The sequence below is a fragment of the Podarcis muralis genome, chromosome 5, assembly GCF_964188315.1.
Source record: "Podarcis muralis chromosome 5, rPodMur119.hap1.1, whole genome shotgun sequence".
NCBI classification, from domain to species: Eukaryota; Metazoa; Chordata; class Lepidosauria; order Squamata; family Lacertidae; genus Podarcis; species Podarcis muralis.
Genome location: NC_135659.1, coordinates 21598036 through 21742214, shown reverse-complemented (window position 1 = coordinate 21742214; position 144179 = coordinate 21598036). Strand labels below are relative to the sequence as shown.

Sequence of the window (144179 nt, the reverse complement as noted above, 5' to 3'; positions counted from 1 at the left end):
AAAAGGGGGGTAGACGTCCTTGTAGTAACATGTAGCAAAGAGTGGCTATGCAGGAATGACTGTTTATAGCAACTCTGTTGATAGAGTCTCACTGAGGTACCTGTAAATAATAATCAGCATCATATTTCCTTCAGTAGTTAAATCTTGCTAACATTAATGATAGATGAATGAAAAATATAATTTTCATTAAATATGCCTTGATGTTCACTTAGGCTTTGGGATAATAAAAGAACATATATATGGTTAAGATGTTGCTGCCACCAATGCCCACATTTCTTGTATTTCTGTTTTCAAAGCTAAGGAAACATCCTGTATTACCCCTAACTTCTCCTTTTCCTTCTTTCCCTCTCCCTCTTCCTGATTTCTGAATTTCCAGACATGCTTTCCATTGGACATTCATGATGTTTTTGGCTCATGGTGGTCAAATGTGATTTTTTTCCTTTCAATTTCTTGTCCAGTGAGTACATCTCCTGTAACTTTCTGTTGACCCCCCAAATATATATATATATATATATATATATATATATATATATATATATATATATATACACACACACACACACACACACACACACACACACTTGAATGTTCTGGTTTACTTTTGTCCCACTTTTGTTGTGCTACAGCCCTGCCAGACAGCAGCAACGTGGCAGCATTGGGGAAGCATTGCAAAAGAACTAACCAAGTGGAATAAACCCACCGATAATGCACCATTGTTGTGCTAAAAGCATGTTCTAAAATATACCCACAATAAAACACTAGTCATGAGGGATCCTAGACATATCTGGTCACATACACGTATGAATTTCTTATAGCTAATAATAATAATAATAATAATAATAATAATAATAATAATAATTTATTATTTATACTCCGCCTATCTGGCTGGGTTTCCCCAGCCACTCTGGGCGGCTTCCAACAGAATATTAAAATACAATAGTCTATTAAACATTAAAAGCTTCCCTAAACAGGGCTGCCTTCAGGTGTCTTCTAAAAGTCTGGTAGTTGTTTCTCTGCCACTGTTAAGGATCTGCCACTGTTGGAAGCAGCATGTGAGATCTAGACCAGGGTTGAGGGACCTGTGGCCCTACACATGTTGCCAGATTCCAACTCCCATCAGCTCCAGCCAAGATGGTCAATGGGTGAGAGGCATGATGGGAGGTGGAATCTGACAATGTCAGCCCCTGCAAGAGTCCCCATTTTCCAGGGACAGTCCTGGATTTACAGAAGCTGTCCCAGTTTCTGATTTGATCCTGGAATGTCCTGCTTTTCCTTAGGACGTCAACAGAGAAATGTTGGAGGGTGTGGTAGGACGTCCCTATTTCCATTGGAGAAATGTTGGAGGGTACAGAGTTATGCGACCCCTGAGCCAAGGAAAGGTTCCCCAGCCCAGCTCTAAGCCATGCTTCAGTGGTAGAGCACATGTTCTGCTTGCCAAATCCCCACATTTAATCCTAATTTGGGCTGGGAAAGACTCACGTCTGAAAACCATGGAGAGACGCTGCCAGGCAAATAATATGGAGTCAAATGGGTCAACAACCCGATGGTGGCTTCCTAGATTTCTAATCACAGTTAGGCACCAGACAGTACCAGGAGGAATGATAATTCAGTCTGAAAACTGTTTCAGGAAACAACTGGAATGAAACAGTGGCGATCCTTCATGCAAACCTGGCCACAAGTCCGAAAAGGCTTCAAAGGTTAAAACCAGGACTTTGAATTGAGCGCAGAAATGGAGGGGCAGCCATTGCAGATGGTCAAGTACCGGTATGACATGATCAAAGCAACCAGTCCCAGTTTGTAATCTTTGGACCATCTGAAGGTTCTGGACCATTTTCAACAGCAGCTCTGAGTATGATGCATTGCAGTAAATCTAAACTTGAGATAATAAGAACATGGATAACCGCAGCAAGGCTATCTTGGACGATTTTCTCTCCCAGCACACTTCAGTGCCTGGCAGAGTTTTGGAATTACTGAGTTAACTGCTGTGAAGGCTACACTTGCATCTCTGTGTTCCCCAGGATTCAGGAGCAGGACAAACAGAAGATACAGATCAAGATAAACTCCTGCCCTCAATAATCTCCACGTTCAATTTATGAGGGGGGGGGGGAGGTCTAAATTCCTCCACTGGTTTCAGCAAAAACACAGATGTCACAAACAGGACCAAACCCTGAGTGCAATAATTACAGTACTATCAGGGCTGCTGTGTAATAAATGTCTTAACTGAGAAACTGCCATCTCTGCAAAGCTTTTTGAATATATTGTTTGCTAGGTAATACTGTTGCCTGCAATGTTTTTTTTTTAATGAGGTGTCAAACATGTGTTTAGTTGAAACCACTCCTTTAAAAGGCACAAGCCTGAGCTTCACAAATGAAAGGACACCCCTTCATGTCACATCATAAAAAGCAAAGGCCAAATTAGTGTGGGTTCTCTTTCTGTGGGCTACCATATATTTTTCTCAAACGTTAAGAGGTCTGCGCGCTACAAAGAAACCAGTCAGTCAATTGACGGTTTGTGTTTCTGCTTTTAGACACATTGCTCTATATTTTGCACTGAACACAGGGCCACACTAGATATTTTTAAACTCTAATGACTCTTAACGTTTTCATGTAGCCCTCCTCCCGAATCCTCAGACTGTCTGGTGACTTGTCTAAACTTCTCCTACTTTCTGTGTTAAGTGTTGCTGTCCTGAGTCAATATCTGAACAATGTTCTAATACTGCCACAACATACATTGGGTTGGAAGCAGTCAAGTATTTTCACTGTAAGTACCGGTACATTGTGTTCAATGCTCAATAGAAAATATTTGGCAACCTTCCCACCCCCCACGACAACTAGTTTGCATGAGACATACCATATTTTTCACTCTAGAAGACGCACCAGACCGTAAGACACACCTAGTTTTTGGAGGAGGAAAACAAGAAAAATAATATTCTGAATCTCAGAAGCCAGAACAACAAGAGGGATCGCTGCACAATGAAAGCTTCTGGGATAGCTGTTCTGGCTTCTGGGATAGCTGCGCAGCCTGCATTCACTCCATAAGACGCACACACATTTCCCCTTACTTTTTAGGAGGGAAAAAGTGAGTCTTATAGAGCAAAAAATACAGTATTTATTTATGACATTTATATTCCACCTCCCCACCCCACCCCCAGAACTCAAGGTGGCGTATGTGGTACCTCCCACCCCTCATTTAATCCCCACAGAAACCAGTGAGCTAGGTTAGGCTGAGAGGCAGTGAATGGCCCAAGGTCACCCAGTGAGCTTCCTGGCTGAGTGGGGATTTGAACCTACGTCCTAGTCCGATACTCTAACCACTACACCACACTGGCTCTCACTAGTAGGCAGGAAGCTATAGGACTGATGCACTGCCACAGGTTTAAGGCCTACCATGGCTTTCCCAAGCAGGGATGGGGCTGTGTGGCCCTCCAGATATTCTTGCACTCTAACCCCATCAGTCCCAGCCAGCGTGGTCAATGGTCAGGGCAGCAGCTGCTGGTGGAGTGGAACAGGCAGGGTAGTGTTGCTCACCTGACTTCCCCATGCTGTTACCAAGAGGGAGAGGGCTGCATCAGCTAAGCCCCATTAACCACTCCTGGGAGTTTTGTGTATTATCAGCAGATACAAAACATATTTTAAACACTTCATATTATGAATCTACAAAGTGTGGGCACAACAACATTTGCAAGCTTCCCAATGTTTGCCAATATAATTCAGTTTAACACTTGAGGTTTAGCCAATGGGTTATGGTCAATGAAAACAATGGAATGCAATAATTTGCTTGTTTCAGAACAGTATATTACATATGAACAACTTTAATACACACACACACACACACACACACACTAAAGGTAAAGGGACCTCTGACTGTTAGGTCCAGTCATGGACGACTTTGGGGTTGCGGCGCTCATCTCGCTTTATTGGCCGAGGGAGCCGGTGTACAGCTTCCAGGTCATGTGGTGAACCAGAACAGCACACGGAAACGCAGTTTACCTTCCCACCTATTTATCTACTTGCACTTTGACGTGTTTTCGAACTGCTAGATTGGCTGGAGTAGGGACCGAGCAATGGGAGCTCACCCCATCGTGGGGATTCGAACCGCCGACCTTCTGATTGGCAAGCCCTAGGCTCTGTGGTTTAGACCACAGCACTACCCGTGTGTGTGTGTGTGTGTGTGTGTGTGTACACACAACAACAACAACAACAACAACAACAACAACAACAACAACTTCACCCATCTTTTATTAAATACTGTTCAATTGCCAAGTAGTTTTCCCACCACCACAAAGGAAACCCAACTTGGGAAATGTTTGAAAGATTTAAAAATGTCCACACAGATCATAGAACAGAAGAGTTTGGGTGGTTATTAGAAACTTATTATCATACACACTGAGAGTGAACTCTACTTTTTGGGCGCCAGTTCTTATGCAACCAGAACATCACCACCCACCCATCCACCAGAGGGAGATTTCATCAGCATGCTGTCTGTCTCTCTCGGTGTGTGATAAAGTTTGCAGCAGTACAAGAAACTGTGGCCTGTTTTTCGTACTTCCTAAGCTGATTATTTGGCCTGTGTATGTGTGTATGAGAGAAAGCATGTAACCCAGTTTAGTGGTACCTCGGGTTAAGAACTTAATTCGTTCTGGAGGTCTGTTCTTAACCTGAAACTGTTCTTAACCTGAAGCACCACTTTAGCTAATGGGGCCTCCCACTGCCACCGCGCCACTGCTGTGCGATTTCTGTTCTCATCCTGAAGCAAAGTTCTTAACCCGAGGTAATATTTCTGGATTAGCGGAGTCTGTGACCTGAAGCGTATGTAACCCGAGGTACCACTGTATGGAGATAGCTCTTGAAGCCTCTTCGCTTGGCCTTCAAACACTTTCCCAGTGCACACCCTGAGTGTTTTTGCCTGGCTGGAATGTGTCTGAACTCTGAGAAGAGTGAGTATGTGCAGAAACCAGCCTGGTGTACAAAAGTAAAATTAACACTCATTGCTACACCCATTTCAGTGCTGATTCCCTGCCCACCATCAACATTTGATCCTCAGAAGAGAATTTGGTTCCCCACAAAGGAATACACCCGCTAGGCTGAAAAAGGTTCCCCACCCCTGCCTTTCAATCTCATAGGTCAGTACTTTTATTCACTTGGGGGGGTGGAGGTGCAAGAATGGGGCAAGCGGGAGGCAGCAGAAGCGGACTGTTCAAGTATTGTTCTTTCAAGCAGTGTTGAATGTGGAATATTTGTTATATTTGCGATTAGAACATTTCAGTAGATTTTTTTTTTACTTTGTTATTAACCTCTTATCTAATTTATTTATTTATTAATACAGAAAAGTGCCATCCCCAGTGCCACATTTTGCGTTTCCCCCACCCCCCCTGCCCACCATATACCTCATACATTTTGGAATGTAATCACTGGGTGCCAATGCCACAGAAATGCAACCTAGATACTCTAAAAAATAACAACGGTGGAAAAATAAATATATAAATAGCCGTGGATACTTATCAGATGCAATCACCTCAGAGGTTCTCACGTGCCACATTATATACAGACACTGCATACCATCTGCTGATATGTTTATTTTCCCCCCTTCCCAGCCAGTAAAAGCCTTTGTTGAAGTCAAAATTCAAGTGACAGAATCAGAACAAAAGGAAAAAAGGGCAGCAGATCCACATCTGAATAAATTCCAAATATGACTTCTAAAGGCAGACAATATAAAAGCTATAATCTTACTTTAACCCCCACACTTTTTAAACACTGTAATTACTCGACATCTGCTGGTAACTCTGCTTTGCTATTGGATAACCTTAATTACCCTGTAATATTTCCTGACACTCCCCAAAATATGCCCCACGGATAATAATTCATTCACAGTTCGGCCCCATTATTAGCTACTAATTCAAACAATTGAGACAAAGACAACGAACAGATGACCTTGAGCGATTACCCACTTGGTAAGTGGGATTTATTTTGTGCCTTTCTAAAGACACTACTGCTTTTTTCTAGCCACACAAAGGCGGCTCTGAAATTAGTTAAAAAGGCAGGCAGGCAAAAGAGATATTTGACAAATGCAAGAGGATTGTTCTCTCTTCAATACTCATCTTGAATTACACTACTGAAGATGCTTTTTTCAGATCCTTTCAGTTTCTATGGTTGGAAAGCAAATGATCTCCTCCACCCCACCATATTAATCCAGGGGAAGAGACCAAGGTCAAGTGTCTGGTGCTGCTGCCTAATTTATCTTTGGCTATGGTGGGGACCTAGAAGATGGCTTCCATGGAAACCTCCCTTAGCTCTTATATATTTAGATCATCTTGCCTGGCTAAGGTTTTTAAAAGAGGCGGAGCTACATACAACAGCTCATTGCTTCTATTTGATAATGGTCAAAGGAGAACCACCAATCAGCTGGTTGGCAACATACCGTATTTTTCGCTCTATAGGACACACTTTCCCCCCTCCAAAAATTAAGGGGAAATGTGTGTGTGTCCTATGGAGCGAATGCAGGCTCCTTGGCTTCAGTGATAGAAACGCGAAGCCTCCGAAGCGCAGAGGGTGCGCTCCCTCCGCACTCCGGAGACTTCACGTTGCTTTCGCTGAAGCCTGGAGAGTGAGAGGGGTCAGTGCGCACCAACCCTCTCACTCTCCAGGCTTCAGGGATAGCCGCCTGAAGCCTTCGGAGTGCAGTGCGAGTTCCCGCTGCACTCCGGAGGCTTCGGGTTCCTTTTGCTGAAGCCGGGAGAGGAGGACCCTCCTGGCTTCAGCAGAGAGGGAGAGCTGCGCAGCGCCCCTTCAGCCAAGCGGGAGGAGAAATGGGAGGGGCTCCATTTCTCCTGCCATTTCGCTGAAGGGGCGCTGAGCAGAGTGGGGGAGAATTTTTTTTCTCGTTCTCCCCCTCTAAAACAAGGTGCATCCTATGGTCGGGTGCATCCTATAGAGTGAAAAATACGGTATGATTTGATATCTGTATGCCCCTTTTCCAATACCAAAGCTGGGCTCAAAGTAGCTCATGTCAAAAACAAAGCATTAGAAAATAACATTATTCTTACTATTACTATTAAAGATCTCCAGCAAGAACACAATATGACCAGCTTTTGAAAATACACACTAAGATATCAGAAAAACAAAATAAACAGCAAACAATAAACGCAGGTCAACACAAACACAAAATGGCAGCATTCGCATATAACACTAAGCCAAACCATAGTTTAATGTGAATGTGAAGGCTCCTTGGGGAGAAACCACAACTGCTGTACTTACCCACAATCCTTGTAGCTCTGTACAGTGTGGCAGCTTAAGTTTGGCTTCACATGTTGTCTGAACCTGAGACTGTGGCTAAGCTCTCTCTTCCATAGCCATGATCTGTAATCAAGAGCAAAATAAAATTGTGATTCTGCTATGAATCACATTGTACTAGGATTTTTTCATATTCAATAAAGTATTAGACTTAGATTTCATGCACCTCAACATCAGCAAGCTACCTCATGTTTCTACAAGTTAGGCATACACACTAGTGTATTATAATATGGAGTCAAGCTATTTAATACAAAATGGAAAAAAAATCTGAAGCCAGAAATTTACATGCTAAAGCATTCTTGGTAAGACATGACAAAGGCAAAAATCACTATTTTTCAGACATGTTTGCATTACTGTAGAATATTCAGCATCTTTGACCAAATCTTAAGGAAGTCATAAGAAATTCATACTTCTGAAACGGAAGCACAAATCTGCTTATTAATCAGAGGCAAAGAAGGCCACATAATATGAAAAAGACAAAAGGTCACCCTTTTACTGATCCTGTGGCCTAGACCCAACCACACCCATGAACTTGCCTGGCCTCTCACAGTTCCTTTCAGTCTCTATTGCTCAGCAAGTTCAGGACCGTAATCAGAATAAAAAAAGAAGGAACAAACTTATGGAAGAATCCCTCACAGCAACCCATCTGCCTTTTCCTTATTTATAGGCCCAAGAGGCAATCACCATACTCTTGTTCAATCCAAGAGCAAAAACCATTCTACATGAGATGCCTTCGTACCTGTTCAGTCCAAAAGCTCTGTGCTTAGCACATATAAGATGCCCTGAGTGCCTTGGAGGAAGAGTTCAGGTGCAATAATTCACCCAGAATTCAGAATAGGTACCTGACCTGTAGTCTTAGCCTTGGTAGAAAATATTACAGAAATGAATGGGAATAAGACTGGGAGGTTAGACGTTGGAACATCAGCTTGAGTTATTGTTCCAGCTTCCCCCTCACATTCTTCAGAACTTAATATATCTACCTGTAGTTATCACCTCTAGCTTTGTCAACCAGCTGGGGTTGATGGGAGTTTATGGCAAGCAACATCTAAAGGCAACCAGCTTTGTGAAGGCTGCTGTAATGGAATGATTCTACATACAAGATATGTGTTTACACAATCTTTGGAAGTCCATTATCTGAAACTGAGTCTTCATCATAAAACACAGACATACATAGAAGAGAGATGCCATACAAACAGCACTGTCAGTTATATTTACATGTGATGTTATCTTTATGCTGCCAAATGCATACCCTTCAACATTTCTTTGATGAAAATAGGGAGAAAATAGGCTCTAGTTCGCCTTAAGTGGCTTAGTCATCCTGGCCACATGACCTGGAAGCTGTCTGCGGACAAACGCTGGCTCCCTTGGCCAGTAAAGCGAGATGAGCACTGCAACCCCAGAGTCGTCTGCGACTGGACTTAACTGTCAGGGGTCATTTACCTTTATTCCATAATGGTGGTGGTGGTGGTGGTGTTATTTATACCTACCGCTCACTCTGGGCAGCTTCCAGCATATATAAAAACATAGTAAAACATTGAACATTTAAAAACTTCCCTACAAAGGGCTGCTTTCAGATGTCTTCTAAAGGTTGTATAGTTACTTATCTCCTTGGTTTGGGGGGTTGCATAATGCAGCAGTTAAGGTATCCAGAAATGGTGATATGTTGCGTCAGAGACAAAAGTGTTCTAGATTAACTAATCTAGGATAGAGACCACTTAATCTGGAATGAAGACCACTCTACTTCATTTTTCTTTACCATGATTACCTCAGATTAGAATTCCTAGTCCTATGCAAGCCTACTTTGATGTAAGACAGACTAGATTTGGTGGGGTTACTCTCAAATAAGCATGCAAAGGTGTGCTTTTAGTTCAGCAGGCTACGAGCTTCTGAATAGCATATGACAGCAATTCCTTCCTGAAGTCTATCAATTTGTTCTCAGACAGCTGGGAGAAAAACTTCTTGTTCCCCAAGCCACACAATCAGGAAAACAAAACTATAAAAACATGACATTATTTTTTGTCAACTAAAATACTGTCTCTGCCAAATGTTCCGAAATTACTTAGAGAGCCATGAGGAGGAGGAAATAAGCAGAAAGAAAGTGAGACAGAAGAATGAGGCAACTTCTGGAGTGTCAATGGCTGCATAGAATGGGATTGGGGCTTCAAGAAATCCACTTGTGGATTAACCAAGGTGGATTAGCAAGTAATATCTAAAGTGTGTGTCAGGACACACTATTGTGACCACAAAATAACTGTTAGCCATCAGTTAAGGTCTAGTGGTGTGCATATGCACAAAAGAGGCTGCCCGACACTCTCCTGCATGATTCACGGCTCTGCCCAGTTTCACATCAGCTTCTCTCTGAATGCTTTGTTGTGCAATGCAATGTTGTGTCATGTATCACCATCAGACAATGACTCTTGAGAAGATCAGTAACATAGAGAGAGACCAAGTCTTTGAGTCTGTTGCATCTTTGTATGAGTCACCGTCCTGGGCCTATCCCCTTCCAGTCCAGAGATAACATACATATCAGTGAAAGGGGTCCATACAGAAAATACATCTGAATGAAATCCCCACCTGTTTCATGGCCTCATGCATCACAAAATGTGGAGAGTCTTAAGGAGAGTTTCGGCAGAGTGGAATAATCTTAGCAGAGCTCTTCAGACTGTCATTCAACTGGAGACCATTTTAGACTTCTAAGAATGCCCCCTTCTAAATGACATTTTAGGGGAGAAATGGTTCCCCGGCTGAGGGGCCACCATTATTATGACAAACGCCACTTCTAACTCTCACACACTGTAATTCAGAAGAGGACACTCTGGGGAAATGAAAAGGGCAGTTTGACTCTGGCAGAGCTTTGAAGCCAGCCCCCCAAAGTACAAAACGCAAGCCGAATTTTCAGTCCTTAAGAAGTTCAGTCCAGTTCTAAGAAAAAGACAGGGGTGGGCTTGACTGAGGATAAACAATTCTTACTCTATACGCTCTAAAACAGTGGTTCCCAGCCCAGAGGACTCCCAAAGCAGCAACTCTATGGCAGGGACAGCAACCAATGGCAGCCAGAGAGGCAGCACCAACGACTTCAGAGTAAATTCCCAGAGGGCACTCTGTGCCTTGCGCTGCCCTCCCCTGGTCCAGAAACTCCAAGCATACCAAGCCAGCCAGGTAATGCAGTCTTGCTCACCCTATCTCTCATAGCTATATATCTATTTATTAAATTTGCACACTGCCCTATACCCACAGGTCACAACATAAAAGCACAATATAAAAACACAAAATACATAATAAAAATAAAAAACAAGGACAACACAATAATCCCCCCTCCCTAACACATTTTAAAAGGGGATTAGATGTCAATTAGCCAAAGGTCTGGTTAAAGAGGAAAGGTTTTGCCTGGCACCTATCTCTATCTCTATCATCACTCTGTATATATTTATCTCTCTCATACACACTTCTCTGAACAATGACTATAAGATCTATATGGCTAACACTACAATCTTACTCCAATTTACATGGGGGCAAGCCCTATTGAATTCAATAGGACTTGTAAGCATACATGATTTGTTGTTGTTTAGTCGTTTAGTCGTGTCCGACTCTCGTGACCCCATGGACCAGAGCACGCCAGGCACTCCTGTCTTCCACTGCCTCCCACAGTTTGGTCAAACTCATGTAGCTTCGAGAACACTGTCCAACCATCTCGTCCTCTGTCGTCCCCTTCTCCTTGTGCCCTCCATGTTTCCCAACATCAGGGTCTTTTCCAGGGAGTCTTCTCTTCTCATGAGGTGGCCAAAGTATTGGAGCCTCAGCTTGACGATCTGTCCTTCCAGTGAGCACTCAGGGCTGATTTCCTTAAGAATGGAGAGGTTTGATCTTCTTGCAGTCCATGGGACTCTCACCCTGTTAGTTGCTTTCTCCTTAACACCTTTTAACACGTCTCACACATAATCATTGTGAAGAAAGGTGTCTGACCTCCCTCCTTTCCCCAGTATCAGCTTATGAGCAAAGTGGGGCCTTTTGCCTTAAGGAGTTTGAGCCCGCTTCATTTCAGGCACAATCCCAGGACATGTGGCAGGCAGACGACTAGGTGTACTATGTATAACGACACTGTAGTTACCACAGCAACAGTCCCAAACCACAGCACAAAGCACTCAAATGCTCACTCACAGACCATGGTAACAGTGGTGTGTGCGTGGTTCACCTTCTGGCCTTTGTCCCAATTTCTCCCTGATGACAATTGCAGCCAATGCAGACATGTTCCTTTTTTTTATCATTTCTTTTATTGATTTTCCAAATTTTTAACAAACATAAAAGAAAACATTACACTATTAAAAAGACAAACAAAAAAACATGTATCCTAACTGTTAAAGTCTCAATTTAGTTGTCATTGTTAGGTGACTTCCTTGGATCCCCCAAACTGAGTTTCCATAGATCACATTGTAGCAGTTTTCCAATATCCACGTTCAAACAAATTTAACTTATTTGAGCTATCTTACTTTCTTTTCATAATGTTTTAAATCCATAATGTTATACAATTCCACATATTTTACTCCTAGGCCAGTTTGGTACTTATAAGTAATTCTACTTATGTTACATTAGAATATCTAGCTAAATAGTCCTTACATTTCTTCCAATCTTCTTGATGTCCCTCCTCTTTCTGATCATGGATTCTTCCAGTCAGGTTGGCCAGCTCCAAAAAGAATGGAGACATGTTTCTGGGGCTATCGCTAACCCTGTGCACAAATCTGATATACACACAGACTCCAGGAAACATCCCTTGTCTGCCAGGAGGAAGATCTGCATCTCACACAATATTGGCCCCTACGAAAACAAGAGCCACAGCCATGGGGAAATGTACCCTATGGAAATAATCAAGGGAAATGCATAAAAGAGCTCCAAACTCTCCACAGAATTTCCTTGTGTGCAGTTGTTTAAATTGTAATATAAGTTGTGTCAGGACACAGAATTAGAGAACAAGGTGCCCCTGGGCACACGCAGGAATTTGTTTCCAGTACCAGAACTGAATGGAGGTCATGGTCCTTTTGCAGAAAAGTCCTCTCCTGGTTATAGGGTTGGCTGAAGATACCGTATTTTTTGCTCTATAAGACTCACTTTTTCCCTCCTAAAAAGTAAGGGGAAATGTGTGTGCGTCTTATGGAGCGAATGTAGGCTGCGCAGCTATCCCAGAAGCCAGAACAGCAAGAGGGATTGCTGCTTTCACTGCGCAGCGATCCCTCTTGCTGTTCTGGCTTCTGAGATTCAGAATATTTTTTTTCTTGTTTTCCTCCTCCAAAAACTAGGTGCGTCTTGTGGTCTGGTGCATCTTATAGAGCGAAAAATACGGTATTTTGCTGCCTCAGGCAAAGAACAAAATGGCGTCTGCAGCACCCAGCTCCACCTTCAGAAGCCTGATGACATACTGACAGATAGTTGAGTTTTATTCCAACGCTGGTGATGGGACAATACCCTTCTTCTGTAGACTGACTGAAATAAATAATATGTCTCGGACATATAGGTACAACTATTTTTCAGATGTATGCATTTTCACAGTTTGTTGCTGTGATTAATAAAAAGCAAGTTCATTTAAAATTGCCACTGAGCTCGTAATGGGTTCCCCCTCCCTTCTGTATTTTCTCAGTTAACAGAGCCTAAAATTGCAACAATTAGCATGTGGGAGTCTGCAAAAATATTTGTGTTTAAAAAGATTTCCTTGTACTTGTAAAGATTGGAAACCACTGCTTTAAAAGTAAAAATCAGGAGATGTAAAAGTACAGAGCAACACCTCAGATTACTTCAAAAAAAAGTGTTCCTCAGTTTACAGATATTTGGGAAATAGTGGATTAATCATTGTTTACTAAGAGGGCAGCTCAAATTGCTTCCATGGCCAAATTTTTAAATAGCCAAACAACCTAAAGAACTTGTCCCTACCTTTCTACAGGCATGAAGACTACTGTAGAATTCCCCACAACTTAGACAGCAGTGTCCTTCCCAAATCATGACAATAGAGCTTTCGCTATGTTTCTTGCTGCGAGGAAATTCAGAACACTGATAAAATCTTCTGTATGAGAATTAATTGCCTGAAGAAAGCTGGGCTTGGTTGGTGTTTCTTACATAACTGTTCGCAGTATAGCATCTCCCTTGGATACTGAGCTGTTTGTCGTACAACTGGAATGTGCAACACAATATTATGGGCTCAGCCAACCTTTTCTAGATATTTCTTTCCATTCTACTACCTCACTTCCTCCCACAACAGCCCATCAGCATATCATGGTCACTGAGCATGCTCAGTGCTCATTGGACTGCTTTTGAGGTTCCCTCCTCACATAGGATGGATGAAGGTTGGGGTTTGTTTTTGGGTTTTTTGCAGGATTTTTTGTGGTAATCTTAGAAACCTTTGAACTTTCCCATGTTTGCTGGTATCTCTTGTTCTTGGGTGCAGCCATTTTAGCTACATAAACATCCACACAATGAGTTCGCTATTAGAATATAGAGTATATATTCAGGACACAAGTCAGTGTTTTAAGCCCAAATACCAACCCAGCCCTCCATACCTCCTTTCACAGATCAGGAAAATGTGTACAGCACAAATAGATATGTCCCTTGTAAAGAGAGCATCATGTCATTTACCACAGATTTCTCTATTTGGAATTGAGCACCTTGCTTCCATATACAAGATGAGAAGGAAAAAATGCAAAATGCTATATAAGGTTCAATCTTACGATGAAGACTCTGGAATATTACTAGTAGAAAACTGGCAGATACTACGGGGAGAAGATACCTCAGCAAAACAGTGTGTGCCTTCTAACACCTACCAAAGCCTGGACAAAGGGACTTTGGTTTGTTCGCCGCCACCCCAACTCCCTGGCTCTTCTCTAATGTGGTATGGGCTTGATGCTAGCGAGAAAGGGTTCGTTTGGCAGCCAGTCAGTACTGCTCAACTGTCTCCCAACTGGATTGACTCTGACCCCTGTCCAAGCCATTTGAGTCTGAGCTGTGTGATGTGGCTTGTCAGATCAAACTAGGTTAGCGTTTCTGGAAGCTTATTTAGAGCGGGGAAGAAGCGGGGAGGGGGGGGGCTTAATCCAGCAAAAGGAATGTGGGCCGGGAGGGGGGGAGAAAAGCAACCAAAATGGAATCCTCAAAAACAGTGATAGTTTGGGGAAGAGAGTGTATCTGTGGGGTGTGGGTGTGTCTTTCTTTCCCCCTCCCTTTGGGGGAGCATGGATGGGGGGGATAGGGAGCATAATCTTCTAGAGGGCTGAAAGCAGAGGTGCAGAATTTGGATGGAAGCATGGAAGGCAGAGTCACACACACAAGAGGGAAACTGGACAACATCATACAGGGCATGTCTGACTCAAGCAAATGCTTATTCTTTATCAGTTACATAAATGTGATGCCAGAATCAGAGGGCCCTTCTCCACATTCCCCCTGTGGAGTTGCTTCTTTTTGTAGCTTTACAGAGTACAACATACATTTAAAACACACGACTTCCCACAAAGAGTACTGGGAGGGGTGAACTTCAGTTGCCAGGATTCTTTAGAGGAAGCCATGAACTTTATATGTGGTTTGAATGTACGATGGGTGCACAGCCCTCATTAGGGCATGCACCTTGGGACCTACCTTGGGACGCGGGTGGCGCTGTGGGTTAAACCATAGAGCCTAGGTCTTGCCAATCAGAAGGTTGGCAGTTCGAATCCCCACGACGGGGTGAGCTCCCGTTGCTCGGTCCCTGCTCCTGCCAACCTAGCAGTTCGAAAGCACGTCAAGTGCAAGTAGATAAATAGGTACCGCTCTGGCTGGAAGGTAAACGGCATTTCCGTGCGCTGTTCTGGTTCACCAGAAGCAGCTTAGTCATGCTGGCCACATGACCCGGAAGCTGTACGCCGGCTCCCTCGGCCAATAAAGTGAGATGAGTGCCCCAACCCCAGAGTCAGTCACAACTGGACCTAATGGTCAGGGGTCCCTTTACCTTTAAGACCTACTAGCAGGAAGGGAGGAAGAAACAACATCTCTTGCAGAGTAAGTCAGAAGATCTATCCAGATCTAAGATGCAGAAAACTCGCTCAGAAACCCAGAGAATGGGCTCAGCTGCAGACAAGTAACCATGATCCTTACACTTACATGATTCTACAACAAAATCTTTTCATGTACAAGAATGCATCTCCCATTTAACTGAAGACTGGAAGTGTGTCTCGGTTATCAGAAATCTAAGAAGAGCTGGATTCTTAGATCTGCTTGCAAAGTTGCAAATAATTGTGCAGAGCTTACTTGACTACATATCAAGCTGTTTACATTGACTGTTTCCTATTGTCATGGTGAATAAGTACTGGGGAATGAAGTGTTCCCTGATTCCAATCAATTGCTCCCCTTTTTTGTTTCTTTCTTAGTGAAAACCATTCAGCAGCTGCTCCGGTGTATTTTCAAAACAAAGTCATCGTAGAAAGGAAGGGGTTCTTCACCCTTCTTTGTTTCAGCCAATTAGGGATCAAGTAATTAGAAGTACGATATCATAATGTCGTCACATAATCAGACAGCTTTGTGATGGCATCATGATGTCAGTTCAATTAAGTGAGGGAAATCCTCGCTGCACTTGCTCTGAATAGGTAAACACTTAATCCTCTGTTGATAGCTCCCCCTAGAATATTCGAAGCTACAAGAACTTATGGAAAAGTACTCCTTCATTCCTGCTCAGCTTTGATATGAAATCTTAACAGCCAGTACAACATGCCAGTTCAGATGCAACAATCCTAGGATGCGAAACAAGCCATGAATGAGTGGCAGGCCCATTCAAACCCAAAATATCATCCATTTGAACACTGGCTTCAGCTGTTCAGTCACACAGTGTTCTCCATGATATCTAAGTCAAGAAATGCTAGTTTAATGTCAGTTACTTAACCAGGATCTCAGTCACATTTGTTTCTCATTTAAGATCATGAACTGTAAATGGACATTAGAGCTCCCATTTTGTACGGAAGAGGGAACTCTAGTTTTAAAAATATCAGGACTGAAATGCCAAAGCTGGAACAAGAAATGAGAAGGCAAGAAGAAGGTCAAGGGAAGAATTAGAGATATAGGAGAAATCTGATTTCACGAACCTACCTAATTCACTCTTCCTGAAACTATACATGAACTGAATTGAATCTGTCCTTTGAAGAATTCACACTTCTTCAAAAGTTGTGATGCTGTTTTGCAAACACATAACTGTATGGAAAAATGCATGTATTGTATGAGATCAAAGAGTACATAAAGTGCACGTATTGGTGAATACAGAATTCAAATGCATTATTATATTTTTTGTTTGTTTGCAAAACAGTGTATATTGGGGAGAAAGTGTGCTAACATCCCAGTGATTTTTTAATTTTTTGTGATTACTTTTTCCTACAAAAATAAATAAATCTCAAACTGAGGCAGAAAATAGGTTAACCAAATTTAAGGATGGGAAATGAGAGATAAAGGGGAAACCAACACAGATAGATGAGTAGGGATTGTTATGTTTTCTTTTCACCGTGATTTTCTTTTAAAATTACTGGGAACTGCCATGTCATTTGTGTTTTTACAGGTGTAGAAATTCCTAGCCTGTTCAGAGCCCTGGATATTATGCATGCAGTAATGGCTATAAAAATGTGCTGGGGAACAGGCATCCTAATCCTGCAGGGCTGCAGATACAGAAGCACATCTACAAGATACCCAGTAAATGCCCAACCAGTCATTGTGCTCTGCAGGGATCCTGCAGATACCATCTTACCAGAAGGGCAATTCCATCCCTTTGGAACTCCCTCCATCATTAGACAGGCACCACCTCTATTGTCTTTTTGGCGTCTGTTGAACATTTCCTTTTTCTGTAAACCTTTTAAGTGAAGATCTTTATTAGGACTGTGTGCAGCCCCCCAATCTGATCTGGGCTCTGATCTGGTGCTTCAGAGCAACCACTATCCAGCATGGGATGATCTTGTTGTTTAGTCCTTTAGTCATGTCCGACTCTTTGTGACCCCATGGACCAGAGCACACCAGGCACTCCTGTCTTCCACTGCCTCCCACAGTTTGGTCAAACTCATGCTGGTAGCTTCGAGAACACTGTCCAACCATCTCATCCTCTGTCATCCCCTTCTCCTTGTGCCCTCCATCTTTCCCAACATCAGGGTTTTTTCCAGGGAGTCTTCTCTTCTCATGAGGTGGCCAAAGTATTGGAGCCTCAGCTTCAGGATCTGTCCTTCCAGTGAGCACTCAGGGCTGATTTCCTCCCAAATGGATAGGTTTGATCTTCTTGCAGTCCATGGGACTCTCAAGAGTCTCCTTCAGCACCATAATTCAAAAGCATCAATTCTTCGGCGATCAGCCTTCTTTATGGTCCAGCTCTCACTTCCATACATCACTACTGGGAAAACCATAGCTTTAACTATACAGACCTGGGATGATCTAGGGCCAACTCAATGCAGATTGGCTCTGAACCAAATTGGGGGCCTTTCATAGTGATTAATTAGGGTTTTAACCCCCCCACCAACCACATGTGTTGGTGGGGATGCAGGCAGCCTGTATCTCTTCCCACTCCTTACCAGCTGATCACCCCTTTTGACAGCCTTGGATCACTCCGGGTGAACCCCATCTGACCCAGGGCGATGCTACAGCTGCCTGTACCACACTCCATCTGAATCTTGCGTTGACTCAAATTTGGCCAGAGTGGTTGCACGGCTCTGACGTTTTATCCCAGTCTTTGGATTTGAAATAGTGCTGATACAGAGAATGGTTTTTAATTGTGTTTTTGTTGATGATTATGATGTCCTTAACGTGACATTTATATATATAAATAAATTTATATGTATATATAAATAAATGGCATTCGGCCTCAATATCCTGATGTTGATCCAGAAATCACTTGATACACATGTCTCTAGATACAAAAGTTTCAATTAAAAATAAAATAAAATCCAGGGCTAATAAATAAGAAGGACAGTTTCTTCTCAAAAAGCCAGATTCCTGTCTACAGGACACTGGGGATCTAGCAAAGAATTGCCCACTGTTTGCCCTCAAAGCTCTTGATTGGTTTCTCCTTCATTCAATGTATGATTCAAGGACAGAAAGGCTTGTGGATGCCACATATTCATTTTACCAGTGTTTTCTCATAGAATTCATTAAGTAGGAAATGTCTTAGGAGTCAAATAAGTCCAAGGTGTCATAAGATAAATGTTAATCATATAATACTAGTGCAGAGAAAAAGCCTTCTGATGGAAACCATATATCTTTTTCCTCTCGGAGCTATTTTAAGTGTTACCCCTAGAAACACAACTGTGTTTGGCATCTAAGCTGGGCAGAGGGGGGTGAGGAGCGAAGGTCTGAAGCTGGTCCCTTGCCACTGGAACAGATGGGCACAACAGGCCGGTAGCCAAAAGATCCTATATGTGCAATAAGTGTGAAAGTTTAGGGCACAGTTCCCAGCTTGCACTGCCATATGGCTTTTGCAGCCTCGATTGTCATTGCCTTCACTTAAGGGGGACCTCACTGGACTAAAAATACTTATCAAACACAACCAGTGACTTAAAAAAGTAAATCCCACAGCGAGGGAGGAAACTAGTCATGAAATAATCAGTGGGGAAACAGAATTAGGTAAGAAGTGGAAGGAGAAAGTGTGTGTTCAGTGAGGTTGGATCAGCCTACCGACTCCAGCATCCCATTCTTGCAAGGGCTAACAACTTCAAGATATTGCATTATGGGGGGAAATAATGAACAGCAGTTTGTATCCAACATTGTACAAGAGGATTTTCCTCTCCCCCACCAAATAAAATAAAATAAAATCCAGTATGCAGGCCAGATGTAAAGTTCTACTGTTTGTGTAAACTAAAAATAACAACAACAACAAACAATAAACATAGATACTGTATCTGTAAGATTGCTTTCCTTGCTATCTACTTGCCTCTTCACAGCCTCTTCACCACACTCATGTCCTTGAGGTGTGAAATGCACTGGAGGTTCTTTCCATGCGCTTCTGGACTAGGCACCTGCCTAGGCACCTAAAGTTACATAATCACGATAATGATGTTGTTGCTGATGATAATACCCAGTCCATCTGACTGGGTTGCCCCAGCCACCCTGGGCAGCTTCCAGCATATATAAAAACATAATAAAACATTAAAAACTTCCTTATACAGAGCTATCTTCAGATGTCTTCTAAAGGTTGTAAAGTTGCTTATCCCTTTGACATCTGATGGAGTGGGGGGCATTCCACAGGGCGGGCGCCTCTGCCTGGTTCCCTGGCGCCCACTTCTGCCTGGTTTCTTGTAACCTCACTTCTCTGCCAGAAGGCCCTCAAAGCTAGATTCGTCTGGGCTGAACGAATATATTATTCTACAGTATATTGACTGACTTTCTCTAAGGAAGACCAGCTTACTTATGTTATCTGGCAGACTGTCCTATACAGTGGTACTTTGGGTTAAGAACTTAATTCGTTCTCGAGGTCTGTTCTTAACCTGAAACTGTTCTTAACCTGAAGCACCACTTTAGCTAATGGGGCCTTTTGCTGCCGCCGCGCCGCTGGAGCATGATTTCTGTTCTCATCCTGAAGCAAAGTTCTTAACCTGAAGCACTATTTCTGGGTTAGCGGAGTCTGTAACCTGAAGTGTATGTAACCCAAGGTACCACTGTAAATGCAAGGAGAAGGAATAAGAAAACAAAATAACCATAAAAAGCGAAAGCAAACCTAATACAGGTGCACTGGTGGTGGTGGTGTAATTCTAGTTCCTCTCCTCTAGAACCTGGATGGAGAAACACTGGTGCTTCATGTGTTGGATTATCCACTCCCACGATTCCTGACAATTGGCAGTGCCAGCTCAGGTCAATGGGCCCAACATCCAGAGCAGGCATAGGCAAACTCAGCCCTCCAGATTTTTTGGGACTACAACTCCCATCATCCCTAACTAACAGGACCAGTGGTCAGGGATGATGGGAATTGTAGTCCCAAAACATCTGGAGGGCCGAGTTTGCCTATGCCTGATCTAGAGGGCCACAGACTCCCAGTCCCATGTTTAGACAAAATACTCCTTAAGGGCAACAATGGCAAGAAGGAAACTGCTTCCGAAGTATTTGCCAAAGTATTTGTGCGGTGTCAACACAACTTTCAAAATAACATTTAAAGAGGTTGCAGGGGGAGCTTAGAGGCCATCTCAAAATATGTCAGGCAAATAATCTGACTCTCCCCGCCCCCACCTCCTGGGCCTGTTAGAGGTTTAACTCTTCTTTCCCCTCACTTCCATAATTGTCACAGAACAATGTTCTGTGCTTGGCCACCCTTCACTCAAAGTTCGGCACTTCTAAGTCCCACTGACAATGAAAGGGTTAACCGTGTGTTTCAATTGGACATAAAAATGCTGAACTTTGGCTGGGTTTCACCCTTTGTTTTCTTACATGAGGATACGCTATATGCAACTAATTGGCTTTTAAAGTTAACTTGACTCCTTCTGGCTTGCACCACAGTGAGTTTTGTTTAATGTGAATTGAGGAGAACGTTGGAATCATTCAAATATATCAGAGTTTGAAATTAATGGATTTGTAACAGCTTACAGCAGGGTTTCAATTTTTTTAACACACACACACACACTCAAAGGCTATATGACAGCAAGAATGGTATGCAGGCAGTCAGATTGGCGCTTATACTATCTACCGACAATAAAATAATTGACATGTAAGCAGAAACACTACGGGGGCTGTGTAATTAAGCAGCAGAGTACAAAATGACTTTTCAGCATAAATAACCACTTCTTCGTGAAGCAAAGTTCTTCTTGAGCTCTGGTTTCCCCTGACAAGTTGCTGCCCAAAACTGTGGCCTCAAACCATGGGGGGAACGGACTTGATTCCTATTGAAATCAATGGGATTCCTATTATCCCAACTAAGTTTTAATTGCCCCATGAATTCAGTGGGCATTGAGCGTGATATTTCTCTGGATTGCTACCAACGGGCATAATGCCTTCAAAGGTAGAGGCTCAACTGCAGAGGGTAGCATGTGGGTGGGTTAATGTCAAAGGATGAATGTCTCTCTCCCTCCCCACCCCCATTTTCTGACGTCATTTGCCACAAAATAGGGGGGAGCCAATCTGATGCTCCTGCAATGACATGTTGCACAGTGCCAAGCTCCCCACATCTCCCCTCTCCCTCTTGGTAAATGCCAGCAAACTGCTGTGTTGGGAAGCCAGGAGAGCAATGTTGCCCCAACTGATCTACCCAGGGGCATAGCGTGGGTTGCTGGTGCCTGGGACCAAGCAAGTGTTGTGCCCCACTGGTGGACTGGGTAGTGGTCAGTCCCTTTGCCAATCAACATCTAATCAAGGGAGTCTCTCCTTGTAAACTAGCCCCAACCTAGAAGCAGATATAAGTCAGAGAATCACGAAGCCAGGAGCGCTGCTGTGTCGCCTCACCATCCTGTCCTTGCAGTGTGGCACTCTGGGAAATACATGTGGCCCCAGAAGTGCTTTCCTGCCTTCCCCTCTATCCCTCTCTCATTGGTGGGAGGCAGCTGTGGCACCTGTTGGGAGATTCCATTCCACCTTTTGTTGCAGATATGTGGGATTGTTACATGCCACATGTCTGTTTACATTCCAGCACAGACTGCTGGGTCCCGTGAGCGGAACTTCCGCTCTGTGTATTGCTTGTGTTTTGAGTCTCTCTCCGAGAAGATGGCAAGGAGAGACGACATGTTTCTTTTTCCTGATTTATGTACAACAAATCCGTAGTTTTAGTATGTATCCACAGCCTCAAGCCTCTTCTGTTGTGCAGTTTACTTTGCTAAGTAAAGTGTGCTCAAGTCAGCAGGCTTAAGTCACTGATTTACATCGGAGTCAGTGGTCGATGAATCTCTGCAGCGCGAAGGCTGAGAGGGAGACGATCCAGCTGGGGCCAAGCCAGCTGGCCTATCAATCCCCAGATGCTGACAGCACCCTCCCTACCTCTCAGCTAGCCCAAGGGTGGGCGTGCTCAAATGTCCCTTTCACCAATCACAAGGAGGAGGAGGTGGCCCTGCTGCCCCAGCCCCGAAGGCCCAGCCCAGGCATGGCTTGCCTCCCCAAGGCTCTGGCCTTGATGAGGAAGTCTGTCATGAGGGCAGAAATTTGCTCCCAGGGCCATGATCACCCCAGCCTCCATGCTACACCACTGGCTCCACCTCACTGGTTGCCACCAAAACTGGTAGTTGCCAATGTGGGTTTTGACTTTTTTTGTGGCAGCCACATTAATTAGCTTTACTAGCTAACAATTAAGGTTAGCAAACAGTTTACAGATTCAGGTAGGTAGCCGTGTTGGTCTGACGCAGTCGAAATAAATGAAAATTTGTTCAGTAGCACCTTAAAGGTAAAGGTAAAGGGACTCCTGACCATTAGGTCCAGTCGTGGCCGACTCTGGGGTTGCGGCGCTCATCTCACTTTATTGGCCGAGGGAGCCGGCGTACAGCTTCCGGGTCATGTGGCCAGCATGACTAAGCCGCTTCTGGCGAACCAGAGCAGGGCACGGAAACGCCATTTACCTTTCCGCCAGAGCGGTACCTATTTATCTACTTGCACTTTGAAATGCTTTCGAACTGCTAGGTTGGCAGGAGCAGGGACCGAGCAACGGGAGCTCACCCCGTTGTGGGGATTTGAACCACCGACCTTCTGATCAGCAAGTCCTAGGCTCTGTGGTTTAATCCACAGTGCCACCCGCGTCCCTTCAGTAGCACCTTAAAGACCAACTAAGTTTGTTCTGGGTATAAGCTGTCGTGTGCATGCACACTGTGTATCTGAAGAAGTGTGCATACACACAAAAGCTTATAGCCAGAACAAACTTAGTTGGTCTCTAAGGTGCTACTGGACAATTTTTTATTTACAGTTTACAGCCACCCATCCTTCAAGGACATTGTTGTTGTTGTTGTTGTTGTTGTTGTTGTTGTTGTTGTTAATCCATTTTTCATTCTTAGGTCCTAGAAGAGGTTGCAACAATTTAAAATACAGCATTAAAATAACTTAAAACAGCTTACAATCACAAAAAGGGGAGGTTCAAAATGGGGGGGGGGGAATGAAGCTGAGGCCAGTGGAACCCTCAAATAATTTCTGGTGGTAGCATTTTGATATGGTTCCCCTCCCCATCAAACAAAAGGCCAAACATAAAGATTTTCTGTTGCTTTTGATTGGGGGGGGGGGGGACGACTATTTTGAAAGGATGAGACACTAATTGCCTTTCAACACTGTGCTGAGCAGAGTTTTGATCGCTGTCTGCAAAATCGTGAGTTGAAAATGTATTTTTTAAAAAGGAGTAAAAAGCACAGCGAAACTTTTATGAATCTAATTCCAGGCATTTGTGTTTGGAGCTTTGAGTCTTTTATTGTAGCTCTCTTCCCTCTTGTACTTCGAGATGAAGGAAAACATAATAGGTGCTTTCTTCAGAAAATAGATAACAATCTTCAAATGTTCCCTCTTAAAGATGGATTAATGAATGGATGCTTGTTTTAATCCCTCTTACATTTCATTCAAGTATGCTGCTTTGTTTTAAAAAATAAAATAAAATAAAATAAAAACCACTGTAAACAGGGAAGCCAGGAATGGGGGTTAGGCATGACTCTGCACCCACTTGCAATTAATTGAGCAATTACTGCACTATAGGCCTGTTTCCACTTTGCATATATGTAGTAAGTCAGCAAGTGTTTTATGGGGTGTTCAGGTTTCATACAGGCAGAATGTTTCACTCTCGAGCTAAACTAAACTGTGGCTTATTCATCAGTGGCCAAACCTACTAGCATGCGTCTTCAGCTTGAGCTAAGTTCATAATCAAAGCCCATTGTTTCCAAGAATATGGTCTCTCGTTGCAGCTTCAGGGCCCTTTCCAGTATCGACTTCCATAAAGGGAAATGGAGGACCATAATAACATAAGAAAAGTCCTGGTCTCACAGTGGCCAGCCAGGTCATGGTGAAAAAGGTCTGCAAACAGCACCTAAGCACAAGAGCCAGCAACGAACATTCAGCAGCCTACTGCCATAATTTGACCCTGCAGATAGAATCAAAAGCTGCCTTTCAATTTATGAAGGCAGCAAACCGTTTCCCTTGCAAGTGTCTTGTAGGTGGGAAAGGACTAGAGAGTGATCAAGGGTGCAATGATTCTCTCAAAATGCCACTTGAGAATCTGTAAGTATGTTCTCAGAACCCAAGAAACAAAGACATCTATTGCTGAAGAACTGAATATACAACTTCCCCACAACTGATAGCAGGCTAATACATCTATAGTTTCCTGGTTCACCAGCCTGACCTTTTCTAAAAAATGGTACAAGATGGGATCATACCAGAATTATTTATTGTAGTAAGAAAGCGTAGCCAACAATGCGGCTACAAGTGTTGTTTTACTTTTGTAAGCTCTGTGGGGATATAATCAATCGCTGGAGTCTAAATTATAGATCAGACTTCTGTTACGGAAACTGGGTTCCATTTTGGTGTTGCTGATAGCACAACATAAAGGGGGAAATGGTTTGACTGGAGCTATATAAACGTTAATAATCAGGAGACAGCTAGATTCAGATGAATCTTCGCGGCCAATGAAGTTGAAGTTCAAACTCCAAGGCCTGGACTAGGATGGCCCTTCATATTTGTCCGGATTGCTCTCAGAGAGAGGGAGGATGGCAAATCCATTCAAGGCAATGCTTTCTGTGGCCCAGGCTTCCTGTTACAGTCTTTAGTCAAAAGGACATAAAAACGATTCCTCCCGGCCTCCAATATTCCAGGAAATTATCCTTAAACAAGGGTTTTCTGGGGCAGTAGGCATTGGTCTGCAAAATGTGCCGGGGTAAGTATTTCTGCCTCATCCTTCAAAATCGGGGCAGACTTCGGTCTTTCACTTTACAGCAGCGCCCTGTGCGAGCCCAAAATTTGGCACCCCGCCTCTCTCCTTCCGTTCTGCGCAAGCACTACATCATCGTTGCAGTGCCCTGTGGCACCGCCTTGGCTTGGTGCCCAGTGTGGGGAAATTGGCTGAGCTGCCCTAAATTTAGGATGCTCCCATTCCCACTTGTTCCCACTTGAAAAGGAAACGTAACTGGCCTAGGGTCATGTGGGTTGGCAGGGAAGCCTTGTTCTTGTGGCTTCCTGTTAAACTGAATCCAGATTAATCATCATCATCATCACCTCAACCTGGGGCTCAATCCCACAACCTTGAGATTAAGAGTCTCGTGAGATTTTACCATAGACAGACAGACAGATAGATAATATAACACTATCAAATATGTATTTTTTTTCTTTTTCTTTTCTCTTTTCTTTTCTTTCAAGCAATTGTTACTTGTGATTTTCTCTTTCTTTTTTCTATATTAAATGCATGAAGAGGATGAACATCCTGGAGACAAGCCTCCTTAGTCAAGCATTTCCCTGAACTATACTAACTTCCGATTGATTTATTTTTTAACTGAGCCGGTGTGTGTCTGTTTTAAGATGGTGTATCTGTTTTAATTGCCATGCTTTTTAATTGCTTGTTTTATTGTATATATCAGTTAAAGGTGTTTTGGTGCCCCGACGCAGTTGTTATTGTGTATTTTTTAATTGTGTATTGATTTTTTAGCTGTGAACCACTTTGAAGCTGTTTGGGTGTGTGTGTAAGTGGTATATAAATTAATAATGAATGAACAAATAAACAAATGCCATGTGGGTAGACCCTAAGTGATCTGACTCTTCTGCCTGTATTGCATCCTAGGGGGAAAGAGTTTCCATTTTGAGAAAGAAGACCTCCTGGTCCAGTTGCAAAATAAAAGGATCTATTTTCAGCACGAGCCCCTATGTCTGTCATTTGTAATTAAATGCACTCCTAAAACTCCTTTAAAGGGGAGCCTCAGAAGCTTAAATGCAGACTTGGCAACAAGAGTTTAGAGCCCTGCGATTAATTATATGGTGCATACGGATGGTACCTCAAGCAGCACTGGAAATATGAGAGACCCTAAGCCATAGTTTACAGTAGGAAGTGTGTGATCTTGGCCTTTTAAGTCTTGATTAAAGGGGAAAAAATTAATTGCATAAATTGCACGTTTTCAGCTGGGTTTTTGTTATCTCAAGGTTTGCAAGATTCGTAGCGCAGCCGAGGTGATTTATGACCAGGGAGACATCTATGTATTTTGGGCGAACTGAAGTACCTCAGTGTGCTGAAGTTCTGTGGCATTTATTTGACATCTCAGCCATTTAGTGACGGTTGGATGAAAGCTTCCCCATGGTATCATTACAGCTGCCGAATGCACATTCTCCTCAAGCTCCAGTTTAAATAATCCTTTCCACTTTTTTTTTTAAAAAAGAGAACCTAAAAATAAACAGCACCTGTACAACAAAGATAAACTTTAATCTTCAGCTTTAGCAAATTATAATATCGAGGCAGAAACAGCATTATAAACAGGACATAACAACGAAATGTTACTGTGTGGAATGCTCCTGCTCAAGATACTCCATTCCCACTCACTTCTCTCAAGTAGTCAATTACTATTCCGTCCCCAGTGAGCATGCCCAGTCCTGCAGAAAGGCAAACCAGTCAGTTTTGGTAAATCTCCACTTACCATTCTTCCAATCTTAAATTCAGTTCTCCACATTCCCACTTTCATGTGCAATTTTAAAAAGAATTCTTCACGAAAATTCACCAATATTTTCATGTCAATTTCTCCTAATGTTTGTGTGCAATTGTGCCTACTATACACTATACACATTTTTGCAAAGCAATTTCCCCTAATATAATGCATGTATTTTCATCAGTATTATGCACACTTTACCCTGGTACATGCATTTTTGTACATATTACCTTGCTGTCAAACTCCCTTGAAAAATTCAGGAGAGTGCAACTTTTGAAGGATGGCTCTATTTTGGAAGGTGCTAATTAGGCAGGTTCACCTTTAAATGTGAATTGAATCAAATTGCTCCCCTATTCCTATGCAGTCTTCACTGGGCTGTTTGGGGTTCACGTGCAAAAACTTTCCCCCATTCTTTTCTTGCTGGCTGATTCTACCTGTTTGCATCCGGATGGTGCCATTCTGGCAAAATAATGACTGGTGCTCAAAGAATAGTGATTGCTGTATACAAGGGGAACTCTTAACACAATGTTGCTTTAAAGCTCTCCTTTCCCAGAGCTCCTTCCTCTATGTGTCTCTTTGTGATGGCCTGGGATTCGGACTGCGCAGGATTCCCTGCCTCCAGAACCAGCTGAGCCGGGGCTGGGGCTTGAGCCTGAAGGGTCCTCACCTGTGGTGGATCCTCAGGTGCAGGCACCAGATGAGTCTGCTCTGGCTCCTGAGGTGATGGAGCTCCTGACCCATTGCCTGCAGGTGCTCCACTCTCAGCCCGTCAGGGGAAGCTGAGGTTGCCTCTGGGTCCAGTAACCCTCCAGCCTCTCCTGAGCTGCAGAGGCTCAGGGAAGAGAGGCGGAGGAAACTAAGTTCCTGCAGGAGGAGTGCTCGCCTCCAGGCCAGGAGAGGCGAGTCACCTGTGGACTGGGGCCACCCTATGCCTCGGGGCAGATAAAAGCCAGCCAGCCCCAGTCCCAAGTTATGGGAGCAACGTTGTTGGTAGCCAGTTCCTGCCTGCACCCTGTCCTGCTGGATCTCCTGACCTCACCCGACTCCCTGCCTTGGACCCAGCTTCAGCAAATACTGCTCCCTCGACCTCGGACTGGACTCGGACCTCGCCTCACGGAAACCCACAGGACCAGCACACTCTTCCTTCATCCTCGTCTTCCCACCAATCCTTTTCCGTTCCTCCTTCTACTTGGTTTTCAGTTTTCTCTCTCTCTTAACAATTAGTTATAATTCTGTGGGTATCAAGCATTCTCAGTCCTCATTGAGCTGTTTTCGGTCTTCCCCCCCCTTACATCATTATTTTGGTCACTGATCAGAGTGCCCCTCCCTTACAGATTCTCATCCACCCCGTCATCTCTCCAAAAGTCTATTTGTATTACGGCAAAACTCAGGGTTACCCAGACTCTGCTCATACCTCCCTCTTGGGTACGGCTATTGGCGTTTTGGTTACATAAGCACTAGGAGGATGGAATCAAAATTTAAATGTAGGATGATTACCCTGATCTAAGAGGAGAGATTCACATGTAGAAATAGGCTTCGTTGTGCACAGCTGATGCAGAAGGGAATGCAAACATGGTGCTTATCCAAGCTCCACTGAAAAGGATGGGTGCATATTTTAATGCAGATGGGGAATGATGCAAATCTTCATACGGATCCGCTAGCTGTTGCACATGACTAGTCAGCTGCAATTAGAGCCGGATTGTGGAAAATATGTGTTTCTGAGATGCGGTACGTTAGGGCAGGCTGTAGACCCACAAAGCTTTCTGTCTCCCAACTGTTCAACAATAGCAACACCCAAAAAAATGCTGCTGAAACAAAGGAAGTTGGGTGTGGGGATAAACCAGGACTAGATTTTTGAGTGAAAGAATGGTGAGCTCAGTTATGATACTGGAAACGAATTCTCACACAAGGCATGTGTTTGGAAAAACTCGGTTCCTTATTCCGAGTGTAAATCCTTATACAATTTTGTACCGAACTGCTGTTGGTGTGACTCAAAATTCTAGTCCTCAAGCTTATTCATTACCAGCCTACCTATTAGGTTCATCACAGGGATCTGTAACATGTCCATTGACCATAGTTTCTCTGCCACTGGCCATATGATTTCGCACTAGTCACTGGTAAATCCTAGCCAATCCACATTGCCCCCCACATATAGATGACTACGCCATATTGTGACCAGTAGGATTGTAACTTACTGATAGAGCACACATTCAAATGGTCCCTGATTCAATTTCTGACTTCTCCAGGTATGACTGGGTGAGATCTCTTCCTGAAACCATGGAAAGTTGCTGGCAGTCAGTGTAGGCACTCTTGAGTTAGATAGACTAGTGCAGTGTTTCCCAACCTTGGGCCTCCAGCTGTTTTTGAACTACAATTCCCATCATCCCTGACCACTGGTCTTGCTAGCTAGGGATGATGGGAGTTGTAGTCCAAAAACAGCTGGAGGCCCAAGGTTGGGAAACACTGGACTAGTGGTCTGACTCAGTTCCTATGCATGTGCCCTTCCACTGAGCTATTGTCCCTGTCGCTTTGTGTCTCCTCATTTCACAACTCTGTTCCATTGCTCAGATACACACACAACACATTCAGAAACAGTTACAGACTATACAGCTCACAGATTAGTAATTTACTCAAAAACTTATTTATCTCCCTAAATTAGTAGCCAACCAACTGAATCGAAAATTGTCAGTATGGGGAAAACATTCCCTCCTCCCCCCCAAATGCTTCCACCTTGAGAAGTAATCTAAAAATAAATTCATTTAGATAAATTAGGCCATGAAAAATGATATTTGCTTTCTCAAGCCAGATGACCTAAATGGCGAATTCTGACAGCGGCCAAGAAAACAACGTAGCAAGGAAAGGCTTTGCAGAATATTGATTTAATGCATCACTTAAGCAACAGAATATCTCAAACCAACATTATCCATGCTCTATTTCCCTATAACTTGGACAGTTTATCTATTCACTTCTCTCAAAGGAACACACACATATTTCTACATGAATTGATTCTATCTGAGGCATTGCTCTTTGCCACAGAGCCAAAATGGAGTTCCTGTTCAACTCACCCTCTGTAAGACAGATGCACTTTCCCAAATCCTAAATTAAGGCTTAGGGATGGGAGAAGTATTTGATTCAGTTCACATTTAAAAGCAAACCTGTCTGATGTGCACTTTCTGAAACATTACGTGAACCGAAACACAGAATTCTTTGAAATTTGCAGTTCTCTGAACTTTGCAAGGGATGAGTAATGTGTACAACAATGTATATACTAGGGCAAAGTGTGCTTAGGGGAAATAATGCACAAAAATACATTTTATTAGAGGGAAACCTCCCTTGCCAAACCTCCCTTTAAGGCCCCAGTTGTGCATTAGCTGTCATGTTCCCACCTGCTCATATGATGATAGGTGTAGCGAGGGGTGGAAGTTTTGTAGAAACAGCCTCATGGGACACATTTATGCCCATGGGCCAGAGGTTCCTCACCCCTGCCTTACTGCTGATGCATAAATGCCAACTATTCACCCCAAGGGCAAAATAAAGTGGCACTTGGGGACACCAACGAGGTGGGATTAGAAAGTCCCTGCCCAGTGTGACCCCAACCACTGAGAGCCAACCAACTCCACAGGGCTGCACCTCAGCAACAGAAGGAAGACGATGTCAGTGAGGACAGAGGAAGCCCCGAAGAGACCTGAGGCAGATCAGGGCTTTGCTTAGGCTCCTCATCCTCCCCACCTAACAGCTGATGTGTGGGGTAGCGCAGCAGCTGCTGCCACTTTCCCCTTTTGTCCTCCACCCACCAGCTGACACCGGGGCTACAACTGTAGCTGAAGAGAGAGTTGTGTGGAGAGAAAGTGGGTGAGAGTGAGCTGGAGAGCAGGGCAAAATAGGCATTTAGAGGCTTTTTAGAGGCTGCTCCCCACTTACGCGATTTCACTTACATGAGGGGGCCCATAAGGGGAGGGGGAGATGCCTGTATAAAACAATTCTCTGACACAGTATAAGGTAGATTCCCATTTCAACTTAATGTTTCCTGATCATCTGTGAATGTGAGTAGACTTAGGGAACTGACTTATGCACTGATGACCCCTTTTTGTGCAGACTGCTTTGGCGGGCTGGGCTTTCACCATGCATGCTATCCACTTGTAGTGTGCCATAATGGTTAGTGGGCAGGGCACTTTATCCTGGAGTACCGTTTAAGATGCTCTCAGGTCTTGTTCCACCCCTGCAATTCTAGGATTCTATAAATTACCAAGGACAGCCACTTATAACAGCAAAGAATCAACAGCCTCTTAGAAAAGTGTTTCATATTTAACAAGCCATCTTGAAAACATCTGAATTCTAGCGTGTGCTTGCTAGGCAGCTACCTTAAATGATTAAAACTGTGCAATTTGCAGTTTCATGCGCTTTTGAAATAATGCATCTATGATGAGGCCATGCACTGGGCTTTGCTTCCCACAAAGAAAGCCAGTGATGTGGGCAGAAATATCTTTATGGTATTAATATCTCATATATAAAGTTTAAAGCCATTTCTTTCGCAGTAAGCTATGGGTGGAGTGTGAAAGAAATCTGCAGGGCAGATGGGATTCAGATGGACGTTTTAATGAACACCTTGTTGATCTGAGACCACCCAAAAAGTGGAACAAGAGTGGAGAAGGGCCAACTACCTAAGCTCATTAGTAAGACTACTCCCCCTCCCCCCAAAAAATTTAAATGTTGGGAATAAAAGGGGCACTTATCATATTGGGGCATCAGTTTTGTACTATTGAAATATGATATTATGAAGAAAAGAAAACTGATCCAAGAAAGGTCTGCCAACGTCAAAATATGGAAAGGAAACTGTAAGAGCTTAAATTATCAAAGAAATATGCAGTTCTCTCCCAGCTTGGTACCCTCAACAAGGGAACAGAAAGATACTTCAGTTTTTGCGTATCTGAAACTGGGATTCAGTGTAATAACTAGAGATGTATGGACCACCCTCCCAAGAATGCTCACCAATTTCACTGAAAGCATTTTAGATGCTTCCTCAAAATCCTTTGATAGTTTGCCCAAGCACCAGCCACTTAAATTACTCCCATGATTTGCTGTTGGTCAGGGATGGAGGATCTGTGGCCTTTCAGATGTTGTTGTACTCCAACTCCCATCAGCCCCAGCCAGCATGGCTAGTGGTCAGGGATTATGGGAGTTGTAGTCCAGCAACATCAGAAGGGTCACAGGTTCTCTGCTCCTGTTTTATGTGAAATTCAATGGCATATGAACAATGAAGACTTAAACTGTGGGAGTCATTCTAAGCCCCCTATGAATCCCAGAGACTGTAGTTTTTTGAGATGTAATTATAGCCTTGGGCTGATAAATACATTGCAACCTTTTAAATGTGTCTGTGGGAAGTGGGGTTATTGCTCTGCTGTTTTGTTTTACTTATTTTCATGTTTTTATCCTGTATTTTATTCTGTGAACTGCCCTGAGATCTTATGATGAAGGGCAGTGTATCAACCAACCAACCAAATAAACAGTGGAATCCAACAACATCTGGAGGACCCACAGGTTTCCCATTCCTAAACAAGAGTAAGGTCACATACACACAATGCAGTAAAAGCACATGCATCCCTGCAAAGAATCTTGGCAATTTAAGAGACCCTGTTTAGTTCTAGACAGAATATGTGACAGCAGGAAAAAAAATTATGGACGGGGCGTGTGGAGGGAGAGAAATATGACTTAGAAGTCTCCAGAAGCCCAAAGCAGAACTAGAAGGACAATCATATATTATGATGGGACAAAAGGAACTTTGAAATCAGAATTACTTGAAATTTAACTAAATTTAACTAAATAGTTCAATTTAAAACCAACATTTGAAGAATTCCCAGCTTTCAGGTCAGGAGGTACACCAGAAGGCACTAAACATCCACTACACTTTTTTTAAAATAGCAGCAAATATAACTTAACGTCTGTAACAGAGTCTGATGCCGAAGTGTTGGCTCTACAGCCTTGCTGACTGAAGCTTAAACAGGATATAAACAGTACAGGAAAGCTCTTAAATAGCCAGTGCAGGGTATTATTTCCTATGGCTGAACTTTCCCTAAGCAGCCTGCCATACCAAGAGAGTCTACCTTGACTTGAGAAAATGACTTTAAGCTGGTTTCCAGGTGATTTCAATTTCCTACCTACATGTTATTTGGAAAATCTTTTTAACAGATGCTGACCGTGTAAAGCAGGGGCGGCCAAAGCCTCTAAGCCACACACCAAACTCTTCATATGTACAAGATGCTTTTATTCTCCCCATATCTCATACTGCCTGTTCCTCTCCTAACATCATGAATGTGCTATATATGGCTGGGTGGGAGAGAACGAGAGAAGGGGGAGAGAGAGAGATCAATACAGTACTGTACAGTCAGTTGTTGTTGTTGTTTAGTTGTTTAGTCGTGTCCGACTCTTCGTGACCCCATGGACCAGAGCACGCCAGGCACTCCTGTCTTCCACTGCCTCCCGCAGTTTGGTCAGACTCATGTTTGTAGCTTTGAGAACACTGTCCAACCATCTCATCCTCTGTCATCCCCTTCTCCTTGTGCCCTCCATCTTTCCCAACATCAGGGTCTTTTTCAGGGAGTCTTCTCTTCTCATGAGGTGGCCAAAGTATTGGAGCCTCAGCTTCAGGATCTGTCCTTCCAGTGAGCACTCAGGGCTGATTTCCTTCAGAATGGATAGGTTTGATCTTCTTGCAGTCCATGGGACTCTCAAGAGTCTCCTCCAGCACCATAATTCAAAAGCATCAATTCTTCGGCGATCAGCCTTCTTTATGGTCCAGCTCTCACTTCTATATGTCACTACTGGGAAAACCATAGCTTTAACTATACGGACCTTTGTTGGCAAGGTGATGTCTCTGCTTTTTAAATACAGTCAGTAGAGACTCTTAATCTCAAGGTAATCATATTGGGCAAAAGATTCCCACATTGCAGTGGGTTGGACTAGATGACACTAGTTGTCCCTTCCAACTCTGCAATTGGATGATTCTATGATAAGCTCCATCCCTGGCCTTTGCACTTTCACTAGAACCTGTGCACAGAGTCTCACCACATGTGCAGGTGCATGTGCATTAGGCTCTCAATGTATGTTCCAATGGAAGTACATAAATCAGAGGCAGAATTCCACCCTACCCCCCCCCCCCCGATAATGCCATCCAGCACATCTGTGTTCATTTGGCCATTTTAAAAATAGAATGCAGAAATGTGACATCCATATCTATCCAGCTCAACTCAGTTTGCAGGCCCAATTTGCAGTCCTGGTTTGGACTTTTGAAAGCCTTTCGTGGCTTAAGCTCTGAGGACTTGAAGGACTATCTTCAAATGTTCCTACTTGTGCATTAGGGTCTTTTGTAACCGGCCTCCTGTGGGTGCCTCTGCTATCCACACCATAAATTTAAGATGCATGGCTCTCCTCTCAAAGAATCTCAGGAATTGTAGTTTACCCCTCACAGAGCTAAACGTCTCCACACCCTTAATAAGCCAGAGCTCCTAGGGTTCTTTGGGCGAAGCCATTGCTTTAAATGTGCTTTAGATGTCTGGATGGTGAGGGGAGACTTCGGTTGGTGGCCTGTTTTTGGAATGGGGGCCAGGTAGGAATTTTTTTCCAATGTGGCAGATTGGCTGTGGCCACTTGGTTTTTGCCTACCTCTTAGCAATCGTCACAACTTTGTAAGGTTTGGCGGTTAGGCATTGGTTTAGGGGAATGTGGGGAGGGGAGGTGCGGCCATCACCTGCCCCTCCAATGAACAGGGTATTCCGTTAAAGGAATCTGGGGGTCTGGATCTAGTCCAAAGCACGGAGAGGGGCTAGGGCCATGCCAGGACCCCCGGGAACCCCGGGGTGAGCACCAGTCAATATACACTGACGGAGATCCCCCTGCTGGCTGTTTACCCTTACAGGCTTCCTGCAGGGTGGGGCAGGAGCCAAATATAGTTTGATACCAATCCCTAAGCCAATACCAGTCACATTTGTGTATTTTAATAAAGTTGTGGCCAAAATTTGCCCATTAACATTTAAACTAAATTCTGTCTCCACTGTGTCTTTACTTCCATTCGGGATCAGTTTTGGGGCTTGAAGCACAACTCCCTGTTGTGTAACGCTACCCTCAGAGAGAATTTACATCATTCTCCTTTCAGTCTCAGGCAAAGACATTTATTATTATGAGCTTCTTTGAAGTCGTTTTAATCCTGGTTCTATGATGTTTTACTTTTTTGTATCTTTCAGATTATTGTATTTTGTGTATTTACATTTTAATTGTTTTATTATTCTTGTAAACTGCCCTGGGAATATGACTGAAGGGTGGAATAAAATATGTCTACTACTAGTAGTAGTTAAATATGTCTCCTCCTCCTCCTCTTCCTCCTAATTCTTCCTTATTTCATCGAAAGAGGGAGTGTGGCTTTCATTTCTCCACCAGTGGAGTGCATGTTCTCTAAATAAAAGTATGTGGCAAATTTAATCAGAGAGAGCTTTTAAAAAGGGGGAGGGAGAGGTGCCTCAAGGGAAAGTCTTGTAAGTTTTTCAGGTGCCACAAATTGAGTATGGCATTCAGTTTTTGTGGGCTACATTCTGCTACATCAAAGTGTTATCCTGAGTTACCTGGGTGTGTTTCTTCTTGAGATTGATGAGTTTCCATTCCATACAGCTAACTCAGGACAACACTTCATGTATCTGATGAAGTGGATTTTAGTCCCCGAAGGCTTATGCCATAATAATTTTCTAAGTGTTTAAGGTTCCTCAGGACTCGTTGTTTTGCTGCGACAGACTAACACGGCTACACGGCTGAAAATCAGGGCTAAGATACTGTTTATATACTGTTGGAAACAAATGAATACCCACAGGATTTCTTCATTGCAAACCAACTTCTTGGGCTCTTGACAATGAATAGTGTTTCCTCATAAATATCACAAAAGAGTGCATTTTAAATTTGACATAAGGGTACAAGCTCATGCATTGTCTTTGGCACTTTGAAAGTAGTTGTACACAGAACCTTTTCAACTCCCATTCAGGACTGCAAGTGTTTGTTAAATGCAATCTAAATTACTGTGTTAAAGACAGAACAGCTGACCTAGAATTCCAGGTAGTAGATAAAAATATACTGCTCTAAGGGTCAAATTTGATACAAAGAATTAATTTTAAGAAAGAGAACCCGAAAGTCTCCTTGCAGATGATAGAGCTGTTCTACAAGGCTTAGGTTGCTTCCCAGAGAACAAGCATAAATCTGCAAGTCTCACTCACCTATAATGTATGTACCTCAGGTGAGTATAGGAACACTAAGAGATAGGCTTCAAAAGGAACCACATTGTATAGAAAAAGAGAGTTTTTCTCCTGTGGACATGTGTGGACAAGGACACATAGTAATGGTACTTGTAGTCTGTGATATCAGTAGCAGATATTGGCAGATTCAGGTGGATGACAAGAGTTCCAAGCTCTGTACACTCAAATTGTATAAGATTACCATTTAGTACCTCCTTGGTTCTGGAGGTGTACCAAAGGGAGATCCAAAGGACATTTCAACATCTGGTGTCACATGCTAGATGGGTATCCTAGTGTGGGGGAAGACAAAGAAGGAACATAATAAGAAGCTGAAGCTACTTGAGGGATATTTGAGAGAATGCTGCAAGGGTAGCCAACATGGTATTGCTGTACTCCAGCTCCTATCCTCCCTGACCATTGGCTATACTGGCTGAGGCTAATGGGATTTGTAGTCCCGGATATGTGGAAGAAGTCTTGTTGGCTGTAATCTGAAGGAGAAGGAAAACTCTGATCCTAAACCTCCACTGCCTTGTGGGATATTTTTGGGAGAAGAAAAGACAAAGGAGCAAACCACACACAGATCCAGTGTGGAGTTCCTAAGACGGTTGGATGGCGCCTCGTATAACTCCTTCCAGCAACTCCTGCAGCCAAGCTGGTGCCAAACGTGTTTCTCTGCTTTCCTTTGGACCATATCAGCGAGGCTGAGAGGGGAGTCTTTTCATGTGAACAGCCCAGGACCTCCATACACACAGCCCAGGCTTGTGCTTGGGGGAGGTTGCTTTGGTGCTGCTAATGCAATGGTTTGACTTCACCCCCAGAGGTGCACTCCATTGTCCCTTGAGACAGATGGGTGCCAACTATTTTCTGTTTCGTTGTATTTCTGTTTTGTTCTCTTCATTTGGGAAAACTTTCATAATTCTGGGACTGTCCCTGGAAAATCAGGACACTTTTTGGGAATAATGTATTCATGGAGACCATAAAAAATTGGAGGGTGTGGTGGGCCAGAATTGTCTAGGGCAGGAGTGGGGAACCTTTGAGGCTCTTGAAGTTGCTGAGCTACAACTCCCATCATATTTGGCAATTGGCTGTTCTTGCTGGGAAAACAACCCCATCACTTCATACAGGTGTGTGATAGGCTGTTGTTCTGAACCATGATGGAAGCTGTAATCCAAATCATCTGGAGGGCACCAGGTTGGGGAAGCCTAATGGACATCATTTAAGAGCAAACAGCCTAGTGGAAATTTCCAGGCAGATTTTTAATGTATTTGGTAAAGTTTGCCTGCATTTGACAACAGGAAACCATATCCCAAGAAGCTATGTTTTCCCAAAGTCCAATTGGAAAAATCATGTTGGCAGGTACAAGGCGCTGAATTTCTTTTTAAAAACACACACAAAACCCACAAAACCCACAGCTGTAGAAATGTCTCGAAGTAACGAGTGACTTCCCTCCAGGCAAGAATCAACAAAATTTCTCATTTTCATGCAAGTGATCCATAAAATGACAATATTAGCATGATGAAATATTTGCTTAAACGTATGGAAACAGTCTGTGTATCCGCTGAAGGGTAAGCATGTCAAAACAGGGTGCTGCACACAGTTTAACAAGTAACAGGCTTTCAAAAGACAGCAGCATGAATGCTTTTAAAATGTGCAGAGACTTTTTTATAAAGGCAGCACATGCAATCCTAACCGACCTTCCGGTCACTAGGGGATTTCAATTAGAAGTGAGATATTATAAACAAAAGCAAGATAGCTCCAGATTCTGCTAGATTTGCCCTCTTTTGTTTTGCAGAATTCCAATACTTTGAATCAAGTGCCTCTGACCATGTGCAACATTCTTTCTACCCTAGGGCAGTGTTTCCCAACCTTGTGCCTCCAGCTGTTTTTGGCCTACAATTCCCATCATCCCTTGCCACTGGTCTTGCTAGTCAGGGATGATGGGAGTTGTAGGCCAAAAACATCTGGAGGCACAAGGTTGGGAAACACTGCCCTAGGGGTGTATTTTCCCCTTCCATTTTAATTTTTTTTTTTAAAAAAGTAGAAGACCAAAGTTCCTTGATCGTGTAAGTCTCTTGTGTGGGATGTGGGAATTATTTGCTAGGAGATCAGTTCATTATCCTCAGCAAAACAGTGGCCCTCACCTAAAACAATTATATATAAACTCTATGAAATAGCTTTTATCATGGGAACAGCACAATCGAAAACCACCATTACAGCAACAGAACAAATAAAACTATTGAAGACATCAGTACCGGAAGTGAAACCTTCCTGATAACAATTCTTCCTATGGCCATAGAGGTGTTTTTGGTGGTGTTGTTGATATCCCACTTTATCACTACCCTATGGAGTCTCAAAGTGACTAACAATCTCCTTTCCCTTCCTCCCCCACAACAAACACTCTGTGAGGTGAGTGAGGCTGAGAGACTTCAGAGAAGCGTGACTACCCCAGGGTCACCCAGCAGCTGCATATGGAGGAGCGGGGAATTGAACCCGGTTCGTCAGTTTACGAGCCTACCGCTCTTAACCACTACACCACACTGGCTATGTAGAGCACATGCTTCCTACCACTGGTAGGTCTTACAGCCCCTGAAAGCCAGAGAAGATGTGGTCCAGCAAACCTCCTCTGGAAGGCCCTACCCACGGTGCCACCACTGCTAAGCTCCTGCTGAGCATAACCTTTAATTTACACAGTATGTCCCTTCCATAATATTTTGCTATATTCTGGCATAAATTTCAGCTAGAAAATCACATGGTGCATCACCAATGGCACAGGGAATGAGCCACACCATTTCTCAGCTCTTTGCAATGCGACACAAACTACTTTGTTTTGAAGGCAGCTTGCTTCGTAGGGGAAGATGCTGAATGTGTACCATTTTCTCTCATTCACACACCCACCCCTTGCACTGGAAAAAATATACACATATCTCCTTACCTAAATAATATCCATAAAACAATATACCCAGTTTATTCCTAATCCTCACAAATGCTGACATTCAGACTGGCGATTTAGAATGAGATCACACATTTAAAAAAAACAGCAGCAAGAAAATAAAACAGAAATGACTGTTCTTTAGAGTGAGGTTTCTTTTATTACGATTTCTTTCCACTTTAATTGAATGAAAGAGAGAGAAGAAAAATTATAGACCACCAGCCATGACCAAAAAAGAAAGCGAACACTTCTCAGACTTTGTAACTCTGCTCCCTCTGTGTTCTGGAGCCCAGATGTGGAAAGCCCATTAGATCAGGATACTGTGACAGGGAGGGAAGAGAAAGTCTGCCTGCTACTGACCCATCTATACTTCACTGTAACCATACCAGCAACTGTCCATGCAATAGGACCATCCCAGGGCTTGTAAGAAAGGGAAAATGTTTTATTATGTAAAGCTGCCTTCAAGTTTGACCTATGGCCAGGTTCTGTTAGATAGTCAGGTCCAACGATACAAACAGCAGGCAGGAAGAGGACAATGCAAAGAGAGAACTCAGAGGCTTCTTTCCATCAAGCAAGTTGCCCAGACAGACAGAGCTCAGCAAATGTGAGGATATTTTTCACATGGTGGCCTGGGATTGGCCATCTGGCATCATGTGATTACCTGGGCATGGAAGATTCTGGCCCTGTCTGTGTCCCCACGATTCCATCTTCTGACTGGTGGCTCATGAAGCAGAAGACTCTCCTGGCTTGAGCCTCACAACGGCTGGTAAGACGGAGGCAAAGCTGGAGGAAGATTCAGCTCATCTGAAACACCTGTTGGAATTTTGAGAGGACTAAGCTGAGCTGAACATTTTCACCTGAGAACTCTGGGCTTGAAGTTAGAAAGGAGAGGAGAGAATGGGGCAAAAAGCTTAGAGAGGTTCGTGGGCAGTTATTCAGGTGCCATTCATTTTGATCGTGGCACTTTTTTCTTTCTTAACTTTTTTTTCACTGACCCCACCAGAGTTGCAGGTGGTGGGGCTTCTGTGGGTCATTGATAGACACGCTCCATTACACACACACACACACACACACACACACACACACACACACCGGATTCCCTAAACATAGCATCATTTCAAGGCAAATTTTTTTTGGAGGGGGGAAATGAGAGCTGCCAGTTTCCAACTTTTTAGGTGCTGGGAACCTGCCTCCCGGTGACTCTGTAATTCTCTTTCTTTTCAACCCCTTGATATCTTTTGGAAGTCATCTGTTCTGCCCTCCACTGCAAAACTCACTGAAAACAAAATCGATTCCATCCTGCACTGCTTCATCCATTCTTCTTGCCACCACCAGCTTCTTAATAAGGTATCACAGAATCGATTGATTCACTGCCCACCCAAATGTTCATTTTATCAAAATTAATAACAGAAGCAATTTACATCCCCTACCAAAGCTAAAAAATTAGTGACATGCTTCCCATGCCCACCCCCTTACATTCTCCCTCTTTCCCCTCCACCAAAGGCTCAGAGAGGCATATGGTGATTGGCTCAAATTGCTGTTCTAAGCTGCTCTCCTGGCAAAGTGAAGAGAAACAGTGGGAAGGCCAGCTTTGTTTTCCATATGGAAAGTACGTTGCTAGAGTGGCAGAGAGTGCAACCACACACACACACACACACACACACACACACAACATGTAGGAAGAGAACGAGTTTTCCAGATCCAAAAGCTATAGTATGGTGGAAGAGGTGTAGACTGAGAATTTGGGGCTTGGGCTTTGGAGCTGCAAGCTGAAGAATGGAGCAGCCCAAAGCAAACTCTATGATTCTATGATTCTATGAAAGTAAAAATTCACCAACCTGATGCCCCCCTGGAGTTTGCAGTTTAATGTGGAATCCTAGTCTTCAGTCTCTGCAATAAACAACCAAACAAACAAAAACATAGCATTGAGTTTATAGTGTCATTTTACATAATCTTAAAACATTAATGGTCAATGTAGGTTCTCAACATATATGTTTGCGAAATTGGTGGGAGAGATTTGCTATTAAATTTTAAATAGCAAATTTTATTTAATCATTTTTTTTTAAAGAATCCCAGTCTTCTAGGAAAAAGCAACAGCAGCCTTTCCTCCCAAATGCCTAAAAACCACCAATGTGCATGTGTGAATGCATTATATTTATTGATTCGAAATGTATCCCACCTTTTGATCCCAGTCTTCAAAGTGACTTCACAATGACAAATACATTATATAACAAATCCTTTAATTAAAAAATTAAAACCATGGCAGAAATGGATCCACGTGGAAAGATTGTTAGGCGGGTGGGGTAGAGAGTGAAAGAGAAGAGGGGAACACACATGGGAAAACTGTGAACATGAGGAAGGGAAGCAACAAAATGGCTGACCATGAAGTGTTCCATGAGTTGGAAGCAGATGGCTGCCTTTGTTTGTCTCCTGCTTCTCTTACACAGGCTGGCCAGTCTTGCATGGCTTCTGCAGATGACCCACCCAGGATCTTCACTTGCTTTCCTCCATCCCATCCTCCTTCTCCTGGTACTCCTGCTGAAGGCACAGAAATGTGGAATGCCATTATTCACCCCTGTTTCTGGAAGACTAAAATAGCCAAAGGAAATAAGCCCCGCAATAAATGCTGCCGTTGTGTCCGAGCTGGTGATACCTGCCCAACGTTACTTTATCCAGGACATAACACCTACCATGGTGTCACACACGGACTAGCAATATTACTGCTAATCAATCAGAAATCACATTATACATCTACTGTTAATAAAGGCATACTTCCAGCTAAGTCCTTGAGACAAGCAGGCATTCTGAGAGAGGAAGTGGATGAAAAGTTTGCTATGAATTACAGCAGTCATTAATCTGGCTTCCCCTTTATTGCCCCTCGAATCCATCAGTCGCGTAGCTTTCATTCAGAAATGGGCCTGTAGGAGGAGGATTTTTATGTTTGCTACCTTCTCTTTAAAAATTATATTTGTTGAGGTTGATTAAAGAAACTGGACAAGAAGTACAGGATTAAGGGGTTATAAGGAGTGACAACTGGGTAGTACCAGGTTGACAGTTTTTAATGTTTTCTTTACACATTTTGAATAAGAACATAACTTCTCCATGTAAAGCAATAAAGAATATATATATACATACATATATATATATATATATATATATATATATATATATATATATATATCAGACCAACTATCAATGCAAGGGCATAGTGAACTAAGCAATTAGCTGCAGAGGCATTAGGTCACAAGCTAAGAACATAAAAGCTCTGCAACGTGCCTCTTGTGCAATTATACCTGGAAAAGTATGCCCAGCTGAAGTGATGACAAGAGCACAGAGGATAAAGTCTATAAATACTTTCAGAGGTAAACATCAAGGAGGGAGGGAAACTGTCAAAACCAGTACAATCAGTCTTAGCAAGTCATGATAGGGAGGATTTTTCTTTTCTTTTTAAGAGCATGTTTTAAGCGAATATCACTAAAACAGTCACAAGCACGGTTCATATATGCCTGAGGCAGTGAGTGGCTATTGGAAAACCTTACCTCCATGGGCTGGTCCCATATCAACCTTGGCAACATGAAAATTCCTGCCTCACAAATAACCCTGAGCCCATCGTTACATTTCATGCCACCATTGCCTTGGGACACTGGTAATGAATGTTAATATGGGATTGGTGGAATCCATGATGATGATGATGATGATTATACCAACCTTTATCAGAAGATCCCATTTAAAACACATTACAGAACATCAATGATAAAAACATAATAAAAAGCATAATAAAAAGTATACTGGCAGACAGCCTAATAATAAAATAGTCATCATAATAACAGTCTTCTCCCTGACACTTTCACAGGTCATAAATTATCTAATAGCCATAGACCTGGGTAAAGAGGAACTGGTGCCTAAACGCATGTAATGAAGGTGCCAGGCAAGCCCCTCTGGGGAGAGCATTCTACAACTGGGGAGCCACCATAGAAAAGGCCCATCTAATCTCTCCAGGATGGGGGACATCAAGAAGGTCCTCAGATGACAAGTGCAGAGTCCGGGTCGGTTTGTATGGGGAGAGGCGATCCTTAACGTGTTGAGGTTCTGAGCCATGTAAGGTTTTATAGGACAACACCAGCACTTTGAATCCATTTTCACCAGAGTGGTGGTGGACTTCAGGTCCAAGGACCAAATTTACACCCACCCAGGTGCCTGGCGTGCTCTGGTCCATGGGGTCACGAAGAGTCGGACACGACTAAACGACTAAACAACAACAACAACCACAACCCTCCACCTCTCTATCTGACTGTCAGAACTCTTCCTGGGCAATATCCCTCACTGGCTTGCTCCACACCTTCCTTGAGGTTTTTTACTCAGCTGGAATGTTTCCTAGAATTCTGATGACTCCTTTTGCTTGTTTAGGAAGAGCATAGAGACAGAAGGTGTGTGTGTATGTGTAAAAACTCGCCTCCAATAATATGATCTACTGCATTGCACAGAACCACATAGCCACTTCCTATTGTTTACAACTGGACCTTTAGAGCGAATAATAATAACAATAAAAATAAATTTTATTTATATCCCGCCCTCCCCAGCCGAAGCCGGGCTCAGAGCTGCTAACAACAGTAAAATGGCAAAACATTATAAAATTATTTCATTTTAAAATTAATTCCAATCAACTTCCAATATTCAAGTTTGCTATTTATCAGTAATCCACAGAGTTTCAAATGTAAAACAACAACACATGTTTTATTCCATACAATGAATGGAAAAGAAACTGAAAACTGCAAGAAAACCCATTAACTGTACATTTTTCAAGGTTAAGAATGTAAAGATCAGAACAAAATTCAAACAACCAGTACCCTTTAAGATGTCAACAAGTAATAAGAAAGTTATATCGGGTCTGATAGCACAAGATTACGCCTTGATGAGCATGTCCTCTCCGATCAGCTGATTGTATAAATAAACCATTCACTTTTTTTCATGCCTTATTTTGCTTTTCTGTGTTGCTATTTTTTAAAAATATTATTATTATGGCTAGGAGTCTCAAAAGCTAAAAGTGACCTATACCTCTAAGGGCATCTGGGAGGCCCCAAATACACAATGTAAGCACATATAATGTTTCTAGCTGCTCATGTGCAGGTGGTATAGTATCTGCACATTGGACAAAAACACACATTTCTGAGGAATCTTATCATTCTATGGTTCTTAATAATAATATAAATAATACATAGTGATTCAGAGTGTTTAGATTGCTTCAGTACATTATCCCAGTAAACCTTCCAGCAACCTTGTAAAGTAGGTCAGAGTTATTAACCCCATGCTGCAGATGTGTGTATTTGTGCAAGGGAAACAACAGCCTAAGGCCACCTAATGCATGTTACTGGTTGGGTTTTTATTTATTATTGCAAAATTATTAAAGGGAAAAGGGGGGAACCCAAAAGTATGGAAAACAAACACACAACAACAGAACAAAACAAAGCCATCAGTTCACAGTCACAATACAAGAAACATCCTTCTTAATTTAGACATACAGATATGCCTTCCTAATGTCCACGTAGCTATCGAAATGAAGCTGATGCTTATATAAAGTAAAGGTAAAGGTAAAGGTACCCCTGCCCGTACGGGCCAGTCTTGCCAGACTCTAGGGTTGTGCGCCCATCTCACTCAAGGGGCCGGGGGCCAGCGCTGTCCGGAGACACTTCCGGGTCACGTGGCCAGCGTGACATCGCTGCTCTGGCGAGCCAGAGCTGCACACGGAAATGCCGTTTACCTTCCCACTAGAAAGTGGTCCCTATTTATCTACTTGCACCCGGGGGTGCTTTCAAACTGCTAGGTTGGCAGGCGCTGGGACTGAGCAGCGGGAGCGCACCCCGCCGCGGGGATTCGAACTGCCGACCTTTCGATCGGCAAGCCCTAGGCGCTGAGGCTTTTACCCACAGCGCCACCCGCGTCCCTTGTTTACTTTATATAAAGTACGTATGTTCAAATATGGCAAGGGCAATGATGCCTTCAGACCATTGCATAATAGATGATGAGAATTTATCCTCCCAGGCTTCAAGTATAAGTTTCTAATAAAAATCCATTTTTGTTGCCCTGTCCCCATACTACAGGTGTGCCATTTAAAAGTACATGACTGTCCATGAATATAGGAATTTGCCAAGACAATATTAATACAGACAACAACTTCAGACCAAAGAGCAGATTATCATAAGGACAAGTGTCAAGGAGGCATTTCACCTCCAGCATATATCTGAGTTAAACAACGCCTTATTGTAGAGAATCATAGAATAGAATCATAGAGTTGGAAGGGACCCCAAGGGTCATCTAGTTCAACCTCCAGCAATGCAGGAATCTTTTGGGGCTCAAACCCATGATCTTGAAATCAAGTGTCTCATGTTCTACCAACTGAGCTGTCTCAGCTGTCACCTCCACAGAAGACATTGTTGAGTCCAACATACTCAAAATATCATATATATATTTTGCTGAATCAATCTCAGATTTAAATCTAAATGAATCTCATGTGTGGATCCTAAAGCATTTCTCCATTGTTTAAGTTCTTTAGCTTGTACATTCTAACTCCCAATTTCAGCTGTTGGTGAGAGCTGAACCAAGGACTTCCCTGCTGTCCAGTTACTGCGCCTACAGAATACTAGCTCTCCGCCTGGGTCTGGCTTAAATTCAGGACATTTTCCTTTCCCTGAGGAATTCAGTCTACTGACTGTATTGGGGGCATTAAGTGGGTGCTTTGGCAGATGGAGAAGGACAGCTGCTCAGCGCTAGAGCCCTTACTTTGCATGTAGAAGGTTCCAGATTCAACCCCCAAGTAGGACTGGGAGAGCTGCCTGCCAGTGTAGGCAATACTGAATTGGATGAACTAATGGCCTGACTTGGTGTAAAACAGATTTTTGTGGCTGTCCTATTCTGCTTTCCCAGCCCCCACAGCTGCTCCTTTTACACTTGCTAGTCTTTCCACCCCAACCTCTCACCTCATAAACAAAGTGCCTCACTTAAGAGACACCTCCAGCAGCATATCCCTTCTCTCTCTCTCTTTTCAATGCTTCCAGTTATTGGCATTTATGGCGAGAGTTAATCTGAGGCGGCCACACTTGACTATGTGCTATTTCAAGTTACGGTCAATGCCAGCATAAGAAATTGAGACAGGCAGATTTTGAACTGGAGCTGAATACCATTTGCAGCCCCAATTAGCATCTTAATAAATGCTTCGGTATTGCAATCATGCCATTATTATGTTTTACAAACCTCTTGCGGATTGAATTTGTGTTTGTCCAACCATGAGACTTTTGTGCTACGCAGAATAATGGTGAGGTTGAATTTTACATAGGTAGTCAGATGACACATACTCTTTCGTCTGTGACCCAGTAAAAGGGGCTAATGTTTTTAGCCAGTAGCTAATACAAAGCCATAATTAATGTGATGGATTTATGTCTCCTGGATGTCATGTTAATGCAAAACCAAGGCTGTTTCTCTGACATAATGAAAACTCAATGATAAAGGGAGCCCCAGAAATGAATCCCTTTTGAGTTCTGCAAACACCTTTGAAAAGAAACTGTGTAAATATGAGAGAAAATAGTTTCAAATGAATGACAAAATTAATCAGTGCTACCTTGTGGTGTGTTGAAAATGTGAAGCACATGTCAAAACCAGTATCAATTCGTGGTTTATTATCCAAGTGTAAAGGAATATTGGAAAAAAATATTTCATGGTTGATAAATACATAGGCAGTTCAGCGAGACTCTTCTTGTTTCTTGTCAGCCAATACAAAACGTATAAGGAATTCTTTCAGGGTAAGGAAATAATAGTTTCTATGATTGCAGTGGCCAGAAACGAATGTGCTACAAAGAGACAGGCGACAAAGTGAAATTCCAGGCAGATATGGGCGAAAATGTGGAAGATAACAGGTCATGTGTGAGGAAAGAGGGAAGACAAAAGACTGAGTTGGTTAAAAAGGTCGAGACCACGTTTGCCAGCTTTCCTAAAAGAAAGTGGAGCCCAAAGTTGGACGTACTTTCCATTCATTGGGAGGGGGAAAAACACGTTTGAGCGATTGGTAGTTACACTACGATACGATTTTTTATTTTTTTTGAAAGGGAGTGAGAAAATATGAACAGTGCGGAAGCGCATTCCTTTTGTTCAACAGGCTATGAAACGCGCAGACGCTCTTCTGAGGGAGAAATTCCTCAGCGTGAAGCGAAGCCCTTGTTCATGGTGTGTCGACCAAAACCCCCAAATCCTTAAGTGAACCCTGAACGGAAACTTCTTTCTTTCTTTCTTTCTTTCTTTCTTTCTTTCTTTCTTTCTTTCTTTCTTTCTTTCTTTCTCTCTCTCTCTCTCTCTCTCTCTTTCTTTCTTTCCACCCCTCTTTCTTTCTTTCTTCTTCAAACACTTCCCCTCAGTCCCCAAACGAAGCCGCGCGTGGAAAGCGCGCGCTACGAACGCGCCTCGACGGGGCTCGCTTTCCTCACCACACAATATACACACACACGCGTGGTGTATGTGTATGTGTGTCCCCGTGTGCGTGTAGGGGCGGTGGCCTGCCGGCTCCCAATCCCCACCCACCCTCCCGCCTCAGCCGGAGAATGACTTCACGCTCGCCGCCTCGCGCCTCTACTAATCCCGTCCCTTTCGGAAACCCTACAGTCATTCTTCCACACGGACTGTGGCGGCGGCGGCGGCGAGGAGGAGGAGGACCCAGACAGACAAGACAGACGAGCTCTCCCTCGGCGCGCGCACTCCCAACTCTCGCCGAGCGGAGAAAGGCGAAGGGGTGCCCAAGTTATGCTTTCGCCGCCAATGGGGGAGCGCGTCGCGCCTCACGTGACGATGCTTAGACCCCCCCTCCCCTCCCCACCCCACCCCGCCTGCCCGCCCGCCCACCTCCAACAATCACCATCACCCTGTCTCTTCACACGGGCGCTATTTAGTTCTTCAATTCAGGTCGGCGAGCTCGCGCCGGCGGTGGGATGTCTCTGCGCGCGCCAAAGGGGAGCGCCCAGTTCGCAGCGGCGGCGGCGGCAGCTGCTGGACAAGGGAGACTTTCCCACCACCGCCCTCCTTTCCGTTTCTTCTTCTTCTTCTTCGGCCCGGCCCGACACAGCCCCTGCCCCGGCCCCCCAGCGCATCCAACCCCTGGGAATTCTGCATCTTTGGTATGCTTCTCACGCCGCGTCCAGCTCGCGGACGACGCCGGAGGGACTTCGCTTCAGCGGGAAACGGTGAGTCCCGTCCCTCGTCGCCCCCCCCCCCATCCCCTTCTTTCTTCTCCGAGTGGCGGGTTCGGTCCCGGGCATGTGTCAAAAAACGCTTCCCTTCACTCTCGGCGGACCCGCCTTTGGCGCGCAGGTGGGGGCATTCCTGAGGAGAAGACTTTGCGGGGGGGGGGGGGAGAGGGTCGCCTGCCGATTTTCCGAGAAAGCCCTCAACTTCATTATATATATATATATAAAATGTGCAGAGTTATTCCCTCAGGGCAAAAGTCTGCGAAGCCACGCCGCTGCTTATCACAGACAGTGTCCTGCTTTGTTCGTGAGGGAAAACGAGGAGGGGGAAGGTGGGGTGGCTGGCTGGCTGGGTGGGGGGGAACGGCGGCGACGAGGAAAGAGGCTCTGAGGGGAGGACGGACGACGAGGACGCTCGGCTCCTTCTTGATTTCCCGCGTCTTCCTTTCTCGGGGGGTCTTGAGTGAGGTGCGGCGCTCCGGGTGGGGCGTCGGGGAAGCGAGGGACAAACTTTGCCAAGTCAGCTGGCGAGGGGAGGACGCGCCACACTTTGCAGGCATCTGACAGTTATGATAATGAGGCCGCCCAGAGACACTTCGGGGACAAAACGCCTCGCAGGTTCTTCTGGACAAGGTTCTGTGGGGCAAGAGACCCCCCCCACTCCACTCTCACCCCCCCTCTTTCGAGTAGAATGTCTTTCTTTCTTTCTTTCTTGACATATAAATAAATAAATCTCTTTCCAGCGATTTATTTATTTCTTTGCCTGCCTAGGATAATTTAATTGCACCTAGGGCAGAGAGGTTGCTTCCCCCCCACCCCCCAAAAAAGAAACCCCAACACACATAGACACGCATTGGAATTCTCTCGCCTTTGATTTTGAATTTGCTTGAATTCCCAACGGGCTTGGGAGAAGAAGAAGGAAGAAGAAGAAGAAAAGAAGAAAAGGGAAAGGGGTGTGGGACTCTCTTCATAGCACAAGATCAGAGGGAAGAGAAGACAAGGCGATCAGAAGACATTCATAATAAGGAGCCTTTCTCTAGTGCTTTTTACACACACACACACACACACACACACACACACCACGAGAGATTCAAGTTGCTTTTGCTGCGTGAGATTTACGAGTTCTCAAGCAGGAGCAACAGACAAAGCATAAGGGGGTGTAGTTTCTGCTCTTTATTCTTCTTCTTCTTCTCCTTCTCTGCCCCCTTTTTCTCCCCTCCTCCCGAGAAGGGGGAAAAATGAATTCAAGAGTCTCGGAGTATAGCAAGGCACTTTGATTTACAGCTTATGCTCGCATAAAGAATTCTCACCAGGCACTAAAGAGTAGAAAAATGCGACCCTTTATGAGAAAGTTGCATTCTGAAACTAGCTTCACAGGGGAGCGGTTTGGGACGGAGGGGAGGGGAGGAGGGGAGGGCGAGCAGGACAATAGAAATCTGATTCAGACCCAGCTAAGCAGGGTCTGTAAGAAAGTGCAGAGCAAAACCTAACACAGAGAGAGACATGCAAACTGTTTCTAGGTTCACCCACAGCGAAACAAAACAACGCCCCTTGAAATATGAATTTCAATTAAAATAAGAAAATGGTTTAGTGAGACTCCAGACGTTCCTAATTACAGTTGGAAATAAATCTTCGCGGGCAGAGCCTACGCTTGCTGTGGTTTGTTGGGAAAGGAACCCAAGGAATGCATTTTCTAAAAGGAGGACTCGGCGTGAAAATATCTCATAACCTTTTTTAAACACACACACAAAGCAACAGTCTTTATTTTTTCCTCTTCTTTGTCTGCCGTACTGTTATCTACACCTCCCCCAACCACCGCCCACTGTGAGCTGAGACACCTGAAGGCCAGACATAATGATCAACAGAGCGCTTTACTCCAGCCTGTCTGGATTCCAGCCAGGTCCCCCCCCCTTCCCCATTCTCCAATCAAGGAGCCTGCACGCAATGCACGCCAGGCTTATTCTTCAACTGCATGCAGAAGAAGGGTGAGAGTCTTGCTCCTCACACCGTGGCAAGACCCAAGCAAACAATATCCCCTTTCTCTAGCCAGGCGAGGACTCGTTTTGACACGTATTTTCTCTCTGTCCCTCGCAATGCATTTGCAAGCACCACTATCTACTCCTCTTTGCAGTTTTGTCAAGCTCACAGTTTACTTTAGCGTTCATGTGCTGTGAATTTCATATACTATGACAGTTATGTGACAGTTCCCACAGGTATTATTTTTAGAAAGTGTGGAGTGTATAGAAAGGCATTGCACACATGTGTCTTGCATGGTGCTTCTCCCCCCCTTTAAAAAAAAAAGATTACTGCGTTTAGACGAACATACATAAACATTCCAAGGTAATTCAATAACCCATTTGTAAGAAGCATCAAGTCATTTACTTTGCTGTTATCCCCCTTGTTAGGCAGCTATTGCATGGTTTTGAGAAACAACACTTTCATAAAGTTGGACTTTGGGGTGAAACACTGAGGTGCTTATACCTTTAGAGCTGCACTTAAAATTTCGATGTGGCCTGTGAATTACTTAAAAGGAGATGAGTAACTGTGCAATTCTACATTTGTTTACTTGGAAGTAAGTCTGATGATGTGCAGTTCAATGGCTTACTCCCAGGTAAGTACATACAGGACTGTAGCCTTAAAGACAAGAAATATTTAGAGTCGAGTCACTAGGAAATTTTGCCTGAAACCAAATTCAGAGCTGTTTTGGATGATCTTGAACAGGTGATGCATAGGTATGAGTTTTGCAGGAAGTTAACAAAATGTTGATAAAGATTAGGAAAATATTTCCTGCGGCTTTTGGATGGTAAGTGTTTGTTATGAATGCATTATAATGGCCATATATGTGCGGGTTGATTCTTTTATGGCATAGCTTAGCGCAGAGTACTGGTTGGTGTAGAACTGCTTTTACCAGCCAAAAATGTGCCAGGTTATGGAAACCTGGTGCAAAAGCAATGAAACTGCCTTTGAATAGGGATGTGTTGTGACCTTGCTGCCTCTTCACCTGATAAATTTCACTAATGATGTTTGAAAACAACAGCAACTTTTGCCTGAAATTTGGCCAGTTAAAGAGAACGTTGATGTCATTTTAAAATAATATTAGTGAAATCTCTTATGTGAAAGGGTGGGAAGGTCACGCATCTCTCGTTCAAAGCTAGTTTTCACATACCAACCAGTATTCTGTGCCCAGCCATGCAATATAGAAATGGATATGGCCATTATAATACATTTATAGCAAACACTGTTATTGAGAGTGAAACCTATGCAGTGAGGGAGGAATGCAAATAAAGTATTGTTGTTGGGTTTTTTTTTAAAAAAGATACATCTGTAATTTTGTGAAGTGCTTTAGGTTTACTCTAATGAGTAAATTGATTTTCTATTAATTTGTTTTTGTTTTCAGTGGTGCATTCAACTAGTAACTTTCTTTCTAAAAGTTCCCCTGACCCACTGAAGCCATTTTTATGAGAGAAAGTATGTGTGTTGGGCAGGGGGCGTGAGTAATGGCATTCTCTAAATAATTTCAATGGAAACATTGTCTGCACACATATGGCAAAGTAACTTGAGTAACATGTTAACTGATATAGTGTAACAAAACATTTCCTTAAAATTTCTATTTAAAGAGGAGACCTATAATGTTGTCCATCTGCACTGTAATGCAGACTATTGCATGTGTATGAAAATACCATCCATACAACAAAACAACATTTAAAACTCCATACTTAGTTCTGATAGGGTAGTGGAATTCCAGCATTCTAAGTTCTCAGTATGTAACAGCACTATACTAAATGTATACCTAGAGTTCAAATGGACTTACTTCCTTGTAAGTGTGTATTGAAATACTTAAAATTAAGTCCCATTAAGCCCAATAGGGTTTTTTCCAACGTGAGTGGGTAAGGAATTGAAAGGTTGTTCATGAAAACACATTCATTCTAGTGTTCTTAATGTGCTCTGTTTTCATTATCACTGTCATTTATTTAGTTTACTTACCTCTTAAAGCAGTTTTTTTAATTACTTCAAATAACTAGAGAGGTTACAGCATCTCCAAAGATGCATTTATCCCTGATTTCTACCTATTTAATGCACCAACAGATGTTAATATATATTCAATACTTACTTAAAGAGATTTCATAATCCCAGTGTGTTACTTCAAATCTTACCTGTAAATGACCAGAACTTCACCACAATGGGCAATAACAGCCTTCAATGGCGGTAAGTGATCTTGCGATTTATTAAAAAAAATGTACAGTACTGGTCTCCTTCAAAGTGTGAAGAGAAAGGTTGAAAACTGACTGTTCGCTGTTTTGAGTTCCCCAATGGAAATTATATGGGCACTCATACAGTTTCTTCATTGGGGTGAAAACAGCTGGATTTCAGTTGATTTCAGCGGAGTAATGGTGGAAAGGGAGAGGGCTCAAAAATCCACTTGTGTTTCAAATCACATCCTTTGTGGCTTTGTAAAACAAAATAAATATGTAAAAAGGGAAGAAAAAAGAAGAAGAATCACGGTCAGAAACATACACAATGTACAGCTTCATCCCCACTTCTGAGTCAATATACATTCATTAGTACAAAAAGTTTTTAAACTTTTAGTTACAGGACTGCTGCTCTAGCCTTTGGAAATGGGAACCTGCAACTGAATTAAGTTTATCCAGGATCAAACACCCTTGCTGTACAGTTCGCCCACTTTTAAGTGGGATTCATTACGATACTGATACTTGGTATAATCTTCTGAACAGTAGCTACATCTGATAAATAGTTTGTTGCACAGTTGTGTAAGTTCATTCTGAAGGCGTATCAAAAATCAAGATATTCTCTCTTATTCATTTTGTGTGTGTGTGTGGCAGTCGTCATTCTCCACACACACACACACACACACACACACACACACACACCATGTCCTGGAATGGCGCTTGGTCTAGGGCATTGTGGAGGATGCAAAAATGGTGGCTGGGTTGCCGGCACAGTTTTTGCACCCGTGTTGCAATAAGATGGCAGCAGCAGCAGCAGCAACAACAAAAAGAACCTTAGGGAGAAAAGAAGGAAGCCGTGTTATTGCCAGTGCAAATGGTCTCCCCAAGAAAGGGGAAGAGCTGTAACTCAGTGGTGGAGCGTATGATTTGCATGTAGAAAATCCCAGCTTCAGTCTCTGGTAGGTCCTCATAAGGTTGGGAATTTCCCCATCTGAAACCCTCGCAAGTTGTTGCCAGTCAGACAATAAGGAACTTCATGGACCAATGGTCTGATTTGGTAGAAAGCACCTTCCTATATTCCTATATGTTAATTGTTGAATAATTTCTCCTCTCCCATAAGCAATTTGGTGAAAACACCCACCCACCACCAATTTCTCTGTCCACAGACAGAGTGGATAATTTCGAGAGTTCGTTTGTTATTACCACTAGCCCAGAATGGTTCTTTAAATTTATGGTGTGACATTGTGGCGCCTGATTCAGAAATCTGGTTCTTCTGTATTTCCAAAATAACTGTGAAAATGTATATTCACAGTCTGCTGAAGAATCCAGCGTTGTACACCTGTGCCCTATCTATCTAGGTGCACACACATGTCCGCGCACTTACACATACATACCTGCAGTTGAGTTTCCCTCTACTGATCAGCCTCTCCTATTCCTTGGCTAGAAGAACCCATTCAGACATTATGCAGCAAGCTCGTTTCTTCTATGGACGAAACCAGTGTTCATAGAAACAGGACCATAAATTCTAAGATTTGCCTTTGCACAGGAACAAGCAGTAGACCTATACTGGGAATAGCAAATTCAGCATGACTCAATACCATGCATCCAGCACTACTTTAAATACATGTCCTGATTTATATATTCAAGGCATTGACTGCTCTAATTACTGCATGAAGTTTGCATCAGCCCTTACCCACATCTTCTCAAATTACGCGTTGGGTATTCTCACATGGTGCTAATTAGGCAACCATTGCTGAAGCAGGACCTCCTACTTCCACTACCGGAATGTCTTCGTCTCCATCTTCGCTTCCAGACTGTAGCGAACAGGGTACATCATTTAGGTGACTGCATGCAAAGAATAGATGCCAGAAGTGCCAGAAGGAGAACCCAAGGACAGGAGCCATTCTGAGCCTTCCAAAAAGGACAGGGTTGCATGTGCAGGAAACAAAGGTCGTTGCTGCATGCCTTCTTCAACCCCCCACTGCTTCCAGCGTTGCCACCAACATCTGTAAATCGATGCAAGAAATACACTCAGCACCGCACCCTTTCCCTATAACCGTCACCTCTGAATGAACCTAGCAATAACACCTTTTTTAACAGATCGGCTTTTGTAACAAGCTGGAGTAGAAATCATGGTTATTGGAAATAATTAGAATTTGAACAATGCTTCCACTTGGTGTTCTGCCTGGTTGTAGGAGCCATCAAGGGGGATGCAGATCATTAAAGAAGCACTTCTTATTGCAGTGCTTCAGTGTTACAGCTGCTGTTTCAGTGGGACTGTAGCTGATGTGTCTGTAGCGAACTTGCTCCCTGTGCCTTGACTAGTGGTAATGGTCTGTGGCCAGCCACCTGCAGATCTGTAGGTTTTGGAACCATTCACATTTGTGGTGTGCTATGCCAAAGTGTGGTGGAGGAGATAATTTGGCAAGCCTTTAGGATATGGTCTGATCTCAGCACCCCAAATTTCGGTGGAAAAAATGTTACGAAACTTTGATTCATAAACATGCTGTCCAGTGTCGTGTGATGCTTAGTTGCGTGTAGTTAATTTGTAGCTATGAAATTTACAGACGGAATATTGTGTGGCTGGGATAAGTTGATGGGGTGTGGGGTAGGGAAGGTGCTTACTAACCCTATACCCTCTGTATTTTTTTAAAAAAAATTGTGTGTAAATCACCTTAATGGTAAAGTCACCAAGGAGAAAAGCTCCTCCTTAGCTAGTCTTCCCCTGTAGCTTGCAGCCTGTCTGGCTGCATTTGGTAAAAGAAAAGGAACAGTAGTAATTGGGGATAAATTTCAAAATGCTTACAAATGCCTGCACACTTACACAAATGGCTTGTGCACATTTCCAAAATAATTTGCACATTAAGTATACACTTAGACTTAGACAATACACATTGTTCTGTTTAATTTCCGTCCACTTTTGTCCATCACTACTCTTGTATTTCCAGCAGGTTGTTTTTTTTAACTTCGTCCATATACAAATAACCCCCGCCCCAATTAGCGAACTGCCAGATTTATGTTATTGTGACCATGCAGTCAGAAAAGGGCAGTGGCAGCAGAGGAGGCATAGAATTCCAAATATTGTAAATAGCTGGACTGTGGATCAGGAGGTAACCTGGTTTCGTTCATCCAAAAATAAATTGACACATGGGCAGCACGTAAGTGCAAAGGTAGAAATCTACATTATGCATTTTGTAAAGCATCTGGTAATGCAGAAGGGGAGGCAGGACAGCAGAAAGGAAAAAGAAATGGGTCAGTACATCTGTCAGGAACCCAGAAATGTTTGTACCTCATTTAATGGGGTATAAACTTTCCCATGTCAGAAATGAAAGTTTAGCATAGCGTGAGTTGTGGCTTTCCAGGGTGCCTACTTAAGGTCAAATGTGTTATGGTCTACACCCAGATTTCATGCTGTTTCCAGTGCAGTAGCCCTTTCCATGTAGGAAAGGCTTACTACGTGAAGCCGCCCTTACAGCCTTGAGGAAAAAATTATATCAGAGACATTCTTAGAACGTTAAAAGGACTGCTTGGATTGCCCCTACCTTTATCAAGCCTGTTGCTGGCAACTGAGCCTACAAATCTTGCTAAGCACAGGACATGAGTAAGCGAACATATGCATCTATAGAAAGGAAACGAGCTGCACAGAGCATTTTTGGAGATAAAAATATGTGAAGGGAACCTAAATGTAAACATACTCCTCTTTGATTCCTTGGCATACTGTTGCACAGAAAGAGAGGCGGGTGGGGAGGGGTGGTGGAGAGAGAGAGAGTCTGAGTTTCAACGACTTTTCTGTACGCTAGAACTGAACCAGATGGCCACGTGCTCTTTTCTTATTTAGATGAGAGTTTTCCTTTCAATAACATCTTTCTTCCTGACCTGCTTAAAAATTCCAGAGAATGAAATCAGCACAGGATTTTCAATTCTAATTGACCATGTGCAGAGGAAAGGCCAGTGGAGAAATCAGTAGAACCATTGTGAGACATACTACATCAATCTCGCCTTTGTCTTGCATCCTCGCTAGCCAGAGCTGAAATAATTAGGAATATTTGATGTATATGGGTTGGACTAGAATTGCTATGTTAACTGTTTTTATGTGTCTGTGTGTGGAGGATGTAGGTGGAGTCCTTTTTCTAGAATGAGGTGGTGCCCAAGAAGGCATGGTTATCTAGGGTGTCTGCTATGCATTCATTCACATTCGGTGCATTTAAAACAAAACGTGCTTGAAAATTCACAAAACTTTAACATATTTGCTTTCCCTCAAAAGGTGTGTTTCTAAATGCATTTCCTTCCAAATCACAAATTGCTAAATGTACTTTCTTTGAAAACCCACACTTCAAAAACATTTCGATAGTTTTATTTTGCACCAACACCTGTGTTAGAACATTTGGAAAGTGTGAAAAGCCTTGGGTAATTTGGGTTCTGGGAGGTTGTGAATCAGTTGGTATCAGAATTCACAACAATCGGGTTCTTCAGGCATCCTTAGTGTCATCCTGCACGCAGGCAAACACTGCTTATTCTCACTGGATATGAGAGAGAGAGAAAAAAACCCCACAGGCATTATAAGGGAGGGAGGGAGCAAATTATAGCATGCTTGATTCCTTGTCATTGTTAACTGTAGGGTGAGTGTGGCTGGAGAAAAGTGGCTGTGATATGTAATTTATAACTGCATACACTGAAATGTATGCAGTACTTTCTTGCTGTGCTGTGCAATAATCTACAGGCATGTTCTAGATGTGACAAATAACTAGAAGATGCAAATCATAATACTTTAAAATAGTTTTCACCACAACACTGCCATCTAAAAATTGAGTAAAAGAGCTGGAATTATTAAAATGGCAGTATCATTACCAATGTTTAAAAATAACCACGAACTAACGCTGCAAGTACAATCCAGTGGAAGTTAAGCCCCAATTATCTGAATGGGAGATATTTGTCTGTATTCTGAACATAACCATCAGGAGTGTGTGCTGTAAATGTTGCTGGATCATGCCATGCATTTTAATAGTTCCTTTTTTTAATTTTATAAGCTCGTCATGAAGGTATGTTGTTTGCTTCAGGAGGAACTGAAACAGTCTCAGAATGTAGTTGAAATCACAGTATAGGACTCATAGAGTTCTCGCTTGCTTCAAGAAAATCACGATATCTCACCACAAGCTGAAATTTTACTTTAGTCGTTGTATCTAAAAGGAGCATTGCTTGAGTTAAACAAGCTGATCATCAAATGTCTGAATCAGAAAATTCCTCTGATTCTCTGGTCATACCATCATCAACAGTAATCAAAGCTGCATGTGTGTACATTTCACGGTATGTACGTGTGCTGAAAAACCACAACTGGCTGTGGCTTTCCATCCCATGGAGATGTATAAGAGTTATTAAAGATTCTAAGACATCTAGCCCAGTGGTTTTCAGTCCATTTTCTAGGAAAGCCATGGGGTTCCTTGGAAGCTTCTCAGGGATTCCTCAGATTAGTAATGATGCATGGGTTTCTCCAAAAACGAGCGTCCTCACCATTACCTTCCCTGCAGTCTGTTGCCAGAGGAAAGTCTGGGGTTGTGCAAAGTCTAGGTTGTGCATTGTGTTTGTGTTGGGCTACGGTGAGGCCCACTAACTTTGGGAAGTGCCCCACATGACTTGAGTCTGCACTCTGGAATTCATTGTTGCTCTATGGAAGATATGGCTTCTCAAGAGATGAGGGAGGAGTCAATGTGGAAAGGTAGAAAGTTTGAAAATCACGAATCAACTTAAGTGACCCATAGTGGCCCAATCTGAAGGCTTTCAGAGATTTAATAGCATAAGTAGTATTTCTGTCTTTCAGTAGATGGTAATATTGGATTGTGGACCAGATCCAGGAGGAAACTGATGCTCTTGGAGGAAACTGATGCTCTAGGCTTGGTTTTGGCACAGAAACTGCTTTGGTCGCCAGGTTGCTCACCTGCGTAAGGTGGTTTGAGCATATAACACCAATCCTGGCCCAATTGCATTGGCTGCCAATTAGTTTCCAGGCCCAATTAAAAGTTCTGGTTTTGTCCTATAAAGCCTTAAACTGCTCAGGACAGTAATACCTTATTAATTGAAGGACTGCCACTCCCTGTATGAACCAACCCAGACCCTGAGATCATCATCTGAGGCCCTTCTTTGTGTGGCTTCTCCATAAGAGTTCCAGAGGGCAGCAAGATGAGAACAGGCCTTTTCTGTGGTGGCTCCCATTTGTGGGATGCTCTCCCCAGGGAGGCTCGCCTGGCACCTTTGTTGCATATCTTTAGGCACCAGGCAAAAACATTCCTCTTCTCTCGTGGCTTTGGCTAATTAAACAATCTATGGTCTTTTAAACTGGGGGTGGGGGACATTATTGTTTCGTTTGTTACTATTTTATGTATTTTTCTGTTTCTGTATTGTAAACCACCCTGTAATCCTCAGATGAAAGGTGATATAGAAACAACAACAGCAACAACATTCTTTATTTGAGGAATAGACCTTCCATTAATTTGCCTAGCCCTTCTGAAAACATATTTCTCCTCTTGAACAAATGTCACGTTTGATGGCCAGGAATTGCAAAAGTTGATTGTGCAGTCCAAAAAAGCCCCTCAAACCGTAGTTCACACTTGTTTTAAGTTTGTCATGTGAATATCATTAGGTAGCCTAGTTTGACCAATAACAGGTTGTGCAAGAGCCAGGTAGTTACAGTCAGGCAATGGGCCAAGATGTTTTTGCTGCACTGTGCAATCGGAAAGGTTCTCTTTGTGCACTTTCATGTAGGAGATACATTTTCTTTACCAACTGGTATAGTTCATCACTGTATACTTCTTGCATATTTGAGGTTTGATAGGCTGTTAATGCTGTTCCCTTTCCCATTTCTTTTTACTATCTATGCATACACTGAATTTGCAGATATGCAGGAAAACTAGCGCCTAGGAAAGCAATGCCCATTTTGGACTATTGTAATACTTTAAAAATAAAAATTGGTGGAGCTATGCTTGAGTTCTATCCAATGCTGGTTCTACTCAGAATATACCCACTGAAATTAATGGGCATGACTAACATGGGCCAATTAATTTCAGTAGGTCTACTGTGAATATAACTTAGCGGGTGACAACCCACTGTTACAGAGGCACACCTAGGGATTGGTGATACCGGACCCTGCCAGGTGTGCAGGCCTCCCCCACACTGAAATAATCACCCCAGAAATTTGCCTCTAGTTATCTGTGTAAGGTTGTGAGTTTAGACAGGAGCTGGGAGCTGAGCTGTAGGAGAAATGGCAAGGCAGTATGAAGGTAGACCATTGGAGACTATGGAGCGCATGGACATATATGTTTGTAGTGACGGTGTTACAGAAAGATCAAAAGGAGGAGAAACTTATTGTCCTCGCACTGCAGCACAAAGGCATGTGATTTTTTCCCCTTCCATCTTCCTCGCCTTACCCTCACTTTAGACTCTTTGAGTACTTGGGTCACATAAAATGTAGTAATTTCTAATGTGGCTATTGTGGGGTAAAGTGATTTTTTTTTGGGGGGGGGAAGGGGGCAATACAGCTCCTTGCCGAGGGTGCAAGGGACCCTAGGTAGGTCTCTGCACAGTTAATACAAAATATGGCAGATAGGCAAGTGGAACACATGTTACCCATTTTCAAAGAGCTCCACTGGCTCCCAGTCTGTTTCTTGGCCTAATTTGGAATGCTGGTTTGAACTTTAAAAATCCTACAAGACTCATGACAGATGCCACAAAGCCAATCTCTTTCTATATCAGCCTGATCATGGGTAAGAGACCCTTCTGTGGGTTGCTGTGATGAGGTGGGGATGGCACGAAATATAGTCCTTTTTCTTATGGCACCCTGCCATAACAGAACTTGCTCCTCCAGCAAAGTTCACCTGGCTGCCGTTTCTGTTACCCTTTTAGTTTGAAGTGAATACGTTTCTTTTCACCCAAACATTTTATGATGCTTGATCTGACGGATACGTCTGTATGGCTTTTCTTTAAACTGCGGTTACGAAACAGTGTTCTTTGGCTGTACCATATAAATCTTTATTGAGACAATTGTTTCACATTTTAGAAACTGCCTTGGAATGCTACACGCCTAAAAGCATTACTCAAATGGGAAAAATAAATGAGCAAAATTACAGCTGGGTATACTGTCAACTTTCATGCACCAATAAAACGGCATGTACCAATTGGATAGAATTATGCACTGTATATATACTGCTTACCTGCCAAGTCGTGCAAGAATTTGTGCATGGAAACTCAGACACTGAAAGCGTATTTTGGGATCTCCTAATTTTTCTGCTTGCCCATGAACCCCCACAACTGTAACCACAGTAAAGGACAAAAAAAAAAAAGGGGGGGAGTGATTCTAACATGCAGGGCAGAATTCATAATCAGAGCACATATACCATGTTCCCTGAGACTTTCAATTGAATTTGTCTATGTAATAGCTGCAGAATTAACCCTTGTAAACTAAGGGAGCAAAACAGAGATCTTGAAAATGCTTTGGGATAAAACTGCATTGATTCACAGTGAATGGTGAAGTGAAAAAGCATCTGGTCTTCCCTAGGAGTTGGTCCTGAAGGTCTGATGGTTTAAAACAGAATGAGCTGGTTTAGGGTATTTGACAGTTTTCTTTCTTAGACAGAATGGAAAGCTTTTTATTCCATCTAAGCAAGAGTTCTGTGAAATTCAAAACTTTGCCAATGCAACCCAGTTTGTTCAGTGAAAACCCACCTTCATTTGGGGACACTATTGCAGTGAGACCAGTACCCTGACACAGATTGACTAGCCCAGCACTAACAGGGATCCTGCAGTAGCACCATGTGCCTCTGACTGCAGATCAGGCCCTGTATCCTTCTAAGCTCTTGCGACATACTGGCCCTTACTCCACATACAGATCAGCAATCAATAAGTTATTGGAATGCCTGAATAGAGATATAGTTTTAACCTTTTTTTGGACCTTAGGCTGCAATCCTAAACAGACTTACTAGGGAGTAAGCCCTGTTGAACACAGTGAGCATTACACATGCCTAGGATTGTATTATTAATGCAATCCACTTTGTCCTTTTATTACGATCAAGTGATATATGTAACTTGTGAAACGAATAGATTAAATAGCTGCTGGGGTAGAAGAGCGGGGGGAGGGGGAGGGGGAGCCCAGTTGCACAGGTGTGGCTAGAAGCATATTTTGGTATGTTTTCAGTTGGCTTTTGACAAGGACCAGATAACAGAAAACATCTGGATTCATAACAGAAGTTAATGGATGAGCAGAGGTTGAAGTCTTAAATAACATTTCGCGTCTGTGCCTGCCATTTTGTAGGGACAGAAAATTGCTTTCTGACTCACATATGTGGGACTGAAACAAAAAAAGAAAAAGAGAAAGAAGAAAACATTTTAGGTTTTTGCTATTCCCCCACCCCCACTTCGGTGAAAACACAATGGCACCCTTCTATGCATGAGTGAATCTGTTAATTTAGGTTTCTCTGTTTCTCATTTTCACAATATTAAGGTGAGTTCTCCTCATTTCCGTATCAGTTTGCATTTTTTTTTAAGACATGAAAATTCATCAGCATTTTAGTGCGAATTTCTTCACATCCTTGGTATGCAGTTTTGCCTAAAGACATTTTTGCAAAGCAATCGCCTCTAATACAGTGCACTTCTCTATGTTATTTACACTAATATATGCATTTTAATGCACACTCCAGCCCTGCATATGCATTTTTGAATGCATTACTGGGCTGCATTGCAAAATTCAGAGAAGTGAACATGTTGAAAATTGATTGTGTTGTGGTTCGCATATTACTGCAGAAAGTGTGAATCAGGTAAGTTTGCCTTTAAATGTTAACTTAATCAAATTTCTCCCTAATCCCGACACCCTGGATAGGACAATGCGTTAAGTTCCACTGGGCATTTCCCATTGCCTTCTTGTTGGCTTCAGAGCTGTACAAAAGTGCATTAAGAAAGTGAAATGCCTCTTTCTCCTTTCACATTCTAGCATGGTTGAGGTAGGAAAACAGACAAGTTATGATGTGCTTTGACCTGTGTGAAACCTTAGCCACAAACCATGCATAAGCTGGAGAATGGGAGAGAAAGGATATTGTTTCCTTGCAAAGTAAGTAGGGATGGGGCTTACTTTGGCCAGCTTAATTTTAGCGACAAGGCACCCAAATGTATTAACATTTGAGCTGGTCCTTTGAGATAGGGTGGGGGGCAATGGGACTGCCTAAAATTTGATTTGGGCTCACAAAACCAATCTTGAGAAGTGCTTTGGCGCAGTCTCACAGTGTTGGCCCCAGACATGCAAATAGACGACTTTTTCTTCTTCTTCTTCTTCTTCTTCTTCTTCTTCTTCTTCTTCTTCTTCCTCCTCCTCCTCCTCCTCCTCCTCCTCCTCCTCCTCCTCCTCCTCCTCTTCTTCTTCTTCTTCTTTGGCTATCACTCGTAGCCGAGTAAGATTGTCTTCCATAAATATGGTTTTAACACAGTCCGTAAGTGACTGTGGAAGCCAATTCTGGATCCACACGTCCTTCCACAGTGGGACTGTACCATTGACGATGGGGTATGGGAAGCACCCCATGGGTTTCTGGAGCTCATTATAACTTAGCCAGCATGGAGAAATTATGTACAGCTGATTGCAGCCATTGCCCAATCCAGAGTTCAGAGACGTATTTCATAGTATTTCTGCCATCTTGTATAATGCTGTAATTAGGACAGTTGGCATTAGATAATTGTTTTATGTGACTATTTGACATGCTCATGTATTTTGATCCAAAATAATCCCCACAGTGGCTTGTAACAAACAGCACAATACAATGACATGTACTTCTACAGCATCTAGTAGTTATTCAGCCAGGTAGTCTGAGCTTCTGGACTTAATGGCCTCTCTTTAGATAGTAACGTGCATTGCTTCACTTACTTCAAAACGTGGTAAGCCTGTGCTGCTGTGTTTGCGGGTCCCCTGCTCTCTCTGCTCAGTTGAACTCTGGACTTCTGCTCCAAAGTCATTCCCTGATGGTGCTGCTGCTGTCTGAGCAGCAGATTCTCCCCTTTCCCAGTGATTCAGGGTCTTTTTACTGGCTGAAGGCAGAGTGGGAGGAGTCATGCTCAGCAGCTATGCCCCAGATGAGAGGCTGAGTGACTGGAGTTGGACCTTCTATGACCCTGATGCTGTGATGCTCCTGTGCTGTCCTTAGTGTCTTTGCCATAGCACTGCAAGTCTCTCCTTGTCTGTCTGTCTGTCTGTCTGTCGGTCTGTCTGTCTGTCTGTCTCTCACTTACACACAATCAACCAAGAGGAGCCAGATGCATTCCAGGTGGATTAACACTGCCACCTCCTCCCCTGGTGGCCTCTTGTTTCCTTTAATTACTGCATGAAAAGGGAGAAATTTAGCAGTTTTCCTTTTACTGTGTCTCTGTTCCAGTAGAAAAGCAACCTGCTGTATTTGTACTTGTCCCCTAGCAGCTGAAGGCAGAGGAGCCTTGCCAGAAAAATGCTGGCAATTCTATAAAGGCAGTTTTCTATTCCCTCCCCTCCCCAAAGATGCATTTCCCAAGAGAATGCTAAAAGCAAAGTTTGCAAATTGCTCTTGAATAAAATTACTCAGTTGCCTGACGTCCTTTCCTCCCACGCCATTGCGATGTGTGTTTTCCAAAATGTGTTGACCGATCTGAAATCGAAATGTAACCATGTTCCAGAAAGGTGAAGCCAGAGTATAATAATGTCATAATAATAATGACGTTAAAAGAATAAGGATTAAATGCTTTGATCCTTAAGGAGCAAGTAAAGGTGAGGGAAATCAGATTTTTATTTTTTAAAACGGATTGCTAAACTACTAGTGATTTCATTTCTGTTTATGGATTACTTATGCTTTGAAAAGAAAACACCCTCAGAGCTATAAGGTGACACTGCAGGGGTTGTCTGGACTTTTAACTGAGTGTAAAGTCTGTTTAGTCAGTGCCTTCATGCCTAACGCTGACCTTTCACCTTGTCATGCTTCCCTACCCCAGGTGCAACACTCCCCCCAACAACTAATTAGTATGTGCCTGTTACACATGCATTTTGCAAAGTACAGGCTATTTAACACAGCACAGACCCTGTTTCACAAACATGACCTCCTCAAAGTGTGTCTTTTAGTGCATGTCCAAATTTGTTTGCTTAATGTTTCCATTCCCACAATCCTATTAAATTAACAAAAACCAAACTAACATAGCGGCAGCAGTTCCCGCCAACCCCGACTTGGCTGCACCTTGTGGCCAGATATTGTGGTATTTCTGTCACACACATAAGAGCCATTATTCTCTCTGCTCCAGGTTAACCAAGGCCCAGTATATTGCAATCTGTAGAATAAGGTAAAAAACAACAACCACCCTATCCTGACAATAACAACTGAGGCTGCTGTGTGGGTTTGTGTGGGTTTGTCTGCAATCAATTCAACCCTGCAGAACCTTTGTCTTTCTCTGTGTCAGGAGATCACTGTTCATGAGAGCTATTTTCCATGGGTAAACAATCAGACCTGCAACCATTCATTAGTAGCCTGAATTAGGATAGTCCAGGAAACGCTCTGTTGCCATAGTCAAATCTGTCAGAATCAGGGTCGAGGTGAAGCAGTTGCATCAGAGCAAGAGGTTTGGGACAGTTCTAAAAAGCAGCATATCCAGGCCTCTAGAGTGGCTGGGAAAGCCCAGCCAGATGTGCAGAGTATAAATGATGATGATGATGATGATGCCATATCCTGGAAAACAACAGAATAATTTGATGTTTTGCTTGTTTAAAGAAATCTTCTATCCGAGTGAGTGCAGAACAAAAAATTGTAGAGCGATGATATCTTTGTAGTTGCCCCACTACAGAATACCTTATCCTGGCTGACTTTAGTCTTGCAACAGAAGTCCTCTATTTGATTCCTGTTTGAACTTCTACTATTTTCCTCACCAGTGGTGGATGGTAATAGAGGCTCTTCACTGTTCAGAGTGGGAGAGGGATTGAGGCAGTCATGGATATCTAGTGATATTTTACTGCGATTTCCCCCTACTTTCTTTTTAAAAAGCAATACAGTATAACTGTGTCTGATTTAGGGACTTCCCTATTCAGAATACCCTCTCATGAACTCATGCCCTACAATTATCAAAGGAGGCAGATTACTACAGTGAATTGATTTTTGCCAAAATTCTTCCACAAGTAAATAGCTAAGAATGACTGAAGCTTGGGGGAATGTCCTTTACCATCTTGGTCCTGATCCAGCTGTAATTATAGGAAAATAGTGACGTGTAACACCTGGTGGCCTTGAATGAAAATTTCCTCTTTGCTTCAAACAACACAACTAGAGAGTTCATTAGAGCTCAGATGAACATTGCAATAGAAAAAAGGGGCTGTGTATCCAGATGCACAGTAGGAGGTTGCTTACCCTTGGATAAATCTTCCTTGCTTGATTGGGGGATGTCTGCCACAAGCACCTGGAAAGCCAGTTCCACTGTAAGAAAAAAAGTTATTGTACACCAAGGTGAAAATATTGCTAGGAAATTCACTCTTATTCTGCCTCATTTCTATGAATGTGCGTGGTCTATGATTATCTTGATGAGCATACCTATTCCTATTGGTGTTGCATTCTGTGTGAGCTGAACTATGCTTCATACCCTTCTGAGAAATACCCCACCCCACCCTCCCACTATATATAAGGGTCTGGTGACTTCTGCTTTAGTGTATCTGAAGAAGTGTGCATGCACACGAAAGCTTATACCAGAACAAAATTAGTTGGTCTATAAGGTGCTACTAGACAATTTTTTTATTTCGACTGCGTCAAACCAACACGGCTACCTACCTGAATCTATCTTCATATCTGGAGTGGAAGAATAGGTATTGTATCATATTATGGGTGTTATAGGAAATGCATCATCACCAAAAAGGGGGGAGGGAGAGAGGAAGGCACAGTTTTACATAAAATGTTATATATGTTAGCTGCAAATTTAGAAATGATTGCTATAATTTTAATAGGGATATAGTACATCTCACAACCACAGGAAAACTGATCGAAGTGAGCTCCATCTGCTTTGGAGGCACTTGCTGTTCTGATGGGCAACTTCAAGGCCCCAGCTGCCGTCCCTTCTTAGGGTTCTTTCTCTTCAAACTGGACTTTGGCTGGGCAACCCTTGAAATGGTGTCTGCCTTGAAGCAGAGGACAGCCCTTCAAATAGTTCTCTGTAAACAGGAGAGAGGCCACCCACCAGACATTGTGAACTATGAGAACGACCATCAGATATTTGATGGGCATCAGTTCTTTGCTTTTGTTTTTAAGAATTTGGAGGGGATGATTGCATAGCCATAATTTGGCCACGTGGATAAATATTGCTTCAGTGCAGGGTTCTGCTTAGGCTGACCTTCACATCACTGTGATACTTCCAGTTTTGTAGTATAGGGCGTGCCTTACTTTTAATTAACCCCATTGACTGAATTCAGAAGATGAATATTGTTCAGTTCCGATGCTCTTCCGACATCAACAGTGGAATACCCAGCAAACATCTTCCAAAAATCCAGCTGAATTGTAAAGTTAAAGAACTCTTGCCTGCAAAAATCTATAGCTTTTAGAAGCAAAAAAAAATGATTATTCATCCAACTGGGAAATTAAAACGACACGAACTTGCCCAATTGATTATTTACTGATTAGCCAGTAACTCTACTGTACAGTAACTCTGCCAAAACAACTGCTGAAAATATAAACCAAGACACAGTTTCAAACATATTTAATCATTGTTAGTGGTTGGTGATATATTGGCTTGCACTGAAGACCTACTTCTGATGTGATTCTAGCCAAGTAATTCACAAACTCTGCTGAGGGAGGGGGAGACCTATGCACACACACACACACACACACACACGGACATAAGACATCTACCAACATTTCTCTTACCCATTAGTGTGAGTTAGAATGCCCCTGCACAAGCTCCTCAAAATCCTTCTTAAGGAAGAACAAAAGCAGAAATATTATTCTCTGCTTTGTTGGTACCCTAACAGAAGCTTCCAATGCCTTTCCTCACTACTAGTAGTGAGCAATTGACACGGGAGGCTCCAAAGTGATAGAGCACAGTGCTTCCCATGAGAAAGATCCCAGGTTTAAAGTGGCCATTGCACATTGCCGAAAAAGGGGGGGGGGGGAGGAGAGCATATTTGCATGTGCTAATTTATATGCATAGATGTAAAATTAGAAATAATGACTATAAGTACAATAGATCTCACCAGAATAGGGGTACTGTGACCAGGCGATTCCAAAGCCCCATATTACTGTTGGTAGAAAATAAACCATCCTGAGATCTACAGATGAAGGGCAGTATACAAATTTAATAAGTAAATAAATAAAATAATAATAATAATAATAATAATAATAATAATAATAATATATTCATCCATTTTCACATCAAGTCAAAGGGTTCTGTCATTGGAGAGGCATGGGACCCAACACCTCTCCTTTTAGAGATCAGACACTGAATAATGCCTCCTCCTCAAAATTTAGAGGCTTGGGTTAGAGTTGTGCAAGAAAGGAAAGGAAACGCCACGGGAAATCAAATTCACTGGTGCTTTATGAAAAACTCCTGCAAGGACAATGCCAACACTAGCTCCCCCAACCTTGCTACCACCTCGCCCTGCCCCATCTCCATCCCAAAAAGCACAGCTGCTGCTCCACCCCCACCCCACCCCCTCACATGCTGCTGCAGGCAAAGATGCAGACAACTAGCAACAAGAGAGGGTTGTTTTTTATTCCTCTTTTAAAGAACCATAGTCCAACAAGCAGCAATGAAGATTTAGATTTAGTGACATCTCAGTACATGTTGGCTCCTGACACAGAAACAACATATTTCATTTCCCATTGGTGATTAAAATATAATAGCCTCTGTGTTTGAGAGAACTTGCTTGCTGCTGGCTCTCTTGAGGACAGTTGGGGAGGTCAAACTTAGGTTTGTCCATGAAGTGTAGAGTTGTCTTCTGAACACGGGTGCCAGCTTTGAGCCTGATATCTCAGTCTCCAAAGCCAGCATGAGATTTACAACACACTTTGCATTTCCCCCTACCTTCTTTGAAAACAGATGTTGCTATTGAAAGTTTTCAAACTTTAAATTGTGGGCTAGCATACATGTTGGATGGAAATTTCCCCCTTGGCACAAAAGGGAGATTGCCTTCCCCCAAAGGAAATACTACAAGCTTCAGTGGATGGAATTGTGGGATGGGTTTTAATGAGTAGGAAAGGATATCACAGTTGCAATTTAACCCTCCAGGTGCCTACGTGTCTGGGTTGAACAGTTTCACAATCCATCATTGGCAGCAAAATTAAAAGCATGGGAATTGGGCTGTAAAACCTTGTTTTGAGTAAGCCCCGTTATGAAATAAGTTTGTATCCCACTTCTTACCTTGCTTAACAAAGAAACGGGCAACAACTTGTAAAGTAAGTTTAAAATAAGATTTACTTACTTTATACTCATGCATTGGTTCAAGTACCAGTAAAAACTATGCTAGCAAAATACTTACATTTAAAGTATAACCAACTTCATGTGTCTAAAGCTGGAACAAGCAGAGGCATGTCTGTATCCAATGCTGGTCAAAGGGGGGACGATGACAGGAAGTACTATATGTTCCTTCCTCTCCACGAGAGGAGAGGAAATGACACCAGGCAGAGCCCACTCTACCAATTGTATTTCTATGGTCTGAGTCAGCAATACAGCTCTGCGGTGTTAGCTCCTTTTCATGCTAGCTAGCAAGAATATGCATTTGTTAGGGTTGGTAGCTAATCTCTCACAGGAACTACCACAGAGAAGGGAAGGGTTAACCACACCTCCATGCCTGCTGTGATCCCAGTAATGATCAGCATTCCCAGCTGATGTTATTTGCACTTTGAAAAAGCTGCACATTAAAAACAAAGAGGCAATTTATTTTTAAAATCACGAGTAGTTTTGCTCTCAGTCCTCAAGAAAGATAATCACGCATTGTATTACATTTTTCATTCTCTTTCCCCCACTGAAATCGGCTGTCGTCAGTGGGAAGCCAAGCTTGTATTTGCACTTGAATGTAGCATTGTGTTCTCAGCTTGTGCACCAAGACTAATTCTGGTATCTTGGGATGGACTTAAAGCAACATGCTTGCTGTATTACAAACAAACAAAAGATTCACAAGAAGAATGACAAGCCAGGAGTAAAACCTAAGGTCTCACTTTGCTCAGCCAGTAGTTGACCTTTTGCTGCCCTTCAATGGTACCCCCAAACCAGTGGGCTATAAGAAAGATAAGTAGAACTGTTCAAATTCATTCCAAAAAATTATGCTCGGCATCAATATGGGCAACGATGAGTAAGAAGTTATGCAAGGCAAGCCAGCCCTGATGTTAGTGCTGTTTAGCTGGGCTTCCGCAGTTTTAGCAGCCATTGCCCACACAGTTTCAAACCCATCTTCATAGCCACTGCCAGATGGGCTAAAAAAACAATAGAAAGGTGAGATTATGAAAGCTGAAGCTTGCAGGAGCTGAATTTGTGTGCCCAACACCAAAATTCTATTGGCAAAGGATAGCTTGCGTACAGTTATGAAAGGAAGAGAGTAGGCGTTGTAAGATCAACCCACAGACACAAAAGAAATGGTCAGGATTTGCAGTACTGTGCAAGGGTACCCACTGACTGATTTAACAAAAAAGGAAGCTCCTTATACCCTAAAGTCTTTCTTTTTTAAAACTCCCTGTTCTATGTTCAGCCTGTTCTATGTTTTATTTCATGCCATGCAACTCCTGAAGAATGCTATCCAACATTACGAAGATAATGGAGCTTTCCCCACTCCTGCCCCATTACACAGACACATTTTTGAACGAAGACTTTCTTGACTGAAAACTGTTTCTTCAAGAAAGCTGCTGACTGTACCAGCTGTCCAAACATATTTTTCAGTCACTCCGTGTTCCATCCCAGTGCTGCTGAATTGGAGCTTCATTTTAGGGTCAAAAGTAAGTTTAACTGCAGGATCTACTGAATATGATAAAGAACATAGCTACACATTATTTGCTCTATTTCTGATAGTGGTAAGGGAAATTTCCACTTGGTCCCAACTCCTAATTATATTAGGGACTGCAAGGGAAGTGCTTTCCAACCTTTCCTGGAGTCCAAGAGTTGCGGGGCATCAAGACAATATCCACCAAGGTCCATCAGTTTCCCAACAAAGGTGGATTTGCTTCTGTGTTTGCATTTTGTTAACATTCTTTTCTTTCAGTCCCTGTCTATCAGATTTTGAGCTGCAGATTTTATTATTTGAACAGTGCTTAGAACACGGTTGGTGCATCATGCTTACTGGAGTATTTATACATATTTAGGCCAATGTGTTTTGTGCATCTTATTCTGCAGCATACCACACTGTATAACCCAATGGCAATTTTATTATAGACAATAATACACATTTTATGTATTTTAATTCTATTTAAAGTGGAAGACTGCAGCAGGGAGAACATTTCCATTCCTAGTTTTGAAATGCTTACAAGTTTACTACTCAATGTATATTCCAATTTAAGGCTTATATGACATTTACAAAGCATTTTTACAAATCAGAGTGATAACAGCTATATTCTCCCTTTCTAAATCTTCTCGAACACTGGCAGCTCTTCGAAGAGTGTGCAGAAGACTAAAAGTAATTTTATAACAGCAGGCTTTACTTCCAAGTAAACATACACGGAAGTAGAAGGCTGCAGTCCTGTACAAATTTTACTTGGGAGTAAGCTCCACTGAACATAGTGATACGACTTCTAAGTTACCATACACACACAATTCCACCGTGCATATCTTTCAGCTGTCCTGAGCTTTGGAAATTTACAAATAATAATACTGAAAGACGTTTCTTCTCCTTGTGCCCAATACATAATCCAAAGCACATTTTAAACTTGACGTGGCAATTTGAAAAAATACACATTTCTGCACTTTATTTAGGCCAGTTGTGAAGATAATTGAATGATGGTTTTAGTAACAGAAATGTGGGGCCTTTAGTGCAGACCAGGACGTCATCTACACACACACACACACACACACACACACACACACAGTGGAACCTCGGGTTATGGACGTAATTCGTGACAAAGGCACGTCTGCAACGCGCATTATTCTCATCTTGAAGTGCCGCGTCTGTGCAGGCGCTGGCACGATTTGGCACTTCTGTGCATGCATGAGCAGCGAAACCCAGAAGTAACCCGTTCTGGTACTTCCAGGTTTCCCGTGGTCCGCAACCCGAAAACACGTAACCTGAAGCGTCCGTAACATGAGGTATGACTGTATACATATGTCTTTTTTTTAATTAAATTTTGCTTCTTACATCTTATCAGGCATGCAAGCTGGCTGCCCTCTGCAAGCGATCCACCCTGGGAATGGCTTCCCCATCCTCGTGCTCTTGCCTTATGTCAGGGGACGCAAGGCCAGACCACAACACCCAGAAGTGGTTGGGGACTGCACCATCAGCCCTGCTGGGGCAGGACAGGGGTTTACTCAGGCATGCTAAAGATCCTCCCCTGGGGGATCTGGGCCAAGCCACATTCCCTGAGACCACTGAACCTAATATTTCAGTGATGGATTGGGTTTTGTATCATCTCTTTTCTTTTCAGTGTATCTCCCAGAGTGACCTTTATAGAGACTACAGGGTTTGTTTTATTATTTGACTAACACATCCGCAGACTACAATTTCTAGCAGAAAAATGCTTCCTGGCGAACAACATAATATATAAGGAAACTTGCTGAAATGATCTTCCCTTCCCAGTGTTAACATGCTCTAATATTTAGAGATCACCTTCTGTTTTTCCTGACTCTGTAATACAGTAATTAATAAATGCAAATCAGTCGCTCATTAAGACTATCCATGTAATTATGAAGTCTGACACTTATTCCTTGTCCACGGAGACTACTCATTGTCTTGGGGAACCTAACCCTTCCTCAGAACGTTTGTTTTTGCCATTGTCAGTAAATGTGAGCTCAACACATCGGGTTTTTGTGGCAATTTGTGGCCATATTTTAAAAGAAGATAGGTTAAAAAAATGAAAACATATGAACTTTCAATAAATCTATCTAATTTATTCCCATAACTTTTTCTTCCTCTTTGGAAGCTGTTGCCCGTCAAAAAAATGTTGTTGTGATTCTTCCATTTTGTTGTCCGCCACAAGCAAATCCATTGTTCTCCCTTTGTTTCTGCTTCCTCAAAATATGTGTGGTAAAACAATCACTTAGCCTCCAGTTTGATTTATGTTTTATGTGCCCATGCAATTAGATCATAATGACCAGAGAGGGACATTGAACTCAGAAGGATGCACTTATTGCAATTTTGGATGATGTGTTTATGATTTATGTGCATGTTGGAACTAGGAGCAGCAATTACATGGGCTAAACCAAATGAAGATAAGTGACAGTGGAATATGTTCTGTATTCGTTACTCAAATTGGATAGCACTAAGATATTTTAACATTTCTTTAGAAGTAAGCAAGTGAGACAGTGAAAGCAATTTTCTCTCTCTCCTCCTGTGCATTTTTTTTAATGAGCACAACATCTGGATAAGACTGAATGAAATGTATGAATAGCACATCTGTTTCCAGGAAGTTTAATACAAAATGTAGAAGAAGTAGTCACTGAATTCTTTAGTGCCATGGTAATATCATTCAATCTTCACCATTAAGATTTCTCAGTGTGTTTTGGAGAACAGTTTTTTTATGCCTTGAAAATTAGCTTACTGAATGCAGTAGTAGATTTGAACTTCTGTTTATGGTGATGAAAATAATAATACATTTCAACCTTTATAAAAATTGGCATGGTATTTTCTTGTATTTGTAGCATGTCTTACAAAGATTAAAGAGTCACTTCCAAACTATGAAACTAACCCCCCCCCCCAATTTAAAATGGAGCCTGCTTTTTTTTTTTTAAAAAGGGGGGGCGCTACTGATTAGAAGCCAAGAAGTTGAAAGGGCCTGGGTCATTTTTAATGTTTTTTTTTAACCCATAATTCAGTTTTCTTCCATCTCCAGAATTAAATCTGCATTTTAAAAATTCCTCCCAAAATGTGTATTTAATTACGGTTTGTATTTTAAAACACATCATATGTGTATTTTCTCTAAAAAATACCTATTGAAAATTGGCATTTTGATATAACTGTATTGCAGCATAACAGAGATCTCCAAGTCCCGATCTTCACATGAATCCAAGAAACGTGGTTCAGGTAATTTCATGTAGGAATCCAGAAAGACTGAATTGCTGAAGCGTTCAAAAAGCGTTCAAAATTTGGCATCATTCCTTTCAGCTGATCTCCTTTGGTTGTGCAGGCATCTTAAATCTAAATAGGATATTCTGCAAATTCATAGACTTAAATGGCCTTTTCGGAAACTGAAAGAATATACCTCTTCCCACCTTTGACTTCTCATCATAACAATGTCACTGTAAATATTATTAGAGATCGTATTAACTGTTATACTAAGTCCGCACAATCCATACCACATTCCTGCCTGCTTATAGAAAAACACTTGAAAAGCATTGATGTGCAGTTCCCCTTTGTGATGGCCCAAGTGATGTCCAAGTGACCTTCTTGGTTCGTGTCTGTGTTCTCCACCCGAAGAAAGACAAGAACATTGGAGCAGCCTTTGCCAAACTGGTGCCCTCAAGATGCCTAGGACTAGAACTCCCTTCAGCTCCAGTGAGCATGGCTATGTCACATACTACCATGTTGGCAAAGACTGTTTTGGAGGATCTATCTGTTGGCAAGATCAAATGGAAGCTCAGAGACACAGCAACTGAAGCTAAGAGGCAATGTGGTCTATTGCATGGAAAGTGTGGCTTCAGTTGGTGGGCCAAGATGTGTGTTATGTAAATTATGTGATTACATTTAAGACATATATTTGAGCCTTTATTTGTTTTAATTATTGGGGAGAAGGTTGATATGGATGATGACACATGAGGAGCGGTGTTAACCTTTTCCCCATGCTGCGATCCTGACAAAATAATTTCTTCTCAGAGCAGCTATTTGCTGTGTGAGAGAAGGTGCTATTGGTGGCAACATGTAGTTTGGGACTGAGAATTCTGGGTAAGGTCACTATTTCACAGCTTCAGCCTATCTGTTAGCAAAGTGAGTTATGGTGATCTACCACACAGTGTTAGGTCTGATTCTCACATTTCTTTTCATACCGTGGTATGAATGAGGATGTTCAAGGAATTTGTTCAGCTTACGCAGAAGCAAATTGGCCCAGTTCACACTTGCTGAACTAATACATGGATTAGGATGTACTTACCTTTTGGTTTATGCAGTTTTCTAAATTTTGCGATGCAGTTCTCAGCTCAAAATGCATAAAACAATGCATATTTTCAGCTAAGATGTCCACATCTAATCCTACGTTTGTGAACATGTTATTTTGGACTCTGCCCTCAGAGGACCCATGCTCAGCTCCCAACCATTCCCAGTTAAAAGGATCACATGTTGCAGGTCAGAGAATAACTCAAAAAGTAGCATAGACAAGTTTATGTATCCTATTCTGCAGCAATTAGAATTTGAATCTGTTCCTCAACAAAGATGGCTAAATGATATACATTTTTTTTTTAAAAAAAGCAAAACATCAATTGTAAAATCTGGAAAATTGAAATCATACATAAAAATAAATTATCAGATGTCTAGACACCAATGGCTAATATAAAATATGAAAATTTAGCAAATATCCAGTGTATATTGGTGATCAAATTCTCTTTGAAGATAATTTTTAGAAGCAAATTGATTTCCAGCTTTGGAGATAAATAATAGCCTGAGATTTCCCAGCATCAAAGCATTGTTGGAAGTTTTACTGTCAGGAGGTATTTTACATAACACAGTATTTGGCTGCTCTGTTTATTAACGCATAAATGCCTTTGTGCTCACTGTCCTGGACAAGTGTGCAAGATGCTCAGTTTATGAATGACTCATTTTCAAGCTCCAAAAACACATCTAAGAAATCTATTAACAATAAAGGCCATTTTAATGTGTTCCTTTATTGCTGCATAAATGTCACCATCCATTAAACCAATTTAACACAAACACAATTTGCTTGGTTTAATTACTCAATCTTTGAGGATAATAATGGAAATTTCATGGAGAGGGGCATACAGTTTCTGTTTACTATGCTACCTTTATGTACATTTTACACCTTGTGCCACAATATAACTTTAGTAGTAGGGAGTGCCAGGTGCTGCCTGGTATTTTTATTATTATTTATAGAACAACAAAAAATGTTTTTTAAACAAAAATTGTAATTTGTGAGTTTGGGCCCATCTCACCAAAAATTGAGAGAAGTCATGCCAAATTCACATTTGGGCCCGTCATCATGATTAAAAATGGCACCTGGCACCCAAATATGAACCAAGACTCCCACCCCAGGAACACTTACACCACATTTGACAATGATATCTCAAGAGGCGTCCGAATGTGTAGAGAACAAATGGACAGAAAGACAATTCTCTCTCTCTCTCTCTCTCTCTCACACACACACGTGTTAATTATCAATTGCCCTGAGCTCTTTTAACAAAGACTAAAAACTGCTAGATTTCAACAGAATTTTTCAGTGAAAGTATTTTTTGCTTTTCTTCTGTTATCATAGCCAATGTTCTAGTCTATTTATTTCAACAAAATGGCCTTTTACGGGTGGTTGCAGTGGGTGGGCTAGAATCACAGAATCATAGAAATGTATAGTTGGAAGGGACCCCAAGGATGCTCTAGTTCAACCTCCTGCAATGCAGGAATAAGCAGCTGCCCCATATGGGAATCAAACCTGCAAGCTTGGTGTTATCAGCACCACAGTCTAACCAACTATCCAGCTATCCAGGCTTCTTTCTCAGGAGACAATGGAGGAGTGCACCTTTGGGGGATGAAGTCAAACTGTTGGGATGTTACAGCACCTGCTGAAGCTGTAGAGACTGTTAGAAGAGAGACATATTTTCTTTCAAGCACAGTAAAGAACACTTGAATGGTAGTAACACTTGAGTAGACAAGCTCAACAACTTTGGTCACTGCCCCCCCAAATGCTTGACAACTCTTGGCAATGACAATGGGTAGATCACTGCCAGTTTTTTTTAATACTGGGAGTAGATCGCAGTCGCTGGGAGTTAGACGTGCCTAAGGGAGAGCTTATTGGACACAACATAGCTTAGGACTTCTTGTGGGAAGGCTTCATTGTTAAAGGACTGAGACAGGTACAGTGGTACCCCAGGTTACAGACGCTTCAGGTTACAGACTCCGGTAACCCAGATATAGTACCTCGGGTTAAGAACTTTGCTTCAGGATGAGAACAGAAATTGTGCAGCGGTGGCAGTGGGAGGCCCCATTACCTTAAGTGGTGCTTCAGGTTAAGAACAGTTTCAGGTTAAGAATGGACCTCCAGAACAAATTAAGTTCTTAACCCAAGGTACCACTGTATTGCAATAAGAAGATAATAAAAGAGCCATTAGATGCTGGGAGAGCAGAACGAGCTGAGGGAAGGACAGCAGGACAGCATAGCCTGGAGGCGCAGGCTAGATTCCCTACTGCAAGATAGAGAAGGAGTAAAGCACCCCATAGTGTACTTTACTGGGAAGTTATCAGTGTGGGGAAATAAGTACTTTCAGTGGCACAAATGGAATGCCTTGCTATGATTTGGGCCTTGGATGAGTTAAAACCTTATATATGGGGACAGGAACACACTTTCCCAAATAGTACTGGGCTGAAATGTTCAGACCAGATTTGGGGTGGTGGTATTTGTTTGTCCGCAGGAGGGGTGAAAAGCGAAACCACAAGAAATTTCAGTTACACATAGGTAGCCGTGTTGGTCTGCCATAGTCAAAACAAAAAAAATTCCTTCCAGTAGCACCTTAAAGACCAACTAAGTTAGTTCTTGGTATGAGCTTTCGTGTGTATCTGAAGAAGTGTGCATGCACACGAAAGCTCATACCAAGAACTAACTTAGTTGGTCTTTAAGTTGCTACTGGAAGGAATTTTTTTTGTTTTCACAAGAAATTTGTTACTTATTGTTCCATCCTTGAAACTCGTTTCATAGCCATTCTCTTTTCCTAAGGAGATTTGAGAAGTGCAGTTTTGTGTAATGGATCACATAAATTTGGTAAATAATCCAGCACCCTCACTTTTAGTTAACAAGGTAAAGGTAAAGGGACCCCTGAGCGTTAGGTCCAGTCACGGATGACTCTGGGGTTGCAGCGCTCATCTCGCTTTACTGGCTGAGGGAGCCGGTGTACAGCTTCCGGGTCATGTGGCCAGCATGACTAAGCCGCTTCTGGTGAACCAGAGCAGCGCACGGAAACGCCGTTTACCTTCCCGCTGGAGCGGTACCTATTTATCTACTTGCACTTTGATGTGCTTTCAAACTGCTAGGTTGGCAGGAGCAGGGACCGAGCAACGGGAGCTCACCCCATCGCGGGGATTCGAACCACTGACCTTCTGATCGGCAAGCCCTAGGCTCTGTGGTTAGACCACAGCGCCACCCGCGTCTTTTTAGTTATCAAGACCTGGAGCCAATTCTACCTCCTTCAGTTATGCAATGTTTGTTGTTGTTGGCATCTGTCTGTCCAAGGGAGAAGTCAAGCTGAGGTGACCTGCCTGGGGCACAAGCCTAGGCATTGTGTATGGAGGTTTTGGGCTTCCCAGACAACAAGGTCCTCGTCTCAGTCTTGCAGTTCAAAGGAAAGCAGGGCAATAAGTGTGGCACCAACTACAGGTGTTGCCGGAAGGAGGTGTAGAAAGCACCAGCCAACCATCTTAGGGACTCCACTCTGGATTTGTGTAGGGTTTACTCTTTAATCTTTCTTCTCCTGAAGATATTCCACAAGGCAGTGGAGCTTTAGGATCAGAGTTTTTCTTCTCCTAGATGGGCTACCTTCCCAGGTTGAGGAGCCCCATCTGCCCCTCACCTCCCTCCACAGCACGTGCAGAAACTGCCTTCTCAATCATTGGACCCACTACTGGTCTCGTCCGCTCAGTCCGCCTGAGCACGACTGTATACTCTTTATAAAAGAATTGACTACTTGTACAAGAATGTATAAGGAAGACACTGCAATGATGCTGACAAAACTTCTGGTCCTCCTTCACTGACCTCTATTCATAGATCCCAGATGGGTCAATAAACGCTCACCAAGTCTTTAAAGATAGAGGTTAGCAGTTATTAAATTACTTGCAGGCAAGGGCAATGCATTTCCTCATTAGACCCTCTCTGCTCACCCGTCCTTTAGTCTTCTTTGTGACTGAGAGGTTTATGGATACGTTTAATTCCACTTCCCCATTCTTCTGGAACCTTTTTTCTGATTTAGATTCTCAGTCTTCCACATTATACCCAGCACCTAGTTTGTCACTGGGGGTGAGGGACTCAGGACGTTGTTTACATCTGACCCTAAAAGTAGATTTAATACCCCAACCCGGCACAACCTTATAATGCATCTTGTGCATATATATTATTAATGCATGCATACATACAAGGAAGAATCAACATCTTCCTTATAGTCTTGAGCTTGTTTATCAGTGTTGCTGTTTCTGTTACATCGGTATGAGGAATTGTTGTTGTTTTACTTGTGGTAAACATATTATTTATTTATTATTTTTATAGAGTATCTGTGTATATAAAAATATATTTTATATTTTAGGGTAAGTTTATATTTTATAGTAATGGAAACCATCTTTCATGGACCCTCCACTATTTCTCCAATGAAAATAGGGATGTCCTATTATTATTATTATTATTATTATTATTATTATTATTATTCCCTGCCCATCTGACTGGGCTGCCCCAGCCACTCTGGGCAGCTTCCAACATATATAAAAAATAATAAAACATTAAATCTTAAAAAAAACTTCCCTATACAGGGCTTCCTTCAGATGTCTTCTAAAGGTTGAACAGTTACTTATCTCCTTGGCTTGGGGTTTACATAACTCCATACCCTCCAGAATTTCTCCAATGAAAATAGGGATGTCCTAAGGAAAAGCAGGGCATTCCGGGATCAAATCAGAAACTAGAATGGCTTCTTTAAATCCTAGACTGTCCTTGGAAAATAGGGACACTTGGAGGGTCTGACATCATACCATATGACAGTTTTTATGACCTGTTGTTGCATCACCTCCCAACATGCAGCAGGTGATCTTTGCCACACCATCACCACCAATCCTGGGAAAGAGAAGCATGAGTGCTTTTTGTGTGTGGTGGTAATCAAGGGTACAGAGTACTGCCACCTCTTACCCTGGCAGCCATAATATGCTTGAACCCACAGCACTTCTATCAAGGTATGAGTGCTAGCACCTGATTTTTACCTGGGTGTGGTGCAAGTCATGCAGTGTGCAAGAATACTTTTCTACAAGAGAACAGTTTGCTGGTGGAGTCATTTAAAGGGGGCATGCATCCCTGTAGTGGCTGTAACAAGACATTTGCCTTCATGGCTGTGGAAATAAGCTACAGAACATGTGGGCAGCAGGTCAAGCTACACTGGAGCAGCGCAGAATTTCCAGTGTGTCTGCTGAAGGAGGTTTCGTTGCTCTGCGTAGTTCCTTGCCCTCCCTGCTAAGAAAACCAGGAGGAGCTATATAATCCAGAACAAATTCTCTTAGACAGCAACCCTAACTATAGGAAAACAGCATGATTTTCAAGCAGTTTAAGCTAGTGCAAAGCACACCAGATCCAGACCCTGTTCCAGAGCAAGCCTCTTGCTGGCTGAACCAGCCCAAAGCAGGCAGAAAGAAGACTAGAATTTTAAAATAGTGTTTGACTTGCACCACTTTTGTTGGCAGTGCAAGTTCTGCCAGGTTGCCAGGTTACATGAGTGAGCTGAATGGAGTTAGAACACAGCGTAAGTTCCCTCCTGCTCAGTCTTGCCCCTCTCGTGCCCCTTTTGGGGACTTAACACTAGCCTTACAGCATATATCTAGCTGAACGGGGAACTTACACTAGCATAGTCCTGACTGAACCAGAGATCTACCAGATCCTAGCTTTCTCATGCTGGTAGATCTTGTGTTTGAATTATCCCCTTGGTTTTCAGATAGCTATGGTCAGCAGCTAGCTTTTTGGGAGAGCCTCTTTGGGGAGGGGTGATTGACCTTCCTTTCCTGAGATGTTAGGAAAGCTTGTTGCCCAGCAGTGGGTCTGTATGCCTTGAGTTTTCCTTCTCCTCCTCCTCCTGTGTATTTGTGGAGGCGAAGGAGGAGCGCAGCCAGGAAAGACATGCTGCGCCATTCCAGCAACCTTGACACATACGTGTGGTAACCATAGCGGGGAGGTGGCGGGGACCCCTCACTGTCAGGAGAAAGAAAAAAAAGAATAGAAAAGACCCTACCTCATCTGAGTCCAGCTTCCATTTGCGGCTGAGCAGTGATTTAAGCTTCATGCAGCTGCAGAACAAATGTAGTAAAATTTATTTACATTGGCCCCTGGCCATAACAAAAGCGGAGTTAAAAAAGAAAGAAAAGAAATCACCCCTTTGCATTCCTGAAATCACAGCCCTTGAAGCATTTGCATAAAGCAAAACGGATAGAAGGGTGCAAGTACAGTTTGGTGATGAGAAATTAAAATTGCATCAGCAACAACAACAGTTAGTGGTGGTAGTAGTTGTAGTTTAAAAAGTATCCACTAATCACTAAGCCTTTTGATCTCTAGGAGTACTTGATTTGATTTTACTGGCATCAAAGACTAAGCACACAAATCCTTTTTGTTTAAATCTATCGTCTTCCCACACCCCCCACTCCCCAAGACATTAGAACTGCATGAGGGGGAAGGGAGGCGCATGGTTTGCATTCCCATCATTTGGCTCCATGACTCCTTCCCCCACCACCGCTCACATGAATTCAAGGTGTAATTTCTGCAGAGGTGAGCCTGCTTTCCTCTTGTAGGCTCCCCGTGGTTGCTGAGAGTTCTAAATTGTGTAAGGAATACAGCATGCTCTCCCAGCGTGGACGCTTTCTCCATAGCTCTGCCCCACCACACCAGCTGTGACTGGTCACAGGTAGCTGAAAATTCATCCCCTTGGTGGCAGTTGGTTCAGGTCGCTTCCCTCTAGGTTATGTCAACGGAAATGTGACTTCCACAAAGAGGCTGTGTACATGCCATACATTTAAAGCACATCCCCAACCACCCTGCGAACTGTTGTTCGTTAAGGGTGCTAGGAACTATAGCATGTAGTTCCTGGGATTCTTTGGGGAGGGGATGGGTGTGCTTAAAATTTATGGGGTTGCATGCAGCTAAAGTAACATTCCTGATGAGAGATGAGAGAAACTCTGGCTTCCCTTGCATATGAGAGAATGTTACGTGTAGTATTTGTCTGTCTATTTATAGAATGTCTGAGTTGCATTTTTAAGATTAGGCAATCACTCATAGTGACATACTTTTTTAAAAAAGAGGGTTAAATTAGAACATTAAAACCACAATAGAAAGCAGAAAGCTATGCAGATAATTTCAAGAAGGAGCCAGTGGATGCCAGATAGAATAAGCATGTTTTTTTTTTTCTGGCAGTGAAGTAGGAGAGCCAATCAAACTTCCATTGGCAGTGAGTTCCAAAGGGTAGCTGTCATAATAGTAAAATCAAAGACCTCCTTTGTGTTCTCTTTCTCCTATTATAAGAAAAGGTGGAAAAAGTAAGCAGGGCCTTATTAAATACTTTCAAACTAAGCACTCTCTATGAGCAAGCTCTACGTTTATTTGGGTCTGTCCTCTATTTGGAGCTGTGAAATGCAAGCAATAGAACTGATCCAGCAATAGTGAAGGCCTAGGCAGGGGTGGTGCATCCCATTTCACTTCTTGAGGAAAATCAGAAAGTGCCACCCTGCTCTGCCACCCCCTCTGAAGCATCCTTTGCTGCTGGTATAAAGTGGCGGTGGTCAGTTCTGGCAAGATTTCACAAGATTTTCATGAGATCTTTATGAAAATTGGAAGTGGGTGGGTGGGGCACTCATGGGGGCAACAGTTTGGGGGCTTCTGCCACCCAAGATGGCTGCTTCACTCCACTTCATGGGCAAGCCAGCGGCAACTCAATGCCCAACAAATTTATTGTGGTGTGAGCTTTGGGACCCCTCCTGAGGTGTTGTTTATTGAGCATTCATCCTGATTTGCTTGCAGAAAGCTTACACAGAAGTTAGATTGTATTTGCTCTTTACTGTGCATTTGTTCTGATTTTTTTGTGGGGTGGTTACATGATGATGAGTTTTGAAGGCAACAGAGCTCTCAAGTTCACTTTTAACTGCACAAAGTTCTGGTGTGTGCTTGAACTGCACGATCAAAGTAGTGATCGTGCAGAGGCATGCTGTGTCAACAACATTCTGCTTTATCAAACTCGTGCTGCAATCCATTTGTTCGGCTCTACGTTACTATAGAACTCATTGTTTCTTTGGCAGCAAGAGACTAGCATCATTCTCCTTCTCAAATTCTTAATAAATACATGTAATCATATCACAGTGCTCCAACTTCCAATTCAACAGTGTTCTTGAAGTCTTTAGTGTTGCATCCATCAGTTATTCCATTGCCTTGCATGTCACAAGTTGGGAAGGTTTAAACAGGTGCTCAGCCTGCGCGTGGGCTGCTGCCAGAAAGCTCTTATTGGCAACAGCAATCCATGCAAAGGGAGATAAGTTCAAACTTGCTGTTGGAAATCTTTGTTTGTGTTGGTGCTCCACACTTGGGGAGTGATACTGAAGTCGACTTCTACCACCTCTTTCATTTCTTACAAGCTCATGTCGTTCTGGAGCGTGGTATGGAATGAAAAGGGGTTTAACACCAGCTACCTGGTTCTGCTTGAAATGTAGCCACTTCAGCCGGCTAAGCTCAGAATGGTCCACTAGGGGCCCATCATTTTGTTTCAGGACCCCCTCAGATGCAGAGTCTCTAAATGTTGCATGTGATCAGACAACAAAATGGGAGAAAGTGGTTCAACTATTGCTCTCCCAAACACAAATTATGAGAACCTGCAAGGGTTTTTCAGTGTCAGCCAAAGGCAGATGGCCACATTGAATGGATTGGAGACGTTACATGGTTGATTGAAGTGGAGCAAATTGCTTAACAAGATTTCATTTCTCATAAGTTATTAGCGAAACATTCAAAAAGCAACTAGGACAACCCCCCCCCAATTGCTAGTATTTTGCAGCAAAAACTTTAACTTAGCACTTTTTGTTATTTGCTTAAATTAGGGTAGATTATATTAGCACCTCCCCCTGCACAGACATACAAGTTCATGCTATACTCAGGTATATATATTTTCAAATCAGTCAAGTTCATTCCAGCCCGCCTTACAGAGAGGTTCTTACTTAGCATTCATCTCAATACCCATGTACAGTGTAGCTGTTAATCTCCCATGTACAAAAGAGTTGGGGGGGGGGGAGGAAGAGGTTGAGTTGGAATGTAGGTATATCTTTACCTGTCTTCTCAGAGTTAACTCTACCTCTTTCTTGTATAGAGAGGTGGGAGAACAGACATATAATTTAGCAACTATATATTAAATGTCCAAGCCTGTAAAGATCTACGCATTTACAACTTTGTACACTTGAGAATCAACAGAAAAACCTCACCCCTGCTGTTCTGTTTTTCAAGGTCACTGCCAAAACAACATGCCGTGTGTGGCACACAGTGTAATTTGTATAGGAGGCATGGGAGCAGATGGAGCCATAATTCACTAAGCCAAGCCCTATGCAACCAACTAATATCAAACTATATTTTTTTTCCATGGCTTGCCTTCATACATTTGACTTTCAATTTCCATAAATACCAGCCTTTCTGCAAGCAGGAAAGAAAATAGTTAGGGCCTCAATTCTGAACTCACTTATCGCAAGCCAAGGGAACTCTACTGAGGGAACTCTTCAGCAATGAAATAAACATTGTTCCTCCATATTTATCTTTGTGTCATTTAGATCAGAAGAGTGCACTTCGAGCTCATTTTCCTTCTCTCCCCCCCCCCCCCACCCCAAGGTAAAATGCAGACACCACAATTTCTGAGCAGGCAGTGGAAGGAAACCGTTGTGAATCACCTGCCTGGTCACTTGTACTTAAAATTAATTCAAACCAAAACTAGTGTGTGGGGTAGAACGGTTTCTGGTCTGTACTACTAAAGACTGCAGACGGGTGAAATTATTGAAAGCTCTTTTCTCCTCCAAATAATAAAAAAGACTTCTCTAGAGAAAATTAAAATCACATCAGTTAGCAGGGTTCTACGCTATCCTTCATCTTTACATGCAAGTTTTATGGTGCAGGATTTGTTTGGTTTTTTAAAAAATGTGGGAGCTTTCAAACTTCATTCATTCATTCATTCATTTAATGAATGCACCACATTTCATATGAGGATCACAGGGTGGTTTACAGTATAAAAACACAAAAAATGCATAACATAATATCAAATGAAACAATACTCCCACAAACCTAGTTTAAAGGGCCATAGGCTGTTTTCATTAGCCAGTAGCCTGAGTGAATAGAATGTTTTTGCCTGTCGCTAGGATATGCAATGAAGGCACCAGGCAAGTTTCCCCAAGAAGAGCATTTCACAAATGAGGAACCCACAAACATGCAGCCCCACCTATAGCCTGCTTTGCGGTAATTCAGTACAAGAACAGATTTAACGCAGAATCTGATACTTGTGACTTGGTATTAAGGCACCAGAGTGATGAGGGTCACTAGACAGACCCTGGAGGTTGAGTGAAAAGTCACCATATGCTAGGACTGGATGAGTCAGTCTATCGAATCATAGAATTGCAGGGTTGGAAGGGATCAGGAGGGTCATCTAGTCCAACCCCCTGCAATGCAGGAATCTTTTGCCCAACCTGGGGCTCGAATCCACGCTCTACTGACTGAGCTATCCCAGGTCCGTGCAATATTTCACATGTATTCATTCATGTGCCCATTCATTCCTTTTCCCACATTAATCTGTTTTTAAAAAAATCAAAATCATATTTAAATAGCTATTTTATGTGCATTCTATTCTAAACTAACTTTGTGCTAAATCTTAATGCATTTTGGGTACATCTAAACTGTCCAATTGCATTCCAAGCTGCACATTAGTTCCGGTGGCGTGGATCAGGTCTGCTCACAGAGATATAATTCCTCAAGCACCGCTATGCTCTGTGTCATTGGATGCCCAGTCATCTGTATACATCTGTCGGATTTAAAAGGTCAGAACACAAACAAGAGTTGTGCAAGTGGTCCTCTCCATAGGTTTTTGTAGTTTGATTTTAATAACTGTGTGTGTGTGTGTGTGTGTGTGTGTGTGTGTGTGTTCCTGTTGTTCCTTATCTTCCAACATATACATTTTTTGTTCCAGGAAATGTCAGGAATGCCTTCTGGTTGCTTTTAAATAAACATGAAAGACTCCCTTGCAAGACACAGTATTTTAAATAATTACAAAGGAGGAAGTGTGCTTGGATTATAACAGTTTAAGAGTTTTGAAAGGTCAAGAATCTCATGCTGTAATTAACATGCATTATCTTTATCATTGAACCCAAAGTCTTCTGCTATCGCCTACCTCCATTAGGCTCGGGCAGAATTTTAATATGTCTACAGCATAATCTGCTCCTATACACTTAACACTAAGCTGCGCTGCTCAACTGGGATCTAACATTACTCGACACATGTTACTGTTGTCATTTCATTTGTCACTAAAACCTTGTTTACTTGCTTCCTGTTATTAATTATTGGGAACAGGATCCTTTCAGGCTAGAGAAGTAGCTCTTTTAACTCCTGTCTAGACTTTTCAAGGGAAATATTGATGAGCCCTTTCATGTTTCTGCTAAACCAGAGATTGAGATAACAATGTGTTTTAGTGCAAACAATGTAAAGCCTCATTATTTCTTGCCAAAAAAATATATCACCGCAACTCCTACCCTCCTTATTAGTCACTGGAGCAATAATTTCTTACATAGTTGGATACTTCCTCAGTTTGTCAGACTGATTAATTAACGGCTCACAGCAGGAGCTCAGAACTGAACAACCTACAGAAATTGTAAAAGATCAGCATTACTAGTTCATAAAATATTGGAATAGATCCCCATGTAGAAAGGAAGGAACAGTGTTCTGAGCATTCTTTGCTTTCATGTGACCATTCTAAAGTCACCCATGCTTTCCTAAAGATTCCTGGATGGTAGGTGAAGATAATTTGAGTAAAAAGAAAAAGGCATCTTTGCTCTAATGCCCTGAAGAGCCGTCCTTTCTGTGGAGAAGATATGGGAATCTAAGATCCCGAACAATATTTGTAAAAAAAGGTTACAGCAACTTTGTCTACTGCAGTCTGCAGATATAGCACGCATTTGTCTGAATTCAAAGAACTGTGTGAATACTTATCCTATAGCTTGCAGTTCGTTTAGTGGATTTTCTCCTAAATCCAGCCCACTCCCCTCCCCACTTTGACTATTACTATCTGGCAGTTCTTTTTAAAAGCTTTTGACTCTCTCCAGCTATGAGAGTTCCCCTTTTCTAAGCCCCTCTAATAGTGCTGAGTGGACAAAAAATTACAGATGCGGGAAAAGCTGACAAATGACTGCACGGTCCCTCCTCCTCCCTGCCTTTCCAGTGCCTCGACAGTCAAAGCTTCTGCCAAAACATGCCTGAAAGCTAGCGAAGGAGACAAAGGCACAAAGATCCCATTTGCTCGAGGAAAATAGACTTCATGTGTAAAACACCAGCAAGAAGAATACAGAGCTGGCAAGATGTCCAAGGCTTCAGATGCAAAATGCAGGGGAAAGCATTCTTAGGAAGATGAGAATTGTATATACTAAGCTCAACAAAATAGCTGCAAAGAGGGACACTTTACAGGCATGATAGCTGCCATGAAGAAAGACTGAATAGAAAATTCTGAGTTTTATAGAGCACACTCTAACCTTTTACTTCAGGCTGTTCATGATCTTCGCCAAATAAATATTTTTCAAGCACTGCAACAAGGAAACTCAATATATGAATTATGCAGATAAAATAATTTTGCATATATTTCCAGAACTCAATTGATTCCTTTACAAAGCAGAGGTGGAGGCAGCAATCCTGTACACACAATCTTAGCTAAATCTCATTGATCTCAGTGAGATTTACTTCTAAGTAGACATGCTTAAGATTGCATTGTTAGGCTCTTAGAATTTGTGGTGGTTTCTGCAGTTAAGATGGCAAAGCAGGGCTGGAAAGGAAGATCACAGAGAACAGAGATGAGGCAATGGGGACTGGGGGGAAAAGAGAATGAAGCTGTCAATGTCATAAAACACTTCCTTATGATACTACAGATTTTCCGTAATGGAATATCAAAAGATGAAGACTGGTACTTGTTTTACAAATAAGGCAAATCTGAGGATGGCCATAAATTTCATAAATATCTGGCCGAAAAGCCCTAGAGGTTTACCACATCTCCTTCCTTCCCAGTCCCCCTAGCCATAGCCCTTGCCCATAGATAACCAGTTCTTCTTTTCACCACTATTTCTACTTAGATGCCCACCGATTTTAGCTTAGTAAAGTTGTTGTTGTTTTTGGCATATAGTTCCTAGACTATATGCTTCGTGAGACAGTAATCAGGGGCCTCCAGGTGTTTTTCTACTCAGATGTTGTTGCTGCTCCAATCAGCATGGCCAGTTGTTAGGGTAGGGGGAGTTGCAGTCCTACAACATTTGGGCTGCCACAAGTTTTCCATAGCTAGTTACAGGAGTTGTCTATTTAAAGGATTTTGTCAGTGAGACCGACCTGCAAGTTCTTTTTAAAAGCTTTTGACCTACTGACTGTTAATCTACTTACTGCCACCAAGACGTGTATCACAACTAGTTGAAAGAAAGATGGCTGACCCTCCATTTTCAAAACGGCACATCAAATTTTGAAATATTGCTATTTTATCAAATTTAACTATTTATTTATTTCACTATGGACAGCATAATGCATTTGGTATGGGGGAAATGACTTTATTTGCAATGTTTTGCAAGAACTAGTTTCTAACGTATAAATATTTTTCTCCCTTTTGTTAATTTTCTCATTTTCCTTTCCGTAATATAAATCTGTATCTGTTTTTCTTATATTAACAACAACAGTGAAATCCGGGTAATTCTGCTTGAACAAAATATAAGAATTCCAAGTTTCAATTCAGATCCACAAAATTTCATGGGACTGGGGTGTTCATAAATCTCAAAATATTTGTATTTATTGTATGTCTTCCTCATCATGAGTCATAGCAACTGTTGTTTTTTATTGTAAGATTACATTTGCCGAGTTGCTTCATATCAGAAATTTAAATGCACCTTTCATGACAAGAGTTTTTAGTTGCTCAGTTTTGAAGACTGTTGTTGGCATCCATCTGTCTTGAGAGACAATGGAAGAGTGCGCCATCAGGGGTAAAGTCAAAACTGTTTCAGTTGTGGTTTGAGGACCCGACCCCCGCAATGTGAAATGAATACGCAAGGACACGTGATATAAGGTTAATGGGCAAGAAAAGGCCACAACTTTATTGATTACAGCAGTGAAAAGGTATTGGCTTAGGCATTGGATGTCTAAAACAAGGGGGTTTATTCAGTAGGTGGAGCCTGTTGATGCTAATCCAACTATAGGCTCTCCCCTGATGTCACCGAGGGTCGTGCCATGGCCTCCCACCAAGCAGGCATCGGACAGAGTACACGACCGCCAGATTCCTTTAACAGAATACCCCAAAATTGAAGGCATAGGCGATGGCCACACCTAGCCCTTCGACACACCACAACACCACAACACATTATTCCAATGCCTAACCTACCCACCAATACCACAAAAGTTGTGACGATTGCTACGAGGTAGGCGAAAAAACCAAAAAGCCTAGTGCCAAATGGAAAAATTCCTACCAGGCCCCCTGTACAACCAGGGCAACCAACCTAAGGTCCATAGCAAGGCCAATGAACTAAGACCCTGAGCTCAAAGGGAGTGGAGGGTGGGTGACTCGTGACGGGATGACGGAGAATGAGGCCGAGGAGAGGCTGGCGCCGCAGCAAAAGGCTGCTGTACATGCCCCCTCGGAGGCACCTGGTTGGGTGCCTGCCGAGGGGCGTGGGCGCCAGCCAGGTGAGAGAAGGAGGCAGGGGGCTAATGCCCCCTGCTAGGGGTGGAGCTCGGGCTCCCGCCCACAACCACTCCCCTCTCTTCCAGGGAGGAGAGTCTTTATAGCACTTGCTTGGGCTGTAGAGACCAAAACGGGAGAGACATGTTTTATTGCAGCTGGGGCAGATGAAGGAGTCTGGTTTGGCTGGTGCAGATGCACCATGGTATTTCTTCTTTCTATGCTCCTCCCAGTAGACATTTCTCCTCTGGTCATTGCTGTGGATACACTACCTGACTGTCTGTCTGCAGGCACTGCGGTCGTATGCAAAGGATTCCTACATAGAAGGGTTAATGTTTCCAGCCTTCATGTCACATTTACAGACATCTTTTTAACACAGAGTTGGTCTGCCAACAAGCCTGGTGCCTGAGGCCAGCTCCCTGTAAAGGATGTCCTGCGGGATCCTGCCTCCCCCCCCCCCATGTACATGACCAAGGAAGTGTAGACATCGCTGAGACAGAAGTGCGAACATGCTGGGAATCTGGGCTTGGAAGAACACATCTTTGTTTCAGCCTCTGTCCTGTCATGTGATGCCCAAAATCTTCCTTACACAGTGTAAATGGAAGGCATTGCGGCCTTGATGACTGTAACCATTATATATATAAAAATATATATGGAATATGGAAATTCAGAATGAAGCTGGAGTGCTACCCAGAAAAAGTTCCACTGGGCTTCCATGCTATGTTACCGTGCTGCAGATTAAGGCCGTGGTTCAAAACACACAGGGAAGTGTTCCATTGAAACTAATGTGATTTTAGAACTGTAGGTTTTGTATACAAGTCATATCACAAACTCAGATTTTGTTGCAGATTAAGAAAATCACATGCACACACACACACACACACACACACACACACACACACAAACACTGGTTTATAGGCAGTGTTCACATAGATGTATGTATGTATAATCTTGTAAGCTAATTAAGGCCATGCATTAACATTGTGAAGCCCAAGTTCATATCTTGGATCATATTTTGATCCAACGAAATAAACTTGGTAAAAATGGCGTATTGAATAATGTTTGATATGAACAGTTACTTTTTAAAAAGTCAATGGTGTAAGTGTGTTGAGCATACTACTACTAGCTTTGGTTTTGAAAGGAGGCCCTTTTGTTAAGTATTTGCAAATTTGATTGACATCTGGAAGTTCTTTGAATCTCTATATAGATTATGACATGGAATATTTTGCTCCTCATGTTCTAATGCCAAGTAGTATTTATTTTAGTGCAATTCTAGAAGTGTCCACTCTGAAGTAAGCCCCAGTGTATATGTTATTATACGTACTGAGGCATTTTAATTGCAGACTTAAAGGGTGGGATAAGCAGGAAAACTTCTATTTAATTTTTTTCAACGTGTGGCTCCAGTACAGCTAAAATTAACCACGAGAACTATCCGTTGAAACAGTGTTATAACATTCACAGTTTTCAGTTGGACTTCTGAACATCTTAAGCATAAAAGTGAAAATATAATGTGAAAATATAATGTGTAAAATGTTGCAGGTTGGTTATATTCACAGTTTTAAGTTGTGTTACTGAGTAGCTTTAATAAACATACATTTCAAAATGTAATGTATAAAATGTTGCAGGGGTTTCATACGTCCTCATCTCTCCAGGTCACAGATCCTTCTGCTTTCCTGTCACTCAGATGGAGATTTGGAAATGTTGGCAGAATGCTAGCCTATACAACTTGCAACCCGTCAAAACACGCAAAGCTCACAACCCATGTACAGTACAGGCGGGTGTTACAAACTAGGTTTTATATCAGGGATAAGGAACATCCAGTGCTATGGTCAATCTTGGCTTTCCAGGGGTGGTTGAAGTTGAGGTCATTTTCCCCCAAACCACAGCCACCTGTTTGCTGGGTGATGTCAGCTGATGGGCAGGGGGACACAGAATACTCAATCCTGCTAGATGCTGTTTTGCCAGTGTGTTCCTGCAGGCACCTGTTTTTTCTATGAGAGCATACCAGTGGATTTCATAATGGGCCAATCTCTTTGGCAGAGGCATTGGCCGCAGCTGCACATCATGCTGACCTATGTTTAAGCAAGAAATACACAAGCAGAAAAGAGCTCCGGTGACTCCCAGGCTCACACAATTTTCACTCCCTTCTCTTCTTCCCATGTGGCTGGGTGGAGCTTGGAAGCTTTTTCTCCCAGCAACAATGAGCTGACTTTAAGGGGAAATGAATGCAAGAGCTTACAAAGTCCTCCTACTGGCCACAATGCTGAGAGAGGTGTTCAACTCCAAAGCTAACTGCAGCTCGAACCACCAACCTTCTGGTTAATAGCCAGACACACTGACCCATTACAAGAGTAAACAACCAAACCCTGATATGTGTACACACTGGGTTTACGTATCATGGTAAATCATGGCTTAACATACTTCCAAGAAGCAACAGCAATGCTTAAAAGAAAAAAAAAACCACTTCAAAGAAAGGGGAGTAGGTTACAATAGTAAGTAAGTAAGTAGATATAGTGTGCCTGACAAGGCAAGTTTTATTTTGATTTTTTTAAAAACAACAACAACCTGTTTTTGCAATTATTAAAATAAAAGATAGACGTAAAATAACACGGTGAAATATGACTGTGGCGTGACAGATTATTTGCATCACAATTTGCATCACAATGCATTCAATGTTCAATCTGCTATTGTGCTATAGCATACAACTAGGAAAATAGTCATCATTGTGACATCTGATGCAAGGAAAAGGAGAAAAAGCAGGTTTCTGTGCTACAAGTTCCTCTGGAGGTGTAGGCAGTATCACTCCACTCCCATTGCACCCCCTGTGAAGGCTAGGTTTTGTCTTTTTTTTACTACAGGCTCCCTAAATGCTTATATTTTTCCCCATAGGAAGGAGTGGGAATTATTCACAGATATGAGATAAAGAAAAGGTACATTTGAGGAAACCATTGGAATGAGGTGGGAAAGGCTTGTTCTTTGTTAGAGTGGCCATGGAGCCCTCTCTACAGAGAACAGTCCTTTATATTACTGGGCTGACCTCACTGTGTTACTGCTAGTATACAAAGCCTTTAACAACTTGGGTCAGCTTACCCCAAATGTGCCAACTAGACTGCTTCAGTTGGTGGAACTGGCACTTTTACACGTGTCACATAGTACCTGCAATGCATCTGTAAGAACTCGATCATTTGGTGTGATGATCACCAACACTTTGGACCCTCCTACCTATTGATATCAGGCAGACTATCTTACTACATTTTTAACCTTCTTAATGTTTTAAATTACAGCTGTGGGTTGTTGTTGTTTTTTTCTTTTTAGTGGAAATGTTATTGTTTTACTGTGGGTTTGTTTTTTGTTGTTTTTTTTTGGTTAAGCACTTTGAGGTTCTTTTACAATCAAGCAGTATATAATTTTTTTGTCGTTTAAATAAACAAATAAACAAATATTACAAGCTCTTAATGGGGTTCCTCTCTCCTTGAAGGAGCAGGTGTGCAGTTCAGAGGTTTTCCTGGAACCACCATTATCACTCGAGGCCCAAGTGGCCTTGGAGGCTGGAAGTGCCTGTGCCAACCTTTGGCCATTTCTAAAGGATAGGCTGGCTATTTTGGTACTCATCCTCTTGTGACCTTCAAGCTGGACTACTGCAATGTGCTGTATGTGGGGCTGCTCTTGAAGATGAGCTCATACACATATACTGGTTGCAATTGTCCAATTCAAGTTACTTGCTCTGATGTTTAAATGGTCCAGGACCCAAATATCTGCAAAGATACCTTCTTTCACATCAGCTTGCATGTGCTCTTAAGTACAGGCCCACTGGGTAGTCCCTTTACAGGACAAAGAACATAGTGTTGGAACCAGGGGGAACAGCCTTTTCACATGTAGAACTTTCTCCCTGCTGAGGTGCATCTGGTCCCATCACTTTGTAGTTTTGTGTGGCTGGATAAGATGTATCTTTTTGGGGCAAGCACTTGGAGGAGAAGAGACTTGTTTAGATAAATGAATTCATTGCTGCTGCTGGTTTTTAGTAAAGTGCTCCTTTAGTGAGTTGTGTTTTGTATCTTAAGGGCTGTGTTATTTATGGAGTTTATAGATTCTTTTTATCTAATTTGACTTTGTTGTAAATCGCCCTGTGGTTTGTTCATACAGCAGAATATAAATCATCCAAACTAAATAAATACATAGGAAAGAGACAGATACAGAGGTTGCATGTTCAAGCAAGCACTCCTGTGGTGTCCTCCAGATGTTGTGAAATTCAGCTCCTGTCCTTAACAATGGCAGCAGCTGGTGGAGGTTGCAGCCTGCCACATCTGGAGGGCACCACGCTGGCTATTCTTGCTGTAAGATGTCCCAAGAATTAAGCTGGGGTTGGGCATCCCTACAATGACTTTCTCCTCCATCTACTGGCAGTCTTCCTTGCTATGGTGAAATGGTGATTAATGAATTAATTTCCATGTACATATCTTAAGGTGATGTACAAAATATAGTGCTGCACAAAATATATAACTACCAAACGCCTTGGGAATCAAGCCTGCTCTGTTCTGAATGGCCCCACCAGAAGTTCTCTCAACTTGAGTGTGATAGAATGTTCAGAATTCAGAACAAACAAAATGTGGCTTAGTTGCAGGACCTGCAGGAGTGCCTGTAAAAAGTTGTTTTTTGGGGGCTGGGGGTGGGAATGAAGTTTCTTTAAAAGGGACCCCTGAACGGTTAAGTCTGTCACATGCAGAGCATCATCATCCTCTTCATCCTCTTCATCCACGTCTTCCGCATCTTCCTCATCTCTCTCCCTCCCCCCCACACAAACACACTACATCAAACTACATTTACACAAACCTGTCTTGTTTACCACACTATTCAGTTTGCCCCCACTGTCAATATATTTAAATGCAATCTGAAGACTTTTTTGTTTGCACTGTTGTTTGGTTCTTAATTATTTTGTGCTGGGGGTGTAGTCCCTTAGTTAACTATACTGCTGCTCTGCTGTATTTTATTATAGTGGAGTAATTTATATTTATGCCTTACTGTATATGGCTGTTTTGACAATAAATTATGTGAAGCCACCCTGTGCTCCAAAATAAAGGGTAGGGCATAAAAATAACAAATAACTATTTCATGATGTTCCTTTATCCACGCTGCTTCTGTTAATACACAGAGAGATGTGTATTAATTACGTTTTCTTTCTTTTCCCAGATGAATTGGAAGAGGCAGACGAGTGACAAAGTTGGCTCAAGGCAGTTGGTCCAGCATCTTCTGTGTCTGCTCACAAGGAGCCGATGAGGCATGTTATCAGTCCTTCAAGATGCAATGCAACGGCCCCTTCTGCCATTACATTATTAGAAAAAGGCACAAGTAAGTTGTTTCTGTGAACTGTATCCAAATGCACGAGTGGTGAGGAATATTCATCACTAAAGACACCATGCTTGATTTTTTAATGCTGAATTTGATATTGCAATTTCAGGATTTTGTTTTTACAATGGCATTTCCAGTCCTTGGTGCTGCAGAGATCGTTTGGGCATACAAGAGCAGCTGTTTGTTTTTAAACACCCTCAAAGGAACTTAGAATAAAAGCCACCAAAACAAAGTTTAAATGCCTCACAATAAAAATCAATAAATGTTGCATTAGCAAAAGAGATTGAAAACAAACAGGCTAACCATGTCCTTCAATGTGTTTGCAGTCTCTAGTTACACATATTTCATCTAACCTCTCTTCAGCCATCTCAAAACCTAGGAACAGCATGAGCACTACATCACTGAGCAGCTGAGGATAGCCTGGTACAAGAACTATGTATCTTTGGTACATTGCTTATTCTAATAAGGAGCCATCCTTCTCCAACCTGTTGCACTTCAGATGTTTTGAGCTACAGGTCCTATTAGCCCACAGCCAACATGGTCAACAATCAGGGATGGTGATAGCTGTATCCTTGAGAAGGCTGCTTTGTGCCATTTTATATTCCCAGCAGGTTATGCTTTGTGTGATTGAAAGTCTCTGAGACTATCTACTTTTTCTGCATATATACAAAGCATATTTAGGAAGTTTCCTCTCCATCCCATCCTACTTCATCAAAAGGGAGGAAGGGATCTACTCGTTTCAAAAAGCCTCACTGAGTGGTCAGACAGGCAGTCTGGAACTCAAGAATTATAGGTGAAAGGAATGAAATGAAGGCCTGAAAGCTATAATTTATCTTTTTGTGGTGTCATCAGAAGCAGCTGTTAGAAGCAGGCAAATTAAAGATTTAGGCTTCCTCGGACAGCTAGCTCAGGAACGGAAAACTACTGAGAAGAACAAACAATTTGTGCCTATCTAAAAAAACTTCAGGATCTTTTGACCTGCCTGGTTTGTTTTCTTCTCATCTTATCTGTTCCTCTGGCTACACTGCTCCCCATGTATGGCCACAGATTGCAACCCTATACTATCCCCTCCCCACTCCATCCAAGTACTACTACAGCAAGAAGCAATGAGAAGCAAAGGCTTGGCCCCCAGTGCTGTCACCATCTTAAAGTTCACTGGGCTACTTTTCAGTGGCATGTGACAGGCTGCTTACATACAAGGTGCCCATGCAAAACCCTTAGCATTTCTAGGTAGCACTATGGGATGTGTCTGTGGTGGTTAACAAACATCTGCATTCCCTTTTTTGGGGAGGGGGGACCACTGAGGTTACTTGAAGAAAAAACATTTTTTTACATACAAATTGTAATTGACTCATAAACTAGAAATTATATAAAGCCAAAATCCCAAGTCTGCGTACTTTAAAGTAAACTCCATCAAGATCAACAGGACTTCTCCAAGGGGAATACAGTGGTACCTCAGGTTACAAACACTTTGAGTTACAGACTCCACTAACCCGGAAGTAGTACCTAGGGTTAAGAACTTTACCTCAGGATAAGAACAGAAATCATGCCGCCGCCCGCCCTATTAGCTAAAGTGGTACTTCAGGTTAAGAATGGACCTCTGGAATGAATTAAGTTTGTAACCAGAGGTACCACTGTATATTCAGGGTTGCAGCATTAATGGGAAATATACTGCTATTTCTGTATCAGATTCCTGACACGTAGGGCAAAGCTTGTCCCATCCCAAAAGCTCTTTGCCTCTGCTGCGCTCCTCCCAGTGTCCCCCCCATGCAATTATCGTTATTTATTTGCTTGTTTATAAGATTTCTGAGCCACCTTTCATCATAATCTCCCCGTATATATAATCTATAAATACTCTTAATGTATCATTGTAGTATAAAAACAACCAGCAGACAATAACCAGTAAAACCATTTCAATCAAAACAGAATGGAACAGCATAGTATAGCATGTATGTGTGTTATCAATACCAATATTTATTAGTCCCTTTTCTCACAGAGTGACACAAAGTGACTTACATTGAAAGCAATTAAAAACAATCTAGTAAAAACCTAGTAAATACCTAAAAACCTAGTAAAAACCTAAAAACATAGCTTGACAGCTCCTGCCCAACCAAAAGAGGTCTTCAAATTAAGGGTCAAAAAAGCCTGAATAAAGGGGGGGAAATACCTGTATGTGTGGCACCCCACATGTTCAGTCCCTGACTGTTCCCATATTGATTTAGGAAATGAATATAGTCCTCTGTGCAGAGCAACCCTGATAAAGCAGAGTTCAACAATGTGTGAGGTAGTCTATTCACATTCAAGCAAACATGAATTTAAAAAAACAAAACAACAACCCCTACAGTCTCAACCCCTGTGCTCAACACAGGTAAAGTTGCAGACTTAGTGCACATGGCAACACACACAGAGAGATTTTAGGGTTGGGTCTTGAATATGCACATCTGCCTCCCATCCACAGATGCATCATTCAGAGGATGAGGCAGATTCATGGACATGGCTCGTGTTGGCTAACCTGGTTTTGCAGCAGCTAGTATTCCCATGTTGTAAATGACCTAAGGCTAGATAAAGACTTTCCTGAGGCCCCCTCCTAGTGCATTCATGGCCAAGGAGAGATTTGAACCAATGGGATGGCGGGGGTTCTGTCTCACAGCCCCCACCCTTAGCCATAACACCACATCGTCCTTGTCCAAAATGAGCAGCTAGCTATTCAGCATGGTAGCGGAACACGATGCAATGTCTCGCTAACCGTTCCGTGCTTGTACGTTTTAGCAGATCGTGAGGAATGTTTTACAAAGCAGGGAAAGTGAAACAAAGAGAAAAAAACATATTCGTTCAAGCGGGGTGGGGGGTGGAGTTGGTGATTTGTTTGCCCCCTTCATATGCCGGCTGTTTCTACACTAGAGGATAAATAGCTGCTTTTATGTTGAACAATGCTTACCACATTCGCTGACAAGCAATTGCTTTCTCTCTGTTTAGTCAACCAGGCTTCCAGATAAAAGAAGTTTGGAAAGAAGAGGGGGTGGGTTTTCTTTCCCCTGCAGTGAGGAGAGACAAAACAGCCACAGTATTTGTGCCTTGTCCGTTGCTTAAGCAAGGACTGAGCTGAATATCTCTAGTAAAAGTTTTGTTGCTGTTTATATCCCCCCCCCCCCCCACTTCTTGCCATGTCTACACATAATCCAGGCTGGGTGTGAATGCTAACATTGGCCTTCTTCAGCCGTCTCATATATATTATTTGGTGGTGAGTTTGTTAAAAGCTCTACACTACACCTTTACAAAAGAGAACTACTGGAGGAGGCGAGGGGAGTCGGCATTTTTGCACAGATCCTTCCTCTATGAATTCTTTCAAACAAAAAGAGAGCCCCCACACCCTGATTAAGGTAGAATTAAGGCCCCTTCAGACTGCTGAGATTTAAGCTCTGGCTCCATTTATGGCTGGGTTTTGTTTTTTGTTTTTAACACACACACTATGGACTAGACTGTGATACAAGGGTATGCATCATGAATGTGCATCATACCATCTGTCTGTTCCATTTGTCCGTGTGGTTCTGCAGTCAAAACAAATCCGTCAACCCAGATTTGCTAGTGGTGGGTTGCCTAGGAGCCAGGATTACAGCATTGCTCTTGCGTGATGTGTGTGTGGTTGTGTGTGTGGTTGTGTGTGTGTGTGTGTGTGGTTGCTGTCTTTCATGATATTGCTTGCCTCTTCAATTATGCCCCCCGCCACACACACACACACACAAATCTCAGAAGACTTTTGAAAGCGTTTCAGGAAGCATATCCAATTCCTCTTAAGAGAGGCTCAGAAATGCACCCAGTTTGGAACAGGGAAACTGAGGAACAATGATTCATGTGGCTTATTATTCCTTGATGTGCAGATGAAGATGATTTATTTGGTTTCTTACCTGCCATTCACCACAATTTAAAGGACAATTTAGAATATTTAAAACAAATTGTAGCCACAAGAATAGGGTGGGTCTTCAAAACACACATCTCAAGTGACAAAGGAATCTTCAGCATTCACCAAAAGCTGTATAGTGGAGGGGATATGCCAAACACAACTCTGTGGGAAGGGAATCTCACTACTTAGGTGCTGCCGCAGAGAATTTCCCTCTCCACCACCACAACCTTCTGAGGGCAGTGGAACTACCAGGAGAGCTGCTTCTTGCTGATCTTAACACATCATGAAGATGATGGCAACAATGATGTATGAGGAAAGCCAGACAGATTTTCTGAGTGGGCCTGTGGAAAAGTGATAGGTTGCTGACGCTTTTATTCCCAATCTGGCAACTTCATATTGTGCAGGCTATATCTCAAATGGACTTAGATATTTTACATGGAAATCTTGTTTGGAAAGAGCTTACATCTATAAGCTCCATGGGTAGGCTGAAGACAGATGGAAGTTCTAGGAAGATAGGTTAATGTCAAGAGGCCTACTAGTTACTTACATAGGTAGCACTCTGAAATACTTGGTCATGTTCAGCACCTCTGCTCTCTCCCCAGTTTCAGCCTTCATCAAATGCTATTTGCAAAGGGTGGGTTAGTGACTGCTCTTGTGACTTCTCCGATTGGCTCTGTCTTTCTGTCTTGCACATGTGCAAATGGTGCTCCCCAACATCAAGAAAGGCTAAATTGTATCCACATTTCCATTTTGCACTGCCAGAAAGAAAACATCAAAGATTTGATCCTGCATGTCATATGACTGCCTTTCTGCAAGGCAGAGAACCCAGCGCAGAGGGAGACAATTTATCTAGATAATCCAAAAATGGAGGCTACGAATTTAATTCAAAGTTAATTTGGTGTTGCATTACGGAACAGCCTTTATTACATCCTGAGTTGTATTCAAGGTAGTCCCTGGTTCCATCAGTGCAAGGACTTCTCTTTGTTCAATGAACCGGTCTTCTCCATTCCACCTCCCACTTGTTTCCTCCATCGATTCTGGGGGGTTGCCCCTGCCCTCTGCTGCAGATTGGGGGGGGCAGTGCAAGATGTAGGTGGGATGGGGGGAAGTCCTGCTGCCCTAGTGCTAATCTTTGCGCTAGTACAATTATTTTGTTGAATATCTCCTCATGTGTTCATTCAGTGATTTGATAAAGCTATGACTTGCACAGCTAATCCTGCATAACTTTACTTAGAAGTAAGAGCCAGGAAGTTCCATTGAGCTTACCTGGAAGCCGTTGTAGATTCGATGGCACTGTTAGTGTCTATTGCTTCGCAGCATTGTGGTCTAAGATGTTTCGTAAGTTTAGGGTATAGCATTCCCATGGCTCCCAATCGCCTGTTGTGTGATCTGCTTTTAAAACTGCCACATGTCTATTTTTAACTGCCGTTGATTTTGCTTGTCGGCTCAATTTTGTTTTTAGATTTCATTTCGTCTTGCTTTTAGCTAGTACTTTTCATCTTATTTCATCTCGTGTACCATTGTAGAAAGGTGGGGAATAAATTCATAAATAGCCTGTGATTGGGTGGCGCTGTGGGTTAAAGCCTCAGCACCTAGGACTTGCCGATCGAAAGGTTGGCGGTTCGAATCCCCGCAGCGGGGTGCGCTCCTGTCGCTCGGTCCCAGCGCCTGTCAACCTAGCAGTTCGAAAGCACCCTCAGGTGCAAGTAGATAAATAGGGACCGCTTACTAGCGGGAAGGTAAACGGCGTTCCGTGTGCTGCGCTGGCTCGCCAGATGCAGCTTGTCACGCTGGCCACGTGACCCGGAAGTGTCTGCGGACAGCGCTGGCCCCCGGCCTCTTGAGTGAGATGGGCGCACAACCCTAGAGTCTGTCAAGACTGGCCCATAGGGGCAGGGGTACCTTTACCTTTACCTTTTATACATACTCTAACTCATACTGTCCTCCACTGAGGAACAGTGTTTGCGTATTACATATTCACCCCACCCCACACACTCAGTTCATAGTGACTTTCCCCCCTCCCCCCTCAGCCTCAATGGAACAGCCAACTCAGGTTGTGCATATAATTTCTCTCAAAGGAGCCCAGGGCGGTTAATGAGAAGTCCCATAACAAAGAGGGCTACAAGTTGAAAGCAAAGAAGTGGAATGTGGGAGGAGGCCTTATACCAGGTCAGTATTGTCTCCTCTGACTGACTGGCGGTGGCTCTATGGATCACTAGCACCACTTTTTTAAACTAGATTAGTTCAGGCACTAGTTTCCTTTGTGATTAGGGAGAGTGTGGGTCCACTGTGTGTTCTCTTGTTCCATCATGTCACCATGCCTATCTCTGGACTCCCATGCACATTAGGACCAGGTTCTACTAAGGAGGTGTGCTAGTAGGAGCCAGTGCAGGTGGTCCTGCTTGTGCAATGTGACTTTCCCCTCTCCTCTCTTGCCCACTCTGTGTTTCCCCAGATTAGCTCTTGAGAACCCACAGAATACCACATGGATGGAGTGTGGGAGATTACTCCCTTGGGCTACTGGAAAGCATGACATTGATGCTTCTCCAAGTTTCCCTTGTGATTAGGGAGGGTGGGAATGCATTGGCAGCTGCTTCTCCCATCATGTCAGTATGCTCATCCCCGGCACACTATGTGCATGGGATAACAAACAGGTGCAGTAGGGAGCCTACAGCACTTACACAAGCTCCTCACTTGATTCAGACCCCCTGATCCTCACTTGATTTACACCCCCTGTTCTATTGTGCAGGGCTTACCCCATGCACAAGAAGATCAAACCTATCCATTCTTAAGAAAATCAGCCCTGAGTGCTCACTGGAAGGACAGATCCTGAAGCTGAAGCTCCAATACTTTGGCCACCTCATGAAAAAAGAAGGCTCCCTGGAAAAGACCCTGATGTTGGGAAAGATGGAGGGCACAAGGAGAAGGGGACGACAGAGGGCGAGATGGTTGGACAGTATTCTCGAAGCTACCAGCATGAGTTTGACCAAAATGTGGGAGGCAGTGGAAGAAAGGAGTGGCTGGCGTGCTCTGGTCCATGGGGTCACGAAGAGTCGGACACGACTAAACGACTAAACAACAACAACAACTACCCCATGCAAGTACCACAGGCTCTGTGCTGAAGATGTGGATGGCAGTGAGCACAGCAATGACAATGTGGACAGCATTCCCTCAGTCTCCCTCACTGAATTTTAATTTCATGGGGGGGGGGGGCAACTACTTGGATAGGTCTTACAACAGGCATAGGCAAACTCAGCCCTCCAGATGTTTTGGGACTACAATTCCCATGATCCCTAGCTAATAGGACCAGTGGTCGGGGATGATGGGAATTGTAGTCCCAAAACATCTGGAGGGCCGAGTTTGCCTATGCCTGTCTTACAAGATGTCAGGAATTGAATGTCAACCCTTCTAAATGCAAAGTATGTACTCTATATACTAAGTTATAGGGTCTGTGGAGGTGGGTATGGAGAATGCAAACATGGCAGAAGTTTCATTGCCTAAGTGGAACTTATTCCGCTTATGCAGTGACTTCAGTGGATTCAGCTATTTTTTTTTATTATCAGCAGTTCATTTTTAATGTGCATTAAGAATGCTTTTATTAGTGTCCTAAGACTGTAATGAATCATACTTGGGGTGTGATTGTCACCAGTCCTTCAGCATTTATTCACGGCTGCAGCGGCAAAGCTCTTTTGTTTAGCTTTGTTAATGGATCAAAGATTTCCAGATGTGAACAGAAGGAAGTTCACATTACTAGGAGAGCAGCGACTTTGTGCAACACAATCAAAAGAGTGTGAATTGTTTGGTAAGCCAGCAGGCAGCCAGCAGCTTACAAAGCTTTAGAATCAAAGTATGTAGAATTATTGCACACCTGGGGCATGATATGGTTAGAGTTATGCAGCTGAAGTCCTATTGATTTCAATCAATGGAATTTGAGCACTTGTTTCCCATTGAAATCAATGGAACTAAAGAGGGCTTAACTTTATATTGATTGTGCTGTTGTTTCTTAGTTGCGAGTGTATGGGGGGGGGGGGAGAGGACACAAATTTTCCAAAAGATTTAACCAACATTACAAAGACTAGTTGTTTGAATTTTTGAGGATTAGGCAGGTTAATAGAAAATTACATCAAATCCTAAAATGGAATTCATTTGAAACTTCCATCTTAAAACTGTAAAATATCCCTTCATCCATTAAGTATGCTAAATAATAATAATAAAAAATTACAGTAAGTATTTCTACTGTTATTTAAAAAAAAATAGTTCAGTTGACTCACTTGCTGTGCATGAACTTTATAAGCATCAGCAGATATTATGGGATGGAATCCCTTGTTTTTCTGCTGGAACACTATCCTAAATATGTGCAAGTCTGTGTAGAAGCGACAGCAATAATTTGAACTGAGACAGAAGAACATAATCTTCAAAGAGCATTGCGTATCTAAAGTATAAACTAGCATCTCCATAATGCTCACTTCAGAGACTACTAAATGATAATCTGAAACTGCAATCCTGTAGCCACTTACATGGGACTAAGTCCTTTTTAACTCTATGGGACTGACCTCTGAGTGGACTTTGTGCTACTTGAAAACCTTAAAAATAAGATTTCTTACATTGCGTGATTCATTTGTTTTGATCACTAGTTCCCCCGCACCAGGTTATATGACTTTTGGGTTTGTGTCATTTTTCAGTAAGCCATTTCACCTTTTTTAAAGCCACATTATTGGATTATTCTTTTTAGCTGAAAAGAAAACGGGATATGTACAGCAGTTGATAAAGTAGCAGTGGCTGAGAAAGAGAATTGTAGGCAGATTGTATTTCAGTGGAAGGGGTAAAAATATTTTTAGAATACTTAGATTTCTCAATCAATCACCTCCTTGAAAAAAAGTTGGATATTCAGGCTTAGATATTACTATGCCTTACACAATATAGACAATAGTTGCATATGAGCTATGTGTCTCTTTCTGCATCCATACTCCAGGATTTTAGCTCTAGTAGGCTCAGAGTGGAATCTTATACGAGTCTGCATGGAAGTCTCATTGAGTACAGTGGGATTTACTTCAAGGTAAGTGGATGTAGAATTGCAACCATGATTCTAAGCATATTTGCTCAGAAGCAAAGCCCACTGTTTTTAGGATTGCAGCTTCCAGTGTTTAGAAGCAAAATGGATGAAACCTGCAGATAGAACAGAAAATTGCCATAGGCTAACATAAGATATTATTTGAAGAATGTAGAAATCTGTAAGCAGTGATCAGAGAGCTGAATAAAGAAGTATAATTCTGATAGCTACGTGGACCACTGATGTGGTGCATGTGTATATAATAAAATGGAAAGCCATCTCATGGCTGAAAAATGCAAAAATGTGTGCACATTTAGGAACATTTAGAACATATGAACGGGATGTCCATTAGCTCAGCCACCACCTTGTCCCTCTGTTTCTACACAGCATTTGATCTCCAATTTTCTGAGTGTTGAAGGATGCCTTCCAGACTGTAAATACAATTTCAAACTGAAATGTGCAAATTAAGTAAATATACAGTTTTGTAATCTCAGCTGCGGAATATGTGCTTTTCTATTACAAAATGTAGTTTTCCCCCAGTTCAAAATCCCAGGTTACTTTTGGTTTTATTTACAATGGAATAATGCAATCCGTGACTTGCTATCCTTTCATCTATTAGAAATATGTTACCCATGAGTCAAACAATTGAAAACAGTCGTAGCATATTTAAATAGGTGCTGTAATTTGTGGGAAACCTATGCAGCTATTGATATATGTACCTATCAATTCTGATGTGCCACATCTAGCCTTTTCTCCCCATTTCTCTGTGCAGTTGATTTCTCTGATTTACATTTACAGATCTATTTAATTAAGCTAAAGCAGAGAAGTGCATGTAGATCAGAGACAGGGTGGATATCGTGCAAGATTAATTTGCATTTTGCCCTAGACAAATTTAGGGGTTGATTTTTTAGAGGAGCAAACCAAAATTGCTATGTAAAGGTGGTATGTTTTTAACTTACTATCTCTCTCACGCATGAAAATATTATAGTCATCACTGCAATTTGCATGTTGTCTTTAAAGTCAAAAGAGTTACTCTGCTGAAGATTAATATATGTTACAGCCAATGATGCAGACAGCCTTAGACAGAGGTGGGAAATGTTTTTCAGCCCAAGACCACAATTCCTCATAGACAAACTTTCAAGGGCCGCATGCCAGTAGTGGGTGGCGCCAGAGGCAAAAAGTGAGAGGAACAACAGGTGCTACTCTTGCGTTTGTGAACAGTAGGCTGCATTGCAGCCACACAAAAATCATACATCTCTTCATCTTCCACCTAGGCAAGCAAGAGGATGCATTAGAGCCAGGCAAAAGCACTCAAGGGAGATGCAGAGCAGGGCTGGTGATGGGTGTGGTCTGGGAAGGGGGTGTGGACTTGGGAGCATCTCAGCAGCCAGGCATAGAATACTGAAGGGCTTTAGGTTCTCCTCCTTTGGCATAAGACATTTTGGAGCCTAAGGCAGAGCATTAAAATGGCACCGCATGCTGCTGCTAATAATAATAATTAATAATAATAATAATAATAATAATAATAATAATAATAATACAGCAATAACTAAACCACTGATGATTTTCTACCTTTTAATGGTAGCCTCGATTTGTCATACTTGATGAACTACTTCTGTAGCTAGAGGAACTAGGCCAGTGTTTCTCAAAATGGGGTCCCCAGCTGTTGTTGGACTACAGCTCCCATGATCCCTGCTAGTTAGGGATGATGAGAGTTGTAGTCCAAGAACAGCTGGGGACCCCATTAGAGAAACACTGAACGAGGCTCCGTGACCATATAAAATTTGGCGAATGATGACATTCAAGTTGAAATGCTTGAAATGCATTTTCTCACTTTTTGAAAACACAAGACTGCTGGTAATCAATCACTTTCACCACATTTCATGTGTTTGCTGTAACATATCCAAAAATGTATTCAGGTCATGCACAGGCTTTTTTGTGTGTGTACAGATAGATGTCAACATAAGAGCATAAGAATAGCTTTTTAAATGCAAACCAAAGGTCCAACAAAATGCTTTTCGGGAAGTGGGGCATGGGTACAACAGCATTCTCTCCACTCAGCAACTGGGGAAAGTCAGAGCTAGCTAGCAGAGTTAGGCTGTGTGTCTGGTACTGGGAGTGGATTCCTGCTCCCTGGTTCTTGAACGATGCCCACTTCAGATGACTATTGTGTGAAGTTAGCTCTAGTGGAAGACCTGGGCAATGGCATTTTAGGCATCAAACTCATCACAGATCAAATGTTTGAATAAAACCTCAGTTGCCAAAATTATTTGCACTTTTCATTCTCCGCAGAATTTAATTATACTGTCGTTAATTGGCAAGGACAGGCTAGGGTTTAATCTAATAAATATGGAAAGGCGATCAGATCCAAAGATAGACCAAGTTCTTGAAAGCACTTTTAGCAGCACTTGCCCTCTTGATTTTGAACATCATGGGCTTTGAAAAAACAAACACAGCACTCTGCATTACTGCCACGATCACTAAAATGGTTCGGATGCGTTGGGAGTCTGAGAAGAAGCCGTTGTTAAATAGTGCAGATATGTATGTGGGGGATTTGAGTAGGAGTTAATCAAATCATTCAACCATGGCCTATTTCTCTACTAAAATAATATATAGTCTGACAACAGAAAGGACAGCCAGGGCTCGATCTGCCATTACAATCTCCATTCAGTCTGTTGAATTTCTGCATTGCTAAAATCTCTGCCTGTTGCATAAGCTTTTCCTGTATGCTCCAGTACTCTGTGGCAATTAAATGAGGCTCAGAAAGGCAGTTTTTGACCTCAATTTGTTGGTTTTCATCAACTTAAAAAGTTTGACCTTAAGGATTTTCTTGGGGGTGGGGGAAACATTCCTATCCGTGCTACATACCATGCGTTGTTGCATTATCCTATAGAAACAGCTGCTGTGTGGAAGATTAACTGTGCATATTTTCAAACACAGGACTGTGACTCAAAAACATAAAAAAGAAGTACCCTCCATTGCTTTCTCACATTACACTGTAGGAGAGGCATGGATGCTCCCTTGAGTCTCAGGGATATGAAAGCGAAGCATACTTATGAGAACAGAAAGACAGGAAACTAACTTTGGAAACAAACCTTGGCTGGAGGGGTCTCACTGCTGAACTTGGGGTTGCTGCCAAAAGCACAAGTTCCATTTGAGTTCTTCTCATCCCTAGTAAAGTTATTTTTGTTCTAAGAACCTTTGCCTAGCTAACTCAGTGTTGTGGTCTCAGACTGTGGCCTTTGCTATTCACTGCCACTTGCCACTTAAAACACACACCAACAAACCTAGAAATGCTTGAGATTGAACCTGAGCTCTTCTGCATGAAATTATTATTATTATTATTATTATTATTATTATTATTATTATTATTATTATTATTTTATTTATACCTTGCCCATCTGGCTAGGTTTTCTGCAACTTCAGATACTTGAGAAATTTGATCTTTCTGAATTCCCTTAAGGAATTCCGATGCGGATTGGAATTTAGATAGACACCAAATTTCACACATCTCCAGATGCTGTGGCACAGTTCTTAGTGGTCTAAATGTATTGATGCCCACATTCAAATACGTATTTCAGGTGAAAAGTAACAGTTCAAATACATATTTTGAGGAGGGAAATAAGCGTTGAAATACATCATATCTTGAGAGGAATTTTGTTTAAGCATAAATTAATGCTGAAGTGGAACAGAATTATTAAAAAAGGTGTGATGAAAGTCAGATGGGTTAGAAACAGATTCATCCACCAGGTAGGTGAGAACAGGATGGGCCTTTTTGTGTGATGTAGCAAGGCTCTTTCTTATGTTCTTATCCAGAGCTGGTGTTTTGCCACCTGAGACAGACCATAAAATGGCGCTTCTCCTCTGTGCTAGGGGGAGTGAGGAGGGGGTGAGTGAAGATCTACATCAGGAACCAGGGGAGAATTAATATCTGCATTGGGAACAAGGGGGAGGGGACCAGCAGCTTCTCCTATTCACCAAGAAGCTGCTATAGAGATGGCATTGGGAGGGATGCTGAGGAGGCAGCAGATCTGGCCTTCAAGGAGCACACCACAGCTGTCGCTGCCACCATAACAAAAACATTCCCTGGAGGCCGTATCTGCTGCCCCTGTGAATCCTGCCACCTGAGGCGGTCACCTTAACTTGCCTCATGGGTGGGGTGGGGTGGGGTCTCCATTCACATTTTTTTTCATTTCTGGACCTCATAACCGCATCATTGTCAGGGGCAGAGGAACAACACGAGTAAGCTTGCCTAATGGGAGAGAGGAGGTGAGCATGGGCTGACTTTTCATTGGCAGCTACATCTGGTTCCGCCCTCGAACATGCAGTGAGAGAAGACTCCAAAACAGAACATTAGCATTTGTGTGTGTGTGTGTTCAGATATGGGAATGATTTGAGAGAATATGCCCTTGCTTTTAAAATAAGATACACAATGTTAATGAAGGCAGGCAGACTATGACTCGGTATATAATGCATTATCTAAAGACTTGCAGTACAGACTCAATCTACATCAGTGCAGTGAAATGTGGAGTGTTTGACAACATCATCTGATAGCATAATTGTATCCCTTCCTTCCTGAAATTACACCACTATTCCACAGAACAGACAGACATCTGGAAAACCTACTGCATAAGTAGCAGCTGTGGTTCCTGTGCTAAATTAGGAAGTCAACTGGGTTTCCCCCTGGTTTTGTTACAAACCATTTTTTGTAACTTTAGAGGTATAATAACTATTTGCTAATTTCATCTGTGAAAACAGAATCAGAGAGAGTTATAGCCTGACTTTTCCTTGCACTTTAGAAGGTTTTGCAATATGTTGCACCAATTATTTATTTATTTAAAACATGTTCCGTGTAAGAACTCTTGCCTCAATTTTGATAATTTGGTCAGCCATCATTACCTCCAGATTTTAAAAAGGCCGGGGCAAAAATTCAAGCAGAGTGTAATTAATATAAGGAATGTGTCGTCATACACTGATGGGCAAAAATGTTAAATAAAAGATACAGATGGGTAGCCGTGTTGGTCTGCCATAGTCAAAACAAAAAAAAATTCCTTGCAGTAGCACCTTAAAGACCAACTAAGTTAGTTCTTGGTATGAGCTTTCGTGTGCATGCACACTTCTTCAGATACACACTTCTTCAGTGTATCTGAAGAAGTGTGCATGCACACGAAAGCTCATACCAAGAACTAACTTAGTTGGTCTTTAAGGTGCTACTGCAAGGAATTTTTTTTTGTTTTAAATAAAAGATAGTAACCAAAAATCACCCTGATTTCGTAAAGAAACAGAATTAAATGAGGACAGATTACTTTTCTCTTTTAACCAGTTTTGTAATCACTGCTCAGCCACTGGAAGAGATTTACAGCTCAGCCCTACACGCGTCTACACTCAGAAGAAAAGTCCTGCTGAAATAAATGAAATAAATGAGTCGAAGGAAGAGGCCACAACTTTATTTGCAGGACTTGTAATGGGTGATTACAGCAAGTGCAAGAAAGCATCCCATTACATATCACCACTATTGTGTGTATTAATTAAAGTATTAAACGGGAGCCATAATATTAAATAATAGCTGCATTTTTCAAGTTTAAACACAACAGTGTAGCATCCTCTGTGACATGGTAGAAGTGTCCCATGTTGCTTGTATTCATCAAAAGGTGGTGTATTCTACCACAAACTGAAAAAGCAAAATTTCCAGGGAGGAGAAACCTGAAATCTATGGACATATTTTAGTGGGGAAAACGTCTCATTTGAGGATATCCAGATGTGTGGATTTCAACCACAAGATTCATTTTCTCCCTAAAGCACAGCGAAAGTCTTTCTCTTGATTGACGCACCAACGCGGCTCCCCCATTGTGATCTTTTATTCTGCGCTGAGTTGTACAGCTGAGGGGCCGGAGCTCATGAAAGCAACCTCCACCTAGAGGCCACTTTAAAGTGCTCCCTGTGGCGACTGTCTCCATGCAGCAAACAGTTTGTGTGCAGTGGATTGCGATGCCAAACGGGGGGTTTTGGGGAAGGATTTCTCTCCATGACACCCCCCTCAGGGAAAGCACTCAGGCCGGCTGCACCCACTGCACTCCACTACTGGGGGTGCTGCGTGGGATATGTGTTATACACTGCTCTGTTCTCATAGGGAAGTAAGAAGGTATTGGCTTCTATTCTGACCCATGGTCATTGCACTGTTTCCATTCTGCTGCAGTTTGACTTCTGGAAAAAAACAAAACCCTACATTATTTGTCTTGCAGTCTGCTGTGGCATAATTTTAATTATTTTAATTAGCACGACAATATTCTACATCATTCATTTCAGTGCAAAGGGGAAACATCACAAAGGCGGGGGACGACCACATCATCAATTAAATTTTGTTTGCAGACTGAAAGCAGAAATAACAGTGAACAACCAATTGTATTTACTGAATTGATTTCAAATCTGAACATGGAATAATAAGCCAACATCAGTAATTTTCATTTTCGCTGGAACTCTCTGACATCCCTAGTTTTCCAGCACATAACAACCTCTGCTCAGGCCACTTCCCCTTCTGCCCCCTGCATTTGCCTGGAGTTGCCATCTCACTCTTCCTAGCAGTAGGGCTGGCCCATCAAGCTGATCATTAAGTCCCCATCTGCTGATGCTCTATAGAAACTGCCTCTGAATTTAGAGGATCCCTGTAGTAAGCATCACTATTGATAGATCTATCTTTGGTGAATTTGTCCAAATCTCTTCGTATTAAGTTACCTAAGTTAGCCATCACCACCACATCCAGTTACAGTAAATTCCATTATGGCTTTTGTGGGGAGGAGAACTTTCTTTCTTGCATTCATAGGCACACTGAGTTCATATAGAAATGTGTACGTGTGCAGAAAGAAACACACAAATAAGAACTTGTACCAGACCTCTCCTCACGCGAGCAGTGTGACATCAGAGAATATATTCACAAAAGATCACAGAAAGTGCCTCTGTGGAAAGGGGTTTCCGGTTTCTAGCACATCCTCTTCACGGAAGTAATCACTGTAATTTTACCAGAGTACCTCTTCTGATGTTTCATTGCTCACATGAGTAGATTACTCCAATATAGTCCAGATGTTTCAAGTTTGAAGAAGGCAAGTATGGAGAACAATTACGACAACTAAAAACAACAAGGTATCAGAATACCCCACACAGTGTAGCAGTTGCTTAGAACATCAGTTTCCTTCTGTTTGATCTTGTTGTTCAATTTAGCTATTAAACCACACAGATTTTATATTATCAGGGTTGCAGTTTGATTAAGAACTTTGACCAGGTAAGTGTAAGTACACCTGCAAATTAACAAAACCACAATGTATGTTCTATTTGGAGATAGTAAAGGAAGTGTGAGGGTATCGTAGTTACAACTTATAAAAGTTAAGTTGCAACATATAAAAATGAAAGGACATTTTTAAAAAACCCTCCTATTATAACTAAAGCGAATAGTTATTCAGAAAGTAAACAAGAATGCCCATTACTCACAGCTCTGCTGAGAGGCAGTATATAAATCTTTTAAATGGTAAATGGTAAATAAATAAACTCTAGTGATTAATAAACTCAAGTGATGGAAATGAGCACCACAGATTAATAATCTAAAGTGTCAGTTGATCTATCTATGAATAAAAATGTACAACCTAACACTTGAAACCCAAAGCAGCATAATTTAGTTGCACCTTATTATTATTATTATTATTATTATTATTATTATTATTATTATTATTTTAAAAGTATTGGTACTTAAATTGGTTAGCTTGACTAACTTGTTCAGATGGTTTCAGTGGGGCTTAGTTGCAATGAAATGTAAATAGGCTTGGAACCATTTTGGATGTGAACAAAATTATGATAATGAACATTCTTCAACGGAGAAAAGTGTGCTCTGTGATTCAGAATACTTTCTGCTACCAAGTTTTAAAATGGCTGCACTAAGAGCATTCAATCACAAGTACTTATATGTTTTACATATTTCTTTTTGATGATAGAAGATGTTTTAAGTCAAAAATGGCAGGGGGGGGAAACATATTTTAAAATACATGTGACCAAAAATAAAATTATAGCAGCATCAAGATTTTACTAGCAATCAAATCTGTGTATACAATGACGTTGTGTTTGACAAGCGTGAGCAAGTTCCTTGTTCTTTTGTTTCACTTTATACTTTAATGCACCTATTATGATAATCTCCCACATGTTGCGGGTGGGTGGGTGGGGGAATACAAATTTATCCCAAAATTCACAAATACAATACCATAAGCTATCTGCGTGAGTTTTAGTTAGATAAATTACTTCTAGTAAGAGTAGGATCTAGCATTTGCAGACAGTTGCAGCAAATTGAAGTACACGCCGTCATATCTTCTATCAAAAGAGTTCAGGAAGGCTCACTTCAAAGCCAAGGGCAATCAGAAGAAAACATAAATCAATTAGGAGAGGGAGAGAAAGAAAGGAGTTAAATCAGCTTTCTTGAATATTGTAAGCAGGATATTGCAGGAGTATAGGAAACTGTAAGAAGCCACAGAGTCAATAACCATAATGCTCAGCTAACCACCACTCAAATCCAGTGTTAAGGACTTCATTATCCAACACCAGGAATATAAGAAACTGCAACTGGTAACCAGGCCATTATTCCATCTAGCTTAGTATTGTCTACCCCGAGCTGTCTGTGTGATTAAGTCCCATTTGGACAATCTATCACAAAAGAGGGGTGGGTTGATCACATGACCAGCAACTTCTCACAGACATATGCCTAGTCTGAGGGTCCATCATATATATATGCATAACATGCCCAGGCCATGTATGAACCCAGGTCCCCAAATCGCAGCCCTGTCAGAGAAGAGCTCCAAAGACTCAGAGGACTAGGTTTCTTTACCACTGTAGACAGGTGATATACTAAGGATATCCATGCCCCAATAAGGCATTCAGCCCCTGTGCTTCAGGTAGCCCCTGTCTTCTGAATCTCACAATTCCTCCCCTAAATTATATTTAGTCCAGGAGGACCCTTCACCTCACTCCACCAGTCCCAAACCCAAGAAGAGATATTCCAATCCCACCAGGGCACACACCTCACCAGTGATGTCAGGACAGAAATTTGATGCAGAAGTCCAAACTAAGTTCTAAATGTGGTTTAAGGCCCTCCCTTGCTCCAAAGTTGGTAACCATATTTTGGATAAAATTGGAAACTGTTGTTAATGGGAGGTTTCACGATTTTAGTCAGGCATGTCATAAATGGGCAAAAGGCTTGTTCAGCATCTCAGTTTATTAAGCCAAGATATGATCATCTGGACACAGCCATTATGTCCTGGAAATGAAGGGGGAAAATTATTTCTGCACAGGCAGCTACTGTTCTTGTCCATGACATTTTCCCTCTGTATTTTGCATATTTTTATTGGTGGGTTTTGAAAAAGCTTTCTTTCTAAAGGCCATTCAAAAATTGCTAGTGCCTTGTGCAACTTGGGCTCAAAGTCAAAGAGTTCTAGCAAAGCTGAAATTTTCAGAAGCGACTATCAGTAATTAAAGACAAGTCTTATTAAAATTGGGGAATAAAGTCAGCTAAATTAGATCATCATCATCAAGAGCAGAAACTGAACATGCTACCCTTCTGCAATGACTGAGCATGCCTGATCAAGATTGCACTAAACGCCTGCGAATATTTCCAGAGCAGGGGGCAGGGAGTGGGCTTTCAAGGGTGAAAAAAAAAGTCCCTGATTAGCTGAAACCTTTGTTCCAGGTCATATTTTTTCTGAATGTTCAGAATCCCCAATTGTCATTCTTTGGGATACAGTTTTAAGGATTCTTTATTTTTCCACACCATGTGATCCCAGCCAATCAGGGATTCTGTATGAGTGGTGATGCTATAATGTCATGCAGCCTATCAGATTGGGCATCACTGATTGATGTTACTTGCTGCAGCCTAGTGTACTAAAAAAAGAGAACAATGACTTAGTCGCCTCAGCATTTGGGATAACTTTCCTCACTGCTAACATCCACTCTGAGCAAGGGGCACCCAGACACAACAAGCATACACTTTTTCTGCTTGCTATTACATCACTGAAACAAATCCCCTGTCAAAATATATAGGCCTGTGCCTCCAAATGGTCTGGTTAATCCACTGAATGATCTGTCTATGACCTCCTTGCTGTCAGGATGTGGTGTTCCTTTATCTCTCTCCTACCTTCACAAGTTTGCTAAACCATCTCTCCACTTCCAGTTTATTTGAAACTGACTGGCCACTTCATGCATCTCATAAAGAGTGTCCTTGCCTTTGAAAACTTACGCTGCAATAGATTCATTACAGTTATATACCTCCTTTCCTAAAAAAAAACCCAAACCCCTCATGGTGGCATACATGGGTTTCCCCAGGCCCAGCCCATCCATGAGACAAGGAGAGGCAAGCTCCTCAGGCGGCAGAATCCATAGGGGTAGCAGATCCCGATGTAGATCTTTATTCTCCCCTTGCTCCTGTTGGTCTTCACTCCCCCCTTCTTCCCTGGCAGGGAGTGGGGCCCATTTTGTCTTGGGCTGGCCCTGGGTTTCCCCTCCCCATTTTATCCTCACACAGAAACCTGTGCAGTACTTTAGGCTGAGAGATGGTGACTGGCCCAAGATCACCATGTGAGCATCATGGCTGATTGGTGATTTGAACCCAGGTCTGCGTCTAACACTCTTAACCACTACACCACATTAATCTTTCTGCACTGCTCCAATAAACTACTATAAAATAGAGCCACTGAGCAATGTCCACTAAGATTCTTCACAAATGAAAGACATGATTCATAGTTGCTGGAGGCTACTCTACTGTGTTTGCTTTCCTTCATCAGGCTAGTATTACCACCATTCAAGGAATGGTGCCAATCCAGTAGTGTGCTCCAAGTTTTTCCTCAAGGTTAAGCAAAGGTTGGGTTCAATTTCAGCTCTTCTGATCCTAGTTTTGGTTTAATGGTCCAGGCTTGTTTGTTTATTCTTAAGATTTATATACTGCTGATTATACGCTAAGGTCACAGGGAAGGTTACAGAGATCCATCAAAGCCAGGCACAGTCTTAATACTACAATATCAAAAGTCAGTGTACAAGTTTCTCAATCTGATAATAAATAAACAAATACTATTCTAGCGGTAGCAACTCAGTGTGCTGTGGCTGTGAAGAACTGTATTTTAATTTTTATTTAATGGTTGTTTGTGTTTTAACATTGGACACCACCCTGGTATGTATATATTATTTGCCCTGACAGGATCACTGGAGATTATTAGGAAAGCTAGAAAATGCACAAGTATTGTGCCATTATATAAATCTATGGTTCAACGCATTTGGAATATAGCATGCCTTTCTGGTTGCCCCCTCTCAACACAAATAAAATTTGCACAGATAAGGTCAACTGGAATGATCATGGCCTTGGGGGGCTCTGTCTGATAAAAGGCATCTGGGGCTTTCTAGTTCAGCGGGGAAAGATGAGTGATAGAGAGACGTTAGCAAGATCAAAAAATTTTTATAAACCGTGTGGCAACAGAGACATTTTCTCCCCTCTCTCACCATTATAGACAAAGGGTCTTCCAGTGAAGCCGAGGTTAGCACTATACTCAGCAGGGCTAAGAAACCAAAGCAATTCCTCACACAACACCTAATTAACCTTTTTGAAACCCAGTACCAGAAGATGCGAGACTGACCACCAATTTAGAAGGTTTTAAATACAAGTAGGGATGCGGGTGGCGCTGTGGGTTAAAGCCTCAGTGCCTAGGACTTGCCGATCGAAAGGTCAGCGGTTCGAATCCCCGCGGCGGGGTGCACTCCCGTCACTCGGTCCTAGCGCCTGCCAACCTAGCAGTTCGAAAGCACCCCCGGGTGCAAGTAGATAAATAGGGACCGCTTACTAGCGGGAAGGTAAACGGCGTTCCGTGTGCTGCGCTGGCTCGTCAGATGCAGCTTGTCACGCTGGCCACGTGACCCAGAAGTGTCTGCGGACAGCGCTGGCTCCCAGGCCTCTAGAGTGAGATGAGCGCACAACCCTAGAGTCTGTCAAGACTGGCCCGTACAGGCAGGGGTACCTTTACCTTTAAATACAAGTAGACAGAGTCAAGGAAGATAAGTATATGAACACATCATGAGAGGCAAATAAGAGCCCCCCCAAGTGGAGTGAGGCAGCGTATATCTGTGAGCGCCAGATGCTGCAGAGCAACCAGCAAGCATCTGCCTGGCCTCTGGTGAAAGCAGAACATTGGAAATAGATGGTCCTTTGATCTGATCCAGCAAGGCAAATCTTAAACATTCCTATGAAGATTCCTTACAGAGCAAAGGCTGCAGCTGCAGCTCTTGAGGAACATATTTGTGCAGGACCATAATGAACTTTCTCATCTGATCTAACATCTGCAGAACAATTCCAGGATGCCGCAGATAGGGAGATCCAATTACAAGCGCCTGTGGGTTTCTTGACTATATGCCTGGTAACACAAGCATCGCCATGCACAGTATAAGTAATTGGGACATAAATATAATTTCTCTGTTCCATAACCAAAACCACCTTGTCCCACCTCCTTGATGAGCGTTTTCCACAAAGCCCTTTGTTTCCTAATTGTATTGGTAATTTCAGATGCTCTGTGCCCCATCGTCAACTCATTTGGAACATGCATATTCCCATCAAAGTAAAGAAAAGGCTATCTGTGTGGGTTTTTTGAGAATCACGGCTTTCATGGAAGATTGCCTGATCCCATTATTGAAAATCGAGAGCAGAATGTACACAGAGATCCGTGTCAAAAGCAGGAGTGAAGGCAGCAGTTGATTTATATACATTTAAACCCACAAACTGTATTTGTAACCCTTTTTATTTATAGACACAGCTCACCATTAAAGCAACTAGCTATTATTTCCATATGTCCATGAAGAGAAATTTTACAAATGAAAATAATCTGAGCATAGCTCAACTGTTTTTCCATGACTAACCATGATGATGCTACAGAAGATGGCTTTAAATGCTTCCTTTGTTCGGTTCACCCCCTACCCTTGAACAGTTACATTTCTAGATGGACTCAAGTTGTAAACTAATATTGAGCTTCTCGTCGAGGCCAGACTTTTTTCCCCCATCAGGGTTTTTTTTATGGGCCTAATGGGATTAAACTTGGGTATCCCATATCGCCCATGAAAAAGATCAACCTACATTTTACTCAAAGCCTGACATTTGTTTTAATATGAGTCATTTTTTAAAAAAGGATTGCTTAAAATATAACACACTATCCAATCTTTCACCTCACATTCCTCCCGCCTCAAAATGACAAATCAAGGATCCTAATGTTAATTCTGAAGCGTTTATTCGGAGCTATTTTCCCCTTATCAAGGCTGTGAGAGCTTGCTACAATTCTGCAGGACTGAAAAGCTACAGGATGCAAGACTGCCTGGAGAATTCAGTTTCCTAATAATGCCAGCCTTTATGGGTGTATGCCACGTTTTGGAGCTATGCAGGCCTCCTAAAGCGGTTCACATCATTAATAAAATAAAATAAAATCCAACATAAATCATGCAGTACAGTATGCAATAAAACAAACCAAGTCTGCATCATATACAGCACTAGATAAGGTTAGCAAGGGCAGGCTGCAAGCCCCACCATCAACTTAAACCAAAGACCTGAGAGAACAGATACATTTTAAACTCATGCCAGAAACCCATCAGGACGGGCGCAGGCTAGATCTGTGAAGGAAGGGACCCCACGATGTGGGTGCCTCTGTTGAGAATGGCATTAGGAACAGCATTATGTGTTACCTTGAGCTCCTTGGAGGAGAGTGTGATTGGCATGGCATTGGTCTTTGCCATGCTCACACACCACCTCTTTCAAAGGAGAGAGAGGGGGGGCCTGCAGAATGCATTACGGAAAATATTAACAACAGCAGAATTGTGTAAAATAGGAGAAATCATGGAAATTTATTTAATGGTATATGATGAATCTAGTTTTTCTTGCTCAAGCACTAAGGTTTATGCATTCTGACTTATGTATTTTAAAGCATGAAGTACACAGAGCTATTCCGATTGAACATAGGACATGCAATAGTGCATGTTATGTTCACCGTTGTGTACAGAGTAGCCTCGGGATAAAGAAGCCCAAATAAATCACACTGATTTTTTTAAGGCTGAGACCACAACTTTGTACTAATTTGTCTGAGTGTAACCTCATAGGATTGGGCTTAATTTCAAGTAAACTTGTGGACTTATACTTAAAGTTAAAAGGTAAAGGTACCCCTGCCCTGTACCTATACTTACTTCTTATTCTTACTTCTGAGTAAATGTTAAGAGAAACAGGCTACAGAGCTCATATCTGGAGGACGCTGATCCTGATGGATAGTCGCATATTCACAGCTTCAGCCAACAGAGCCAACATCAGGGGTGATGGCCATTTTTTAAAAAATAAACTGCAAACTGATACAGAAATGAAAAGCTTGGAGAAATCAAAATTAACGGAGTCATTCATCCCTAATGTGATCCCTAATTCGTCCATCCCTGAGCTTGGGATGGTTGTGTAGGGTATAACTGTGAAATAATAAGATGGAAAAGTATATTAGGACCAAGACATTATCAATATACATTGATAATATACAATATACATTAGGCTTTAGAAATTTTTGTAAACAAGAGAAGAAGAAATGAAAAAAGGCAGGTCTGTACACCAAAAGTTGTTGACAATTGCCTGACCGGTAAAATTGCCATAGTAATTCTTATATTCCATAGATCTAGACTTCTAGCAGACATAATCAGTGCCTATGCAGACTTATGAGAAGTTTAAAACAAAATATTTCAGGTGTCTCACATATAACAGAGGTAATAACTAGTACTAGCCGGAATTTTGTAGAACAGGGCCCCAAAGAAAACAGAGGAATTACCCCAGAGAGTGGCATTAACATCCTAAATATACACACAGTTGAAAAGCTATTTTCATTACAATATTTATACTGGAAAGTGCAACTAATGGGACCAATATGCTTGGGATTAAGCATTTTATGCAACTGAAGATACTTTTCAGTACCCATGAGAATCTACTGGAACATTTAAAATAGCCACCATTAGAAATACTGTACACACACACTGTGGGAAGGCGGATTTTACCTTAATTTTGAAGGGTGAAAACATACACCACTTACCAAGAGGTAGCTTATGAGAGAGTGCACATAACCAATTGATATCATCCAAGCCTATCTATTATGAGGAGAATTTCACCACTCCTGCCTCTCCAGAATTTGCATCAATTGGGTGGGTGTGGTGTAATTCTCCTCTCTGTTTTACAGTTATTGCAGATTGGTTTACCAAGTTATTACACTGTGAGAAAATACCATTTGGTAAATAGTCATCTCTAAACTACATAAACATGCAGGCACCCCAAACTGTGAGAAGTAAGTATTTCTTTAATAATAGGTTTTTTCCAAAAATATACACAGTCCAAAAGAAAATTCACATACTTGAAGGCGGTTACTGAAAACATCAACGCTGATGTTGATGCAGATTGATATAGATCTGTGGAATAAGCCAAATAATCAACAAACCAATCTGTGCATAGATCTGTACTGTACTTATGAGGCAGTGCAAAGACTGCCTCTTTTTTACTTAAACATTTTACAATTGCTTAGCACAGTTAATACCTCCACTGTGGCTGTGTGCTGTTGTTGTTTTAAAATGCTCCCAGGAAGCAAGTTCTCTTTAGAAATGGAATGATGGATTATCTAAGTTTGTAGGTGTATAAAAAGCTCGAGGTGTTAATGACAAGCACATAACAAGGCTAGATATGTTACTTGTTAATGAGCTCTGCTGCTTGAACAAATGATGTAGCAATTTACCTAATACAGTAGTCCTCAACCTTTCGTGACCCAAACATGCATTTGGGGACCTATTTCTTATTTGATTTTTTTAATCTCTTATTTGTATGGTAGTAGTGCTACCTGCCTTAGATCAGGCTGTGATCCAGTAGGGGTCATTAACCCAGCAGCTGAAGGCAAATAATAAATGTGCAAAGGAATTAAAGGAATTGTAGGAAGGTGTGTATGAGAAGGAGGATCTGTATGGTGAGTTCCTGCCTCCCACCAGTAGAAATAAAGATGCAAGACACCATTATTTAGGTTAATGGGCTAAAATTGGCCACAACTTTATTGGTTACAGGTGATGAGCGGTATTGGCTTAGGCATTGGTGCTAATCAACTATCCGGCTTCAGTCTGTCTGCCTGAAGGCCGGGAAGGGTTAACACCAGCAGGGAAAGCCCTGCTGATGCACATCAACTAGGCACTCCCCTGGAGTCACCGCTCGGGGGTGTGCCTTGGGCCCTGGCCTCCAAAGGCTTCGGACGGGGCCACGCCCCCCAGAATCCTTTACCGGACTACCCTTCAGTAACTGGGGGAGGTGATGGCGCTCCCCCCCATTCATCTACATAACAATACCCCATCCAATGCCAAACCGAGGAAGCTGTGACGATTTGCTATGAGGTAGGCGAAAAAACCAAATGGCTGGTGCCCATTTGCCAAGTGGAAAAATTCCTACCAGGCCCCTTAACGGCGACCAAATGAAGTCCATAGCAAGGTCAAAGGAGAAACCTTGAAGGGTGGTTGGGTGGGAAATTCCCCAGCTGATCAGCGGCAAAGAGGAAACTTCTCTGCTGCGCTTGCCTTAAATGCGGCAAGCCACACCCCCTGAGCCAGCCAATTGGCAGATGATTCCCCTGATCGCGCGGGGCTGGGAGCAGCCTCCGTGCGCATGTTGGGGGTGTGAAGCCTGCAACACCACCTCCTCCCGAGGTCAGAAGTGGCTATCCGGAAACATGGAAATGGATCAAATGGAATTGCTGAGGGTATGTATGCAGGAGAAGGATGATAAGTGAGAGGTCGGATGGATGCTTTAGTTGAGATTCCTGCAATGCAGGGGTTGGACTAAATAAACCTCGGGGTCCCTTTCAACTCTACAGTTCTATGATTTTATAACCCCTCTCTGAACTGGGGTTTGTTTGTTTGTTACTTGAATCTTAAAGAAACAATGCAGGTGTTCCTAGGTAAGAAAACGAAATGAAAGCTGTTTACCAGGGGCCCCTGAAGTGACATGTCACAGCCAAGACCTTTACTTGTGCAGGCAAGCATCCATGCCCCGATTTCTCTGGATGAGTGAGGACCATGCATATTCCTGAGAGCTAGTCACTCAGCTTGGCTCTCATCCACGTCACCTGGGAGATGCCACTTCAAACTGAAGAAGATATAAAAATGGTCCGTGAACAAACAGAATCGGGGGGGGGGGGGAGAGTTCCTAACTAGACTTCTGTGACAGCCATTCTCCTGTGTGCCAGAATGATGATAATTTACACAATGAGGCAACGCTTTCTTGCCTGCTGAATGGCAGCCTGCTTTTCTATTCACCACGACAAGGCAACTCTGAAAGGGGCCAGGCATTACGCAGCTAATGTAAAGCCTTTAGGATCCTATTGAACTCCCAAGACAAGAGGCTTTGTCTTGAATTGCGTTTTCAGAAATTGGATAATGAGATTAAGAAAATGGGGAGAGTATTATTTAAAAGCAAGTGCTTCTGCTAGATACACTGTTGGTTGCCCGCTGTAATTATAACTAAGAAGCATCTCTCCACTCACAGTTTTTCTCAGACTTGGGCCCCCAGCTCTCTTTGGACTACAACTCCCATCATCCCTCACTCGCAAGACCAGTGGTCAGAGATGATGGGAGTTGTAGTCCAACAACAGCTGGAGGGGGGTCTAAGACTGAGAAACACTGATGGGGTGTCTTCAAACATGATGTAATGTCCACATAGGAATCACCGCCATGTGAAAAGGGGATTAAGTTTTCCTGTAGATCAGGAGCTGAGCATTTTTTCCAGCTTGAAGGTCACATTCCCTCCTGGGTAACTTTGCAAGGGCCGTTTCCCAGTGGCAGGTGGGGCAAGAGGCAAAAGTCAGTGGAATGTAAATATTAACTTTGTACAATATGCTAGTTTTCTACACACAATCACACAACCCTCTCTGTCCTCTATCCAGATAACCGAAAGGTTGTGTAAATCAGTCTTGAATGTCACAGGTAAGATAACATCATATACATTACAATGAGTAAGTTGAGATTCCTGCATAGCAGGGGGTTGGACTCAGTGTTTCCCAACTTTTGGTCTCCAGTTGTTTTCAGACTACAATTCTCATAATCCGTGACCACTGGTCTCGCTAGGGATGATGGGAGTTGTAGTCCAAAAACAGCTGGAGATCCAAGGTTGGGAAACACTAGACTAGATGACCCCCATGGTCCCTTCTAACTCAACAATTTTGTGGTTCTATGATTCTAATATTGACAGTTCATGAATGTCTATATTCGTATCGAATTTTGTGAATGCCTGAAAACTCAGCGGTATGTCAGTGAATAGTGACAGTCATTTTAAATGTGTTGTGGGGGGGGGGTTATTGGTTTGTTGTTCTTACTTTTACTATGTATATTGTAGTTTTATTTTGCTGATCGCCCTGAGATCTGTGGATGAAGAGCAGTATACAAATTTAATAAATCATCATCATTTAAATGGGATTATCAGAAATTACTGGTGTATGTCCCGAATGTGGGGAAACATATCTAGTGTTGGACACAGTGAAATTCATCTGCCATAATCAAAATTCACATGTGAATGTCACATTCACTAAATTTTTTGGCACTAACTAACAGAAACAGGGGGGAAAAATCACACCTGCAAGTGGAGCTCAGAGCAATGCTCATTTTCAAAAGTATATATTTAAGATCCTTGGTATTCAGAAGCATATTGCTTCTAAGTAGGGTCTGACAGCAAGATGTCCCAGAAACTTTGAAGCAATGGAAAGATCAGATAAGTGTTAATCCGTGCAGTTTCCTACTGGCTCTGATATCTTCTGTGAGCACATCCCAATAATACCTTCAGCCAAGTGACTAACATCCATCATGTGCAGCTAACTCTCACATACTCCCTTCCAAGAACAAGAAAATGAGAAACAGGCTTTTGACTGGAATGTGTGTTTGGGTGCTATTATTGCTGGCCCAAGGCATTCTGCTGCCTGCAGCAAAGCCCCTCCCCACCCCCAAATAACAAGGGCCAATGCTTGTAAAAGTATTGCTGCACTATTCAAACACATCCTACTTTTATCTGTTCGCTTTCCCCAGCCAAGTGTTTCCTGAAGCAGATTGTATCACCTACCTGCTGACCCTCAGCACTATTAAAAGTAAAATGTGGTTTGTAAATTGGGGAAACCAGGGGGGAATTGGCCTCGCTTGTGATATTTGGATTTTATTGTGGCTTGTGGATATTCAGATTTGGGTGGAGGGACTAAAACATAGGAAGACAGAGAGCTGTCTTAGACTGAGCAAGAGGCATGCGGTATTATCTACGTTGATTGGAAGCTGCTATCCAGGTTTCAGACTGTGCATTCCCAGTGCTACCTGAAGATGTGGGGTAGAACCTGGGACATTCTGAATGCAAAGCAGATGATGTACCACTGAGCAGCAGCAGCCTCACCCCACAACAGACCCTTCCCTTCAAAAGTTGCAATGAAGATGTCTTCGGTTTACTTGGTCTCAAGCACATGCATGCTATTGCAGTTTGACAACACAAATCTGATGCAACATGAATGCTCAAGGCTAGCTGTGCAAGTGGTTCACAATGCCTACAACCACTGCAGGTTTTGGGTACAAAATAGAATGAAAATGACTGGCCAAAGCAAAAATTCAGTTTTTATTTTTAAACCCAACTTCAAAACAGGAGTGCATTGCCTATTTCTATTTCTTCAGTCTGATAGTTGGGTCTGTATTGCCTTTGAAGGAAACCATATCTTAAGAAAGGTTCATTTCTCTTCATTAATTAAATTATAGGAATCTGTGGGATTGCGTTCCTTGTGCCTGATCATATGTAAACAAGGTTTTGACAGAAGAGCAGCTAAAGTTTATCTTTCTCTTACAGAATCAAACTGCCTATACAACTTAACAACCACCCAAAATGAAATAAATAAATGAGTATGATAATTGAAAGGGACTTTTGGAATAACCTCTGGGTTCCTACCTAGGTAGTGAATCATGTGATGGCTATTAAGGGGAAACCAAATTATTTCCAAAGTAGCTTTTGTACTTGCCTTGTACATGTTTTGTTTTGTTTTTCTAAAATGAGCAGTATCATTGCAATGGTTAATTCATTTGCCAACAGACCATAAGGGTTCAAGGTAAAAGCAATGTTGCACCGAGGTCAGGAGAAGCAGGCAATGTACGTGGTGCTAGCAAATGGATGTGTGTTGCTGCATTCATACATGCAGAGGCAAAACTTGAAGGGACTCTATTCTTTAAGCCCACTCCACCCTCACTCAGATTTAGGATAAAATTAACCAGTTGCTTCAGGGCTAAGTAGGAATTTTGGCCTGCTCACCAACTGGCCTAAAAGCAAACTTGGAAATACATACTTGGGTGAAGAACAAAGGGATTTTGAAGCCAAAATGAGTTTGGATAAGACTAGTAAAATTCTTTGAGGGAAAGTTCATATATATATAAAATGAGTTATTGTTCCATTTCAAGTCAAGAAACATAGAGAGTAAACGCTACTGAGTAAAGCAATGCTTACTTCTCAGTAAACATGCGTGAGACTTGACTAAAGAGTTCTTTGCCAATGAAATATCACTCTCTCGTGATCACAGTAAACTTACTACACTGTGCAGATGTCTACATCCTCAAGATAATTGTTATTTAACGTTCATTTTCCTCTGGCTGGACAGTGATTTTTTAAAAATATAGGTATGTGACCTGTCCAAAGTTGCTGAGCAATATTTGAAGCATGGCAGCACAATTCTAACCATGTCTACTCAAACATAAGTGCCACTCAATGGTGCTTACTCCCAGGTAAGTTGGCACAGGACTGCAGCCTCAATTTAGATTCTGTTCCGTATTTACTCCAATCTTTCCTAAAGAGCAAGACAAAAAATACCTTCCAAGTTTGTCTCAAGTTTCTTATGTGCTAATGCAAATGTACTTCCCCAGAATTAAAAAAAATCCAATTAAACAGAACTCAAAATCTTTCCATCCACTATGCTTCCTTTTTTTCTCACTAGCTGTCATATTAAGATGTTCCCCTCTCCAGTTTGTGCTACAAACACAAGCATGGTCTCTTGGCTGCCTATACTTGTAACCATCTGTTGCAATGGCAACATGCCCAGTTGAAAGGAGCTTGCTTCATTTCTCAAAGACAGAGGTGCTAAGAAAGGTTTGGATGGACAGGTGACAGCTTTGACATCTCTCTACAGACAGGTTTTTCACCTTGAGGCATATTTTTCTCCCTGTCCTAGTTTGACAAGATTACATCTGTTGGCAATCAAGGTCCATAATTCCCCTCAACAAAGTGTTTCAGTACAGCAGAAGATCACCGGCATTTTCCTTTGCCAAGAGAAAGATTATTTCATAACCAGAACTCTGCCAAATAGCATATCCGAATACATATAGCTTCCAGACATACTGTTCTGATAATCTCATAGAACCATAAAGGATTCAGTCTGATGCTAAAAAAACACAATCAGTCCAATCACATCACTGGCTGCACATAGCCAATCAGGCTCAATGTAATTGCTAAAAGTGCCTAATGAGAAGCTCCGCAGCCATATTATGACAGCAAGAGCAGTGGCAGGAGAAGAAAATAATTGCGAGGAGAGGAGGGCTGATGTCCGAGTCTCCAGCTGGAATGGGTAGGACATGAAATACAGATTTTTGCCCCTCCCCGAGCCCATGCCAAGTCAAGCCCAGGCATCTCCAGAGATCAGACACAGCTTAGCATGAGTTCATTTGTGTTCCCAGCCATAAGAGCTGGTTGCCTGTGCTGATTCTTTCCCTGACCCACACTTAACTAGCAACAGTGAGAGCTTATGGCTCAAGTCTCCATTAGGCTTTACCGTGCTGCCAAGGGCTATTTGTTTTAATGGAAAGAGACAACTATATATGCATGTGAATTTGATAGGCTTGCCTTTAGATGTCAGGTGAACCAAATTTCTCCCCCATCCCTACTGATGAGGCAATGGAGGGTGATGAGACAGGATTCCCATTCATGGGGAGGAGAGATTCCACAGTGTCGCAATACAAAGGCAGAACCACTAACAGGAGGAGAAAATCACTTTGTCTGCATAACACAATCACTTAAGGACAGGTGCAATGCCATCTACTACACCAGGGGTAGTAAACCTGGCTGTGGAACTCCAGGTGTTGCTGGACTCCAACTCCCATCAGCCCCAGTCAGCGTAGCCGATGGTCCTGGATGATAAGAGCCAAGAGTCCAGCAACATCCCCTGGTCTACCTAATCTGGAAACTTCAAGACTTCAGGAAGTGCTAGTTGGTATTATTCCACTAGGAGGAAGCAGAAGAAGAACCTTCCTTTTCCACGATACCCAGTCAGTATAGAAAGCCTATTACTGGTAAATATCACATTTTAAAATTAAAACAAAAACAAAACAAGGAGTATGCTAAGACAACATCAGGAAAGCCATTTGCGCTTTCTGATACACCCTCAGGTCATTTTCCAAAACATAAATGAAAATGCTGGGGATGTTTCTTTTGTCCAAAGCAGCGCTAAGTAGCTTTCGGGGCTAATTAGTTGCCTAGGTTAAAAAAAAAAACCCAAAACCACCCTACGGTAATTTTCCCATGTGCTTGGAAATGCTTAGATAGGCTTTTTTCACCTTCCAGTGTAGTCTTAGAGAACAGCAGTAAATCAGCAGGGTTATGGAAAGAGCTCACTTTCAACAGAAACCCATTAGACATACCCATGTGATGTATCTCACTGCTTTTACTGTAATACTTTCCAGACAGTGCTTTTTAGTTCCTGGTTCATTAGGTATTATATATCCAGTCCTTGGGCAAGAAACATGCTGTGGGAAATGCCTTGCTCGCCCTGGCCCTGTTTCAGCTCCATGCGTGCACAGCGACAAAGGCTGGATACAGGTTGTTCCAGCCAGATACTCAGCAACAGCACTAATCAGTTGTTTGGCAGGGGACAGGAGGGAGACTAAGTCAGCCTCCATCTCCCCATCCTAAATTCCATCAGCCTGATCGAGACTATGTATGCCCAGCTCTGGCTGGGGAAGGGCTCTAGCTCAGTTGTAGAGCAACTGATTTGCGCACAGAAGGTCCCAGACTCAATACCAGCCATCTCCTGGTACGGCTGGGTATGTCTCATGCCTGACCATGGAGCAACCAGCAATCATGGAGATTTGCTGCCACCCAGGTAGATGGTGGAACAGTGCCCTGGCTCCGCATAATGCAGATTCCTATGTTCTGTTTGGGCTGGGGAATTGCGCACAAAACGTGTACATGTGCGCACCTGATTCCTGTTTCTTCGTTACATTTCTCTTTAATTATCCGTTACGATCAGAAGCCTGTGTTTTCTGACCGTGTAGTTTTATTAGAGTTTAAAAAGAAAAATACAAATATTATTGTCAAATATCTTTGGGTCCAAACTAAAACATTAATTCAGACATCCAAGCCAAGCCATCATCATGTAAGAATACTATATTTGGGAAAATTGGTAGGGACATCCAAACCTGGGACTTTTTGTATAGCAAAGCATGTGCTCTACCCCTGAGCTACAGCTCTTTCCCTTCACCAGTGGGTGGTGATTGCAGGTCAAATCACTAGCTGGGAAGCTTTTTTAAAAGTTTTAAATCTGTATTGGCTCTCCACTGGCTTTTGAAGATGGTAAAGCTAAAGCTACCCCTGCCCGTACGGGCCAGTCTTGACAGACTCTAGGGTTGTGCGCCCATCTCACTCGAGAGGCCGAGGGCCAGCACTGTCCGGAGACACTTCCGGGTCACGTGGCCAGCGTGACAAAGCTGCATCTGGCGAGCCAGCGCAGCACACGGAAACGCCGTTTACCTTCCCGCCAGTAAGCGGTCCCTATTTATCTACTTGCACCTGGGGGTGGTTTCGAACTGCTAGGTTGGCAGGCGCTGGGACCGAGCAACGGGAGCGCACCCCACCGCAGGGATTCGAACCGCCGACCTTTCAATCGGCAAGCCCTAGGCGCTGAGGCTTTTTACCCACAGCGCCACCCGCGTCCCACTGAAGATGGACCTGTTTACAAACAGGTATGCACACAGACATGCACAAACCTCAGAACCACTACACTCGCAGTAGCTCTGGATCTCAGTCTTTCATTCAGAAATTAGTTTTGGGAATAGATTTGCCAATGGACTTGAGGTTTTAGAAGTCTGCAGAGGAAATGAATGGAAAAGGCAGCAAAAAGGCAAGAAGCGAGTTTACATGGTGCTGTAGCACTAAGATGAATTTAAAACAAATGTTAACTAACATCTAGCTGTGCCATGCCGTTTGAGTCTCCATAAAAAGATAACACCTCTCTATTTTCAACAGAGATCCATGGTCCAGTGACCACTTTCCACACTTTCCATTGAAGAAGGTATGGATGGGGGTGGAGGCAGCTCAGAGCTCAGATTAGAACATTCAACAGAGTACAAGAGCTGAATGCAGTCGCTGAACCACAGAATTGGGAGGACGGGAGTGGAGTGGTTGCAGTCCTGTGCGCAGCCTGACAAAGCAAGGGTTTCAGCAGGCTAAAGAGGGAACTGAAAAGCATAAAGCTGCATATCTTTTGGAAGTCCACCACCACCACCAGCAAAGTACAATACAGTTTATTTGCTCTTCCTACAGAAAGCCCTGCAATGGGGCATTCTGGGTGTGGGGATTCTGTGCATCCTAAGCTGGTCCCACTGCCATCAGTTGATGAAATTGGGCATGATGTGCAGGATGTGTCCCGCAAGAGGGTTTCCCATGTCAACATAAGCAGGAGGAGTATTACATCCTGTACCAGTGCTTTTTTCTAAAATAAATAAATAAATGTTTAGGGCTACTCTCATTTTCCTACTCATATCGAAATACTGCCACTCAATGAGGCCAAACTTAGATTCACAAAATCTTTAGGGGTATGCGTACCCCTGCGTCCCTCCAGAAAAAAGCACTGTCATTAGAAAATGCTATAGGGTTCCTTAGCGTCTCTCTTTTCACTCTCTGAATTAGAAAACATTTAGGATGAGAGCTACTAACATGCTCACTCATGTCACCCTCTTTCCCCGTGAAACAATGGGGTGGCTCTAACAAACTTGAATTGCCTCACAGCAGTACCGTCTCTAGGGATGTGGTGCATAGCCCTTTTGTTGTTGTTGTTTGTTTTGCATGCATTGGGTTGAGTTCAGCTTGCAGTTTCCTTAACAGAATCTCTAAAAGGCTGCTGTGCTGAGGTCACTTCCTGCTTATTGAAGGCAATAATGGCGCAGCCCTGGGAATGTCTCCAGCCAAAAACCAATTCTGCCCAAACATAAACTTCTTCATCAAAAGAATGCAAGCTGAATATAAACATTAACTCATTTAATAGCTATTTGCTGAACATTTGACAGGTCAACAGATTTAGCTGAAATAGCAAAAATTCTCCACACATCTTCAAATCTGCACCATATGTTTCTTTTGCATGATAGAATTGCAATAGTCATATTTTGAACTTCCTTGATGCTGCCATTTGTTCTGATCTGATGGGAAGATGAGTGCATGCATTTCCCTTGGGGGTGGAGGGTGGGAAAGAAAGCCTGATGAAGAAGTTGGATTAGATTGTGTTCTGTACTACCAATTATCTGTTCAGGGGGAAGGAAAGAGAGAGAAGAGGGCTCCTCCTGAACAGATGATCAGTAATATGTAGTCTCAGCCCCTTGAGCAGGTTTTTTTAACCCAGGGAAATGTCCCCACTAAACTGATTTGCAAATGCTTTGTTTTGCTATTGGAAAGGGGAAATTGCATCCTGCACACGTGTATAGATATATTTCTTATTGCACTAAATAAGGCCAAGTTTATCCTGGCCGATCGAAAGGTCGGCGGTTCGAATCCCCGCGGCGGGGTGCGCTCCCATCGTTCGGTCCCAGCGCCTGCCAACCTAGCAGTTCGAAAGCACCCCCAGGTGCAAGTAGATAAATAGGGACCGCTTACTAGCGGGAAGGTAAACAGTGTTTCCGTGTGCTGCGCTGGCTCGCCAGATGCAGCTTGTCACGCTGGCCACGTGACCCGGAAGTGTCTCCGGACAGTGCTGGCCCCCGGCCTCTTGAGTGAGATGGGCGCACAACCCTAGAGTCTGTCAAGACTGGCCCGTATGGGCAGGGGTACCTTTACCTTTTTATCCTGGCCATGACTGTACAGAAGGAGAAAACAGACTTTGGAAATCCATTTAACAGTCTTGTGCAAACTCATCCAGGAAATTTGAGGTACAGCAGTCTCGTCTCAACTTAAAAAGGAGGTCTCTGTATATTCTCTCCCACACAATGAAAAAAAGAAAACAAATGCCTTTCCAAGCCAAATCAGGACAACTGTTAACCAAAAAGAAAAAGAAAAAGAAAATCCTCACAAAAGGAAATTAATGTGCATGGGAAACTGCACACAGGACACTGTGTGATGCCTTAAGTTTGTTGTGTGCTGATTTTCACGTTTCCATCCTGTTTCCTACAGTATTATTTCTGCTAGGTTGCTCCTGTGTCTTCGCCTACTCACTCTTTCCCAGAATCTGATTCCAGTTCCCACTGTCTAGAAAATGGGATTGCCAAGATATTTGTTAAATCATCCGAACCTAAACATGAAGTCAGGATGAGAATATTTGCTTCGGGGATAATAATGAGGAAAGCAGTTGCACTCCTGTGTGGTTGATTTACAGAACAGATGAAGGCATTACAATTTATAAAAACCAAACTAGGTTCTAGAAATAAGAGACTGTTCCATTAGCAAAACAGTGGAGATCTTGCAGTCCAGAAGTGAGGAGAAAGTATGTTTTAAGTAACCCATTACTTTATGGTTTGACGTTGGTGCTTTAACTTTTTGTAAACCCAAATGTGTGTCCTGTTGGCACATACTGAAGTAAAGCGGCAGATCACAATGTAGGGATTGTGGGATTGTCAATATTAAGGCCATTCTCTGTTGTTTTTAGACACATCTGTTTGCTTTTTAAACAGTTTATTTTATTATTTTACTGTTGTGTGTTTTATTATTTATGCTCCGTATCCTACCCTGGGATAAAAGGCAGAATACATATATTCTTTAATGAATTAAGCTAGAGAGGCATGTGTGCTCTCGCATGTCTCTGTAGCACACTCTGCTGAAATTAACGTGAAAGATGTTGCAACCAATAAACTTCTGTGCATGCATTGGAGCTTGTGACCTAGAAGAGATAAGAGGATAATCATTATTTATATACTGTACTGCCCATTTGGAGTTGCTCGTTAGAGAAAATTCCTCCAGGAAGCAAGATTAGATCAGCCGGACCCAATGGAATCTCTGTGGATAATGTCGTTCTGTTTGCAATCTTTGCACTTCCTCAGGCAGGTCGGTTAGCAATAGCCCCCACGCATGTGCTTGTTCTGAAATTAGCATGGATCACCAGCATCCCATCTCTGTAGGATTGCCGTGCACACATGCATTATTAGTTGGAGAGCTTTATTTCAACAGTGCACTCCATTTTCAGAGAGCAAGTAAACGTACTTCAAGTGCCACCAGAATAATCTTTTGGGTCAATAATAGGCTCCCCGGCAGTAGGAAACGATGAACATGCATACTGATTTTCTGATCCTACTTGATCGGTGCATATTCATGTCAAGCACTTTCACATCTGGTGCACAACTGCCAGCTTCCTTCAGAATTCAGATTTTTTTAAAAAATTAATGGTGGTAACAACATAAAGAGTTAATGTGACTAAACTGCACTGCTCTTCTACACATTTTATTTATTGCTTAACAACAACAACAACAACTAATAATAATAATAATAATAATAATAATATGCCACCCATCTGACTGGGTTGTTCCAGCCGTTCTGGACAGCTTCCAATAAAATATTAAAAGCACAATAAAACATTAACTATTCAAAACTTCCCTGTACAGGACTGCCTTCAGATGCCTTATAAAAGTCAAATTGTTGTTTATCTCCTTGACATCTGATGGGAAGGCATTCCACAGGGTGGACGCCACTACCGAAAAGGTCTTCTTCCCTGTAGCTTTGTTTCTCACAAGGGGGAACTGCCAGAAGGCCCTCGGAGCTGAACCTCAGTGTCCAGACTGGACGATGGGGGTGGAGAAGTTCCTTCAGATATACAGGACTGAGGCCATTTAGGGCTATAAAGGTCAGCACGAACACTTTGAATTGTGCTCAGAAATGTACTGGGGACATAGAATTCACCCAGTGAGATACAGTGGTATTTCATATTGAAATGCACCATCTTCCTACCTATGGTCTTCCTTGCAGAATATTACATATTATATTCGGATAACAAAATTTCTTACAACAGATTTTATATGCAAAATCCTACACTGTTTGCAAATTAGGAAATGGCAGGTGTAATAATTTGGTCCTTTGGTTGCTGATATAACAAGTTGCATTTATTTTCTCAGATTGCAGCAATATGATGAATGTGCAGTGCAAGAGAATCTTCAAGACGGCATGAAGTTGAAACCAGGAAAAATGGCAAATATTAAATAAGGAAAATCTGAGGTACGTCTCTACCTGCCACTAAAGGTGAGGTTGGTGTAGACTGATGTCAGCTGAATGAAAAACAAATGGGCTTGCAAAACACCTTCCATTCTCTTTTACTTCTCTACCTATTCCTACGTTTGCCTATGGCCATTCACTTTGTCAAAACCTTGGCAATATCTGATACCTGGATTTTTCTTCGGCATTTTTGAAAACTGAACGCAGCAACCAACGACAAACCAATCTGATATGTAGAACAGAATAGACACCATTCTTGAAAAAGGGATGTGTAACTAAGTGAATGGAAATTTTGAAACCAGTTGTAGTAGCGCAGATGTTAATGTTGTTGGGGTTTTTTGTGCGAGAATATAAACATAAGAAAAGCACTGCTGGATCAGGCCAATGGCCCTTTGAGTCCAGCATCTTGTTCTCATGGAAGCCAACCAGGTGCCCATGGGAAGTACAGAAGCAGGACATGAGCTCAACATCACCCTCCTCACCTGTGATTCCCAGCAACTGGTAGAGTCTTACACATTGTAATAGAAACAAAGAAACAAAGAAAAAGGGACACGGGTGGCGCTGTGGGTTAAATCACAGAGCCTAGGACTTGCCGATCAGAAGGTCGGCAGTTCGAATCCCCGCAACGGGGTGAGCTCCCGTTGCTCGGTCCCTGCTCCTGCCAACCTAGCAGTTCGAAAGCATGTCAAAGTGCAAGTAGATAAATAGGTACCGCTCCTGCGGGAAGGTAAATGGCGTTTCCGTGCGCTGCTCTGGTTCGCCAGAAATGGCTTAGTCATCCTGGCCACATGACCCGGAAGCTGTACATGTGGCTTAGTCATCCTGGCCACATGACCCGGAAGGCCAGTAAAGCGAGATGAGCGCCACAACCCCAGAGTTGGGTCACGACTGGATCTAATGGTCAGGGGTCCCTTTACCTTTACCTTTACCTTTACCTTTAAACAAACAAAAATAGTTCAAATGCATGGTTTCCAAACTGATCAAAATAATATTTAGGAGCAACCCAGTTTCAGCCCTGCTGGGCAGCAGTGGCCTTTTCCCAAAATGGCTGCTTCAGTGATGGAAACTGCAAAAATGCTCTATATCTATATATATATATCTATATATCTATATCTATATCTATCTATATATATCTATATATCTATATATCTATATATATATATCTATATCTATATCTATATATCTATATCTATATCTATATCTATATCTATATCTATATCTATATCTATATCTATATCTATATAGATAAATATATATATAATATATAATATATAATATATAATATTCCCAAAAGAGCCCCAGGGCGGCAAACATCAAACTAGCAAAACAATACATTTTATAATAATATAAAGACATTAGGAGCATCTAAAAACATGTAAAATTTATACATGAAGTTATTCCAATGTAATACCAGCCTTTCAGATGTAATAAGATGTAGAATAATAACATATGTTCTTTTGGTGTTTTATGCTTTGAGGGTGTATTCGCATGAGTGCACTGCATACCAAAATTTCATCAGTGACATTGACATGTACATGACCACAGATGTCTTCATTGCAATTCATTCTTCTGACGCGGACATTTTCCAGAGCAGTCTGTTTTACATCCACAGTAATCACTTCATAGCAAAAATCCTAAACCTGTGAAAGTGTAATCCAATGTGGTTTCCATCCCGTTTCTCCAATTATAACCCCTGCGCTGACAGAGGTTGCAAGTAACCACTTCTTCACCCCCATACACATAGCTGTCAACGTTTTCCGTTTTTTAAGGGAAATTCCCTTATTCCAAATAGGATTCTTCGTAAGAAAAGGGAAAAGTTGACAGCTATGCCCATACATGAATAGCCTAGTAGACAGCAATGCATGATATGTTATTGTAACATTTCTTTTATTGATTAAATGTATTTGATGGAACTATCATGTGAAAAGCAGCGCTTGCATCTCTTCATTCAGTGATATATATTCACCACAGTTGTACATCAGTGCAAAGTACCTTTCAATCCTACCTAAAAACATGTATTGAACTCCATGAGTTTCAACACTGAAGATATGAGTGTGTCTGAAATCCTGAAGACTGACTACATGTCCCATGCTGTGAGGTCCTGCTTCCTGCAAATGATGACGTGGCATCTCAAGCTATGGATTCATGAAAGAGAATCAATGCCTTGGTCATCTTCTCACCAAGTTTCATAGCAATATCACAAACATCTCTGTGTGTAAAGTGCTTTGCTAGACCAAAGCCACAGCTTAACAGAAATCTGCAAAAAGAATAAAATGGCGAAGGCTTCAGTGTAAGATTCAAGAGTCCTGATCTGTTTTCTCAAGCAGTTATCAGTGAAAGCAGCATCTTACATGAGGAACGTTATTCTTGATTGCATTTCTTCATGGTTGCATGGGGTGACAGTACTAATGTCAAAATGATGGATGGTGGAAATTGCTGGCTAATCAAGATTATTTTGTAGATACGCCTTGAGATAATCTCTACAAGAACTTTGAACAATTCGGTCTTGTTTTCAAAATCCATAGCAGTTGATGGACAGAGGTGTCTCATACTCGCATCACATTCCATGCAACATCGGTTGACTAGTATGCATGACTAGAAAACCAGTTCAGCATACCCCTGACACTGAAGAGCAGTCCCAGCGTTGAGTACACTTATCTATCCAGGACCATCAATAGCTACTGCACTAACATCAGGGCAAGTGTTATCCGTGTTTGAAAAACAAAGACACTTTACCATCAGCCTAAACCTGAGTTCTCCAAATACTAAAATAGGTGGTGATCTCTGCTGTCTTTATGTGACAAATTACTGGTAATTGCATATTCTTTCCATGACTTGGCAATGACTGCTGGGGCTCAACAAGGTAAATGGGATATGGGGGTGCTCTGCGAGACGTAAGTATAGCAGGCAGCCAAGTTAGTTCACTGATGACCTTTCAGTGTATGGCCAGTGACACACACATATATAGAACCCCTTTAAGAAGGGGACCCTGGAATCGCCGCCACTGGGGGGGTGAGTCTCCACTTCACGCCCCCCCCCATAGGGAAGAAAAGACTGAAGGATTCCACCCAAGGCGATAACCAACAAAGTTGTGACGAATTGCTACGGGGAAGACAAAAGCTGCCAATGCAGGAAAATTTCTTCCTGGTCCTTCAACAGCAACAAGTCAAAGACTATAGCAGCACCTGTTAAATAGGAAGAAAACGTTAACCTACAAACAAGAAACATTAAACAAAGGTAAGGTAGGGAGGAGGAATCTCCAGAGCCGACTGCCTGGCTATTGTTGGCTCCACCCCCTATTTATAAATGGGGCTGGCCCCACCTCCCAGCAAGAAACTTGGTTACTGAGGCTGGGTGTGAACCTCCAAAAATTAACACTGAGAGGCAAACCAGCCCCAGTTTGCCAGTAAGCTCCCTAGGAACTGTAGCACCATGCGCAATCCCGCAAAGGGCACCCACAATGTAAAGTGTGAGTGCTCGTTATATCAATCGGTTTGTGGTTTCTTATTTTGGTACAAGTTTCCATTGTTAGATAAACCACCACTTGCCTCTATTGATGCAACTTCAGATGCGACGCTGCTGTGCTTTCTCTGCATTGCACAGTTGAATCATAGGCACTGCAAAATGATGAATGCTGAACACCAAGAAGCATCGTCTGTGATACTACTCACACCTTACAAAGCCATCTGTATGAGAGCTGTGAATACAGTGTATTTCCACAGTCTGGTATAAATCATCTTTCCCCAACTTGGTGGTGCTTTGTGCTGCAGCTGAAACTCCCATCAGCCCCAACCACCAACGTCAGGAAAGATGGAAGTTGACTTCCAATTATATTTGGAACACACCTGCTTAGAGGAGGCTAGTATAAATGGATCACTAAAGGAGTTTTGGACAAGCATCGCAACACACTGTTTTTTCAGTTTCTGCTAGATGCCGGGCTTCCTGTTCACACACACGTTTGAGATCGTTTCCCCACTATCACAGATACCAAGAACACATACCATCTTTGAAACTGTGCAGCAAACCAGGAATAATTGAAATTAGTTTATTCTTGTAATACATAGCATTGTAGTTGCTTATCCTGTCCACACCTTGTTCTTTGAACTGGACTTTCTCCCCCAAGACTGGCCACATAAAGTGCCATTTCTGTGTCCATTGTCTGAGACGTATGACATCTCTATAGAATTTTGTAATGCAGACAAGATGATAAATGGCACGATTTGCCACTAATTGCAACCTGATGGGAACTTTGATGTCCCTCAGCTAGGTGGGGAGTAAATTTGGTTCACTTCTCATTTCCCGAAACAATATGCCGACCAAAGAGCAGCTGCATGTTTGAAATTTACACTTTCTGAATTTTGTGGTGCAGTTCTTGAACAACGCAATGCTGGAAAAAAATGTTATATTAGAGGAGAAAGTGATAGATAAAATACATGTGTTAGTGAAGATAACATATAAAGTGCATTATATCAGGGGAAATTGTTTTCCAAAATGTGCATATCAGGCAAAACAGCATGCAAAAGTGTACATATTAGGAGAAAAGTGTACTAAAATGCTGGTGATTTTCATGAGGGCTTTAAAGAAAATCACAAGCTAATGCAGTGAACTGTACTTGAGGTTGGCAAAATGAGAAAACGAGAGAAATTGACAACGGCATATTTGTCCATCTGTACCCTCAACTCTGTCATAACCTTTCAGACTTGATATTTAAGATTGAACCTCAGTGCTTTTGTCAGTTTAACTTTGTCCCCTTACGTCAGAAAAGGGAACCTTGAAGATCGACTAACATTGCCTACTAATTAAAAACACTAATTTAATCACAAACTGAAATTGCAAATAAATTAATAATAATTAAGAAACCAAGCACTTTGAAATGAATAATATAAAACCAATGCAATAAATATCAGCAAAGCTGTTACAAATTAGAATTGATTCTATGCCAATTTGTCATCAGCAGGCAGAATGCTACATTTGAGCCAAATCCCAATACTTCTACTGGTTGCAAATTAACTTCCATCTTTGATGTGCAGCAGACAGTTGCTTTGGGTGCTGTTTCTTGTGCAAATCGGCTATTTGAAGCACAGCATGGGCAGTTGCATTTATGAAGTTATACTTTGTTATTGCTTTCCCTCAGCCACAAAAGTATTAAGTTTAATAGCATATTTATATTAAAGTGTAGGAAGAAACCACCAAACCACCGACTCTAAAACCTGAAAGCACTGCATTTCCAATAGTCAGTTTAAGTACTGTGAATAACTGCCGCAAACATATGGATGGAAATTAATTTTAGGGTTGAGTTGAAATTTCTTGGAAAATAATATTCTGATAAATTATCTGATTAATTCCTTTGCCGGGGGTGGGGTGTCCCTGAATCCTCCCTTCTGAGGTATGCTTTGGCCCAGTTCTTTAGTTCAGTCGGTAGAGCATGAGACCCTTAATCTCAGGCAAGATTTACATTTTCTAAAGGAAGCTTCCTCCCCATTTCCCAATACCTGTAATAAGCTTAACTGGTTAACTGTTTGTTAACCATGTTGGTGACTGGTGTTGGTACGGATGAGTTTTTGATGTGATAGTTCTTAGAAATTTTCTGCTGATTTCATTTTTTTGCTCCCACCCAAACTGTTGAAGAACATATTGCAGCCATGTGGCAGCCATTCACTGGCATGGGAAACAATTGGGATGAAGATAATCCTACTTACTCTGCTTGATGATCCCAGCTTTGAAAAATAATTCTCCTGTTTTAAATACCCAGCCTCTTCACCAGCATAGCTCTGGTCTGAGATTTATTTCACGGTCATATTAGAGTATGACAGAATTTTGGACGGAGGAAAAATCTCTTGCCTTTCTAATAGTAGTAGTTAGTGTCACCCAATGTAATGGATTGGCACAAAGTTCAGCACGGACAAAATGAAGCAGTTATTCAAACAACATTTAATTAACATACAGAATTCATTACCACAAGTTATTATGGCCACTAGCTGAGATGCCTTTTATGAAGGAGTAGACAAATTCGTGAAGGATGGGCATTTAGTGAAATGGAACTACTAAATTGTACACTAGTGTTGAATGCTTCGTGCTGAGCAAGTGAACGTCATTAGCTTTGATGGTCTGCTTTAGTCTAGCCACCATTAGCAGCAAAGTTCCAGGCTGATCACTGGGTGACCTTGGCCCAGACTTTGTCTCTCAGCCTGCCCTACCTCAGATGGTTCCTATGAGAATTAAATGGAGCGGGTGAACCATGTTTGCCATCTTGAGCACCTTGGAAGAAAGGTGGAATACAAATGCAATCATCCGGTCGAGCAAAAACTATTCATCTAGCCATGCAACGAAGGAAGCTCAACACTCACATTACCTCGTGGGCAGCTGTAATGTGCTCTGAATTTGCCACTTGAGCCAAGTTTGGGTTTTGTGGAATTGTAACATAAGAGCTAAGCTTAAATTACTCTTGCCTCAGGGATGCCGTCTAAACCTTTCACAGTTACATTTGCAAGTTTTTACTGTGTGGAGTACAGCTATCACCTAGTATATTTCTCCATCCTTCTAGCAGCCAAGAGGAATGTGGTGCTGAGATTTCACATGGGGTGTAACCATCATGAGTGAGTAATTGCGTATAAACAGGCAGCAGAGCGGGGAAGTGGAGAACTTGTCACAGCTATCCTATTTTGGGTAGCATTCCCATGGCAAGAACAATGTGTGGTCCAGCGCTCTGTTAACATAACTTATTAATCTTTCTACAAGTGAATACATAGAGGTGAGAAAGCAAAGAAAAAAGACGGGGTGTGAAACATCCCAAACTTACAGAAGTAATAATGAAATAGTTTCCTTCTCTGCAGAAGCTATCATGTTCAGTTACGAAGCAAAGTCTGCATGTGGAAACCCAATAGTGTCAGAGATAACAGTGCTAATTGGTAGTGTCCTCTGGGAATCAGCTTCACTGTGAAAGTCATTAATGTCAACAATCACCGCAATTAACTCTTGATAGAGCAAATCCTTCATGATTATTTCTTTATAGCCAGAGAAACTATTAGATCTCTCCAAAACGGTAGGCCCAGTGCAGCCATTGCTAACCACCTTTACGTCTAATTTATTTCAACTTGAGTGATTCAATTACATGCATGTCATTGCCCTTGAAATCAGCAAGACTTGATAGTGCTTAACATTGCCTGAGTCATGCCAATTATTTTTATGTATACAGTGCCATGCATTAATGTACCTGGTACTTTTCACGATAAGCAAAGGAGCCAGAAAAATCTCTCCTGGTTTCTGGAAATTATGGTGTCATCAGTGTCCTGTTTTATTTGATTTCTTCTACAGGAACAAATAAACCTACCTAGATGGTTTGGCAGACAATTTTACTCTCCCAAGGCAAATTCCCATACCTATTGGGGTGGCAAAAATGTGTGCGTCCCCCCCCCCCCGCAAAAAAGCGATGTGTTGTGTCAGAAGAAAGACACTTAATTTTACTTCTCTAGATCAGTTTTTGTTTGAAAAGCCATGTGGAACATTCTTTTGCCTAAGACATTTCACCATCTGGGGCAAAAAAAAAGGGAACCCAAAACACAAGAATCAATTGGGATTTTCTGGATATATTTTATGCCAGTTGGATTTTTTTTACCCCAACATATCATACCACTTGAGACAAAAGAAAGACGCCGAACCCAGGATTTGATTGATGGACTTATTATGTCTCAGGTGCCTTTTATGTACTTGGGGAGGGGGGAAACGACTGAAATCGGGAAACATGTTTACTACTGTGAGAGTGCCAGTAACATATAAAGGATTATGTTATAGGTCTACTTTTGTGACAGTTCTACAGTGAAAAGTACACTCAAGGTTGACAGCACCCCACCCCAATTCGTTGGAGAAAGGTTTTCATTATATATAATATGCATAGGATCTGCTTATTAAAGTAAACACAAAACATATATTTGAGTAAATTAATGGCCTTAAGTTCTTCTTGGCCTCCAGATAAATAGATGAATGAATGAACAACATTGTTTCATTTTAATTAACCATTTAAAAGATGTCGCTTGGCCTAGCAGTAACGCAAATGTTCTCTGCAACACAGCACCCATATTTTCAATTTAGGTCAAGCCATCAAAGACGATGCAAAGGATTGAAGACGGAAGATGAGATGCTCTATTTCACATATTCGCCCTCTGGAAGAGCTGGCAAAAGCAGCCACTTAAATTAAGTACAGGTCATCAGACAAGATATTTAATCTATTCCTAAGACAGACAACTTCCACAGCCGAAATCCCCATGGCCTTTAAAGCAACACAATGAACTACTTCCTCGTGTACTCCTGTCAAGTCATGTTAGGTTCCTTCTTTTTTAGAAGTGATATTTCATGTACGCTTATGACCATATTGCTCAGAGCAAGGAAAAGTGTTTTGGTTTATTTATGACCTACTAACCTTAAATAAAGAACACACAAAAAAGTTTCAGCCAATCTGAATGTTCTCAGAAGCCCGGAGATATGAAACGAACATAAAATAAATCTGGCATTTGTAGTGCAGACCAGCAAAGGCACACATGGCCAATCCACAGGGTTTCTTTAAAAAGAAGAAGATGGAAACCAGATGATGGAAGAGGCAGGGGGAGAAGTCATTGTTACCCAGTGCGTAATGTGAAAGGCAGACCACAGAACTGAAAGTTTAGGAGAGAATAGGGATTTTCGAATTGCACTCAAGGTGAGAAATAACAGGAGAATGAATGGTAGTACTGAGCTTTCCAGTACTTTATTGGGGAGGCAAAATGGAAATGTGAAGCAGCCAGCTCTATTGTTTGAAGACTGAATGAAATGGAACCGACATAACTAAGGGACACATTTGCCTGTTTGATACCAAGGAAGTAAGATACAGAATTAGGTGGTGGTGGGGAATAGAGTCACAGGAAGAAGACAGCAACTGAAAAATAAATACAGAAAGGAAGGGAATAATTGGAGGACGTTAAACATGACTGGTCCCAAACTATGAAGTCTGCTCTCTTTATTGGGACAATGGTGAACACATGCAGATGCATTCAAAAGGCTATAAGGCACAAAAGACTTGCAGTGATGTGAATACTGAATAAGTCTGGCTGAGCTGAAACTACTCAGAAGTCTCAAGCAACCAGAAAGAGGAAAAGCACGGTTTTATTTTATTTTGACTAGGAAAGGTATGTCTTAATCTACTCAGAACAGCAAAGAATGATCTCTGGTAAGAATCCTACACATTGCAGCAGGGCTGGAGATGGCTTCAACAAGAAGGCAATTTTCAGCAGCATTTCCCACGCCAACCATACCGCCCCAGCTCAATGAGTGGAGTCAGATGACTGAACTGTTCACATGACACTTGTGGTTAATTTACAATAGCCCCCTAACCCATTTGATTCTCATAGCAATCGTGTGATGTAGGTTAGGGTGAGAAACACAGGCACCAGTGACTTAATGGCTGAGTATTTGAACCCGGTCTGTGCTGAGCAGTCTACAATTTTATTCTTCTAGTTAGGCCGAGATGTCTACTCAAGTTTTGGCTTAGAAATAGAATTAAAAGCAATAATCCAATGTAGCAGTCTGGGAAGGACATACTAGGAGCAGTTCCTTTGCTGCTTGAATCACGTTTTTGTGTGTGGTAGCATGCATTATTTTATTAAGAATGTTATTGTTGAAGCTATTTGGGCTTCAGCTTATACTGCTGGTGGTTATTTGTTTAAACTGGCCTTTGTTTTTCAGAAAACTGTTAATACCCTTGTTAGTTTTTATACTGCATTATTTTTATAAGGTTGTAGGCTTGGGTGGGCTGCGCCCCAAAGGACAGCACATAAATCACTTTATAAATTAGAAATAAATGCGAACTAACTCAGAAAGTCCAAAATTGAAATAATGCCCTGAGGCATTAAAAAGAGCTCTTGCTTAAACTTCCCAATATTTGTAGGAAACTTTGGTCAAAACCTAGGCATGCTTACTTGGGAGTAAGTCCCAATAAACTCAACAGGACTCACTCATAAATAACCAGGTGTGGGATTGGGCTGCTCCTCTTCTCCCATGACCCATTGTGATCGAAAACTACTTGAGAAGCTAATCTTCATCACCCTATCCTTGCGTACAACAACCAAGTATGATTAGTAAGACAGTCCCCTCCATATAAATAGTTCTTAACAACAACAACAGCAACAACATGAGAGGACAGGTTTACACCATTAATGCGCTTACAATCCAAATATCAACACAATGGAGGAAACAGGGACGTATGAAGGCAGGGACCAGAAGGTAGAAAGTATTCAATTATGTTTCCCACAATTATGGAATTCCTTCACTTAGAAACTCACCTTAGACCAAGCCTGGAGATTTGCTGAAAGTTGTTATGGTTTCTATTATGTTGGGTTTTTTTGTGTGTGATCAGGGACAAGTCTGAACTGAGGCAGTTGGGGCCATGTGTATCTCAAATTAATATTGATATATATTTAATGTTTAACATTGAAATTGTGCTATTTTATATGGGATATTTAAAGAATTATTGTTACGTTTAGGAGCACAAACGATGCAATGAATTGCCTGAAACTCCAGGATAGGAGTATGGGGAAGGGGGGGAGAGATAACACAGTTGGGAACTCGGAAGCTGAGAGACTGAGTTGTGCACAGAGATGTCCCCACTCCAAATCTCTGTCTCTGTCTCTATCCTGACTTCATTCAGTAGCCTGAGGCAAGCTCAGTTCTCTAACTTGGGAAAAATAATAATGACCTGCCTTATACGGTTGTTGTAAGGGTCTATTAGATCATGTATGTTATGCTCTTAGAACAGCAAAGTGCTATATAAATGCTAGGCATTTTTGGATCTGAACAATGGACTAAAGCTATTACTATTCTGCACAATTTCCTTCCCAGATTTTGTTTTGTTTTGAAGAAAAGATAAACCAGGGGGGACGCTTTGATCTGATGTTAGACTTTCCTCCCAGGATTTGAGGGCTGTGTCGCCCACTATTCCTGTACCCGCAGTCCCTGAAATTACATTAAATGGCTCACAGGAATTATTTGCTGAGAATTATTTGACAGAACAATTTAACAGGATGGGCCAATGGTCAAGTGTTGGGGGACCACCAAATTAAAACTGAGTTTTCTATGGAACTGGAATCATTGTCTTTTCTTAAAATTTCTCTCCCTCCTCCCCTACTTTCAGACATTTGCGGGCGGATACTGTGAAGTCTGTGGAGTTCTGCTTCTTGTGGTTGCTTCAGTGAACATTCAACGCTGTCGGTGAGTTTGGGATTAAAGTGAAAACCATCGACCGTTGATTGTACCCTCCAGCTAACCATCCTCCTCTTTGCTTCATGCGTGCAGACCTTTCGCTGAAGACAGCCGCAATACCAGCGCACAAGATTTGGGTTTTTCGGTGAGGGGAGGGGAAGAGATGAGGGAGCAAATCTTCCCTTGCAGGGTTTCACAAGCACAAAAGGTCACAATTAACATTCATTGCTGTCGGTGGGTTTAACTATGTGGACAAGCTCACTGAACAATGAATGCAACTGTGGCCCCACTTTTTACAGTCGTAGTCAAGAGGAATATTGGCTTTGAAATCAGCACCCAAGGTGGATCTCTTTGGCTGAAAACCTACGCTTCTTAAATCAAGAGGCTCAGATAATTGCAAATTGGTTGCTTGTCTGTGTCATGTGGGGCCAGGAAGACCTCCGAGGATGTCACTTCAATGAATTTCATGATTATGTCAAATAAAAGTCTTTGCTTTTTATCTACCGTTTATTACCTAGATTGGAGGTTCTTGACCTTGTTTTACCATGAATATTCTTTAAAAAAACAACAACACTGATTTGCTGTCCTAAAGGACCTTCAATGTAATTAAGGCTAGTAACACTCACAGCAAAACTCAGTACTGCCCTTACCTCGGAAAAAGAAGGTCAAACAAAAGAAGGAGGAACAGGACCCCATGGGAACCTACCATGTTTTAAGATTTGTGGTGGAAGGGGGGAACAAACGAAAATTCAGTGAACGAATGATCACAACTTTCTTTATTGTGCTGATTGGACC

General features: G+C 42.3%; 1 long non-coding RNA gene across 2 annotated transcripts; it reads left to right on the top strand.

The window, feature by feature from the left end:
* Positions 1–47703: 47703 nt before the first annotated feature.
* On the top strand, positions 47704–143883 carry LOC114598660 (uncharacterized). 2 transcript variants are annotated; one of them, XR_013392854.1, is made up of 4 exons: positions 47704–48234; positions 94557–94715; positions 132062–132161; positions 143317–143883. It is a non-coding gene; the product is annotated as an uncharacterized LOC114598660 (long non-coding RNA). The 2 variants fall into 2 exon arrangements; XR_003707102.2 differs by lacking the exon at positions 143317–143883 and having other exon boundaries at positions 47706–48234; positions 132062–133086.
* Positions 143884–144179: the final 296 nt, after the last annotated feature.